This window comes from Paralichthys olivaceus, chromosome 6, assembly GCF_024713975.1.
Source record: "Paralichthys olivaceus isolate ysfri-2021 chromosome 6, ASM2471397v2, whole genome shotgun sequence".
NCBI lineage: Eukaryota > Metazoa > Chordata > Actinopteri > Pleuronectiformes > Paralichthyidae > Paralichthys > Paralichthys olivaceus.
Window position 1 is genome coordinate 20,420,500 of NC_091098.1, and position 128,775 is coordinate 20,549,274.

At 42.7% G+C, this 128,775-nt stretch overlaps 8 protein-coding genes across 16 annotated transcripts; 3 read left to right on the top strand and 5 right to left on the bottom strand.

Moving 5' to 3' along the window:
- Nucleotides 1–7,210: 7,210 nt before the first annotated feature.
- On the bottom strand, nt 7,211–16,168 carry slc6a1a (solute carrier family 6 member 1a). Its single transcript, XM_020096390.2, has 15 exons — nt 15,816–16,168; nt 14,411–14,794; nt 14,087–14,218; nt 13,838–13,938; nt 13,567–13,676; nt 13,273–13,405; nt 12,508–12,642; nt 12,308–12,411; nt 11,606–11,730; nt 11,341–11,453; nt 10,638–10,769; nt 10,324–10,426; nt 9,953–10,053; nt 9,627–9,794; nt 7,211–9,500 (listed from the first exon to the last, which is right to left on the bottom strand). Exons 2-15 carry the CDS (start codon nt 14,640–14,642, stop codon nt 9,051–9,053), a joined length of 2,139 nt encoding a protein of 712 aa, XP_019951949.1. The 5' UTR covers nt 14,643–14,794; nt 15,816–16,168; the 3' UTR covers nt 7,211–9,050.
- A 16,780-nt stretch (nt 16,169–32,948) lies between these two features.
- tnnc1a (troponin C type 1a (slow)) lies at nt 32,949–37,681 on the top strand. The gene is made up of 6 exons (XM_020095985.2): nt 32,949–33,447; nt 35,046–35,076; nt 35,255–35,401; nt 36,094–36,208; nt 36,725–36,861; nt 37,018–37,681. Exons 1-6 carry the CDS (start codon nt 33,424–33,426, stop codon nt 37,047–37,049), a joined length of 486 nt encoding a protein of 161 aa, XP_019951544.1. The 5' UTR covers nt 32,949–33,423; the 3' UTR covers nt 37,050–37,681.
- An 8,356-nt stretch (nt 37,682–46,037) lies between these two features.
- On the bottom strand, nt 46,038–50,218 carry LOC109635299 (dual specificity protein phosphatase 7-like). Its single transcript, XM_020096412.2, has 3 exons — nt 49,460–50,218; nt 48,430–48,858; nt 46,038–47,688 (listed from the first exon to the last, which is right to left on the bottom strand). Exons 1-3 carry the CDS (start codon nt 49,845–49,847, stop codon nt 47,378–47,380), a joined length of 1,128 nt encoding a protein of 375 aa, XP_019951971.1. The 5' UTR covers nt 49,848–50,218; the 3' UTR covers nt 46,038–47,377.
- Nucleotides 50,219–52,786: 2,568 nt separating this feature from the next.
- On the bottom strand, nt 52,787–57,500 carry LOC109635084 (5-aminolevulinate synthase, non-specific, mitochondrial-like). 2 transcript variants are annotated; one of them, XM_020095999.2, is made up of 11 exons: nt 57,370–57,500; nt 56,263–56,456; nt 55,972–56,145; nt 55,724–55,843; nt 55,417–55,636; nt 55,147–55,331; nt 54,853–55,032; nt 54,326–54,490; nt 53,966–54,234; nt 53,614–53,776; nt 52,787–53,481 (listed from the first exon to the last, which is right to left on the bottom strand). In XM_020095999.2, the coding sequence occupies exons 2-11, from the start codon at nt 56,438–56,440 to the stop codon at nt 53,321–53,323; spliced, it is 1,815 nt and encodes a 604-aa protein (XP_019951558.2). In that variant the 5' UTR covers nt 56,441–56,456; nt 57,370–57,500; the 3' UTR covers nt 52,787–53,320. The 2 variants fall into 2 exon arrangements, with proteins under 2 accessions (XP_019951558.2, XP_019951557.2); XM_020095998.2 differs by lacking the exon at nt 57,370–57,500 and adding an exon at nt 56,702–56,836.
- A 1,050-nt stretch (nt 57,501–58,550) lies between these two features.
- On the bottom strand, nt 58,551–64,289 carry spo11 (SPO11 initiator of meiotic double stranded breaks). Of its 2 annotated transcripts, XM_020096014.2 has the most exons (13): nt 64,096–64,288; nt 63,447–63,560; nt 62,614–62,702; nt 62,150–62,216; nt 61,933–62,041; nt 61,529–61,615; nt 61,256–61,292; nt 61,028–61,137; nt 60,808–60,907; nt 60,401–60,438; nt 59,936–60,012; nt 59,417–59,528; nt 58,551–58,858 (listed from the first exon to the last, which is right to left on the bottom strand). In XM_020096014.2, exons 1-13 carry the CDS (start codon nt 64,215–64,217, stop codon nt 58,739–58,741), a joined length of 1,182 nt encoding a protein of 393 aa, XP_019951573.2. In that variant the 5' UTR covers nt 64,218–64,288; the 3' UTR covers nt 58,551–58,738. The 2 variants fall into 2 exon arrangements, with proteins under 2 accessions (XP_019951573.2, XP_069383485.1); XM_069527384.1 differs by lacking the exon at nt 62,614–62,702 and having other exon boundaries at nt 61,933–62,001; nt 64,096–64,289.
- A 6,537-nt stretch (nt 64,290–70,826) lies between these two features.
- Nucleotides 70,827–93,289, top strand: bmp7b (bone morphogenetic protein 7b). 2 transcript variants are annotated; one of them, XM_020095995.2, is made up of 7 exons: nt 70,827–71,510; nt 86,074–86,266; nt 87,740–87,888; nt 89,379–89,582; nt 90,649–90,725; nt 91,210–91,320; nt 91,573–93,289. In XM_020095995.2, the coding sequence occupies exons 1-7, from the start codon at nt 71,111–71,113 to the stop codon at nt 91,720–91,722; spliced, it is 1,284 nt and encodes a 427-aa protein (XP_019951554.1). In that variant the 5' UTR covers nt 70,827–71,110; the 3' UTR covers nt 91,723–93,289. The 2 variants fall into 2 exon arrangements, with proteins under 2 accessions (XP_019951554.1, XP_019951555.1); XM_020095996.2 differs by having other exon boundaries at nt 86,077–86,266.
- Nucleotides 93,290–94,386: 1,097 nt separating this feature from the next.
- On the top strand, nt 94,387–99,420 carry irf10 (interferon regulatory factor 10). Of its 3 annotated transcripts, none has more exons than XM_069527682.1 (9): nt 94,426–94,553; nt 94,681–94,959; nt 95,421–95,616; nt 96,147–96,220; nt 96,864–96,921; nt 97,297–97,401; nt 97,485–97,871; nt 98,042–98,160; nt 98,936–99,420. In XM_069527682.1, the coding sequence occupies exons 2-9, from the start codon at nt 94,789–94,791 to the stop codon at nt 99,038–99,040; spliced, it is 1,215 nt and encodes a 404-aa protein (XP_069383783.1). In that variant the 5' UTR covers nt 94,426–94,553; nt 94,681–94,788; the 3' UTR covers nt 99,041–99,420. The 3 variants fall into 3 exon arrangements, with proteins under 3 accessions (XP_019951453.2, XP_069383783.1, XP_069383784.1); XM_069527683.1 differs by having other exon boundaries at nt 94,483–94,553; nt 94,647–94,959; XM_020095894.2 differs by having other exon boundaries at nt 94,387–94,959.
- LOC109635012 (genetic suppressor element 1) lies at nt 99,408–119,764 on the bottom strand. 4 transcript variants are annotated; one of them, XM_069527678.1, is made up of 4 exons: nt 116,044–116,285; nt 111,228–111,329; nt 101,207–102,942; nt 99,408–101,038 (listed from the first exon to the last, which is right to left on the bottom strand). In XM_069527678.1, exons 3-4 carry the CDS (start codon nt 102,782–102,784, stop codon nt 100,571–100,573), a joined length of 2,046 nt encoding a protein of 681 aa, XP_069383779.1. In that variant the 5' UTR covers nt 102,785–102,942; nt 111,228–111,329; nt 116,044–116,285; the 3' UTR covers nt 99,408–100,570. The 4 variants fall into 4 exon arrangements, with proteins under 4 accessions (XP_069383779.1, XP_069383781.1, XP_069383782.1 ...); XM_069527680.1 differs by lacking the exon at nt 111,228–111,329 and adding an exon at nt 105,834–105,955 and having other exon boundaries at nt 116,044–116,247; XM_069527681.1 differs by lacking the exons at nt 111,228–111,329; nt 116,044–116,285 and adding an exon at nt 119,582–119,764.
- Between the last annotated feature and the right edge of the window lie 9,011 nt (nt 119,765–128,775).

Here is a 128,775-nt window from a genome sequence, read left to right on the forward strand (position 1 = left end):
TTTTAATAAAACAACAAAGTGCTTTCAATTTGCTGTAACTTGTGACATTTTAGAAGCGAAAGTGTTTCATTTGTAGAAACTCTCAGAAAAAGAACTGACTCAGTTGTGATGAAACATTTTCTGAGAGGGTTTCTGCTCAGAATGACATAACCAAGCAGAATAATCAGCGCTGTTACAAAATAACCTAAATATTCGACCTGACACTACGATGCCTTGATAAAATTCCATTTGCTTAAACAAGATGAAAAAAAGCCGAATGGGAGAAGCAACCCTCCTCGCGTTCACAAAAAAACAATGGTGACACAGAGAGAGAACGAGCGAGAGAGCATCAAATGCTGTCAGAGTGGCAGGGGCCTGTCCACAGCCTTGTGAGGATTGAAATAATGAGTGTGTGCTGGGGGAAGATTCACCTCCAATGCCAAGTGCAGGCAGTGCGTTTTGGAACCGAAGGGCGCAAATGACAAAGTGAAGTACACAGCGAAAAGCGCCGAGCCTTTAGAGTGCAACTGTGAGGGAATACATGCTCTGTAGGAGGGAAAAAAACTTCCTGAGCAGTTGTACAGTTGTTTTATAATAATCCATAACGACACAACTTATATTTGGTGCATGTGGGTTATATGGATATTGTGCATTGTCTCTGGCTGTCTGAGAATCTCCACAGTGAACCTCGACTGATGTAGAAGTATTTGATTCCCTCCAAAGAGCTGGGATCAGCAGCAGTCCTTATCTGTGTTAACCCCCCCCCAGTGATGGAGAGTGGTTCGCTGGTGGAGCAGAGTGGCAGGGTTATCTCTGGCCTTCAGCCTGGGGGGAAAGTGCAGGTGAACCAGGAATAAAAGCGTTTTCAGTACACCTCACATTCCGCACACGCTTGCAGTAGTGCATAGTGGACTGTGAGCTGTGTGGCTGCGGCATCAGATGAATTGTGGGGGAATGGGAGAGGGCAAGGCTTCAGAGTGGGTTTGGCGCTCAAACCGTTATCACACCTGACAGTGTCTGGTTTTGGATCCAGTGGTGCACGCGGCATACGTAAGCGGCTGGTCATCTGTAAGGCAGAGTGATAGGGTGTGACGTGTCACACGCCACATTAGGCCCTGCCAGAGGATGTGTTTGACAGAGCACAGCAACTTCAGTCCAGTGCAATGCTTCTGTGCCTCCTCTTATATTATCAGACCTATTCCAGGCTCACATCTGAGGACTGATTTACACAATATCAAGTTGAATTCTACCCTTGACTTGACCCCATCTTGACCCGATGTTTATATTAATATGATTAATTATGAAAGAGGACTGCCACTTCTGCAAATTTGCAACATTGGAATTGACACACAGCGTCTCTGTGTTTTGGTTATGGTTCGAACAAGAGTTCTCTCTGTGAGGAGTTTGCATGTTCTTTCCGTGTCTGTTTGGCATTTTCTCATACTCCTGCTAAATTGACCATAGGTGTGAACGTGAGAATGAATGGATGTTTTTCTGGCCCTGGGACACCCTGGTGACCCTGCCCCTCTCCCAGTGTTAGCTGGGATTGATCCCAACCGCTCAGCGACACCTCCCCCCAGGATTGAAGCTGTTGTCATTATCATCATTAAACTCTGCAAACTCAGTCTTTTAACTGACAGGCCACAGTTTGACTGTCAAGTTGTGAGCAAAGATATTAAATGATCCTGTAGGAAAGCCTTTGTCCAAGATACTTTTCATCTCTAAGATACTTTACCTCTTCTCTCCTATAACAAAGCCCGGATGTTGTTAAAAAGTGACATGATGTGTGTGGTGTTGGCATTGGACTTTGCACTTGGTGCTTTGTGTAAATGTGGTCACAGCTGTGTTAGAAGCTTGTGAGTCTATTGAGGAAGATCAGGAAAGATGTGCAGAGAAATGTTTGAAGTGCAAATTCCTTCATTATGTGATTGTTGGAGGAAATTAAACTAATTACAACAGATTATTTGAACAAGGACATTAATAACTGTATATATGCAAACATAGATACTTTAGTTTAAATTCTTGAAATATATGATACAGATGTTACACCTGTAAGTGCTTCAATAGGAGAGGAGCTGATATATAACTAAATAAAAAGCTTAAAAAAGACAAAATGAAAATTACTAAGATATTGTATCAGACTTTGTTTTGCATCTTTCTGTGAATATATGTGTTGTGTGCTGCAGGATAGGTTCTGTCATTCGTGTGTGTCTTGCACACAAACATTCAAGTGATTGCTCCCTCTTTGGTCCTTTGTGTGGATCTAACTTGACCTCATTGACCCCTGCTGTGCGTCTCAGTCCTGCACTGTGTGCCGGCTGCTCTGAGGTTGTCTTACCTGTCACTGCGGAGCTGAGGTGCCGGAGGAGGAGGAGGGAGGACGGACTGGCCACTGTGGCCCTGTCTGGTCTGGCTCACTCATCAGCGAGCACAGTTCCCGAACCTCTCTGACAGATCAGAGTAGAAAGCATCCAGCACATCAGAGCTATGATTCACTGCAGCCCCAAGTCCAAGCGTGTCCTGAAGGCCCTCGGACCTCTTAATCATCCTGTGTGTGTGTGTTGTTTAAGAAAGAGAGTGAGGCAGACAGGCAATGAATGAGCTTCTTTGCATATGACAGTGCCTCTACAAAAGTTTCTCATGTGTTTACTCTGTGTCAGAAAGAGTAAACTGCATCTCAACAGGCCTTCCAAATGTCTCCCAGAGCGCAGCGCTGTATGTGTCTTGTGTTTTTCTCAGTTTTCAGTTCGTATTTGAGCGAGGCCGGTATTTATGCATGTGGGTCGCCTTAAATATCTGCGTCTCATTCTGCAGAGTCAAAATGTGCAGTCAAGGGCATAACTACATGAGTGAAAATGTCATGCAACAGTGGGGATAATACATGCAAAGCACGTGTGGAGGTCACTTGGCCACATTTGCATATAACTATGTGCCAAAAATAATCAAATCAACATCTGTTTGCACACACAAGCACATAAAACTGTGACTCCACCACACACACTGCTGTAGAAAAAAACATCCTCATACTTAAGAAATAAGAAATCGGTCATGCAAAAGATTCAGTATTTTTATTTTCAATCAAACGACAATTTTTTTGGAATCATCATGATTTTTTAATCACCTGCTCATCACTTGCCACCTCGCCCACCGTCTCCCGCATAATAAACCGAGGAGACTCAGCCAACATCCAGAGGAGTGAAGAGTTAAGTATGTGCTGGCGTAATCTGACAGAACTTATTTAGAATGCAGATCTTTACTAAAGCTGTGCCTGGAGCAGCTCCCTGGTCCTGTCTTTACACTTAGCGGGAGTACTTGTACACATTCACATACAGTAAATCCACGCACACATGCTCATATTAACACAAGCAGGCATGCACATACGCATGCACAAACACAATAGCGTGCACAAACCTACGACATGTGTGTACAAATACACCTAATTCTCACACAAACAGAGGTGCAGCACTCGCAGTCACTGTGGGTGAAGTTCCCTGAGATCAGCTGCAGGATAATGAAAGCAGAGCACAGAGGACGTTTTTTCCTCTTGTCGTTTCAGTGTAAGAGAAGGAAAACAAAAAACTCCAATTGATGTCAACAGAGATTTTCATTTGTCAGCTATTATCAAAGTCCCACAGCCTATACTGCAGCATTAAGAGGCCCGTGGTGAAGCGCAGGGCCTGAAACCCTTTGGGCAGGGAATCCAAGGAGGCCATTAGAGGAGCTTCACTGGAGAGCAAGCCCTTCCTCCCACTGGCTTCACATCAGGGCACAAGATCATCCATGGCGCCCACTGTGCGTGACATCCAGGCCAAGTAACGCGTCCTGCTCACCATGTGGAATCACTCTCCTTGGCAGAAGTTTCATATTCAACCCATTCAATCCTGCAAATTAGCTGCGACTGAAAATACTTGTTCAGGAAGCGTTTGTCCCGACTCTCTAACATTTGAAACGCAGACTCTAAGGATGGAGACGTGATGACAAAGTTATAGAATTAGAGAAAGGTTGATGTTTCTTATTTCTTGAAATGTTCTGCGCCCTGCAACTATTTTCACTTTCACTTCGCCTGTTCCTCGGCCTTATTTGCTCACACAGATTCATCTTAGTAACTGTTGGATTTTTTTTTTTTTTTTTACAATACTCCTTTATGGAAATGTTATCCCCTATGTGGCTTACTACAAGAAAACCCCAGAAGAGGAATTAAAACAGTAGAAATATTTACATCAGACTCCAGCTCTGACCAATTCCAGATTCTTCATGTGATGTTGTGAGCTATCAAAAAAAGGGCTGGGTGGGGGAAGGGCAATGTAATGTTAATTAAAGCCCTTTTGAAGGGTCTGCATAATTTCCAAAAGAAGGGGATTCGTTAATTCAAACCCACAGATATTCCTCCGGTGAGTGTGATTAGTCCTTATGATCTGTGACAGGATAACCTACTTGGCATATATTTGCATCTGTACTGAAATCATATGCTCTGCCTGCCTGCGAGCTACGCCGCTGCCTGAAATAACCGCAATATTTGCTGTGTCACAAGAACACGTTATCAAACTGCAAAATCACTGGGAACCCACAATTTTTCATGTCCCAGCATGCATCCCATTAATCTCAAATCTCAGCCATGCAGCTGAGCAGAGTGCAAGCGTGCACTTGAGCAGCAATGCAGTTTGGTGTGTGCATGTGCAAAAAGACATATTGGTCCCTTAAAAGTGAACTAGTAAACAAGTTAATTTCTGCAAGGTTCACATTCAGATTGGAAAATGGGGCCCGATTAGCATATATGCAGAGAGGCTTTGCATGCTTGACATCCTCTCAGCCCCTCTGCTGGAAATAGCCAAGCACACAACATCCTCTGATTACATTGATATGTAGATTCATGCATCTGCAAAGATTAGTTATTCATTAATGTATTTGCTTTGAATTCTCGGGTGAGTGTACCTCAGACAGAAGTCTGGGGCGAAGCAAATGCATCAGAGAAGGAAAAAAAAATGTCACAAGCGGTCACACAAAATCCACATCAAAAATATGCAGGTTCACTGACCCACGACAGCATAAACCCAATAGTGCATCATGATGAAGAAAATCCTTTGGCACTGGGGTTAAAAACAGAGAAAGTATAAACATAATTATCAGCCGTTTCATCTTCACAGCAGAATTAGTTTTTCTTGCTCTGAGTGGGCTTTGAGGATTAATCATTGCAGCCTGTGTGAGTTTAAAAGCTGTAGCGTTCTGTCATCCCTTCATAAAAGCATCATGGATCACCAGTTTGCTTCTCCCGTGTCCTCTCTTGCGGCCACACTGCTAGCACTTTTCAACTTTAAAAATAGGCTCACCACAGAGAGTGCCAAGAAATGCTAAACACCAAACAATGTCCCCTCGGTCGGATCTGGCCACAAAATGGAGCTGAGACTGCACAAGGGAAAAAAATTAGCATCACGTTAATTAATTCTATCTGTATCAATTAATCAGTCAGCTTGTACAGGTTTATAGACATGACGTCTATGTTGTGAGACAGGAAATGAAAGTGGCGTTAGCGGATGCTTGCTTTTTTTTCCCATTAAGGCTGAAAAAAAAAGATAAAACTGTCTTTCAGCATGGGCTGAAATAATGAAGACTCAATTAACAGAGATGAGAGAGCTTGAGTGAAAATACGTTTTCACTGGCATCATTAAGGTCAACGTACACTTAGATCTGAGTCCAAAAGACTGACCAACACCTTCTGCTCCAATTATTATGACCTTTTTAAACAAAAACACTATGGAGGCCGGAAATCCTCACAAAAACACCTGGATTAGCAACAGAGTCCTATTCGCTCAATCGACGGGTCACAGAATTCCCCATGATGCATGGACGTGTCCGCTGATGGAGGGAGAGGACAGAAAAATCAAGAAAGTTCAGAATCAGGACAGTTATTTAAATAAAGATAAATACGTCCACAAAGCTCGGAATATGTGGATTTATGTTCACGGTGTCTGAGAGAAAATAATTGGTGATGGAAAAACAAAAAAGTTCAATCTATTCCTGCTGAAGCGGCTGAAAACATCTGGCCCCAAACTAAGACTAATTGTGTTCTGCTAGATTGCGCAGAGGAAATAAAGAGCTTCCTCATCCTGTCCTCCCCTGCTGAAAATGATGATCTATGGCTCCGGCGGATGCAGCACATCAGTTTGGGTTGTCTCGGTGGCGACTGGTTTTCATAGGTAATGATGTTAAATTACACAAGTGGGAATAAAGGAGGCTAGTAAGTCATCCATCAGGGGCTAGTTTATATGACCTGCCATTAAGGGCGTTATTCAAACCCCAGTTCACTCAAACACAAAGCTCTCTGTCCCTAACCTCGCTCTCCCTTTCTCCCTCTCCCTCTCTCTCTTACACACACACACACACTCACACAAATACAAGCACACACACACTTTGCCACGAGCTACTACAGGGGACATCTCATTCTTTTATCCATGGCGAGTCATTGTGGTGGTGTCAGCTGGTGCTGTCTCTTTTATCACACTGGAAGCTAATGGAAGCAGCAACTGCAGGAGGTGGGGGAGAAGATGCAGGCACGCACGCACACACACACAAACACACGCACACACGCACACACACACACACACACACACACACACACACACACAGAAATACACACACCGAGCCATAAGAGGTTGGGGAGATGGGGCGGGTGTGCACGTCAGGCCCCGGGGCGAGAGCTGTTTTGTGGTGATGTTTTTCTTGTTTGCCGAGGCCCCTCTATAAGCTTGTGTTTCTGACACTCCACAGACCACAAGGAAATGCTTCAGACGCTTTTCTCTCACTTCCTTTTGATGTTTTATTAATTTTTTTTCTGCTGCTGTGTTTACTTCCTTTTTTTTTTTTTTTAAACCCCCATCGTCATCCAAAACTACCGAGGAAAGGTGTTGTTTAATTTTACACGTCCCACCTGGACTCATTGGAAATAAACAAATACAAGTGAATCCAGCTATACAATGCTGAGGAGTCTTTCCCTCTCCACCTCATCCCTGCTTGTAGTTCCATTGTTCTCACATTTTTTAATATCTGATATTTCATGGACAACAGCAGGCTTTATTTGAAAGAGAGGAGATAATAACCAATTACTGCTGAGGGATCCAGAGCAGCATTCATCTTTCGATAGGATCGTTGGGGTTGACCTAATTTCTACGTGGCGAAAAGCACAGGGCTGTTACTTTAAACACACATTCTATAAGGGACATATGCCAGGCGTGTATTGTATTTATATTTTCTATAACTCTTTATTTTTTCAGTCTTTTTCTCTTTGTATAACATAACAATCGTGCTTTATCATGTGACACCATTTAGATACATATCATGTTTATATGTTTTACATTAGGCAGTGAGACAGTTAAAAATATACAAAACAATATTGTTTTACTAGACATAGTTTCTATTTTTAATATAGTCGTCAATATCTTCATTGTCATCATCATCTCGTATATTTCTGTAAGATATGTGCTTTAGCTTCTGTGATCAAAATATTATTGCAGAAAACAGCAACTCCATTTTTTCAACATTTAGACAATAACTTCCAATGTATTACAGACATTCACAGTTACATGTTTTACACAGTACAGTTTTACAACAAAGTTCCAGAGAAAACTGTGGTAGAGTAACTTTATACAAATTCACAGGACATGAACTGTAGCCATTTCACATTTTTTTCGCTCAGTTGTTTTGCTTTTCTAAAGTAAACGTGTTCTGCTCGACCAGATGCCTTTCACAGTAGCTGCCAGAGAAGCAAACTAACATTGTCCTAACACACCATGGCAAAACGTCTGGGGGAATTTAAAGCTTTGTGCTTTTCACTAGTAAAGCAAAGACAACATAAACCAAAACAGAAACAGACCACCTGCTCACTGGCCTGCACTTATACACCTACATATGTATTGCTGAATACATATTGATCAAACTCTAACTGATCATTACACATAAACAAAAGAAAGATGACGACTGTACTTCGACACAGAGTTGGTCCAGGTTTATGTGCTCGCGTAAAAAGGGGTATTTTGTAGCCGTGCCCAGTCATGTAAACAGACTGTGGCTTCGTTGGAATTGGTGAATTGGCTTAAGGCCGTCTCTGTTCTTCTTCTTCTTCTTCTTCTTTTTTTTGTTTGTCAGGAGACATTTCAGATTTTTTTTCTCTGATGTTCCTGAGGAATGCATGCAGAACGTAAACAGGATTGACTGTCAGCATTAAGGGATAGTCGATGTTTGTAAATCACTTTTCTAACCCTGTTCTTTTATTTTTTTTGTACTTCTTTGTACCCTGTGCTTTGCCAACCGAACACTAAATGGCATAGTTTTTGCTTTTGTCTGCCTATTGGTTTTGGTCCTCCATCACAACACATATAGTATAAAACATCCTAAAAATAATTCTAAAAATGCTTTGATCACATAAAAGTTTTCTCTCTTTTTTTTTTTACTGAAAAAAAGAAGGGAAAAAAATAACAGTCTCTCACGCACAAAATCTTTTTCGATGAATACTGGATTTCTCCAGAGCTCCTAATCGTGAACTTCCTATTGGCATTGTGCTAACTCCGAGCTCCCCGCTCGCCTCGTGGCCTGTAGTTTACCTCACAGAGTGCAACATTTGGAAAAGAGACAACTGTGTGAGGTCTAGTAAACATCCACAATAAAATTGACGCCACCCATTTGCATTCTCCAATGATGTCAATTTTGTTCACTACTTCATCTACTATATTCACACGGTATTTACTTGATTCATGAAGATATTCAACAAATTTCTAATCTATATCTCTGTTTTTTTTCTTTTCTCACAGTATCACACAGTATTTTTAAATATTTTTTTTTCTAAACTCAAATTTATGGTTGTGTTTGTGACTAACAGTCTTTGATATTGTTTTTCAGAATGCAAACCAATAATAAGACATAATTGGCTTGGTTTTACAAATGCAGAAAAATTAAACATGGTTTTGAAAATCTGTTTTGATTACATATTGCCCCTGGAGGTAGATGAATCAATTGAAATCTTGGAAGTCCTTTGTAATGTTCTCTTTTGTCTACATGCTCCATGAGGGTTTGTTAGTTGTCTACACGTTGGCCTCGGCATTGGTCAGGTTAGAGGTCGGGCTCGTTGGGTTTGGTGGGTTAATGGGCTCCGTTGGGCTGGCTGGGTTGGGTGGGGGGCTGGTTGGACTAACAGTTGTGGTGGTGGTGGTTATGGTGGTTGGGTTCACTGGACTGGCCGTAGTGGCGGTGGTGGTGGTCGGACTAGCTGCCGGGTTCACGGGGCTGGTGGCCACGGCTGGATTGGCTGCCGGTGGAGCCGGGTTAGCGGGGGTTACCGGGCTGGTTGCGCTGACAGGAGCTGGACTGGTGGGGCTGGCTGCGTTGGCGGGGGCCGGGTTGGCAGGGCTGGCCAGTGTGGCTGGATCGGCCGGACTGGATAGGTTAGCGGTGTTGGTTTCCACCTGCTGCTCGGGTCCATTCTCTTGACATCGCCTGACGACTGCAGGAGGCTTAAGCATTATCCGAAGTCGCTTGGGGAGAAGCACAACATGAATGAATTATACCAGAAAAGGCTCAGAGATTAAAAATCTGACAACACAAGTGAGCAAAACCTGTGCTGTTCACTTTACAAACCCGACACACAGCTCATCCCTTACCTCTTTGTAAGTGCCCTTGAGTCCCAGATACATATAGATCATGTAGCCTGGTATGAGAATCATGGAGGACAGTGCCATGAGCCAGCCCACTCCCTGACCCCAGCCCGGGAACACGTAGTCTCCCATCGTGAGAGGAACCATTTGTATGGCACTGAACAAGAACACCCCCTGTGGGAGACATGAGAGGCTTTATGCATCGTGACACCACTGACTACAGGCAGCGCTGTCTCAGCCTGACGTGGCTGCAGGCGGCTAATATTGACTTTATTTATTGTTTCATTTTTCTTGACTTTACATGTACGGTTGTATTAGTTCAGAGTACTCACACCGACAATGAGAGGGGTGAACACGACCCAGCACATCTTCCACCATATACACGGCTTGTAGCCAATCATCTCCTGGATGTTGTCGTAGAACTTGTCCACACCTGCGAGACAAATGAATCCATGATCAAAATATTCATATCCAATTTATTTCAATTTGCTGCTGGTCTGCCATGCATGGCGATGAGGCGGAACACGAGCGCTCATGACCTTGAGGCTGAGCGGCGTCTGAAGCCTCACAGATGTGTCTGGATGGGTGTGGCGCCTTCTAACCCTCATGTTTACCCCCAACTTTTCACATGTATGATATTTCACCAATTAGTAAAGAAAAAAAAATCACATTTTCTAATAATAATTCTGTTGCGGAGACGCACCATAGCACCAGGATATGGAGATGCATTCAAAGAAGACCAAGAACAGCAGACACATTCCACTGGCAGAGTAGTAGTCAAACAGTTTGAACACATAGATTCCACCCTGGTTACAGAAAAATGAACAAGAGTTATAAATAAAATGCAACATGCAGATACAACATATAACACAACATACTCCAGTAATGTAAATGACAAAAAGGTCAATATTTAACTGGCTCTTGCATGAATTTTATCTTTCAATTCTCGTTTATTTAAATTTTTCATCTTGTGCCGTCTACGGTCAGTGGTGAAGCCAGAGAGCTGCCCTGCGTTACCTGTGTGATGTTTGATAGTCCGATCACATACGACACCAGACAGACAGCTGCGATGAAGATCTCTCGCCGACCCCTAAGAGCTCTGGGAAACTCATCGACCAGAGCGGTGATGAAGCCTTCAACGGTGCAGAACTGACGGGCAGAATCACAGAGAAAGCATTTGGGCATAACTGTGGAAATGTGCGCTAACCTTTCAACATAAATGTCTTAGTGTGTCCAACATATTTAATTATTAGCAGATTAAGGTGTGTGGATATCTTGCTAAATGCTGTATTTACCAGAGAAGCTTTGTTGAAGTGATTTTGAGAATTGCAGAATTGCAGTGTGTTGACCAAACAGCAATAGCGTTGTTAGGGTGTTAATTATAAACCTATAAATAGCATCATAATTACAGTTTTTTATTTTGAAGTGCACCTAGTCATAGCCAGCGACAGGAATATTTTTTTTTCCTCTGTGGCCTTATTCGAACCCAAATATCACACACCAAATAAATAAACACAGGCAGTGGAACCTGCGGGGCACACAGAGGTGATAAAGTTGCATTAAAAAGACCTGACAGCTGATGTCAAAGCTCAGCTATATCTGTCCACAAGGAGCAAATTGCATGCTTATCATGCAGGGAGCAGGGGTGAGCTGCATGATATGTACCTGCATTTTAAATATTTAGGTCAGCCCATGAGCAGATCATCTCCAAGCCCCTTACCTGGCTGTCTATCCCCAGCATGAGCAGCATGGAGAAGAACAGAATGGCCCAGAGAGGAGACACAGGCAACTGGGTTACAGCCTCCGGATAGGCCAGGAAAGCCAAACCAGGACCTGGATAGTAAATAGAAAAAAATCATGTTTATTCTCAGAGCGATCTGCTTCTCAAGCTGAGGTGATGACAAAGGCTGTTTCAGTATCAATGTCAGTGCACCAGTTTTTTTGTGCAGAATTACAGAAGGAGGCATAAATGTGTCTGTGTTTACCTGAATCTGCTACCTCGGCAATGTCTCTCTTTGTCACGTGTGCCATGAAGCCAACAATGGAGAAGATGACAAAGCCAGCAAACATGCTGGTACATGAGTTGATGCAGCACACAATGATCGAGTCTCTGGGGAGAGGAAATATAAAATAGGCCTGTCGTCAAAGATTTAAGTTGACTCGTATTTTTGTTTCTGTATTGACTTTTCCCTGAGAACGGGCCACACAGGAGACACGGAGATCTGAAGCAGAATCTGTCTGATGTGCAATTTATCCCTTTTGATCACACATTTTTATTGTTTATGACCGACATAAACTGGTTTCATTTAAGAGCTCAGATCAAATAATAAAAATCTCATATATCTTTAATGGCTATAGATCCATTGGATGCAGGTGCAGAAAATGAATGTCATTTTATGTAACTGTTTATGTGACCTAGAACCACGGGGCTACCGGAGACAATTCTCAGGCTTTGCAATCTTAGTCGGTTTTTTTTACTCCCTAGAGTGCACACCAGAGAAACAGCCTTCCCTTGATATTGTTATTACATTCATGCCTCATATTCATAAAATCCTTCCAGGGCTCTTACAAACTCCTCTTGAATAATGTCTTTGTATAATTGCTTAAAAATCCTCTCTCGGTGCTACGATTCACACTCATACATTGGATTGAACAGCCTTCTCTGTCTTAATAATCACCAGTCTTACCTGTAAACATTATTATTGAAAGGGTTATAACTGCCCAGAGCTATAAGGGACCCCAATCCCAATCCATAGGAGAAAAAGATCTGGGTAGCTGCATCTAGCCATACCTGACAAAAGAGAACAGGCATTAGGCAGCGTGAGGCCCCGCTCCACTCGCAGGCATACAGCATGTAGGTATGATTCAAATAATAACATGTCATTACCCCAGACTCTTTGAGTTTTTCAAAGTTAGGAGTGATGTAGAACAGAATCCCCTCCCTAGCTCCAGGTAGAGTCACGCCACGGATGAAGAGAATGAACAGCATGAAGTAGGGATACGTGGCGGAGAAGTAAACGACCTATAAAATAGGAGACGTTATCAGCAGGGTAACACCAGAGCATCTTAATGATAAATGTGATGCACACACATTGTTTTCTCTTCCAGACAGAACAAGGAAATAGAACAGATGAAGAGACCAAATATTTAGCAAAGAAATCACTACAGCTCCCTCTGTCTCTGTGCATTTATGGCACTGTGTATGCAATTTGTGAGCCAAATGTGCAGAGGGGGGGGTGGGGGATGTTTTGTGACCAAGACCAATTTTATTCGCCATGGTCACGTGATGCGATAGACTTTCGAAAATGTGGCACCGCAAGGGAGGGAAACTGCTCCAAGCGGAGGGAGAGGACAAAACCAGATTGTAGCGTATGGTGGTTTGTCGCTCCTCCTATCATGGATCCACACTCAGTATAGACACCGTGTCAGGAGGATTGGAATTAGTGGAGCCACCATGAGGCAGAGCAGGATTAGTGGCGCACGGGCGTTTGATGTCTCTTTTCTTATTTTCTAAATCAATCTGGACAATGTTGACTGCAATCTGAATGATTGATGAGGCGATATTAAACTGATTCATATTGCACAGTTGTCACGTGAGCGATCCTCATTGGGAATCAGCGAGGGCTTGAACAATCCAAAGCAGGCCTCTTACCTTCCCTGTCCAGCCAACCCCTTTCCATATACAGAAGTACACAAGGACCCAGGCGATGGCCAGAGTTATTGCCAGTGGCAATCGAATCTGGCCTGGTTTTTCCAAGCCATCGGTCATTTGATGAACGTTGCGCCTACAAGTCAAAGCGAGCAACAATAAGTCTATTATACACACGAGGGGGGGGGATAAGCATGCAGCAGAGGAGGGTGTCTTTTATGTATCTCGGGGACGCATGCAGGAATTCGTTAAAGCTCTGTCGTTGTTAAAGAAAGAGAAAAACAGTCAATATCTTACTCCCAAAACTCCACCACTGCACTGGTGAGATTGGCGGTGTCTGCAATGGAGTAGTTTGTATAACATTTCTCTGTGTTCCATGGATTGTTACATGAGCTCCATGGAAGATCCTGAAAAACAAAATTACAGTTTCTTCTATTTACGGTGACACATTTAGGGATTTTAAATGTCTTCACAGGTTTTACAGGCTGCAGCTCCTAATCACATAACAGCCTTGACCCTATGCTGGTTTCTTTTTATGAATCTCGTGAGTACCCTGTATGATACTTACAGTGGTGAAGGAGTTGTACAGGTAGTAAATGGCCCAAGAAATGATTACAATGTAGTAAATGTTAAGCCAGAAGGACAGGACAGCTGCTGCAAGGCCCACACCTATCATACAGAAATGAATTAGGCAGTGTAGTAAAACTAGCATTGGGAGTGTGTGTTAATGTGGCCTTCATGAGTCCATCAAATAGCATAAGGACATTTTTTTTCCAAATGGAAATATAGGCCTTGGGATGAATAAACATTTATATACCTTTAAACATAGGAGCCAGCTTCCACACACCAAGGCCTCCAATTGAGGTGTACTGGCCGAGGGAGGTTTCCAGTAGAAACAAGGGGACCCCAGCAAATATGAGGGTCAAAAAATAAGGAATCAAGAAGGCTCCTGGGTGGACAAAAGTACATCATGCGTTAAAACAACATGGATGAAACTACACCGACGCATTCACCGACAGCACAACATGAGTAAACAACTGCTGTAGATGGAGGTGTGTGTCAGTGTGTGATCTCTACGTGCATCATGGAGCTGAATTTTTTTTGTGTTTTTTGAAATTGAGCTGTGAAAAAGAACGATTACCTCCACCGTTTTTTCCACACAGATAAGGAAATCTCCACACGTTCCCCAGTCCAATTGCATAACCCACACACGACAGGAGGAAATCAAATTTTCCCGCCCATGTCTCTCTATCTGGCAACTCCTTTTTCTGCGTTTCGGGTTTCACGTCCAGTGACCTGGGTTTGTCATTGTTAGTGGCCACCTCGTTCAGTTCCGTGATTTGTCCATCCGTTTTGGTGCCGTTCGTCGCCATGTCTCTGGGTTTGGCAGAGGTCCTGGCAGTCGGACGGGAGGCTTCAGCACCAGTCCACGTAGACAGCAGCTTCGCGGTTTTCAGACCTCACCTCTGGACCGAATGTCTGCGGATGAAGCCTGTGCGCACACGGCTCGTCAGTCGCCGTTAACCTGGAAATCGTGAATAGAGCAATTGGTCGGTTTTCTCAGGAGACTGTGCAAATGTGGTCACATTCTTTGCTCCACATTCACGTGCAGGTGCAATAAAAACAATATTGATTCAGTTCAAATATATGATTATTATTCAGATTACTTTGAAATATGCATTTAAAAACGTATTTAAAAAAAAAACGTCTCATGAACATTTGGCTCACTGACAATTTTTTTTTCATTCACATCAGACCAAAAACCATCGATGGCAAAGTCATGCTGGACTTGCGCCCATAACTGAGACAGATTACGCGTAAATTAAACCGAATCAAAGCACACATGTCCATCCCAATCAAAGTCTGCAATTAAATATATCAAAATAGATAAATATATAAAATGAGAAATTAACATCACTGACATCATCGAAAAAATGAAAACTTTAAGACAAATCGCAGGATCCAAAACGTGCACTTGAAGCGCGAGAGGCACCGCGGCAATAGCAAACAGCCTCTGAGATTTAAGCCTAACGGAGTCCACCAGTTACCACCTGCAGATTCTCCTTATAGTTTATCCACATTCAGGAATGAAAGCAGCGGGGACACAGACTGGTCTCAAACAAACTGGAACACAAAACGCACAGTGGAGACAAAGGGATGTCCAATGCGTAAAAGCTTTACGCATCGGGCTGCACGAATAGACACCCAATTCTGTCCGATTAACTGAGAAGCAAACGCGTTATCAAACGCACGAGAATGACTGTCCACATTTGCAGCGTCCAATAGACCAGCGAACAGTAATCAATCCTGCGTTTAATTGGCTATAGCGTGTAGGTGCAGAGCTCATCATGCAGACCCCCAGCAACATATTGACAGTCTCATTCACAGTTTAATCACACACACACACTCGCTGTCGCTGCAAAGACAAAACATAAATAGATAAAAGAATCGTGCATTAACCAGACTCATTTGTATGAAGGTTCAAACGTACACACACACACGCACAGACAGACAGACGAAAAGATTTCAGCAGCCAGTTTACTCACAATGAATCTGTGATCCGCTCCGCCGAGGATGCGCTGCCTGCCACAAATCTCGAAACGAGGTATCCGCAGATTCCTCCCGTGGACGAAGTTGTAAACTCCCAGTATGTCTTGCAACATAAAAAGATTTTACTTCCATTAAAAGACTTAAAGGGACCATGCAGCGTTAGAGGTGTCCAAGCGGGAGCTGTCCAGCGGGGAGCAGTGCTGAAGACCAGGAGGAGGAGGAAGAGGAGGAGGTGGAGGAGGAGGAGGAGGCTGAATCAACACGGGCAGCAGCCGCTTCGCCTTGTGCGACTGTCTAACATCAACAACCAGAGACTCAACTCCCATCTACACAGCCTCAATGTCATCTCAAAGTCGTCCCCCTCCTCCTCCTCATCCTCTTCCTCCCCTGATCCATAGGCTGCACTCCACGCGCACTTGGACGCATGTTTGTTTTTTAACATTTCAAATTGTTTTAACTGTCACACATAAAAGCCAAATAATCACATACACAGGTTTTTTTTATTGCTCCATGACCCCCCCTCCCCCCACAAGTTCTGTAAATAAACTGACTGAAAACAAAAGTAGTGGATAGTTGTTTATTTTAAAATAACTCTGTTCACGTTGTGTTCCATTCAATGACTTTCAGAATTCAACTGCTTGGAATTGTGATTTTCTTCTTCATTCTGCTGCTGCTGCCCATCCATCCACCCATCACCACCCCCAGCCCTAAAAAAGAACACCCCCTCCCTCCCTCCCTCCCTCCCCCTGCCACCACTTAGAAAAATGTATTGTCGAGGTACAAAATGAGAAAAAAAAAAAAAAAACATATGGAGGGGAAATATAAGGCAGCATTATCGCACCCAAAAACGCGCGTTATTTGGAAGGCGCACGAGGCCATCGCGCGCGCAGTCAGCGGCTGTCTGCAAATCTGGCAAATTGTGATAAAGGGAGCCCGTCAATAAAGGGAGGGAACACTGGGGCTGGTTGTCTAACTCTGCTGCCTGGAACCGTCCAAAGCCTCCTCCACAAATCAGGGGATGATATGAGGAGAATAAAAACTCGTGGACTACAAACCTTGTTCACAGGAAATTAAGAAAGATGAGGAAAAACGAGAGAGAGAGAGAGAGAGAGAGGAAAGGACTGAGAAAGACGTGGATTTTTATTCTCTTCTTTTACTTTTTGTAAATCTTAAGAAGCTATACGGAAAGTGACAGACGAGAAGATATCACTTCCATAAGGAGCAGTTCGTCTATTTCCAAGTGGGCACGGTAAGTGATTCCCAGCAGCTATAAATAGGCCCACTTGTTTGATTTACACTTCAATATTTAGCTCAAGTTTTTCCTCAGCTCAGCTGTTTTTGCCTGTGATGTCTCAGCTCCTCTCACTAACTTCACTGCATCAGGAGGCTTTGTAGTTTCTCTCCATGCTTGTAGTTCAAACTCCACGTGTGCTGCTGTCATCCTGCCTGGAATCACAACATGTGCAGGACAGTGTTTCTGTAATGTGAGTGGTGCCGGCCCTGACTTTGGTGTGAACTGCTGGAAATAAAGACTCTGTGGCAGGGAGATCAGGAGCATTCAGACTCCAGTGTGAATGTTCCTATCACAGGCTGAGAGGGCACCAGATGGCAAACCAATGAGGGGTGAACTAACCTACTAAATGATACCACATGAAACGCAGCATTTAAAATCCCATCTGGGCTGCCGTCCCTGCGGACACGGCGTGTGAAACATGACACATATTTATACACCTGCTGATGGTGCGCACAGGCATGTCCAATGGACTGGTGACATGTGTGCCCAGCCAGCTGACCTCGTAACCCCCGCAGCTTTGCTTTGAATCAGCTCGCTGCCCTTCTTCTCACCAGCAGCCTTCGCTCTCTTAATTTCAGTGGCAGGATTGTGTTTGGCTTCTTGTGAGTGCTGTACGTGCTCCATTAGGCTGGGAACACTTGTCCTCTCCAGCGATGGCTTTTGAAGTGTATGTGACTGTGTGATGGAGGCTTGGGTGGCCCCTCTTTACCGGCCCATTAGCTGCAAAATCATTTCAATACCGGGGATGGGAAGGATGCGACTCACTTGACCCTGACAGAGTCACTGTTGGGTTCCCATCAGTTTTTCAGCTAATATGGACACATTTGTGGCTGTTGCATTCATAGATGTTACTACTTTGAGGAACTGAATTTAGAAATAGCAGTGACAAAAAGACGCTGACCTCATCCCTTGTCTCCGTTGATAAAAACTAAAATTCTCACAATGAAAATAACAAAAATATTAAATCAGAGACATACATGTGTTTTTGAATCAGCACTATTATCTCGTAAAAACCCAATTCAAAAAGTATCTGAGAATATAACAAGAATTTCACATGAATTTTCTGAAAACAAAGCACCTCTGGTCTCTGTGACTGGAGCAGAGTTGAATCTCCTCCTGAGGATGTTGAAAGGACACAGCGTGAACCTGACCTCCATTTTCTCCCTCCCTCTTTAATGACCTGCACCTTGAAATCATTGTTCTTTAACCGCTCACTAATCTGCGTGCAACACTCTCAGTTTCCACATACCATTTCCACGCACGCACATTTCTCAACGGCAGTCTGCGATTTGAGGACACGAAATGAACTGATTAGCATGATGATTAGTCATTAGTATGCTAATCATAAGCAATTCACATATTTTATTCATATTGTCGCAGACTTGTTTTTCTCCTTCGTGCTGGAATTGTGCACACATCCGGTTTTTATTTTCATTGTAAACATGCAGGTCAGCCTGGTGACTGCTGACAGAGAGGACGGTGATTTGACTGATAGTGCATCTTAACACCATGTCAGCATGTTTACATACAATAACTATTAGGTATGCACAAGATGAATGCACCTGGGTGGTAATCACAAAGAAAGCAATTATGATAAATTGACGAGAGGAAAATTACTGCTCCAAATCCTCTTTTTTTGAGGAAATTGTGGCTGAAAGATCACAATTCAAATAAAAGCAGGACTAAATATTTATAGAACCCTTGTTTTGACAGCGAGTCTGTCTGCAGCAGGGTGCTCAAATATTGGGTGAGCTCAGTGAGAGTGGTTCTGTCAGGAGCCTCGACGTGCAGCCTCTGCTCTGCAGTTGTCTGCTCTTTGTGTTTATCAGCCTCGAACCGTGATTGCTGCTGTACATTTCTCTTGAAGCACAGAGAGTGTGCAGAGCACAATAACGCTGCTGTGTCTCGGAGAAAGAGGCAACGGGATACTTGGATTTCACCAGGGGAAGTAATACATAACCTAATAATCTCTCACTCAATATTTCTATATAAGATATTTATATGGTTTGGTCTTGCCTTCCCGGGGATGATTGATGATATTTAGTCCACACCTGGACATGCTGCAAGGACACCTGAGACATTTCTCCTTAGCATGTTTTTATTGTCCACAGTGGGATCTGCACTGTGTGCAGCTGAAGATACTGACACCATCTCTTAAAGGCTGGATGCCCTTATTTGTCTGTGCTTCTTTAGTATAGCATTTGTTTAGCATGACCTAAATTGCTGTGAAGTGAGAGCCTCAGCAGCTCTGTCTCGCCTCTCTCCTTTTCTCCCTCCATACATCTCTCTCTCTCTCTCTCTCTCTCTGTCTCTTTGTATGCCTCTTTTTCTTTCATGCTCTCTCTCCTACACAGATGCACACATACAATTTACAAACAAGCTGAGAGGACAGTTCTTAAAAAAACAAAACATCCTTTGCCAGATTTTATTTACATGTGTAGTGAAGTATTGTGGGATGTAGGCATCAGTGATGTGGGCTGGCCAATGATATTTCAGGGATACCGAGTGAATCATCAGCCAAATTTCTGGAGCATGCTCTGTTTCTCTACTCCATTATTTTTTTCTTCTGGTTTTACCTCACTGCAGGAGATCCACTATGCAAAGAAGTTAAATCCCACATCTGCAGAAGACTGGCTTTTTCCTCAATTGGGTTTTCTGATGTAGCGTCTGCCACCAATTGTAAAGAAACGCCGTCTCCACAATTCCATGGAATCAGACAGCTGTGATTTAGGAGACATTCAGCCGAGTTGCAGATTTAACGTGTTTGGCATCAACATGTCGACGTGCACCGAGCAGGACGGGGACAGGTACTCGTGCTGATCTGTTGACAGCCCCCGTGTGACTGCCAGCACATGGTGTGGATTTAGTAAACATATGACCTCCGTGATAACCAGTATGGGGGCACTAAATCGCTTCAAATTTTGTACATGTGTTGCTAGGCAACAGCATAATCGTCTCCGTCTCTCCCTCCTTATATGGCTCTCTACTGGGATTGCTGAGCTGCTATCACTGAAAATGGTTAATTAACTTCTACAAAAAGTCCATTAATGGTGCAGATTAGGCTCGTGAGGGTCAAAAAAGCACATCTCAGCCATGCAGAAATATACACCAGCATACAAATGCATGTCAGAGACTAAAGGACCCTTTGAAATGAATTATCTTAGGACCCTGCATCGGCTTGACTTCAAGCAATAAAAGCGTAAATGGCTGATATAAACAATTTAAAAATGGCTGCGTGGCAAATTGGACACATTGGTTCAGCTGCTGACAAACTAATTCACAGAGATAACCTGTTATGATTGATTCTCTGAATGAACAAACTATTTAATGCAATTACAAGGGCAGCTCTAATAAATACCACAGACGTGTGTTAAAACTGCACTGTCACACGTTTAACACAATACACACTTATGTTGCATAAACATGTTCTTACACTCAATATAAATATAAAGTTGAAAGCTGGGCTGAACACAACAATGTAAAAATGAATGATATTTACATTGAAAAAGTAGGAATGCATCGGGCTATATGTACATGGGATATTTTATATGTAATCTGGACACTGCAGAAGATGCCTCATGAAATAATAGCATTAGCTGTCTAAAGGTAAATTGGAAAAAAGAGGAGAGTCTAAACCTAAAGAGCAGGAGTTCAGGTCAAATGTTTATTTGTTCATCTCACGAAACAAAACACACGTCTAAGAGATTATTTATAATTATCTTAATTTCTATGAATTATTATAGTGCAGATATCAAATAACTCGGTGATTGGACCTTTTACTACACTCTTTCATATAACAAGTGCATAGAATTACTAGTTTCTCATGTAATTTTTTTGTATTCAGTATCCACATGTAACCTGAAAATGCAGTGTCACACGGGTAGCATAATAAAAATACATATTTGGGTTTTGAAATGTATGAAACGTTCAGTTGTGTCTCCTAAGAAGTAAAAAAACATGAGTTAAACAAACAAGAGCCCTTCAAATCCCTTCGTGTCCGATGCTTATTTCTTTTCATATATTCTTATCTAGGATAAAAACATCATGTCACATCACATCATATCAAGACAAATATTATTAGCTTCTCACAAATAAGTACAAATATCAGTAAGTATTAAAAGCCATTTCCTACTTGCACATGTACCTGATGTAAATTTAATTGCAACTCAATGCACAGTATGTTAATTAATTGCTTCAGTGAAGTAATGAAGGAAAGCTCTCGGCATCAAAGGTTCATTCTCACATGATAAACAGACTTATTTTTCGAATAAACTGAATTCACTGTTATCGTGCTCATTTCAGCTCCAGTGATTTCTTCCTTTGTAATGTCGCCATGTCCTAATTACAACCAGGGCTGCACACTAATAGATGGAATCCATGGAAATCCACAGTAATCAGATTTGTGATCATTTTGTTGGAAAAGTTGATTATTTAATTAAAGAGGAAGGATTTACGCTGAGTTGAAGGTTCAGTGAGATTTAGGTGAAAGGGATCTATTGGTAGAAATTTAATGTAGAATAATTCTCATGATGGTTTCACTAGTTTGTTTCATCTAAATTGTATGAATTGTAGTTTTCTTTACCCCAGAAAAGGCCCTTTATATTTAAATACTTTATATTTACACCAAGGGGACCCTCTCTACGGAGGCCGCCATGTTTTTTTACATTAGTCCAGACTGGACAAACTAAACACCTTTTGAGTTTAATGACAATTAAAGGCTACCACAGGTTCTTTTTCATGTTTGGAAGGAGAGGGTGAGGTGTGGGGTGTTCAGCTGCAACATGCAATTCAAACACTAGATATCACTAAATTCTACACACTGTACCTTTAACAACAAGCTTAAAATATTCTTCTACGAACAGTTTTTATAACTGCACTGAGAAATCAGTCCTCATGTGGTGGTGAAACACCAAAACGTTTTTTGTATGAGGCTCAGGTTGTATGTTACAGGCTCGCCAAAAATGTTTATTTGAGAAAGAAACCGCTGCACAAAAGGAGACCTTCTCAAAAAGAACATATCTGTGTCAGGGAGTGAAGGCAGACGAAGGGTCCGTCATCAGCTTCACCAAATGGGATGGAGCGAGGACACAGGGCTCTTCAACTGCAAGCTCTGACAGAAACCTTTCTCACCACACTGCCCCTGTTAATCCCCTTTATTCAACCACATCACTATGGAAACTGACTGGATGTCTCGCCCTCGCGGCCTAACCTGTGCCACGCAGCCACGTCCGCCACCGACATGGAGGTTGTGCAATAAAATGCTGGCTGATTAATGTTCCGCTGCACGCCATGTCTCTTGCTGTGACATTATTGGTTAGCATTACCTGCCACATTGATGCAGAACCATCAGGTTGATGTGTTTTGAAATCTGGAATCTGGCTCTGGAACAGACAATCACTGTTGTATTAGCTCGTATGTATAAGCAAGAGTAAACACTGGAGGGAAAACTTGTCTGCGTGATGATGGAGTTGGAGCAAATTTTCTCATCCCTGCTCCTGCTACCTATTTCATTTCTTTGCCTTTCCTCGGGCAAAATTGCAGGAGAATATTTGTCATGGTTTTAAAAGGTTTATCAGCTTCAAAGCTGAGGGAGCTGGTCGTCCAACCCATCAGTGAGACCACGCAATCCTTCCAGCACTGACAAGAATGGGTTGGAGCGTGTGGACCAAATTCCCCAACTAAGCTCCCAATTCAGAGCTTTTACATAAATCTCGGAGAAGCACATTTGCATTTGCCACTGACGTCAGCTCTAAGCCATCCCAAACCACTTCTTCGACCCCCTCAACATCTCGAAGAAGAGCTCTAGTAATTGTTAATTGCTAGAAAACGAAGGTTATAATCACCGCCACCTTCACTCTGGTCAGTGTAAACATCGATGGGCTGAAATGAGCAGAAATCAACATTTAACACGACCTAAACATGAGGAGGTGAAAGAGACAACTGGGCTACATGCATCTTGAGATAGTTCCAGCTGAAGTCTTCTGATATAAACCAGGAAACCAGCCCTGTCATACACGTTCGTCTGTCGTTATTTCTTTTTGTCTTGTTGCTGTCATCTTTCATCTTTTCATTAAAATGCCAAAAGCATGGCCAGGACATGAATTACCTGCCTGGGTGAGTTTTTGTCCCAAAGCTGACCCTGATTGCTGCTCAACATCGCATGCGGTACTTAATTAGATGCTCCTCTGCAGTATTCCAGGCAGACCTACTTAGGCCTGCAGAATTGTTTATCTCATTTATTTATTTATCCCAAAAATTATTTACCAAATCTTTAATAGCAAATAAACCAAAAATAAGTTATTACAGTCAATCACAGTTGTATTTATAGTATACAGCACTAATGACCAGTGCTGACAAGGTCTTTCACCATATGTCAGTATAAACCCATATGTAAGAAAACAGCATAAATATTTGTTTATTTATCACCAACCTGAAAGTAATTTTTACTTTGTATAACACATCAGCAAATAGTGAATTATGAAAAAATTAATTGTGCCATCATCCAGACATTCAAATTCACACCACTGGAGGAGTATGGAGGCATTTTATGTTTTTTTACTTTTGAAGAATCAGTCACCATTTACTTTAATTGTTTTGGATTTGACTGCAACGCTGTTTACCCCTGAAACTCCAAATGTGTTTTGTGGACTCAAACACTTCACCCACCCCCCCATCAGCACAGTGGTGAGTAGATAATGAGTGAATATTCATTTTTGGGTGAACTATCTCTATAAGTATGGCGAATTCTTAAATTCTAGCCGGATGTTTAAATGTCTCATAGTAGGAAAAGCACAGGTTTTACTGGTGACTTGACACAAAGATGGAAGACACGTCTCCGCTTCCGCCCACTGTAGAAAAATGAAGCCTAAATATCCCTGATATCGGTGCTGCCATCTCGTGCTGGTGACATTATTTGAAGTCTGAGTAGTGATCTTGAAATGGACCCATGGTATCAAGGTGCTGTTGATGCACCCACTCGTTCACCATGTTTATACAGCCGGTGTTCATTTCATCAAACCACTAATTCAAACCAAACTTCAGAAACACTTGAACACACAGCAATGTGATAAAGGAAAATAATTTTTTTTCTTTTTAGTTTGGTCTGTATTCCATCCACTAACATGGAGCGGGCGGACTTTATGACCTGCACTGCAACCTGCCACCAGGGGTCTCTGGTAACATGGACGATATGGCTCTGTTCAGTTCAAGTGTCCCAGTGGGAAAGTGAGTCAGCAACTCTATCAGGACCTGAACTGAAGGATTTAAACGGAATTTGGACTTTAACTTGTTTTTATTTTACTATTTACAACTGTGACATGTCAAAATGTCAGGAAATCAATAAAGTCATAAGGGATTGAGGATCATGAATGTCTACCTGGCAAAAAATTGTGCAGCAACCATGAGAGGCTGACAAAAGATTTCCAAAGCTTCCTGTCACAGCAGATCCACAGTGGAATAATTCTATCAAACAAAATACTTTTTATTTTAGAACATAGGATGATATTGTGCAGGGAATGAGCGGATTTGAAGGAAAATGCAAACCCACTGTTTGTGCATTCATTTCGTGATAAGTTGCATTATCGTACCTCTGGCCCACACACCGGCAGTTCTCACCAGAGAGGCAGGCTGCTCTTAATTTGTCAGTTTGACATAATAGTGCTTTAAGCCGGAGAACGCAAATCCCAAACCTGTTAGATTTATCACCCCTCCGCTTCCACAGAGTGCACTTTGGCTGCTATAGTCCTATCTGACGTGTTTCCTCCATGGTTTCCCGTGTCTCCCAACGGCATAGTTAACTGCGCAGAGTAAACCACATTTTATATGCAGGGCTGTGGATTTTCCACGGGCACAGACCAGGGGTGGACTGGAAAATGGATTTAAAGTCGTCCAATTAATCTGTGTGATGAGTGTTTTAGCACATGGGCAGATATTTTTTTGTGAGGGACTTTTCCACTGGGGCATGGCAGAGACTTCTGGTTATATATTGTCTCCGTTTGCATAAAATTTTAAGGGGGGTTTCCATTAGAGCTGAAACGTTGTAACACCTTTGCACGTAAGTATGGACGCATTAGCATTAAGAGGTGGAACAATTTAAGTATGCAGGATAAATGCAAGTTCCCCAGAGCCATTATAGGACAGAGACACATTCAGAGTAGAGCTGCGGTGGCATCAAACGCTGCCCTTTTAAATTCAAGTAGATTTCCTTTCTTTTATGTAACTAGTGACTGCGGTAAATGATGCGATTTAACCTCGTGCTCTTCGTTGGGATAAAGAACGTGGATCACAATTTCCTTTATGAGCGAAGCTGTGGAGACGTGTTAATGCACGGCTGTCACTGTCAGACATGACATGTATGAAGACAAACCCAGGGGTCGAGAGCGAGTGCCACATGCCTGACGGTGTGTGTGTGTGTGTGTGAACGTACAGTGTATATACGTCTAGTGATCACTCATGAGCTTGTGCAACAAACCCATTTGTGTGTAAGTGCATGTGCATGGATACTTGTTGCGTGTTCTGATTGAAACGCAAACAATCATTGTAGCGTGTGAGCGGAGTGATGCAACACCTCCAACGTATCCGTCTCCTAAAATGGAGCAGATGCATGAGCAAGAGATGCAGTCATTTAATTTCGTTGTTGGCAATGGCATCAGGAAACATTGACCTTTCATTGTTTCCTTGAGGCCATGAAGTGACTCACATGACAGCCGGATATTTACAGTGCCTCTCGTCACTGGCCTTGTCAAATCACAGCACACTTCACTGAAGCCTCACAGGCCCTAGGCTGGACCTCAGCTACGCAGACAGATGCAAAGGTGTTTTGTTTTTTTTCCTCCCTCTTTCAGCCCGAATGTACTGCAACCCTAAATAACACAGCAGAGCACGAGGGCATTAGGCGTCGGGCGTGTGCTTGTGACAGTTTGTGTGAGTGTATTCGCACATAAAAGCAGGAGCGAGAGAGAAAGACGTACAAAGGGAGACACAGACTGTCTGCAGGACCAATGCATTTCAGGCCAATTTATCTTATGAATGAGCCTCTGGTGGGCATTCATCCCCAGACTGCTCCATGAATTGTATAACAAATAAAACTGTACATCTGCACCCACACTGCACAGAGGGCAAAGTACGCTCTTCAAAAGTTGCGATCAGAAGGTCTCTTTTTTTTCTGCAGTTGTTTGATTCAAATCGAAATGAACAGTATGACAAAATTAGGCATGCATCAGGGTTCTGCCAGATTCTATTACTCTCTTTTATTTTCCTTCAACCTTGACTCAAGCCAGATATTCTCGTGGAAGACAGACATGTGCATCTCTTTCGCTGCAGGTTGCTACCAGGACTGAACTATAGTCATGTATGTGTCAGTCATTATTGCATAAGGATTGTAAAACCAATAGGGTACCATGGTTTTCATTCCCTTTTCTAGTAAAGGCAATCACAATAAAACTGATCATTTGTGGTTGAATGCATCACATTCTCAATTTCAGGCCGATTACATTGTTGCGGTATACGACACAGAATCTCACCTTCTGCAGCTTTCGTGCTCACAGTCTGTTTGAGGCTCCAGCAGCATCCCAGTTACAGAGCCATTTCAAAACATTTTCTCTTGGACGCAGCACACAGAATACAGATCAGTGCTGGCCAATAGCAAATACCAGGACAGAAATACAGCAGCGGGGCCTTACACCTCGCTCATGAGAACAGGAGGCTGCACGTTAGCTGCTCTGCGATGCTATACTTAGGCACGGCAATGCTTTGGGATAAACGCTAATGTCAGCATTCTCACATGCTCACAGTGATACTGTTAATATGCTGGTATTATGTTTACCATAACATGTATATCCATCATATTACTTTTGCATGTTAGCATGCTGTCAGTAGTTAATCAGCACAAACATAAAGCACAGCTGAGGCTGATGGGAATGTCATTCGTTTAGATGTCATTAGCAGAGTTGATGGTGATGCTCGATAAAAGGTTAAGGGTGGGGAGGTTTCTGTTAATCACACAAGCATCTGTAGCAGAATTTACTGCTGGTGCAAGAGGAAAAGTGCAGGTTCACCAAACTCATTGGGAAACAGTCTGGGCATCGTGAAAGATGCTGAAATAAGTGTGAATCCAGCAAGAGGATGTGGAGATACAAGCTGTTTCTCAATTCAGAGGCTGTATCCTTCAGAGGCTGCATTTGAAGACTGGTTGCATCACAGGGGGGCTTCTTCAAATGCCGCCCATAAATACGTCCTTTCGTCCCCTGAGAAATGAAGACTCCCAACGGAGGGATCTCTCCCTGGATTGATTGTGCTTCGATGACGCACCATGTTTTCAAAGAGGTAATGACGTTGAAACAAGTGAAGAAATGAAGGGGCATTCAAACTTTTTCATTGTGTTAAATTGTGGCTGTGTTGCCAAGCAACAGAAATGACAAGCTGCTGACACCAATCTTGGAATTCCTCTCCAGACAGTTTCATTTCGATTCGGCTTTTGCGACCCATGAAGACTGCGTCCTCTGAAGGATGTAGCCCCTGAATTGAGACACAACTACAGCATTACACTGTAGCTGGAGGTGCGACTGGAGGGGTCAGGCAGTCTCCACAGTCATTATGATTCATCCTCTGGAAAACATGAACTGTGCTGTAATATCGTTCCAGTGATCGTTAAAACATTTTACTAAAGTAACCTTAACATTTTTGAGGTTACCTGATTTTTTATTGATTGAATCATCAGTTCATTTTTTGGGATTTCCAAAGTTTATGATTTCTGGTTCAGTAGTTTTTGTGTGATGCTGCTAACTAATGGAAACAAATGCAGACGCCAACACAACCTACTGGTGGAGGTGAGAACCACTTACAGTCATACCTTCTCCCACAGCTGTGGATGTACCATTCAATGCTGACTTTCATGCATTTCAATGAATATTTTTACATTTTAATAAGGATGCTCACTATATGAATGTTCCTACTTGATGTACTATCATTTATTACTGCTGTACTTCAGAAATGTGGAGCACAGAAAGGCGACTGGTGGTACAAAAAAGAGGGCTGGAAGAGGGAAAACTGTGACCTGCTTTCTCTCCGAATACACTCGCTAACTTTTAACTTTAATAAAGCTGAAGTTACACCACTGTTCATTTTCCTTAGGAATGTTTGAACCATTGTCACAAACCCTGAGGGCCCTTGGATTCCATTTCAGAGAGCAGCTATTTGAGGGGAAGAGGAGAAGGCAGAGACACTGACAAATCTAAAATGTGTGTGTGTGTGTGTGTGCACGCAGGGATTTGTGTTTCTGCTTTTTTTCCATGACATAAAAAATAGGCTACATTTATCCACAAGTTTTAATTTACTTGCACCAATCGTGTTAGTGTTTTGTGGTTTTGTTCCACAGACCTGTATATATAAAAATAATAATCTTTAAAAAACATTTCTTCTGACATTATTAAAATTCAGTATGTGAAAGAGTTGTACTGAATTGGTATCTCTTCTCTTTAGATTATTCTTTTTTATTATTGCACCAAATCAGACAATACCTCATGTTTTATACGTTACGTGGACGATGCATGTACAAATATTAATTTATTTAATTTTCTCTGTTACTTTGTTTGTTCTGGTCTTATTTATTTTTATTTTTTCAGCATTGCCACTGCAGAGCTTGATGATAAATCTTATACTGCCACACAAGAGAAACACATTTTCCCTCTTACTTGAAGGGAACTTTATCTGCCATGTATCTGAGGAGGAAATCTTTTCTGGGTGTCTCACACACCACTATAGAGGTTTGCAGGAAGGGGGGAGGGTTTGGGCAGAAAGGGTGATAGGAAACTTGGTGGTCCAGTGGAGTGGAAAATGCTGCCCCCTGGCAGAAAGTTAGTGCGTGGCTTTATCGGTTCCGGAGCTAATGTGGCCACTGGTTCATTAGAGCTCTGATGTAAGGAACACTGTGTAACAGCGAGTGCCTCGGCGCAAAGAGTTTCAGAAAGGAACCACTGAGCGCAGTGAAGCAAAGTGAAGACTCTCCCTCATCTCAAAAGACAAATCCCTCAATTTGGGTTAGACACTGTCAATGATGAGAAAATGGGTTTCTGAGGCACTTACTGGACAGAGATGCTTTCATGGTGGGGGGGAAAAAGCACTGTGTGTATCACTCAGTCCCATGCAGAGCTTTCACAACAGGAGCTGCTGACAGGTTGGTCATCAATGAAAGGAGGCAGAGAGAGAGAAATGGACAGAGAGAGAGGACGGGGGGAAAGAATAGAGAGAGAGAAAGAAAGGGGCTGACAGATCCCCTCCTCCCATCAGCAATCAAGGAGGTGAGGACAGAGAGGGGAGGAGGAGGAAAGAGCAGAGGACCTCTGCTTCAAGCTCAGCTGCACGTCAACCCAATCATTATATCACACCACTATTTAAATTGACACAATGTATGCTGGGTAGTAGATCTTCACAAATGTAGTCCAGCTGATTCAGGCTGCCAGCATGAGATGTTACGCCTCAGGCTTTTTGACATATTGCACACTTGGAATGAAAAATGTTTTTCTGCAGGAAGAGATTTTCCATTGATGATGGATATGAAGCCGTAAAGAGCAAGTCAGCCCTAAAACGAGAGCTTGTGCCACTTCCATGACACGACCTGGTCGGATGCAAGCGCAAAGAATTGATTGTTATGTTTCCATATTTAGCCTGGGGTGTAAATTGTAATCGTTTGGACTTGTGGGTTTTGCTGATTTGCATGAACAGCTCTGGGGCACAAATAACCATTGTTAACCCTAACTGTGACCCCCCCACCCCCACCTATGTGTGTGTGCAATTTTGATGTGCACATGTGTGTATATAGGAAGCAAAGAATAGAAAATAATACAGTCACTCTGAGGACAAAATGTGGTGGCAGAGAGGCAGAGAGAGAGAGAGAGAGAGGTGGAGGGGGAAATAGCCCCGCTCATCTCCTCTCATTTTCTGTCCGCTACTACCCGGCAGAGTTTCTATGGCAACCCCTCAAAAAGCGGTGTGCGGTGAATTGTGGATTTGAGATGCGCTGTCTGATTGCGCTGTGTGGAGGAGATGGCTGGCTCTTTCGTCAGCCTTCCCCTGTAAGAGGAAATTGGTGAAGGGCTCCAATGAAACAGCACTCCATATGCTTTCTTTGATGTGTGTGCCAGTCTTATGGTTCAAGCATGTGTGTGTGTGGGTGTGCACCTGTGTGCATGCTCAAAAAAGCTTTACATTAGAGTCTGGTACCTCCTGCAGAGCTGATCATCAGTGTTGGCGCCCACAAGGCTGCACTGTGTGTGCCTGACCATGTAGACTCATCAGTATGCTCTGGCTTTCAGTTGATGGAATCAATGCCACTGATGACGATTCATTTCTGCTCTGAATTCCAGCAGCAGCGTGCACTGCCGTGTGTTTTGATTATGAAATTTTGACGAATGACAGAGAAAACCCACAAAAGGACAACCGGCACAAAACCATTATACCTCCAGCTCCTGCCCCTCCCCATGTTGTCACCTGTGTGTCTCCAAGGAGGTTCAGTTTGTGTGTGTGCCCGATGTGCACGGATGTGAGGTCTTTATCCGATCTGTGTATTTATGTGTGTAAGAGTAGGACATGTATGATGTTGAGTGTGAGCTTCCTCTATCTCCCTCTCTGAGTGGCTGTAGATGCTTGTAAGCTGTGCCAGTCCCCATTAGCATCCCATTATAAACCAGCATGATCACTCGTCACTTAGAATGCCTGCCACAGTGTGTGTGCATGTGTGTTTGTGTTTGTGTGAGGTTTCTGTGAGAGCACGTGTGTGAACGTGTGTGTGAATCACACAGTCAAGTGATTGAGATGGCCTTGTTTCCAAAGAACACAGAGGGAAAAAAAATGCTGCAAAGTCTTGCGCTGTGTACAATTCAATTTAAATGTGTCTGCAAGTGTTTGCTTTGTTTGACCCAGATTTCTCACCTACCCCACTGTTGATAAATTGGATATCCTGAGGCAGCCTTGTGCAACAATTTAATTTAGTGGATATATATAGTGAACAGCACCCTCTGCTGTTTATACATTTATCTCACATGAGAGCAAATAATCTAAATCTCAATGCAGAATTGGGATTGACTCAGATTTGTTTAATCTAATATGTAATACCAGTGTAATACCACTTTGCATGTGATTTTTTTTACATGTAGGTAAAAGTTTGTGGTTTGATATCTCAACACATTTGGGTTCGCCCTTTAAATGTTTTGTTCATCAGTATTTTCACTTGACACCAATACCATGTTGTTGTTTCTAGTGATTAAATCAGAATGAATATTTAGATTCAATCAAATTTGGTTTCCCAGAAACACTGTCGGCAGTACACATTGCTCATACTGTCTCCACTAAGAGGAAACTCTTCATAGTGAATATTCAGTGGGATGTGAGATGTTTCCAGTGATTTATGTCATCTTGAGTATTAGAAGTAAGAAAATCCCAAACAATCCAATTGTGATGAGATAGAAGCAAAACTCTAAACTTGAAAAGTTGGATAGAAGTGACCAAAACCACAAGAGCAGAAATGTCCGCGCAGCAGCCGAGGCTACTTCTTTAGAAGAGGGGCCGGTGCCCGAAACGTTACCTGGGAGGTAATTTAAAAATTTGACAGACATTTTTTGTCGTCTAGGATTGCAGCAATAAGCTCAAAATCTAACCCCAACCCTAACCCTAGTAACAACCCTAACCCTAACCCCAACCCCAACCCCGACCCTGACCCTAACCCCAACCCCAGCCCTAACTCAAACCCTAACCACAACCCTTACCCTATAAACAACCCTAACCCCAACCCTAACCCTAATCACAACCCTAACGCTAACCCCAACCCTAATCCTAACCCTAACCCCAACCCCAACCCTAACCTGAACCCCAACCCCAACCCTAACCGTAACCCAAACCCTAACCCCAACCCTAACCCTAACCCTAATCCCAACCCTAATCACAACCCTAACCGTAACCCAAACCCCAACCCTAACCCGAACCCTAGTAACAACCCTAATCACAACCCTAACCGTAACCCAAACCCTAACCCTAACCCTCACCCTAACCCTAATCACAACCCTAACCCCAACCCTAACCCTAACCCTAATCACAACCCTAACCCTAAACAAAACCCTAACCCTAACCCTTATCACAACCCTAACCCTAATCACAACCCAAACCCTAACCCCAACCCTAACACTAACCCTAGTAACAACCCTAACCCTGATCACAACCCTAACCCTAACCCTAATCAAAACCCCAACTCTAACCCGAACCCTAGTAACAACCCTAACCCAAACCCTAACCCTAATCACAACCCTAACCCTGGAAATGACCCTAACCCTAACCCTAACCCCAGCCCTAACCCTAATCAAAACCCCAACCATAACCCTAACACTAACCCTAATCACAACCCTAACCCTAACCCTAGAAACAACCCCAACCCTAACCCTAACCCCAGCCCTAACCCTAACCCCAACCCTGACCCTAACCCTAACCCTAACCCTAACCCTTACCCAAACCCTAACCCTAACCCCAACCCTAACCCTAACCCCAACCCTAACCCTAACCCTTACCCAAACCCTAACCCCAACCCCAACCCCAACCCTAACCCTAACCCTTACCCTTACCCTTACCCAAACCCTAACCCTAACCTTAATCACAACCCTATCCTCCTAACCCTAACCCTAAGGTAGATGCTTTAAAAGGAACGGAGCCATCATTATGATTCTGTTTATACGTTCATACAATGATCATTTACGATGTCTGACTTGAAATGTTTGTATCATAAACACCTGTCTGTATAACCAGGTCTAACCCTCACACCTTCTCTCTCCTCTCCCCTCCGCTCATAGTCTGCTGGCTCGGGCCTCCATCTCCTCACCTCCTCCATCACCCCCTACCCCCTACACACACATGCACACACACACACACACATACACACAACCTCCAGAGCCCTCTGTGTCTCTGGTCCAGGTCTAGAGGAATGTTGAGTGTCTCTATAGCCCTCTCCCTGGAGATTAGGCCTCACCACGTATGCCCCCCTCACTTCATTCCATTCCAAAGTATCCCCCCTAAGAGCTGCCACATTTTTTATCTGAGCCTGGTGATTGTGACAGATTGGCCAAATGACACACATACACAGACACATTCGTGGACGCACGCTGAGGCACAAACAGAGGGGAAGCTGGTTGCCCCTGGGAGGGGCCAGACATTGCCAGGCTCTGGCTATAAAACCCTCTCAGGATGAGGCCAGTGTCCTGCCCTGATCTGGACAGTACCTCCTTCCTCTGTGCCAGGACGCCGTCAGGACAGGCAGCAGACGAGCCTCCAACATGAACGACATCTACAAGGCAGCGGTAGGTTCCTCTAACAACTCATAAAGATGAAAGTGTGGAGTTCCTCACTCAAAACCTGTGTGTGAACTGAAACTGATGTTTTGGATCATTAACCAGAAGCTCTAACATCTGTTACTACAGATATATAATCATTGGTCTTCAATCTAAGACTGTACTTTATTCCGTCCTCATAAATTGGGTGTTATATATGTAATATCCTGGAACTGACGTGTTTATTGTACACAAATTCCTCATTACTTTGTGCATGTGACATCTGACATGACTGGAGTGACTGACAAATCCCTGTTGATGCGACTCGCACAGCACATTGACCTCCATCACCAGCTGATGTCAAAAGAGCCTCGACACCATATTTGTCTCTTGATGTTCTCCTACTTCAGCCCTATCAGAGCTGATATAGGAGCCACTCAGGAGGTCACTGACTGGACAGGTCCCCGCTCCGCACTCCGCTGCTTCGCTCATGACTTCAAATGGAACGGTCTCACTTCACATGACTAATTTTGGCCAGTTGCTGAGACTCTTCTGTGGCCGTGGTTCTGTGGTGCCAGTGACGGGCTTCAGGTTTAGATAAACCCCCCCCGGCGGCTGAATTCCAGCATTATCTATGAGCCGGGGAGCTGTGTGGCTGTCTGTCCACCTCCGCCCGCTCGGTCAGCTGGCTCCTCTGTCGCCTAACATCTTAAGTGAGCCGTGCAGCTGAGACAGTAAAAACACACAGGAATGTGCATTACATGTATTTGCTCAGATTCTTTCATACATCATCAGCACAGGAGTATGTGTTTATGAGTGTGTCTGCATGTGTGTGTGTGTGTGTGTTTAATTTATGGTGGATGACAGGCAATAACTCTTACATAAGCACCTGTCTCCCTCTCTCATTCGTGGTAGCTTTTCCAGGATTACTGTTCCATTGTGGGGCCAGATCCACAGCTATGCTAATTTAAAACACAGTGTATTGTGTCCTTTATCTGTGGTTCCTGATCCTCCTGTCTGTTTATTTTTAACTCCTCCTCTTACTGGCTCTCACACATGATATATAGGTCCTGTGGTTTCTCGGGGATGGCCCAGTATGTGGGGCCTCAATGTGGCCTTTGTTGACCCAAGAGATGCAGATGCTGGTTTCACACTTAATAATTCAAGATATCATCATTCAATTTCAAAATAACTCACTGAATGTTTGGCAGCTTCACTTTTTGTTTAAGTAAATGTAATTAAATTCATAATGAACAATTCCTCTGCCAAAGCCCAACAGGCCCCTTAAATTCAATCAAATCTGCACCAAATTTCACGCACTCATAGATGTCAGTTCTCTAAATGTGCCTCATTTTCCATCCATGAATCATTCCCTAGGAAAATGATAAAAAAATGTTAAGAAGTAAAAAAAAAAGAAAGGGCTAGGGTTCTGGATCTGCCACCTTATCCAGAATTGCACCAAATCTAAATCCAAATTCTTCACTGATTGTTGCTGCATCTTTCTTTATGTAAACTTGCTCACAAACAAACAAACAAACCAGCAAGACATGAACTAATTTCTTACGTGAAATTGTAGATAAAATGCATATTTCCCAGTTACTTATTTTTTGACATTTTGTCTCCCACAGGTCGAACAGCTGACAGATGAGCAGAAAAATGGTGAGCATTAATAAGAGATGCCTTCATGCTTTGTTCAAACATCACTGAATTATATTTTAACTTCACATCATGCACCATGATGTTGTGAAGAAAAGATGAGGCTCATCCTGTGCAGGTCCATATTATGTTGTGTAACACAGGGATGTTTTTTCCTTCATGTATTACTGTGGTGTTGCAGAGTTCAAGGCCGCCTTTGACATCTTCGTACAGGATGCGGAGGACGGCTGCATCAGCACCAAGGAGCTGGGGAAGGTGATGAGGATGCTAGGCCAGAACCCCACACCGGAGGAGCTGCAGGAGATGATTGATGAGGTGGATGAAGACGGTAAATCAAAGCTGCCGCTGCTACATGGCACAAGGAACAAAATGAGCTGCCGATTGTTGTTGACCTCTTCATCCCTGCAGACAGCTGGCAGGTCCATCATCACAGAATCATGTTGTGCAGACAAGTGTGGTTCAGACCCTCTGAACTTCACGTCAAACGATAGTCGAGGTTCTTAGACGTAACGAGACTTGTCAAGCTGGATTAAAGGGGAATGCATATCAGACGATTCACAAGTCATGTTGAATTTCTCGTCATGTAATGTGAAGCATTAGCATCTTTGGTTTGTTTGATAAAGCTTCAGTATGTATGTCATGTTTTTATGACAAAATAGTTTTCTTTTAACTATCCAACTATAGAGAAAGAGACATTTGAAGGCTCAGGCTCTCTCTATTTTTGGACTTATATATAAATTACGTTGTCATAAATGATTGGAATTGATTTAAATACCGTCCTGTGGCTTTTGTATTAAATATATTTCATAAAAATAATTATTGGTTGCAGCCTACACCACTGCACATGGAATTTAAAACATGATGTATTATATTCATAGATTTGGCCTTTGAGGAGAACGTTGGCCATCAGTTCTATCCACTGTGGATTGACATGATGTGTGTGTGTGTGTGTGTGTGTGTGTGTGTGTGTGTGTGTGTGTGTGTGTGTGTGTGTGTGTGTGTGTGTGTGTGTGTGTGCAGGGAGCGGCACGGTGGATTTTGACGAGTTCCTGGTCATGATGGTGAGGTGCATGAAGGACGATAGCAAAGGGAAATCAGAGGAAGAACTGGCCGAGCTTTTTCGCATGTTTGACAAGTAAGATCCATGTTTAAAGTTTTTTCCCATTGAATTATAAGAATTAATGCTCACAAGTGCATTTGGCCGGTAAAATCTTATAAAACATAAAGAAAAACGTAATAACAGAGATGACAAATGCCTAGAATGTTATTATCTGACACCACAGACAATCAAACTGCTCTTATGTTGCGTTTCCAGCGAAGTATGTTCCCCATGTGTAATTATGTGTACTGACAAAATGCCAAGCAGCTCTGCAGAGTGCTGCATGCAGTTTGCTCCATAATCCCTCTTGACAGCACAGAGTATTTCAAACGCCCACTCCATGTAAGCCAGTCACCTCGTCCGAGCATCAAAGAACAAACTCACCACACTCTTTTCCTTTTCCTACACTGATGGTTCCCAAACGTTTAAATTCAGGATAATATCAGTCCCTTGTCACACACAGGGACACCACCTCCTCCACCGCCATTGTAAAAACCTAATTTAGACGTGTTATGGACTTATAATATATGTTTTACATGTTTTATTGTGCAGGAATGCAGATGGTTACATTGACCTGGACGAGCTGAAAATGATGCTGGAGTCTACAGGAGAGGCCATCACTGAGGACGACATCGAGGAGCTGATGAAAGACGGGGACAAGAACAACGATGGCAAAATTGACTATGACGGTGAGGGGTCAAATGATAAAACAGACACAGTGATGTGGTTACGTGGCGCAAATGACCTCACAATCACTTTTTTTTCATTCATTCCACAAAAAAATGAGACCTTCCACTTTTGTTTTGGACTCATCCCCTGAAACTGTGTCTTCCCTAATTCCACAGAGTTCTTGGAGTTCATGAAGGGAGTGGAGTAATCCTGAACAAGAGACGACCCAGAGTGTTATTTTTGTATTTCTCTCACGGTCATCTGCGGGAAAAACTGGAACCTGCCTTTGGATGCCACTGAGAGATCCTTGGGGACGACTTTGCAAGATTTAGTCAAATACTGCATCAGAAAGTTTTCTGTATTTTTCTACCATCTCTTGCATTGTTGTAAATACAGATTGTAACTACTTTTGGTTCCCATGTAAACTGAATTTGTGTAAATGTATCCAAATTACTTGTGTTTTCTAGAGAGGACACACCGTTTTACCTGTTTTAAATATTTTAAATCTTATATCAGCCAGTTTACACATCTTCTTCATGAGAGGCTGATATGGTTTAGCTGTGCAGAAAATGAACGAGGGCACAAAGCAGAGCATATTTTCGAGTCAGCTTTGTTTCACACTTTACAGAATAATCCTTTTCCAGCAGTGTACTCAATAAGGTCTGTATACTGTGCACGTTATGATGAGCACATCATACACAACTCAACAATTTTTAAGACACCCTCAGGACTTTTTATTCCCCTCTCCTGTCCCTGACGTCTAGAGCGTTTGCATATTTCTACACGACATTGGAATGTGCGCTCGTGTAATAAACAAGATGCATTTGTCAAAACAGTCAATTTTGTCAAATTTTTCATTTTGTCTGAATAATGTAGTTTCAATTTTATCACATCGGCTTCAGGATAAGAGCTGAGGTTCTCCGTGGGCGTTTGTCTTGATGAATCCTGCAGACATGTTCTGTCCTTGGCTCAATGCTTCTGTTGCTTTACCGTTTTTTTATTTGTATTAATCATTGTGGAAACTGTGTAAAACAGGAGTTGGGTCAGTTTATTGGAAGGTTTTTATGCTTTATAAGCTCTCAGATAAAGTCAGCAGTCAAGTCAAACACTTATTTTGCCATCTCAGTCCACATTTGTCCTGCTGGTCAACATTCACAGGCCGATCACACGTCGTCTCTCATCTAAATCTCAAGTAAACAAACTAAGAGGGCCTGAAATACAAGTGGCATCATATCAAAGCCAAATACCTTTGTGAGAATCTGAGCAGTCGATAACCTAAATTTTTATTTATCTGTGTAATTTGTTTTCTATAGCGGCTCTTGTCTGCGGCATGTGAACTATTCACATGGTCGCTGTGTAAGTATCTAGTTACACAGTCTATTGGGACAGGAGCTATTTATGTCTAATCATGTTAGTGCCCATGTTAGGGGATCTGGATTGACCGACACCAGTTGACAATCAGATGCCTTTGTCCATTTAAAGAATGCTGTTCAACTACAAAGAGATATCAGTTCTATAATTAAGTTTGACATACGGGTTCACACAATTAAAGCTTTGGATGATTAGAGGAGAATTCTTTATCTCTCACCAGCATGAATTTAATTTAAGAATAAACACATTTCCACACACAATCCCACATTAAAAAAAAACTGCACCAAAACAAAAACATATTTTTTTTAAAATGTAAGTTGAGTAAAATATAATTCCTGAGTGAAGAAACTGCAGTTTCAGTCATTTTCTGATCCCCTACTGGTTTTCAGTGGAAGAGGAGTTATGCAGTTATCACTGTGGCCACTTGATGTCAGTAGGAAAACACAGTGTTATCTCTTGGTCGGGGTCATTTAGGAATCAGATTATAAGATTCCATGGCACAGCTCTACTCTTTCAAAACACAGATCATGCTTAACTTTCCGCTCCAATAAAACACATAAATCCAGTCAGGATGAGAAGAGGTTGATGATTTACAGGAGGTTTAGGCTCCAGTGGTGTTAGTAGACTTTGACAATGATCACAAATACATATGTTTATTGTAGTGTTTAACAATATCTGATGATATAAGAGTTCCATTCATTTTTGAAATCTTGACGCTGAGCTTTCCCACAGTTTGGTTGTGGGAAATGAGATCAAGTGTATTTTTTTGTGTGCAGGTGACGTCAGTGGCCTGATGACAATGTCCAAAGGCCTCCCCCACCTCCCTCTATCTCTCTCCATGTCCCTGAGGGTCCTGTTAGCTCCATTCAGTCTCCACGGTCTGTGTTAGTTATGGGATTTTAAACCCCAATCAGCAGCGAAGCACAGCCGCTCTGTCAACAACTGCCTCACAAATATAACACACTACATCAGCTGTGCCACCATCTCCAGTCCAGCTGCACTCCCCAAAAATACTGCATGAAGACCCAGTGATAACATGATATGAGGAGATGTCATGTCAGAATATTTCTTTAAATCACAGATTAGGCTGCTCTGCTTCCCGAGTTATTTATAAAGCCATCTGCCATCTGCAGCGTGGAGCAGGATGAGTGGTGCTCTCCCCGCCATCAATGGGAGGCCGGGCAGCAGCAGAGCAGTGTGTGAATGAATCTGGGGTGTGGCATACGAGCAGCGAGTTGGGTGGAGATGTGATGCGGTTACGTAAGACAGGGCCTGATGACTCATGCCTGCTGTTATTAACATAAACTGCGGTTATGAGCCACCTTTGGTAATGTGGACGTCAGGGACAACATTAGCTACCAGAAGAGCCGCTTTGCCCCCATTTGCCCCCGTAACACTAAACTTTCACATTATCTGAGATAGTGGGGTTTTGCATGTAAGCAGTTTATGTTATGTAACTGAGTTCATTCAGTTTTATTCTGCCAGTGTGTGTGTTTGTGTTTGTGTTTGTGTGTGTGCTGGGTAAAACCGGTTATTCCAATTATATGACTCAGACACACACAATACATTCCTACCTTACCAACACTGAACGTTCGCACTATGACAACCAAGTGTTTTATTTATTTCTAGCTATTTACAAAAAAAAAAAAAAAACATTTCTGTGACAATGTGTAAGATTTAACTGTCTGGTTCCTCCTCGAGCGTCATGCCACCAAAAGGTTAGAGTGTCAACCTCTATCGGAGGAAAAAAGGTAATACGCTCATCGGATTGAACCCACAACCTTAAAAAACTTCAGTGCAATGTTGAAGCACTCTGAGTCATTAGTCAGGTTTATGTCTGAGCAGACTTTGGGCTATGGACTTCAAAGTTCAGCGAGTCAAACAAACAAACAAGTACTTCTCTAACACCCTGAACTATTTGTTAAAACACAATTGTGTAATATTTATTGGTATCGACTTGAGTATTTATTGGAAGTTATTTAATATTTATTACTTTTGTTATTGGACTTCAAAACTTGACCTCTTATACAGACAGGAAACAAGTGAAAGTGGAAAGAGGCCGAGCACACGATGAAAAAGGGAAATAATCTATAACACATGGACTGTTTCACTTTTATGTTCCTACAGTGTTTGACTCTCTATCCTCTAGATGCCGTTGAAAAGTGAAGTTGGGGCCAACTTTGATTAGATAAGATGTTATAATAACAGAATTAATGATGCAACATGGAGGAGAAGTGTGCATATACAGGTATATTTTGTGTGTGAGCATAATTTCTCTATACAACTGGGCCTCCATTGACCAGGACGTCCACTGCTGGATAGGTCATGACCCACAATGTTTAAAACTTTATGCCGATAGTATGACGTTTGTTATAATGTCTTGACCTGTGTGGTTTGTTCAGGTATAAAAATCCCCGGCAGAGCGAGGAAGACCCCGCCTGGAGTTTGGAAGGCGTTAACTTCTCATACCATCTCTCTGCCGCCCACACATGCAGCCGGCTTTTGGGTTGAGAGGATTCCGGTTTTTCTTGTTTCTCTGCATCACATGATCTTGGAAGTCGTCCAGTGCCGAATATCATAGCCCAGTCTCCTCTCATTCAACATCCACAGAGGAAGCAAATATATGAGCGTATGCTCCCAAAATGTCGAGATTTGTCGTCAGCCTTTATTCTGTTTTTAGGTCATGTGATAATGAATTCTTATTGTTGATGTTCTGTGTTATTAATAGTCTGCCTCTTCAGGATAAAAGGATGATTTTATGCTTCTATCTTTTTAAAAGGAAACACAAGGGAAAGCATGGATTCATTATGAATGATCACATGCTGAATAAATTCATTAAACTCTGACTTAGACGATTTTGGAGAGGTTGCTAGGTTGTTTTTGTTGCCATAAATACACAATGAGGAAGTGGAACGCCTTAGACAAAGAGAGTGGAAGGACTGCAAATCAAATGTGAACAGACAGAATATTGTATCATGATGCTCCATCCCACTTCTGGTGCTGAGAACACTGAAGTACTGTTCCTGCGCTGCTCGGCCATAATAGCCCATAGAACAGCGAGACGACAAAACACAGAACTCACAAATTCCACAATAACTATTCATTGATTCAAATGAATAAAGCAATTGTTTTGTTTTTAATGTACCAATGCAGGGTTAATGTATTTTTACCACTTACAAAAAGGAAGCTTGTGCATAAAATGGAGGAATAAATTGGCTATTCAAGATTATTTAAGTATAATACTACTATTTATGGTCATGCTACCACTACGCCATCTAAAAAAAAGTCATTCAAAGATTAATACATTTTAAAAAAGATATTAAAAGTGCTACTGTCAAGTGCAACTATTTATAGATTAGATTATATGTGAAATATAAATTAACAAGTAAACAGTATATGCTGTAGATCAAACTCAATCATCTAAAGGGCCGTGTTTAAAAAAAACGAGATCATAATCAGTTCCAGGGCCAAACGAGGCCTGTATTTATAAAATGACCCAAACTGGTCATTCTTTTCATGAAAACATGTCCTGTGTAAAAACAAATATTCACACACATGCATTTTACATGAAATATCTCTCCCTCACAATGTATTTGTAGCTGAAAACAAAACTAGGGCATCTATAACTAAACTGATCAGAGTATTAAATAAAAATGGTCCACTACATCAATGCAATTTATTGTATCTGTACACCCTAAAGCCTAAATCTGTACAACTGTACTTCCATCACACTGAACACAAACCAGAGAGGCTAACTAATGTTTTCAGTCTATGGTTAAATCATTGGCACACAAATCCAACTACAGTCTATAGATTTAAACTAATATTTTCATGTTAAACATGTAATTTTGTCAAAATATACCAAATTATATATATAAGTAGAAAATGTAATTATGGGGTTTTGCAGGTTGACTTGTGAAACATCCTCTCAGCTTCGTTATTTACTTTTCATGTTTACAGTTTGCTTATCAGCCATTTAGCGATTAACTGTTTGAATGGAAATGACTTGGCTGAATGAAACATTAAATTTGACTTGTTATCACTTATTGTCAATGTCTATTTATATAGTTTAGTCAAACATATTTGGTTTGATAAAACCTTCTCAAAAGTGCAGTTAAACCAGCAATACTGACATGTCTGGCCACAGTTCTCAATAGAATTGATAATGTTCACATTTTATGCTGTTATTTGATTATTTGTTATTATGTAAATGTAGATTTTAAGATGAGGACTTTTGTAAATGTGTAAATTAAGCTCTTTAAGCTTCAGACACATGGAGATCCCTGTCCTCTGAGCTATGACATCATTATTTCGGTCTCTGATGGTGTAGAATCACATCCCAGGCCTCAGACGTGCTCTTCTGGCTCACTCAGCACTTCTGTAATGTTTGCAGCATATGGCCTTGTGTGAATGGCATACCAGACAGCAAGGCAGTTCCCAGCATGACCCCCCTGTAGTTCCCTGAGCAATGAACACATGACAGACGGATGACCTTTACTTTGTGTTGGGTCTATCAGGGCACGAGGAACGTTCCCTCTCAATCACTTTTCCACAGATTAAACTGCAAACAGACATCACTTTGTTCCTGTGTTTGGTGAGCGCGGGGCACTGTACATCACCGGATGGCGAAATTGGCCACGGAACTAGAGACCTCTGGTGTTAACAGATGGCTGCCTCGCTCTGCCACTAGTCCTCCATGTGGCTCTGCTTTACACATGACCCAGAATTCTCTTTTGCCAAAACTCGCACTTTTCTTCCTCCTCGGAGAACACACACGTCTCGCAAGAAAGATTTATGTTTCACAAGTGCCAGCAGGGAGGGTTGAGAGGGCTGCTTGTAAAAAGACTGCATATGAATAGTTCCTGGAGAGATAAGACACTTCCTGTTAGATGGCTGGAAAGTCTAGCATGACTTGATGTCATAGCAACAGACATCTGAGTCTTCGCCGTTAACACAGCAAATAAGACGAGTGCAGCATATGATGAGGAGAATGTAAAATGGTGACAAACTCGTTCAGCTGCTAAATGCGTCCATGTGTGGGCGGTGGTCAAACTTTGGATCTGAGTTCATTTCACTCCAAATACTGGGAAGTAGGAAGCGCTGCAAATGGTTACAATGTGATTCACAGGTTCTGAGAATCAAATGGCAAATTCCCAACAGTAGATGAACTCACCAGCATGACCATACATAGGCTACTTTATAAGACCGTGCCCAAGGGGTTTCTTTCTGTTTCAGTGTTACCAGTTTCTGATACTGGTTTATAGGCAAATTTAAAGCGTTTCATTGTTGGTAACAAGCATAGAATCTAATCCAATCACACAGCTCTTGTCTAAACATTATATGAAAGGAAGCGACACACACACACACACACTCACATACACAGCGTCCATGATGTCATCTCTTCCTCCGTGACATGATGTCAGCGACAGCATTCGACCAAATACTGAGATTAGGATTACTGTCCCCGGCCCCGAACATCTGCTGTGCACGAACACAGCGAGAGAAAAAAGCAGCAGGGCCAAACATGGGATAACAGCGACCCGTTAACAAACATCAGAAAACAGAAAACGTTCATTAATACCGTGAAGATAAAGTAAAATGATGAGCTGAATAAACGAGAAGCAGAAGCAGCTGGGACATTGCCTTCAGTCAGGCAGTATCCTCAGTGTGTTCTTATGACCACAGCAGGTGTGAAGCAGACTGGCTCAGTCTTTACAACACACACATGGACCCACACACACACATGCACACATGCAAGCATGTTTGCAAACAGACATATGCCCCCCCCACCCCCCGTGCTAAAATCCTGTCAGTCTAATGCACATCTGCTTCCCCTGAAACTACTGCTGAGTAAGCACTGTATTAGCCTCTGCTTCCCTTCAGGAGTGATCACAACAGGACAGAAAGACTCCACTTATCTGTCACACTAAACAGTGGCAGCACACACACACACAGACACACACACACACACACATGCACGCACACATCCTGTTTCTATATAAGGAAGTCAACCTATATTTCTTTTTCATCAAAGGTTTTACTTTCTGTCACTATGTAATTTCGCTTGGCGTTAACAGGCAGGAGTTTCCTACAATAGGATTATTGAGTAACTTGGTAACAAGCTGGAAAACAGCCGCTGTCAAGGCCCCACACCTCGTCTTTGTAGTTGGCAGCGGCACCCACCATGATTTATAATTACAGAATCAAAAAGGGCTATGCTTAACTCTCATGCGAGATAGCCGGCGTGGAAAAAGTACTGAGGAACAGCTGCGAGGGATTCCCACACACGAGAAGCCACGTTATACATCTGAAGATGAGCGTTTGAAGACTCAGCAATAAAAACTGGTATTTGAAGGCGTGCAAATATATAAATCATTACTTAATGCTCTCGCACAGTACCGGCGACATCCTGTGTACGGTTCCAGTTGCAGATAAGACCTCCCTGATTAATGGTTCCCACTTCCATCATCCCCAGGGCTCCAATCTCCATCTGTCAAGCAGTGCAGCTAACCATTGCCTCTGCCTTATCGTGGGTGTCTTTTCAGACCTAATCACAGGCTTTACCCTGCAGGTATGTGGCCAGCCAGGTTCAGTCATGCCAGAAGACCCATCACTCAACAGCCTCAATTATCACATCGGCGAGGTGTTGCTAGGCAAGTCCCTTCATGCACTGCTGTGAAAGTTGAAGATTTTAGTTTCTCAAGTCACCTCAGCCCAGGAGCTGGAGCTTAAAACCATATGATAGTTCAGAATTTCAGTCATTAAATCCCACAGACTGACAGTTACTGCAGCGCAGATCAGCTACAGAACATTTCCACCCCCACCTATTTTCTTCCTGATTTAAGACAGCTTGGCTTCGGTTCACGAGATAATTTGTTCAGGGAAGGGAATTCACTGCATCATCTTTCTGTCATCTGGTTGCAGAACACACGAATAAATCTCCCAGACAAAACAGAAACAATGCCGAACCAATCAGAACACTCAGGGCATTGGAATGAAACATGAGGCTGAGAAAGCACAGAGAGGGAGAACATTATCTTCCAGCCAGAGAAACTCAACACATTTCGAAATATTCACTGTGTAGTCTAATCGCTGGGTGAGAAGGCCAGTGATTTCTGCCACTAGCGATAACATACGTACCCATTCTGATTCACCTTATGATCACCTGAATGTAGTTTGTTATGTTTTGCAACATACTCTACATTACTTTTTAAGAAATTAGCTTAAATTAATTATTATTATTGTGTATATTCTTCCTCTTCTGTGTATCATGAGAATCCTGTTGAATGTTGAGATACTAAAAAAGTTTAATTTCCTATTTTTAAACAACAAATTCATTTGTAAGATATTGCACTTTTTTCTAATAAACCTTACAATCATATTAACAGAAAAGATGTGTAACTCTGACACTTGAAATGACTATCATGCAATGGTGTTATTAGATCTGGTCACTCCCTGACTCGAAGGCGCGAGTTGTCGGAAACGTCGCATCTGTGGTGGAGCGCATGCTGTGTCACCTTCCCTTTTCCTTTGAGCGCCGTTTGAGTGACTGTGTGTGGGTGCAGCTGCGCTGTGGTTTTCACAGATCTGGTCCTGTCACTTGTCTTTGTGTCAAAAAGCCTGTGGGACACAGAAAGCCGAGCGTCACAGCGGACAGAAAATAAGCCATCTGACCACACCTACAGCCTTGGGACTGGACGCAGAGAGCCACCGCTCGCAGCGCTCCGACTCCTCACTTAACCACACGACCACTTCTGTTTGGTTTTCATGAAAGCATGCTACCAACTTTCCGTAAAAGCCTGTAAACAAAGACCAACAAAAGACATTCAAGTAAAAATATACAATATATTTGTTGTATAAACTTGTACAGAATGTCTTGGACATTTAGTTTTACATACACTATACATAAGGGCCAAAATAGGATCACTTTCACATTCTTCGTGATTTTGAGAAAGTGTCCCTATGACGACCGCATTTTATGTACAACTTTACAAACATAGCAAACAAAACAGCCCTTGGATGCACTTTTAAGAGGCCATGACGAATTACAGATGCCTTGTATAAAAATCCCTGAAAACGTCTCTCGGTGAGGTAAGAACACATTAGTCAAACTCATTTCCTTTCATTCCCTCTCATACATCAAGCTCACTCATTTGTTCGGAGACGAGACTGGCAATAGAGAACAGCTAATTACACATCATGTTTCCCTTAACATTACTGTGCCACGGAAAGAAGTAGCTGCAGGCTGAAGACTGTCGGAGTAAAAAATAAGGTGGACATCCAATCCTTTATACGCTGATTACATTTGTTTCTGTCAATTGTGGCAGAAAGTGCTCCTACTCGGTATACCTCCACATCCAATTTCATGTTAAAGTATGGTCAAGGCCTCGACAATAACAGGAAACAGGGTTACAAAACATGCTCCTGGGTAGAACATAATCACACGCAAATAATAAGCAGTGGAATGTAAAGGAGGGTTTCTGAAGAGTAACAAGATTTCATTTTGATATTTTGCAACTCGTGACCACTTATCTAACACCCTGATGTTTACCAGATATTAGTTAAGGTCTTCTGACTAAAAGCACAAGAAATACTGCTTTCAGCGGTCACTCCATTCTGCTGCTGCAGTCATCACAAGAACAACTGGATGAGAATTCAAGGCCGGATCACTGTAGTAGCTTATTTTCCTCTGTGAGAGTACCATCAAAACACTTCAATTGGTCCACAAAGAACATTCGGATTGGCAAAAGACTCCTTTGACAACATCAAGGCAATAATCATGACTAATGCAAAGAAATACATTAACATCCAATATACAGCTGGTGAATAACAAGTAACAGTCAAACAACAATCCTAGATGTAATAGAGAGGTTATGAAATGTCCTGCTATCATGGCTGTGCATGGCCATTTGGTAATGCCATGTGTGGTGGGTAACAAAATCCATCCTTTAGTTAGATATTAAGGCATCGAGACGTGATCTAATGGAGCGTGTTCTCTGCAAACAGGCACTGTTCCTTTAACAAATCAACGGAGTTCATTTTGGTGCAGAAATAGCGTAACTGATGTTCTGCCTGTGTCAGCTAGTCAGGCGTCTCTCACAGGCTCAGAAAACCTCAGAGACGCCACAGGAAACGAGAAAGAAAAAAACCCAGTCCAACCAATCCTCATGTCGACTCCAGCGTGTCAAGTTGGAAGACGTTGTGATTGGTCGGCGTGGTGAAGAAGAGCTGCTCCTCGCTGGTAGAGCGGTTATCACAGGGAATGTGCAGCCCCAGCGTCCTCTCAAAGTCCAGGAGCTGGCCCATGAAGTTGAAGTTTGGGGAAATGTTGGACTTCTTCCTCTTGACAAAGTCATAGGCGTCGTTGAGGGAAAGGTTTAGTCTCTGCATCAGGTACGCCACGGTGACCGTGACCGAGCGACTGATGCCGGCCAAGCAGTGGACCAGGATGCCACATTGCTTGGATCGAGCCTCGTCTGTGAGATGAGAGGAAAACTAAGGTCACTCAGAGGATGAAGACTCAAGTAAAGTAAACACGCAGTTTTATAAATTGTTGTAAATAATATCTTCATTGATAAATATCATCCAGTACTTTGTTATTTAAGGGTTATTAACAGGTACCAATGTGATTCTGGCCCTTAGTGAGCAGAAGTAAAAAAAAAATGGCACCACAAGATTTACTCTAGAAAACATGGGGCTAATATTCTGTAAGTTACAGACAAACAACTGACAACAACAGCCAAAACACAACCGGAGCCAAGACACTTTCACATACAAGCTTGTGGCATGATTCAGCAATCTAACACAAACCCAGAGTGGAAACAGCACTTCCTTCCTCATTCTACACTGAGGCTTGTTCGTGACACACAACACAACAAACACATGAAATGCTGCGGCTTCAGGTGCAGCCACGGCGAGCAGCAGCGAATCAAATGTGAAATTGAAACATAGTGTTCTCACGCTAACTGGGTAGATATGGAAGGAGTGTTTATTACATGCTGCTGTATAAACCACAATTTGGTTATGGAAATAATAAAAAAAAATTCCATCTGTACCACATTCACAAACAAGGTAAGCAGTTGATTATCATTCAGAAGTAATGATAATTATATTAGAATTAAACACAATTACATTACATTTCTATTCTGTAAAGTATGAGTGTGTGCACATGTCTGGAAGTTTTAAATCCAAACAAAGTCAGTTGTTGACCCACTCACCTATAAAAGAAATGGCCTCTGGGAAGAACTGCGACAGGTTCTGACTCCAGTGGTCCGAAATGGGAATCTGCTTGTACCTGAAGTGGCCGTCATGCTCAAACATGTTGGGAAGATTGGGTGTGACGTTCAGGATGTACTTGATATTGTACTGGCCCAGCACGTCTAGGTTGGTGGAGTCTTTGGCGCAGCCCAGGTAAAGGTAGGGTAGGATCTGGACGGGGAAGGCCGGCTGATTGCTGGGGATGGGGCTCTCCTCGGACTCCGTGGCGCTGCTCGGCTCTCGATCGGACTCCCCATCGGAGCAATCCGAGCTGATCCGGAGATTCCCAAACCCGAGGACGGAGAGCGGGGGAGAGGAGCTCGGACAGGAGCTGTCGAGGAGGGTCTCACAGTGTTCTGGGTACTCAGTGTGGAACTTCACGAATCCACCTGGAGAGAGAAAACACAACAGAAACAAAGTCACATCAAGATGTTCAGATTATTATTTGTTTTATAAATGTCTCACCTCTTCTATTTCAGAATTAGTTTTTATCATGGCATCAATTAAAATACAGTTGGGCTGTATAAAAAAAAAAAAAGCTGGAAGAGGCTGAAGCGCCTCCCAACACAGACCATTCATGAAATGCATGCCTGTTCCTGCTGGAGCAAAACATGGCGCGGCCATTTTGGAATTTTAATTGAGAATCTCAGTGACACATTGGGACGCGCTGCTCGCAAACTTTTCAAACATCCGCAAAAAAAACTCCGCATCACAGGATGGAAGTTGGCGCAGAAGTGACTTCGTTAGTAACACGAGGACGCGACAAAGTTACACTGTCGATGTGAAAGTTCAAATACAATCTGACAGAAACACGATCCTGTCGTTTCCTTTTTTAAAAACACACCGTTTCACTTCTTCTGCGCCAAAACAAGAATGTTCGTTGTCACGTTGGAAACTTCTTCACAGACACAACTTACTTACTTACTCACACGCACGCGAACCTATAACTACGTAGTTCCAGTGGGTTAACTCGACATTCACGCTATTTACCTTCCAGATAAAACGCTTTGCATCCGTCCTCCCAGAGTTTCTGGAGAAGCAGCCCCAGCACCGACGTTGGCGCGCCGCTGTCCTGCCACCCCAGTGCGCCCTCGTCGTACAGCACCACCGTGTCCGTCTTACACCGCCGCATGAACTTCTCCTTGTCCTCGTGGCTGGGGATGATGGTCCGGATGGGGATGTTGCCCTTCCTGAACCTGCGGAGCATGAGCCCCGGGATGGCCAGGTTGACGGCGCTCTCTATGTGGGACGACTCGTACAGCTCGTGTGAGCGACAGTCCAGCAGCAGCAGGGAAGTGCCCCCGGACTCCAACTCCACTTGCAGCCATTCCACGCTTTTGCTCGGCGTCGCGTTAGACATGTCGGACTCGGGTTTCATGCCAAACGCGCCACTTCCTTCATGATCCACCGCCCGACCAGACGCCTCATCTCAGCCGGAGAACAGAGGAGAGAAACGGGAGAAGCGTTCAGACGCTGCCCCGCCGGCGCATGGCGCTTCTGCCCGAGCGAAGAGATTTCCCCGTTTCCCTCTCCTCTGTTTCCATCAGTGAGTGAGTTTGACCTGCCTCGAGGCCAGCACAGACCTATTTACACCCAGACATGTTGAAATGTGAAATGTTTTACAGCCAAATGATCTCTTCATCAACTTCCACAGCTCCACATCTAACCACGGTCCTCCATGCACTCTCTACTTTTACCATTCCTGTGCACGGGGAGGTTTTCTCCTCTTAGTTGACAGTAGAGCAACTCAAGAGGGAGGAGTTTGTTCCTTATGATTTAAAGTCATAGCAGAAATATCACTAAGTTTTTCTACGAGCTGGTTCCACTGGGATCTTTCTGGAAACCACCACTTAATCTATTATTCACAACTAACTTCTTGTGTCGGACCAATACAGATTTTTGGGAACTGAAAATTCCCAAACTCCGGTACAATCCTGCACAAAAGTGCATTTGAATACCTTTTCGACAAATGTGACAATAAAATATATCAAATAATAAGAGTAATAATCTAGTATTAGTATATCTAGTATATTTTTTGTAAAATGTCAACATACATGCACATCTTTTTTTGCATTTTTAATATCTTTGTAAACTTGTATTGATTGTTGTAACTGTCTAATTCATGAATAATAATAATAACAAAAACAATATTTATATTAAACTTTCACTTAAAATTGACCAACTACAATTTAATAATGAACAATATACCGATTTAGAAAATAAAAAAATTTTAACACACATTTTTTTCAAAATAAGGTTAGCAATTGTGTTAATTTAACATAACTTTAGAAAAAACAATTTTAAGTAATTTGTGTTTTTTCAGCTTCACTATTGTTTGAAGTTGGTGAACTATTCTACTTTAACTGAGAACCCTTTTTTAAAGTCTATGACACAGTAACTATACATAAGGAAGGTAATTACCACATAGAACATTACTGGTCTACTACTATAGAATTCCCCAAAACCATAATACAACAGATTAGATTATTACATAAGATTACAATAACAATCTTCTTTAGATAACTTCACAGCTTCTATTCAGAACACGGACACTGACAAAGGGGCATTTGGCTGTGGAAGAGCAGCAGATTTCCGAACTAAGGTATTTCTTCATTTGTCATCATGATAATATTCATTATCAGTTTTGTTACACCACTGAAACAGCTTCCTTCCCCAAATCTGAGGTGAAGTGAGTCAATGAAAGTCTTGTTTCCATCTTGAGATGTTACACAGTGGCTGCAACAGGAAATTTGTAAGCATGGTGCAGTGCAGGCATGTGTTTTTGTAAGAAAGTAACCACAAACATTGCCACTGTTCACAACTGGTAAGTCTGATAATGCAAGAGAAAGATGAATGAGAGTGGATTAGAGAGGAAGAGAGAGGGAGGGAGGGATGCGTGCAGTGGGAATCCAGCTATGCAGCTCATCTGTCTGCACACGTGAGCGGGGGAGACACAGATGTGCAGAGCATCAGGATTAACACAGAATGAGGAAAAGAGCTAAACCTGCGCTCACACACACACACACAAATGCTCTCAACCATGATCAGACCCACAACAACACACACCATATCATTGCTGCAGCAAACCACAGCACCATTTCAGCACCTGCCTCCAACAGCCAGCCACTACATAATGTCAGCAGTTTAAACACACACACACACACAAGCCTCATACCCATATGATAGCTGCTGCAGTTGGAATCCCCTCCAGGAAGTCCAGAGGTGTTGCACCTGCCTTCAGACCTGAAAGAAGAGAATTAGCGGCCTGCATCTACAAAGGACAGTGATGGATGAGGGAAATGATGGGTGATATTTTCATGAGGTCAAGCAACACACAGAGGAGCATTTCCTCCCAACACCCCCTATTTAAATCCCCTAAATAAACCCAACATGGAGCAAGAGTGTTAAAAACTCAGAACATCAAAGCTTGATGTTCTGAGTTTGCTGGAGCTGCAGCTGGAGGACAGTGGCGGTCACCTGACTGCTCCACTTCCACCAACGTTTGACATGTTATGTAATGTGCTCAAAACACAAGCTCATGCTAATTCTGTCAGAGGGAAGAGGGGGAAGGTCTCTGGTTTTGCAGAATCTCAGGTTCTTGCGTGTCAAGTGCTGCTTCGAGGGCTTTCACGCATAACCGGCGTGCAAACACACTCCTGTCATGTGCAGATGTACGGCGGGAAGCATTCAGAGATGAGACAAATGGGAGGAGAGCTTCCTCCCCATTGATGTTTCTATGGGTGTGGGAGTAAAGAGATTTTTTCTCCAATTGAGCTAATTCTCTTCAAAAATAACAATGATAGGCCACTAGGATAGAAATATCAACTCAATAATGATGTTGACACTATCTCATATGAAAAACTACATGAAATAACCAGGTTGCTGCATTATTGGCAGATAAATCTGATAGTTCAGTTGATTTAAAATTCTCCATTACATCTGATTCTGCACGTCTTCTCCACTGTCACATGCTCCGAGGCGGATGGACGTGTATATGCAGCCTTTTATTAAAACCACAGTGATCTCCCATGTTATCTGGATAGGAAACTCAATATCCTGTCCTGTGCTGATACCATCTAGTGGTTCATGGTGAACGCTGCTGCACCAGCTATGAGTCATCTGCAAAGGGAGGAGGTGTCTGACGTCACTGCCTCGCAGTTGTAAACGGGAGAACCAGGATGCCGCCATGTGGCAAAAACCAAGAATGTCATTACTTGAATTTCATGGAGGAATGAGGGATTTGATCCCATAAAAACTTTTTTTTAAAGTAAATCCATTCATTAAAGTTTGATGTGTAATGTGTAAGACTGCAGGACATTTATTTTGGGGTCTTAAATATTTTTATTTTTGTGAGGCACTTTTTATTAGCATTTTTTTGTAAAGTGAAATGTTCCGATAGATTATTCAGATACGACTAACCCACCCAAACCTTATATATACATTTCGTAAGATGTTTAACGGGAGTATATATATTTATATATATGTATAGATGTGACAGGGTATGATATCAGAGCTTTATTGTCCCATTTTCTCACTGGATGCATTAAGAAAATAAGATAAAACACAATTTACAGTAAGAACCCATGATTACCTCTGCTACAAAAACAATGCTAATTAACCTTCAACCTGCTTTGAAACGTAGTCCTGTATATATATATAAAGTGAAAACCACAAAATAAAGTAAAATAAATGTATGTATAAAACAACCTTTCAAATTTAAAACAAAAGAGTAAATGACCACTTTAGCCACAAAATGTTATTGGCCACTGCACATTTTATATGTGGTGATGTATTTCATTTAAATAAAATAAATAGCTTGAATACATCTAGGATTTAGAGTTTTACTTGACATCAGGCCACAGCTGATATCATGTGACTGAGGCCTGTGAAGTAGGACTTCTCCCTCTCGCTCATCAGCTCGAAGTGAAGAGGCTGCTGGCAGAAGTTACACTCTGCTGACGAGTGCGGCCTCAGCTCCAAACCCACCTCGGTCCACGTCTTCGTCAGCTGGTCTGTGGAGACCGAGCACAAAACAAACAGGTGAGGTCACAAACCGTATCATTAATATGGGTGTTAAAGTGTGTATAAATGAGTCAAAGTTCTAATGGTCATATTCAGAATACTGTGTAGTATAGTAGGCATACCAACAAAGTGGTACATCATCTGTGGGGTGTGGTGTGGTGTGGGGGCGATGCGCAGCAGCTCCTCTCCTTTAGCCACGGTGGGGTAGTTGATTGCCTGGACGTAGATGTTGTAGCGAGACATCATGATGTCACAGATCTCAGTGTTCTTCTCTGCATCTGCAACCTGCCGAACAGAATATACGATATGTCAGATTCACATTTGACTTGGTGATTGGAGAAGCTCTTCTTTTTGCGTCAGTCAAAGACAACTGGACTTGCTTTAGATCTAAAGTTATAACTTACACCTTTGCAATGATTCATTGTATTGCATGTATTATATTAGACTCTATTTGTTTCAGCAAAGTGTACTCACCCGGACAGGGATGATGTGGCTTGGACAGTGGACAACCGGAAGGCCTGAGTCCATCAGCATCTGTCGGAGAAGCTTGACGCTCCTCTGGTGTTTCCTCCTGAGCACCTGGCCTTCTTCACTTTTCAGGATCTTGATGGATTCCTTCGCCCCTGCGAGCAGCATGGGAGGCAGAGAAGTGGTGAAGATGAAGCCTGCAGCGTAGGAGCGTACTGCGTCCACCAGAGCACTGGTGCTGGCAATGTAACCACCCACACAGCCGTATGCTTTGCCTGGAAATGAAACCCAAAGCAGGTCAGAGAAGCATGTTTGTGACTGACTGAGTGTGAAGTAATTCCCATCGTTAGAGAGGCTTTCACTTACCGAGGGTACCAGAGATGATGTCCATCTTGTGCATGACTCTGTCTCTGTCCCCGATGCCTCCTCCTCTGGGCCCATACAAGCCCACAGCGTGAACTTCATCCACGAAGGTCAGAGCACCATACTTGTGGGCAATGTCACACATTTCTTTAAGTGGGCACACAGCCCCTGTGAAGAGCACATGGTTTATTATAATAATAATAATAATAATAACTTTATTTCTATAGCACCTATTTAAATGAGGTTACAAAGTGCTTATTACACTATGTTTATTTTCATGATGTGAAACTTGAATGAAAATAAGAAATGCTTTTTAATCTCTCTGCTTTGAAAGAGTTTGTTTCTGTTAACTTGTTTCTGTTAAATATTTAGTTTTAATTCATTTTTCTTTGCATAACTTGTACAATATAAAATGTAAATCACTTAAAACTGAATGAGGAAACAAAATCCTGTATCCCCTGTCCCCAATTTCCTTTTGAAGCATAAGAATACATATACATCAGATAAGTCTGACATTTCAGTGGCCTCACCGTCCATTGAGTGCACCGTCTCAAAGGCAACAATCTTTGGAGTTGAGGCATCAGATTTCTCGAGCATCTCCTGTAAGTGGCTGACGTCATTGTGACGGAAGACAAACTTCTTGACCCCACTGTTTCTTATACCCTGAATCATCGAGGCATGGTTGCCTGCGTCAGAGTAGATTTCACAACCTAAAGGAGAAAACACAAGAAAATATTAACCCTGAATTACCTCCTATACGTTTCTGTCTAAATCAAATACACCATTTTCTACATTATGATATTTCCAAGCTTCATATAAAGTACCTGGTAGCATTTTTGCCAGAGTAAACAACGTGGAGTCATTGGCTACAAAGCAGGAGGTGAAGAGCAGTGCAGCGTCCTTGTTGTGCAGGTCAGCCAGCTCCTGTTCAAGCTCCACATGAAATTTACTTGTCCCTGAAATGTTTCGTGTGCCTCCTGCACCAGCACCATGCTTTTGAACTGTCTTGCTTCAAGGAGAAAAAAAATTGAAAGAGTTAACTTTTATATTTTGCGAAAAAAAATCAGTTATGGATGATCTGCTTGCCTACTCACACTATAGTCTGGGTGACTGTGGGGTGACGGCTCATGCCGAGGTAGTCGTTGCTGCACCACACAGACACGTCTCTCTTTGCATGAAAAGACTCCGAGTAGTCGTCTGCCATCGGGAATGAAGAGGCGCGTCTGTTCACAGTCTTAAAAACCCTGTACGTGTGATCCGTCTTCTTGCTTTCAATCTTCTCTTCAAAAAACCTGTCATACTGGTATGTGACAGCTGATGGAGGAAAACGAGAGGGTTCATAAGATTCACAAAAACAACTCATACAGTGAACTAAAGCTCAGAGGGAAGAACATGATTTACCTTCAGGCAGATTATCCTTTAACAGGTGAGACACTGGTTTAAAAAGAGTTTTTGGTGCCTCCATGTTTGACTTGTCTGCCTCGATGAGATCCACAACTGATAAATCCATGTTCTTTTTCCCTGATCAAGAAACGAGCTGTTAATAATCTATAAATCAATGCATGGTATTTATTTATATTAAACTTTCATGATTTACACAACCAACTGTCGGGGTATCCAATTCCAGGTGTGGCTATGTGACCACTTACCTGTGCAGAAAGATTGCATCTGCTGGACGTCCTCCTGCAGCTCCATGCTGGCCTCCCTAACTACCCTGTTGTGTTTCTGCACCATCTCTGCAGCCAAGAAAGGGCATTTAGAGCCTACAGCCTGGCCAGCAGGTGGCGTAGTGTGTCCTGGAGGCAATGCTTCATGCTTTTGAGCTACAGAATACAAGAACATTTAGAAATTATAACAAGATTAGATCCTGTGCATTAATTGTATTGAGCTAACAATATTGACATACAACAGGGCGCATTCATTCGTTTGTTACGACTGACCGTCATTTGTTGAAGTGTGTTTGGACACAGAGGCCATAGAGGACAGAGCTCTGGAGGCCAGGTCCATCATCACGGGGCACTTTTGTGCATAGTTCACCAGCGATGACTTCCCAGCCAGCTGCAGGAAGACACTGGGAACAGTGGTGAGGAAAGGGCACCGGCGGATCACTGCGTCCATGTGAGACACTCTCGACCTAAATGAGAAGGAGAATATGGGAATTATTAAAACATGTATCACAACAGTTTTCCTGTGAATTTTCTAGGCAAGAAGAATGGACAGGACACTGGTTATATTCTGTTAAGTTCAGATATTTAAATACAGCCTGCACCTGCCAACGTCTGACTGACGTAGCATCTCAGAATTCTTTCCACTAAACCTGATCCACTTAAACGTTGCTTTTATCTTCCGCCCTCTCAGTTGCCACCGGTTTCATTTTACCTGAACACATCCCAGTCCACCTTGATGTAACAGATCATGAAGGTCTTGCGAAACATGACTGAATCCACACTAATCTATGACCAGTGAGAGACCAGAGAAGATGTTCTGTTTAATGCCCAGAATGCTCCTTTTCACTCTGCTCTGTAGTCAGCTGTCCCTGACAAGCAGAAAAGGGGAGAAGGGGGAGGCATCCCCTCTGAAGGAGTGGTCTCACTACTGCAACTGTCTTACCTAAGACAGAGGAGAGGAGGCATCCGGCTGCTTGTGATGAAACAAAGTCATGAACTGAACAAACGGAGCCCACCTGGTCTCACATGTTACCAAACAGGGGCTGGGTCTCAATTAAAGTCTAATTTAATGGTAGGTACTATAAAATACAATCTCCTTTGTGCTGTCAAAGTTACCAGATACTTACTGACCTTGACCCAAAAAATAAAAAAAGAATCCACGTTGACAATGTTATCAATATATTAAAAACCTGTAAACATCTGTATCCAGCTGCTCATAAGTTCTTTTCAGGATTTTTAGTCAGAACTGATTCTAGAACATCTGAAGACTTAAAGTTACACCACAACATCTGCACATGGACTCACATCAAATCTGATGAAGAGCAGGGTGAACCACGTGACCTGCCAACACCGTTACCCTCAGTTCTTATATGAACTAACCTGAGTGATGAAGATATGAAGTGAAGCTGTGTCTCTCTCTTCTTCTTCTTCTCTCTTTGGTAAAAGTCCAGTCGGTGAAATGACAGCACCTCGGTCACTCTGATGACGTTGCAGGAGCATGTTGCGCAAGCTCTAAGCCACGCCCACCGACTGTCATAGAATTACATTACCAAAGATCGTCTCGTCCAACAGGAAGCACTCTGCGTGTATTAAACTGAGCAACATACATGATCTGATGTGACTGAAAACCCAACAGCTACGTTTTTTTTGTCCATATAATTAAAGTTATTCGTCCCTTCAGCCCACGAGACACTATTTACAATGTCAACATGAGTGAAACCAGAGGTGGAGTATTTACTAAGGCGCAGTACTCCAGTTCAAATTTGAGGTTCTTTGCCTTTTTCCATTTCAAGTGACTGATCGTAAAAAATCCCAAAAGAAAAAAATTGAGCTTATTGAGAATTGTTTGAATGCAGGTTTTATACATATTACAATGTGAGCATATATTTTTTAATGTTTAATTATTAAAACCATTGATGCTGGGCAATGAGTCAAATCTACATTTTGTTTTTAGGATTCCCTTCTCTCTTTTGTCTCGTGGTTCCATACAGCACAACTTTATTAAAATAATTAGTCTGTCTGTAAAAAAACCTAGTTGACTGTCATTAAAAAAATTAAATTGTAATATAACATTGAAAGTGGCTGTGGTGGAGCATGAGACCTGGAATAACTGAAATGTGCTCATCACAAGACATTTACTAATCTTCAATATTAAATATTACCAACATACTAATTATTTGATCCCAGCTGTTTCTTTGATGATTTACCAACATCAAGAGATTTTTCCTCTTCCTTACCTGACAACACTGCTCTATTCTCCCATTTAATGCAGACTGAACTGAGAATATACAGATGAGCAGCTTAAATTATTATACATTCATTAATACAAAGCCATAGGGATGTCACAGTTCCACGTCACAAAATCATTATCCTCATGTGGTCACTTGTGGACTTTGCACCAGCATGCACTGTGTTGGTCAGTAGTTGAAAAGCATGAAGAAAAATGCTGAAATGTGTAAAGTCATGAAACTGATTGGCAATGTTTCTTTGTTCGTCCGAATAACTTGTGAATATACTCAAGGCCAACAAGAACATAAAGACCAAAACCATACTATGACTGATTAATGGGTTTGCAGGGGTTTTAATGAACAATAAAATAAACAATCACACTCACTGATAGATATTCACACATTACAAACCTAACAAACACAGATGAGTATTTATTGTTCTGAAAAGGTTAGATCTTTCTTTAGTTATCCAACCTACTTCAGCTCTTCACTTTCTCCTCCTCTAGGTGTCGGCATTGCACTCATATCCAGCCTCCGTAATGCAGCTTGTTGGGCAGGTAGATGCTGGTGAGGAAATCAGGAGCTATGGTTGCCAGGGACTGTATTTCAGCCTTGACCTTAGTCTGTTGCATCAGTTCCATCTACAACAAGAGCAAACACGCTGTTTTACAGGGCATGCAAGAGGAAACCGTGCAAACAAGCATAAATCATCAGCCTCCCAAACAGAGTGGCTATTCTGTGTCGTCCGTACCCGAGAGCTAAGAGTCCTCTCACACACATTCCTCTGCTGTGTGTCACACAAGCAAAATGTTAAAACTGTGTAAACTACCAGCAGGAACTGTTATTTCTTTCGAAAATGGAGCAGGAAGCTTTATACTAACTTTTCATCAAACAGGTCAAAAGGTGAGTGTGGTAGAGGAAGGCTGGGCAAAGTTAACAATCACACCATTATTCCTTTCCCCCATTTTTACAGTCACATTGTGACTCATAATCCAAATAAGTCTTTTTGTGCTCCTGAGGGAAAATCTAAAAAAGTGACAAAGGAAGTACTTTTGAGATGGAAATAAAAAATAATGCTGAAACTTTCAATCTTGTGACTGAGGCACCACTGAAATCTACATGTTTGAGTTCCTTTACCTCATCACACACACTATCAGGCTCTCAAACACTAATTCCTATGCACTTTACCCCTCGCTCACCTCTCTTTGCCAGTCTGGTTGGCTGCTCAAGTACGGCCTTTTAAGAAGACTACCGAGTTTGCTTTCATCTCTCTTGGTGAGTGGGATCAGGGCATCCTCAGGAACCTGCAACCTGAAGAATGAAATGTTGACTTTACTGCACATGACCAAATTCATTTCCTGAAAGTGACAGCAGGCAGAATGCAGCACTGTTGATGGATGTTGTTCCGACAGCACGTTTCCTCTCATTTTCAATGGACTCTCATTGAGGAGTTATTATATATATATATGTTTAGTGGGAAACATAAGAGGAAGAACTGTACAGACTGCAATTAAATGTATGTCAAAAAGCCCTTTTGGCCTAAATTTGTACAAGAGGACATATACTTAAAACTCAATATACTCTCAGATGCAGTTGCTTAAAAGGAAAAAAAGGCGACGGCAACAGAAACCAAAACAAACAATCTAAATGTCCCCAGAATATAATCCCAATTAGAGGCAGGAGGAGGAAGTAGGAAGTAGCGAATGTTGAGTCCAAACCTCTGGAGGTCAGAGGGGAGGAGGCCTAGCCACATAACGCTGGGGACGGTCAGACTGTGGGCCTCAAACGACATGGCCTGTGGAAAAACCCATGCACACACAAACACACACACCCAGTCACATACAGTGACACAACATGCACACATACTCACAGGATATCTCCAATAAACACACATAATCAACAACGTACCCCTATAATGTAGTTATACACAGCACATGTTCACAATGAAGGAAATGAACATGAGGGTGATTACACAAACATCACAGAGATCAACAAAGACACTGCCACACAATCACTTAACATTTTCACCTCATACCACGTCAGTTTAAAAATTCTGAGATGGATGATTGGTGCATTTTTCCACTTAAAGAGGGGCATAATTACATATTGTTAACAGAGAGACACTGAACAGGCCACATCGGATAATATACAGTTCAGGAATAACTGGCATTGGTGGGACTCACCACTGATCCGTACTTGTAGATACACATGATTTCAATGCCTGGGAAAATGAGAGGCAGAGGGAGAGACAGAGACACTCTGCAATCACCAACATACCAGAGCAATTATCCTCTAAGATGTGTAACAGAGCTTAGAACAAAGTAAAGCATTACATATGTGTCTCGCCATGCAATGGAAAGAGGGTTAGAGGTATTGAGACTGATGGAAACAGAGTCATCCCACCTGGACAAGATCACGCCAACGGAAATAATAGCCAGACTAGGCAATATGACAGGTGCTAACATCTGCTGGCTTAGTGGGACATGCAACCCTACTGTGTGTGTGTGGAGATGAAAAGAAAGTCAAGTGTTGTTAAACGTGTGGAAATATGTGAAGTATGTGTGAGAGGCAAAACTGGTTTGATGAGTACCGTGAGGGTCAGCATCCACCAAGGCAAAGGTGGGGATGTGTAGTGCGTCCCAAAGCTTCCTCACCATCAACCTGCTGTTCACATCTGGCACACCTTTACCCTGACGCACAAAACAACACATCTATGTTTACAGAACACTGATTCGCTTGGAGAAACTAAAATTGATGTCATATTTACAAAAAAAAAGAAAGAAAATATTGTGAGAACAATGGAATCTAACTGTGATTATGATGCAGGGACAGAGCTTTGTGCAGAAGTCATCATCCAGGAGTCTCTGGAAAGTTGCATCCTTCTCAACTATCAGGACAAATTTTGCAGATGATACAATATCTGAACATTGTCAAAGAAAACAGACGCTACAACACATATTCCCAGAAGTATTTATGAATGACAAAAAGGGGAGAAACTGGTTGAATTTTTTCTCTCAAGAACTCTTTGTAAAGGATACTTCTAATCCCAGCAATGTTTGATGAAACTGCAACAGACTAAAACAAAACAGAGATAAAGATTGGTTCAACAAGTAAAAGCTGTCTGTTGTTCAAATGTACTGCTGTCTAATGCCTTGGTGCTGCTGCTCTGGAGTTGTTGACACCAAGATTAGATTATATATAAAAAAATGTTTTGCAATGAAAAGTGATCAGGATTCATTCAAAATATTGCTTATGTGCCATCAATACCGTTTCAGTCAGTATGTCTGTTGGTGTCTGTTGATCGGACTTACAGCAGAGCTTGAGTGGCAGTCAATCCTTGTGCCGTCCTCCTCCATGTAACGCAGATCACCTGAGATTAATCCCTTGGACGTGGCCAACTGGTGACATTAAATAAATGTATGCTCACGTAAACCCGTATATATAGTATTATACATACATCTAAGACTCACTCTTTGAATTCAACGATAAATCAATCAATCATTTCCTCAGGTGTTTCCTGATGTATGAAGCAGAACGACATGATTAAATCATTAAATCATTTTTTGGGATTATACTCAACTGTGGGACCTGAACTAATAATACCACAACATATGGACAGGAAGTTAACTTAGAGGTTTTCATGTCTGTGGTGTGTTTTCTACCACAGTCCCATTATTAACTTTCTCACATTAACTTGTATTAAGTGCACACTCACCACATGAAGAGATCTGCGAGGAACCTTTAGCATGCAGGAGATATCATCAACAATACTGTCGACAGTTGTCTGTGAAACAAACAGCTGTGTATTGTTGTAATAGATGTCTCTGTCGAAACAATTGGTAAATCTTTATGGAGAACACATTTACCAATAACCAAGGAAAAAACTGGAAATGATGCGAATATAATTTGCCTTTGAGGTCAAAGAAAATAACCTTTTTGTAGCGTACGAGTTGCTCTGCACAAGTTTGTAGATGACAGAGAGAATCTTGAGAATTTGTCCTTTAAAACAGAAAACACAAAATTAACTTTCTTCTAGATATTCAACACTATACTTGGTATTACTGGTCTTATTTCACAAATAAAAGGTCTGGAGTGGAAAAAAAATCCAAACATGTTCTGTTCTTAATTAGGCTATGCGTGTGGTAAACCAATCCTTAAAAGCCTCTTTCAACATGCTCTGTCTCTGCCAATTTGTCACCTTAAACTAAGTCTGACTTTTACGCCATTTGTGCAGCTGAGGCACATGTTCACAATCAATACGAACCAAGGCCACGTGAAGTACAGTAAAACTGTACATGTTTTTTGACTGAAAGGAATGTCGGTTGTCAAGAACAGCAAAGTCACATTCGAAGCAAAATGAGAAAAATAAAAAAGTGAGGTGTGAGCGTCTCCTCACCAAATTTAGTGACAGACGAAGGACAGTCGCTCCTAATGGTGCTGATGGAACTTCCTGAACTCATTTGAAGCCCGACGGCACTGTGAAAACTTAAGTGGGAGGTGATGTGTGGAAGTTTAAGTGGCAAACAAAGGAAGAAAGAGAGGCCATTCAAGAAATCTGCACATGCTGTGTGAGCAACATTTACTTTTACAGCTTTGAAAACCTGCTCCCACCTGTAAGCCATCTATAAATCCCCACACCCTGAGGGCTACCTCCCCATACTTCACTGTCCTGATTTGTCTGTGAAAACTTCTGTGGGATTCTGACATTTGAAAGGGCTAAGCCAGAATGTGCTTTAAGCTGCCGCAAAGTTTGATCCAAACAAGACCAGGCAGTCCGCTTTGTTCGAAACATAAGGTCTCTGCAGCCTCATCACATTAAAGCCTCTCGTGCTTGTGTGTGTAGACCAGTCCTTTTCAATTCCTTATCACTCTGTAATCTTTTGAGCTCAGGAAGTTATTTTAACTTCAAAGTTGCAGGTTTTAAGTTTTTGAATGCCAAAGCAGTGTGCTTAAAACACGCTTTGTACAAATTCAGACAGAGCTCAAGTATGTATTTATTCTTTAAGTAAATTAAGCAGTACTTGGATCATCTTGTGTGGCCTGACCTCCCACAATATGACCTATGTAGGTAAATGTTTATTTATTTCTCTTCACAACATGAATTGCTGGTGTTTATCTTTTAAAGGTCAGACAGCTTACACTGATCCCACAGATCTGCTGAGTGAAATGAAGTGTTGAAGATGGGGGAGGATAACTTTTCTCACTGTGGCATGTTTTACATCGAGGTACCTGACGTTGGCCCAGCTGGATCTGTTGGGCAGTGCCAGGAGAGGAGCCTCATCTTTGGACAGACTGGTCACTATTCCTAGGATGATGTTTTCAATACGGGTCAAAATTTCCCTGCTGGAAATGAAAAGATAAAATGAGGATGAGATTATATATGACAAGCATGAATAGTGCAAATGTTGATTACAGTGCTTAATGCTGCGAATGCTGCAAGGTATTGTGAAAATAGCTAAAAATGACGGGTGGGTTCGATAGCTAATCTTATTTTTAATCACCACTCTCCTAAATGTGTTTGGATTAAAACCATTTTTTGTACATCCACCACATGTGTGATATATGACGTCAACAAATACATTGAAGATTTATTAGACACAAACCCAAATTTGTATTTGGTTCAACATATCAGGCTTATTAGTGCAGAATGTACAGCTAGCTAACTAGCCGTAATTGTTAACATGTAATGAAGCTGATATAATATGATAATAGTCAAGTGTAGGTTAGCTAGCTTCACTGAGCTCGGGGTCACTGGTTACCTGCGTCTTCACTGTTGTTTTGCGTTCGGGCCGCAAACAAGCTAGCAAGTTGACTTTCAGCTGGTTGTTCATCACTTCCTGTAGCAGGTGGAGCAGAGAGGAGGTGGATGTGAACTTACTGGCTGATGTCCTCCTCCTCCTCCTCGCGCTGTCTGTCCGTCACGACTTCAACACCGTTCAGCAGCTCAGCTCGGAGTCTGTCGATTTCACCGAAACCTTCCGCCGCCCAGGAAGCCATCATGTCTGTGTGTTAGCCGTTAGCTTGTCTACCTGCCTGATGTTCCCGCCCGAGGATTTCATTGGTCACCTGACACAGACCTGGCTGTTTGATTGGCTGACATCAGACCGGAAGACTTCCACTGTATTTATACAGTATATATATATATATATATATATATATATATATATATATATATATATATATATACTGTATATACTCTAATAATAATAATGAACAGCTGAACACGTAAAAAAAGTAATAAAGATCAAGATGAATGACTGATATACTTTAGTATATACAGTATATATATACTGTATATATATATATATATATATATACTGTATATACTATAAATACTGTGTAAATCCATACACTACCATACACTACTCCTCTTGTAGTGTCATCTAAGTGTCCGTAATCCCCGACATTCAAATTCAACTCGAAACAGCTTCATTTACACCATGTTTTTAGCCTAAATGATATCCTGCTGATAATGAGTGACTTTTCATTTTTGTGTTCACTGCAGTTCAATGATAATTTGTTTTTAAAATGGACTAATTGATGGCTGCATCTCTGAATGTGACACATTTTGCACACTGTTGATCACAAAAAACTTATTATATAAAATAGGGTTCCTTGTTATATAGTAACAAGACATCATGTTTTATATTATTCCCAAAAGGATCAAGAATCCTACCAGTTACTGGAAAGCCAGCTTGAAAGACAGCACAGAGGCTCTGATCAAGAACAGATACCAAGCACCAGATCCATAGACGCAGGGGTCGACCACAGCAGACTGGATTCAAGGTGCAAGCTGTGCTAAGAGGCCCCAGAGGCAATACAGCACATAGAACCAGAAGAGTTTATAATGTGATGACACACACGCAACTACCGCTCCACATGGGGTCAGGGAGAGATTTTATACTGTCATCTTTAACAACACTCTGACAGCACACTAGAGGATGTAAGATGCAAGCTGGGGGGGGGGGGGGGTGTACACAAGAGCAAAACCGAGTGACTGGGGTAATGATGAATATCTGGGCTGAGTAGTAGTCTCTGAGTCAAAAGGGACACAAAAGTGGTTGAAAACAACAGAGCTAAGATCCTGACCTGCAGGACCTTTAAATTCCAGACTGCTGGATAACCAACCAGACAAAGTGATGGTTGATAAGGAGCAGAAGTGGACCGTTGTGATAGATGGGGCATTACCAGCTGAAAATAACCTCAGAGAGAAGAGAAGAGTCTTAACAGTATCGAGAAGTGCCGTGTAAATAGGAGCATGAGGGCCTGTGACCCCCCCCAAACTGGGAGACTGGTTCCAGCAGAGTCCAAGTCCAACATCTGACATTTCTGTAAAGAAGATATAAGAGTGCAGTCCTAAGATTAGCTATAAGATACCGTTCAGAACCCTCAAACTCCCAGGTGTCTCATAGAAGTTGTGCTCTTGATGAATCAGTGTTATTAAATATCAGTGTTACACTGACATCAAACTGACACAGGCATTCTGCACAATTAATAATTTTAATTTTGATGCTAATTTTAGATTTTGTCAGTCAGTCAATGATATCAAGCCACATCATGATAAAACAAGTTCTTCACTCTTTTTCTTGTGGTGTACTTTTTACTTTAATATGATAAATCTTCTCCTCTCTTGTGATCAGGTTGCCACAGTTGAGAAAGCAGTTACCACACTAACCCACAGGAAGCAGTGATGTCCTGACATGTACAGAATTACAGCAAGAAGCTACTGGTTTCCTTCTTCAAGCTAAAGGTCAGTGCACATTTGCAAACCGTGTTCATTAATAACATCCAGGACTGTGTGCGGGGCCACTTAGCACCTCATTTGTATAAGGTGTTAGGCCTATGCTGGTGGTGTTCAGAAAAATCCCCATTAGCACCCTCTGTGGCACTCAGTTAACAGACCCCTTTATGTGAGCTTGCTGCTACTTGTCTAAAGGTGTGTCCACTGTATGTGTGTGTTTCTGGTTGTGTGGTGTTTTCACAAGGAGAGGCGGGGAGTAATTGGCTTTGGTTAGAGTCCCAGAGAAACAAAACATATATTGTATCTGTCAGCCATGTGGAAGTGGTTTTTAAATATAATGTCGATGATAGCTGCGTATAACGATAATGTGTTTCACGGTTCCGTGAGAGGCAACAAGTGTTCATTCTTATTCTTGTTCATAATGTAGCAGTTCAGTTTACTCAAACAGACAGTTATCGACTAATTAGGGCTGTTCCAAACTCCAAACGCGTAAATAACATTGAATAAATACAGTACACTGAGGACATCCCGTATATAGCTGCATCAACAACCTTTCAAAACCTGTTTGTGTTCCTTCTTTGCATCATCTTGTAGTTTGTAGTCAGGTCACTTTATTGTTAAAACAGAGACATGCTTAGATTCTATAACTATTAGGTCATCAAGAGTCCCCACCTTTCAGAAATGCTGGCAGGCATGCTGTGTGTGTTTGCGGAGGCACTGCAGTCTTTTTTCACAGTGCGAAGGCCTGGTCGGAGTGTGTGGGAGCCTGGATCTAGAGAGAAGAGGTCTGTGCCCCTGACCTGACCCTGAATATTTCCTAATGTGCAGCTTTGCCAAAGGTCCCCCTTTCTCCTGAGTGGCTTTGGCAAGCTGCTTCCGTTGTAATAGCTCTTAATTTCTGAGTAATTGCTATCTCTAAGTGATGAGTGACGGCCCCTCACCCAAAATGAAAAAAAATCGAACATGTGGAACACTGCAACTTGTGGGGGTCCTTTTTTCTTATGTTCCAGACCCCTGCTGTTCTTTTGGCCCAGAGGAGATTTGTGTCGAGTGTGAGGCCCTAACCTGAGGAGACAGAGTGCAACGAGTCATGTGCTTGTCTCGGGATGAGTGTTTGTGCTGGGCAGTAGGGGGGAAGTAGGGGCTGCAGGGTCAGAGGAAAGAGGTGAGGGGGGGGCACCCGCTGCAGGTGAGGGGGATTAGCTGCAGCTAGAGGCCCAAAGAAACTAAATACAGATCTGTCAACCTAATCCTCACAAATAGAAAACAGAGCTGCCCTCCCTTCACAATCCACATAGTTCAGCACATCCACCTCCTGTTCCTCTCCCCCCTCTTCTACCTCGGGCTCTCCAGCTCCTCTGTTTCTCATCAGCTTTTGGCCTGAGCAAGTCTGGCTATGCAGCCTCCTCTCTAATGGCTCCTCCGACCAGCATGAGTCTGAGCTGACTGATCACCCAGGGTCCTCTCTGATTGACAGGCCAATACAGCATTACGGAGTGATGAGAGCAAGAGTCAAGGGGGCAAGGCCTCTTGCTGCACAGACAAGAATCTAAATGGGACCTCTGGCTAGAGCTGCACGGACCTTTATCAGGCCCTCACACCTCAGTAATGGATGCTGATAAGTGTGTGGCTGGGTGAGGAGACCAGCTCAGTGTCAAAACCGGACTCTGTGCCGACGACACAAGTGACAGAGTGCCTGAGTGATAACATCCTGCAATGGATAAGCCCTACTAAGCTGGGAATTATGGGAAGCTTAACTAAAACAGAATCTCTGACTGTCACTGACACCAACTATAACTGTTGAGAGCTATGAATCAGATCCAAGCTACTCCGGTGTTCCCAAGTGCCAGATCCTGCTACAGACAGACGTGGGAGTGATAGCAGATACCGGATATGGGTGAAAGTAGGTACTGAGTGATAGCAAGCTGCAGAAATTCAAAAAAGATAATAAATATGTGTGTTCTAGCAGGAAATCTGTCTTTTCAGCATCTACTGCTGTCATTAAACTTGTTATTCCAAACAAGTAATGTTGGAATTGATTATGGGACAGAGATTGTGTTACAGCTGCCAGTTCCTCTGTTTGGCTCCAAAATCTCATGTTTTTGAATAATAAAGGAATAGATCTAGGTCAGTAATCTGTCTGGCAAAACTTTTGTATCTCTTTGAATGTCAATCTCTTAAGTTTAGTTTCTAAAATGTATGTAAGGTGTAACGTAAAAATAAGAATGCAAAACTAAATGGATTCGATAAGGTATTTGAAAGCACTTGGATTCAATCATTCGGTGCTGGTTGCAGATTTTAGAAAAATGCTTTCAAATCCAAAACCTATGTGGGATATACAAAGTGAACCATTTCAAAGCTGTTTCATAAAACCACCCCCTCTCTTTCTTCTGCCTGTCTCGCAGCTGTGCTTCATGAGGCCCCTGGAAGTGTGAGACACCAGAAAGTGAACATTTGCAATAGCTCAGCTCCACCTGGTAAGGCTGTTTTAACAGGCCGCTGGTTTGTGCAGCGCACACAGTGGGGTTACGCCAAAAACGTAGACGAGGGCGGACAGGACAGGCAGACGCAGAGGGGAGGGGGGCAGAGGAAAAAATGTGCCTCCACCCTCTCCTGTCCTTGTACAACGACCCCACACTGCTTCAATTGAGGGTCAGTTTACCCTGAAAAAAAGTTTTACTGTATTGTATGTTGGTCTGCTCAGTCAGATCCCCTCACCCCTGCTCCTCCTCCAAACCTCATCCACCTCCTTGCATCCACAGGCCTTCAAAAGACTTCTGCCTGCTGCTCTGTGAGGCAACACATGAAATAAATATTAATCTGAACTCTGACCACATGAGCTGCTAAATAGAGATAACCAGGCAGACGGAGAGAGTGCAATCGCTTCAAGGAAGACGAAGAGAGAATAGCAACATCATGTATGAAGTTGCGGGGGTGTGAAAGACTATGCAGGGATTTTCTCTCCACTGCTGTGTGGTCTCCTCTGGAGCTTAGGATCATGCTTCAACCTGTTGGAGTGCAGTGTATTTGCACAGATTGGAGGCAGTTGGAAGCAGTTTTTTTACAAAATTTAAGAAGCTGTTCCCCTCATGGAATAATAATGGTCCTGTTGTCAACTCTCTTTTCAAGTTTTATTTATTGTCTTGAATGTAAAGGTACAGTTATTGACCTGTATGTATAGAAGTGTTAGATAACTGGGAGATTTTCTGACTATTCTTTCCACAGTTAGTTTTCTATGTGTGTGTCTTTGACAGAAGGTTCAAAGACTATTTGTCCTGCTTCTCTGCTTTCGTTCTCCTCGTCAAAGGCCCCTCAGTCCAGCTCACCCAGCCTGGCCTCAGCCTGTGCCCACTGTTTACTGTGACTGTCACCAGGCCCATGAAGGCAAAAACAAAGGGGGGTCTGTTCCTATTGTCCTGCCCAGGATCATCAGCTCGTCTCTGGGCACAAACTGAGCTGAAGGTTGGGGGTTGTTGGAGGACCACCGGGGGGTTTTACCTCACCAACCGTAAAGCACGGGCAAGAGCAATAGCATGAGACAATGAGAGAAAGGGCAAGAAAGTGAGAGAGAGAGGAAGATGTATAGTTTTAGCTAAAACCAAGAGCCTTTCAAGTCCCCTGTCGGAAACTGCTGTAATGTAAACACCTGCGGCCATTAGCTGATTCTATCTGAGGCACCGGATAGAAATGTTTATATGTTACAGGCTACTACTGAAAGGCCATTGGAAAGCAAATAGAGGATTAGATATACAGAATGAGTAGTGGCAGCCCATGTGAGCTTTCAGGCTTTAAGCCATGTTGAACTGTCATTGGAAAAAGAGTAGTGGAACTCCTTTGAAGACAAGAACAACCACATTAAATGGGCAGGAAGGTGAGCTAAGTGTAGAAGACCCCAAGACATTCTCTGCCTCTTTTCCTCCCCTCCTCTGTTTGCAATCATAGCTCAAGCCGTCTGGCAGCCGCTCTTGCTGTGCCATTGAAGTCTAATTTTACTGTCATAAAAATCACCTGGCAAGCTGTAGCCCTAAAACACATCAACCAACCAGAGCTTTTACAACACCACTCTCTGTGTACAGAAAAGGTTTTTAGGAGGTCTGTCGGGATAAAGTGGCCGTTCCATGGTGCAAGGACCATCTGAGATCCCTCCGTCTCTGTCAGTGAGAACGGAGCTGTACAAGAGGGTCAGGAGCGTTCCATTAAAGTGTGGTGTTTAAGAGGTGCTGGGGCCAGGGGGGCAGATGGAGGGATGGAGCAGCTGCCAAACATCTGCACCCCTCCTTCGCATGTCTGTGCTCTGCCTGTGCACCGCCGCCTTTGTCACAAACTTCCTGCGCCAGCAGTGGGGATAAAAAGCTTGGATGTCTGCAAAAATGCAGCATGAAATGGCAGTTGTGCTGCCTCTCTGACATCAAAGGTCAACTGACTTATAACTGCGCTCACGACCACATGACCTGAGGCGTTCAGATGGTGCACCTGCAGATTTGACAGCATTGAAGTTTTCACTCGCACAAGCAAACAATTATTCTCTGGTTTTATTTTCCATATGCACACCAACTCTGAAAAGGCCTATTGTCAGTGCACATCTGCCAGTGTTGAATCCACTCAGGAACTCTGAATTTTGGGAAAGGAATGACAAAAGGTGCAACTGACAACATTTACTTTTTAATAAACTGAAGTATTATGATACAAATTTGGGACTAATCCGTTTTCTATTTGCACATGTTGCCTCAAGCCAATCTACAACTTATGACAAAGGCAGAGTTAGCTCTCCATTAGACAGGCACCTCTCTCTCTCTCTCTCTCTCTCTTTCTCTCTCTCTCTCTCTCCCTCCTGCTCCTCCCATCCTCACAGCGCCTCCTCTACAGAACGTGTTCCTGTCTCTCCCGGTGAAGCAGCCTCCTCTCTACAGTTGCAGGCTGCATCACAGGCTGGATGAGGATAAAGGTCCACGCGAACACAATCTGCCCAGAGAACCAATCAATAAAGAGGTCTCGGGGTTAAGTTGATGGTTCATTCGGGAGTACTTCCCTCAACATGAGGGTCTGTAGCTGATTTTGGATATTGAACACAGGCTACCTGTTGCTAAGAGTTCAATATCCATTTCCCAGAGTTTCGGCGAGCAGAGCTGGGCGCAATTACGCACAAGTACCAATGGCACCGATTTGGGACAGACGGGCTCCCGCGTTGCTCTTGGTGTGGAGCTACTGCGTCCTGGCGGATACCGCCTTTACGAACTTTACTCTGGACAACGAGTTCCACTCCAGTTTTATCCACCGTCGGCTGAAGAGCCAGGAGCGCAGAGAGATGCAGCGGGAGATCCTGTCGATCCTGGGGCTGCCGCACCGACCGCGACCTCACCTCCACGGAAAGCACAACGCCGCCCCGATGTTTATGTTGGACCTGTACAACGCCATGTCCACAGAGGGGGACGAGGACAGATACTCATACCCCTACAAGCCCGTCTTCACCACCCAGGGGCCCCCGATAGCCAGCCTGCAAGACAACAACTTCTTAAACGATGCAGACATGGTGATGAGCTTTGTCAATTTAGGTAGGCTCCTTGTTCTTTCACTGTTTGTGTCACCAGAAACTAAACACTTAATTCAAAACAGCAAAAGCCCCCGAGGGACAAAGAAACACGTTCAATTATCTCAACAATTAAGGCCACTGAAGGGAATATTGTCAGTCCAGTCATCTCAGTTACATTGCACATGTTATGATTAGATCATTATTTTTCATAACCTCCAAAAACACATGAAGTCCCCAAACATGAAGTACAGTTTTCAGTTTTAAAGTTTCTGAAGCTAAATACACCTACATTCATTTTATAATTCTCCTCAAGGGATGATGGAAGTATTGCCCTCTACTTGTTCCATCTCTTCCTGGTTTTTCAGACCCCCTCCATGAGCATTCCACTCATGTGTCCACGGGGAAAGTATAACTCCAGTGACATTTTAACTTGTTACACCTCAAGCTGCACCTGCATGCACACACAGGACAACAGCACAATAATCATGTTTACATGCAGCTACTTTACGAGAAGGCACAGTTATACAGCTAATACTAAGGAGTGTCACATTCCAGTCTCCCTCTCTGTCAAACAGCTGTGCACTGCAGCCAGCTAATGTTAAGGTACTGGGTCTGCATATGACAGACCAGCAGGCAGTTAATATGTCAACCACGTGTTATCTAAAGAATGAGTAAGTCAACCTCAGAATGGGTTCAAAGTGCACTGCTCCCTTCTCTCCAACCTGGAGACATGCCTATAGACAGAGCACACATTAATGATGATCTGAGTTTAGTTTAGTCAGTATTGGTCATACACCTAGTCATCATGTCGTATGATGCACTTCACACCAATAGAATAATTTAGTTTTTAAATTGTTGTTCTGTTTATCGAATGTGAACTGTCTTGGTTGATTTTACAGCCGTCAGCAACACTTTGGGGTAATCAAGTGCAGATAATCACAACATTAGCATTGGTGTGAGGTTTACAGATACATATACACACTGTTATTAATACAGTTTTGCTCCACAAATGATTCAGTCACAGCAAATGCTCCAGATGAGTTGATTTTTTTCCCTGCAGAAAACGGCCGATGCAGTATAATGAAATTCTCTGCAGGCATATGTGGTATTTAAATGTGTGCAAACCAACCGAGTCTTGGTGAATTTTTGCAAAGACTTGGGAGTTTAAATTCAAACCTGGAAAGATCATTGTTGGAGTGTCTTGGCAAGAGAGAGGGAGGTGACACTGGTGCCTCCACTGCACTGTGTAATTACTGTGGGAGCTGCTGCATTGTGACTATTTTTGACAGGCTGTGACACAGATGGATTTGACCACAGAGACTCGCAAAGTCAAGGGCCTCGCAAAGTCAAGGGCCAAGGCTGCAGCGTGCAGACAAGAAGGAAGGGAGCTTTTGAGAGAGAAGGAGAGATCAGGGCTCCATTGCTTTTGCAAGGATGATACTCAAAGCAGAAAGAAAGTAAAGGTCACGTCAGCTGTAAAGAATCTTTGACATATTACTGTTATCCATATATAAAGCAGGTGTGTGTCATTGCATGTTAGCTATCTACCATGTGTCACATCTCTCAGCAGAGTTCATTGTCAGGTCGCCCCCTTGTCCCCCCGAGTCTCATGTGATACCATCTAACATACGTCCTGGCAGCTTAATTTAAAACAGCAGATAAAATGCTGTTTCATTACCCTTCACATGAGAGTGAGATGGACTCGCTATTTCCTCTCCAAATCCCTTCCTCTCAACGTTTTGCTCATTGTGGTTTTGTTTTGTTATTGCAGCACTGGTTTGTAATTTCATTTAGAAGACAAGAGCGTTCTACTTCTGATTTCTATTTACGTCATCGAGCTGCAGTCCAGAGCTACCCATCTGGTTAGAAGTGCAAAAAACACATCTCTGTTATTAGCCACTTCATTATCTTAGTAATGATTTGATCTAAGAAAAGAAATGTTCTTCCTCTTCCTTGTTGTCACATTGTGTGTGTGAGTGCTGCAGACTCCAGTGCAGCCAGCCAGGGTGGGTGTGGGCTTTGGGACAGACCCCAGGCCAGGGACGTCCTCTCGCTGAGTCACTGCAGTTTAAAAGGCCAGCTGTGTAAATGACTTACAGCATACGTTCATAATTTACACCGTTACACACAACACAGGTCACACAGGCACTGGGTGTGTGCTGGACACGCCATGATCATAACCCAATCGATCTATCTTTATCCATCTGTCTCTTTCTCTATCTGTCTCTATCCACAACTATTTAATTGAATCCCAGTGGTCTCTGCCAGCATTAACCCTGAGCCACCATGAATTAAGTCATTTCCTCCTTAACAAACCACAGCTTCCAGGGCTTTTGGCCTCTGCTTTGGCCTTTGCCGAGCTACAGTTCAGTTAAGCTCAAGTTCTCTCTCACACACAAGCCAGTCATACGCTGCCATCCAGGCACACACACAAACACTCATCATGCCCATTTACTCTTCCACAGGAAAAGACGGTGACTTGAACGTCTGCTATTTGCATCCTGGATGACTGAAACAGTGGCAACATCCTCACCTGTGTTTATGTTTGGAAGGGGAGAGGGGCGTTTATAGTCTTTTACTGTAAAATGTTATCATGAGGTATATGTGAGTCAGAGCGTCCTGATTATTCCTGTCCTCAAGAAATCCTGTGTTGATTAACTTAACCTTTAGAGAGTAGGGGGAAAAGAGGCAATGCTACATTCCAACTGTGTGTGTGTGTACATATACTTTGGGATGATTAATAAATCAACACAGTGGTTTACCTGCATTCAGCAGAATCTTAAGCAGTTTTCACATGACCTACACATGCACAAGGCAGCGGGAGGTTCTCTGCACAGACGTGTTCACAACAGCAACAAATCCTCCTCATTATTATTATTATTTTACTTCTACGTGTATGACTTCTCCTGGATTTCTCCAGACATTATACTTGGTGGAGAAACTCCATAGAAACTACTGAGCGTTCCACTTGGGCATTTGCGTTCACACATGCGCTTCCTCCTGAGAAAATACGGAGGAACTGCGGAGTTCAGTGAATGACTGAAAGCAGCTATAATGTGATTATATGTTATTATATATGAAGAGTTTGGTCATAAACACTCGTGTAATTTTTAAAAGTTGTTAGTGCTGTATTATACTTAGTACTTTCCAGGTTAAACAGGATTTGTTGACAATAAAAAGTATATAATATATCACCATACTTATCTTTGGACAATACAAATCACAGAGTTAATAAAACTTTTGCTGTCAACATTTTACTCTGACACATGTAAGGATTGATTATTTCACAGGTGATACATCCACCATATGCCAGTATCACAGAATATCAGAACTAATATCATGATGGTTTCAGATTCCAGCTTTTGTGCATACTGCCACAAAATAAAAGCATCTAAATAAGGAACAAATATCAAACCATTGAAAAAAACCTGATGTGCTTTTAAAGGTCCAGTATGTAGGAGGGGATCTATCGGTAGAGAGGAAATATAATTATTATATTTTTTTCATTAGTTTATAATCACCTGAAACAAATTATCATATAATCTTTGAGATTTTTTGATGTGTAGGGTGTACACGCTTGGAAGCTGCAGGAGACATGAAAGCGCTTCAGTTGGATGCAATTTGCAACTTCACCACTAGATTTCACTAAATCCTACACACTGGTCCTTTACTTGTTCAGGGTTGTGCTGCTGTTGATAAGCACCACATGTGATACATTGGAAGGGTTGAACAACAGTAAACAAACGAAGTTCCTCTGTTTTCATTTACTCATTGTTTCAATATGTAACATTTGGGTCACAGTCATCATCTCACCCAGTTCAAGCCACGGTGCTGCACGTAGTTGTCTTGCGTCACGTTACAGCTCTGCCTATATTTAAATAGAGACTTGAGGCTGTGATCATTAAAGGAAGAGATATTGCCCAGACCTGGCGTGCTGAGTGAGTCAGTGCACTAGTGGGTAATTATCCTTTGCGTTACCTTGGTGACCCGTCAGGGCACCACCTGGCCCTCCACCATTCATGGCCCTCTGTCTACGCCCACAGGAGCTGCCACACGGCCGCCCGCCAGCTTCCTCTGCCTTAGAGAATGTGTTAATGGGAAGGCAATGCAGAGCAGAGAAGGGAGTTGTCATACAGAGAAATTAGTTTGGGTTTATTAGAGGATTTAGCTTCAGACAACATTGTGTGACCGGCTTACACATACACACACACACATATGCATACACTTACACACACATGGCTACATGCTCAGAGGCTGTTGTGTCACACTACAGTTGTGTGCGAGGCACACAGCTCTGGTTTTAAAGCTGATAGTGGTCCATATGTTTAATTTTAAGCGAATAACTCCAATATCTCAAATACTCATAGCTTTCCCCACCCTTCTCTCTATTGCTCCTTGCATTCCTCTCCACAGTGGGCTGCCCGCGGTGCTGAGGTTAATACAGATGTTTCCCTCTGTCTGCAGGCCAATGCAGCTGTGCAGTGAAACTTTATCTGTTCAGAGTCCAACAAGTCCCCTCATCTCGACCTCCACCATCACGTCTGCCCCGGTCTCCAATCCATCCCACACTCAGCACCACTTGATACCAAATGTCCCTCCCTGCTCTGCCTGAACCAACAGTATTGATTATCAGCACTGGCCTCCTAGTTTTAATTAGTTAGTTATCCTATGGTCCCAGTAGTGTTGTGGGGTGTTTAGTCTCCAGCCTCCAGCTCTGGCCCTCACCTCTAGAGGTTTGAACCTCCTGCGCTCCCAGACATAAAACATTTCAACACTTTCTCAAGTTCTTCTGTGTGTTTTTCTACTCCCCACCTTTCTCTCACACATCTACACATATACATACACACATATTCTCTCTGAACCCAAAACACTGCTTTCTCTGTCTCACTTCTTCATCTCTCACTCATCTCTGTCATAAACACACACACGGTCTTATTTGTCCTTTTTCTTCACCGCTGAGTTGTTGACTTGACAGATTTGTCCTCGTCACCTCAGCTCCCACCAGAAGCTACTTTCTGAAATGTGCATGTGTTGGAAGTCCAGTCATTCCTCTGTGCATGTAGCCTGTCCGAGGCACTGTTAGCATGTCCCTTTCCCTCCAGTAGATTTATGTAATTGCTCCTGTATACACTCTCAGTGGTTGAAAAGCACAGGCATGTGTTTGTGCACGCATGCACACATGTGTGGAGAGAAACGCACATGCATTTTTTTTTTTTGCCCAAAGGAATGCTTCTGGAGTTAATTAGTGTTATTGCGTGCATGTTTTATTGCCTTCTGCTGGACAGGGAGTGAGCAGAAGCACAGGAATGTACAACTTAGTACAGATAGCCCTGCCTCCCTGTCAGGTAATTTCTCTTAATGCTCTCTGCCATTTGATGCATTCTGTTGAGGTCCAGTGTTTTTTAATAAATATCGCAAATGGAGACAAAGAACCTTTCCTCTCATAAGTGTCACCCAACTTTACAAAGTCTGCAGCTGGCAAGATTCTGGAAAGTCGTGTTTTTTCCACTTATCTCCCTGATTCACCTGTTGAACCCAGCAGTCCAGAATGACATCTGGATGTACATAGCAGAGCCTCTGTGCTCTTGGCCAGGCTGAGGCACTTGCTGGGAGAGATGATGAAACACACTGCGGGTGGGACTTGACAGTGTGGCGAGTGGTCAAAAGGCCCAGATGTACTAAGCAGCAGGCGTTCTGTTCTTAACGCTCTGCTTCAATGATGGACGGAGCTTCTACATTGCCAGGAATGCTGGACTCGTTTTCGTTTTTCTAATAATTTCCCTATCTTGCCCTGATGCTTTCCTTTTTTCTTTCTATCCCTCAGAATTTTGTGGTAAACTCATATTTGTTGCTCAGATAACATGCGACCACTGCAAACTGCATATGAGAGAAGTGGAATTATAAAAAGTTCAGCGGATAACAGAATGCATGATATTTAACCACTTCTCTTTCATCTGGATTACTTTGGCCTGGGCTTATCAGTGACTGGCAGCAAATAAGACTCCCCTGCACTTCCATGTACCAAGGTACCAAGCAGTGAAGCTGACAGAGCAGATGTGAGCCAGAGCACAGCCAGAAATCCTGGGACAAACAGCTCCTCTGCTGCAAAAACAAATACAGTCCTCTTTGCTTGGTACTGGGGCACTGACAGATCAGAGGGGAGAGGAGGAATGAGATGAGAGGAGAAGGAAGAGACAGAGAGAAAAGGAGAATAGGGTTTGAAGGTGGATAAAGAATGCATGTTGTAATGCAAGTCCATTACTCTCATTATTCCTCTTACTTGTTGGAACATAATGTGCTTCAGAACTTTAGTGTTAGTGCCGTGATGTGTGTGTGCATAGTAAAACACTATTTAAGAGCCACCTACCCTGCCCAGTCGCCAGCTGCACTGTGTGATGTGTGTTAGTTCTCCTCGCGGAAGATTGCGTTAGCGGAAGCTCGTAATACTGACCAGATTCCTCACCAGGCTCCGACAGCCAAATCAAAGCTTGTAAAAGCCAAGCAACAACTGTACACAAGGGTTTTTTAAATGATAAGTGATGAAATATTGCGTATGTGCACCATGGAATATGAATTGCATGTGGCAGGTTACTATGGTATTTATTTTGGTGAGTGTGCAGCTGTGTTTCCTCTACAGATATTTTGTTTATTTAAAAAAGAAATGAGCTGTAATGAAACAAAATAAACCATCTGTTAAAGTCAGAGTGCCAATGTGCCTGACACAAGACGCCGCTTTGGGATGCAGGAGGAAATGACACAAAGTTCTCTTTAGACACCGGAAAATCTGTTTGTGCCGATGTGCATATTGTATGTGCATTTTCCTGAGGTCTATAATAAGAGGTGGCTTGGCTGGTCGAGGAGGGTGTGGCCCCTGTGGCCACAAAATTAAAGAACATATAAAACAAGGGGATGAGGGGAAGAGAGAGTGGGGGAAACTGAATGGCTGTGGTTTCACGTCTCTTGAGATGCTTTATCCGGCAGCTAAGGGGAAGTGCAGATGGTCACAGTGGCATCAGCGTGGAGGAAGATCCCTCGCTGCTTGGCACACATCTGTCCGCGTCCCTTCTTCCCCGTCTCTCATCACATTGCATCACACCGCAGAACAATGACCGCTGAAGATTTAGGATGTGGTTTCTTTGTTGTCACTGTTGCCTCTCACTAATGTACAGTCTCTCTTGGCAGACTTCTGAGGGAACATAATGAGGCCTCAGTTCCAATTTTCGAGATGACTCAATTTGTCCCACAGGACCTTCAGTCACAGTGAGGCTTCTTCACCGACAGATTTTCTTCAAAACATTCTTTTCAGAGCCAATATTGATTATAAATAATCAAGAAGACCATCGAATGATATTTAGAAGTGATATACATTTGCAGTTAAAATGTAAATGTTGATGTCAAAATCAAGAACAACTCCAGCTCTAACACTCTGGTTGCCAGTGATTCTGTGTTGCGGGTAGCCTTTTTTTACTGGTCTATCTCAACCCAGTTATTTTGTCTATTTTCTCCTGTTTTCTTCATTTCAATGGTTAATTACCCACTTTATATTTAAACTTAAAATACATCTGCTCAAGTACTCATTGCGCTCACGCTTGTGTCTTAGATCAACAAAAGCATAATATTTTCATAAAGTTGAAGTGTTCTTGTAACTTCAATGTAGAGAATGATTATGTAAGCCTTCAGTACTATTAGGCTATTACTCAAGATGTGTAAACAATCAGGGAGTGCTTTGAATCACAGAGTTGCAAAACATTTTGATCATCGTAAAAATTTGATTTGCCAGGTTGATATTATTTGACCATTACCTTAGATTCACCAGTTTGGCTTAGAGTAAAGGAAGGATTCAAAATATAAAGAATCAACATAGAAATATAAAGTTAATCTATTAAAATAAAACTAATACAACTAATTTAATTCCATTCACCTCTGAGTTGAAAAGCATGAGCGAATTAAAGGAATCATAAATGTTTCCTATAGATACTGTTATGTGACGCAATGTGATTGTGTCACGCATCACAATCACTGACTTTAGGGCAAATTAAAGATTACACAGTTGATTTTATAATCTGCAGATTAAATCAGTTCAATTTTGCAAACTTTTAAGTTGAAGTTAGTGATTACGCTTCCATGCTTTTTTTCTTAGCAGCTGCAAAAACAAAGCTTCTTGAATTCACTCCTCCTCTGATTCACACCTCTGGCTCACTTCCTCTCCATAGCAGTGGACTCATGGGTATTGTAGTAGCTGGACTGGCTGCAGAATAAGAAAGAGATGTAAATCTCAAAACATTTCAGAAATGTGTTTATTTGCTTTTTTGCAGAGCGATAAATTAATATTACTCTCACATGAATATGAAGCAGCAGTAACTTATTGGAGTCTCAACTGGTGACCCGCCAAGAACTAGTCCAGCTCATAAATCCCCTGTGAATTGTCTTTTTTTCACTTTCTCTTTGTGCAGATTAAATAAACGAGTTGTGTAGATGTCGGTAGGTGGATTTTGTGACTTTTGGATGGAGCCAAGCTGCCTCCCACTGTTTTCAGACTTTGTGCTTAGCCTAGTTAGCCAGTTGCAGATTCATATTCAACAAACAGATGCGAGTCTGGCATTGATCTTCTCATCTATCTTTCCTTCTCTCCAGAAAGTTGCTAAGTGTATTTCCCCAAAATAAAAACATTTTCATTTCAACCAAAACTATCATCAGCATGAAGGTAAATGAAAAAAAAATCTGGATTCTTGTAATTTAGATGAACAGACCATCGGACACAGCTGCTGCCTCGGTGCTCTGTAAAGGGCAAAGAGAGGCTTTACAGTCAGATACATTCCTCTGAGCTCCACGCTGTTACATATCCAGTAGAAATCTCTGGTCCATGATGCCCAGTGAAGCGTGAGGTAGAACCCAACACTACAGTTTATGAGTGTAGAGGGCAGTGATGGCTGCAGTGAGAGGGCGAGAGAGAGTTACCAAAGCTGCTGTGAGTTCAGTCTCAGACCTCGAGATGACCTTCGGGCCGGACGACTCGGAAAAGATTGGTTTGACCACAAATCTTAAATGTAAAGACTCTTCTCCCTGTGGTTATTGCTTCTGCGTGCACATGGGCTCAGAGGCGTGTGTACTTGATTGCGCACACATGCCGAAACACTGCAGCGATTCAATGATCGTTAACCATAAGTTATAGCATGAAATGCCACTGACCCTTTCCCAGGGAGACAGGGCTGACAGGCCCCGCAGCAGTATAAATACATCACACAGCCATGATGTCATCAGTAGTCGCCAGTGGGCAGGATGTTTCCTAACGTTGTAATCGCCCTACTGTGGGCACTCACCCGGTACACAAGAGATCAAACCCTCCTCTCTCTTTATAGGATAAACATCTTGAGCGATCTGCCCCTCGCTTGCACTCGGTTTTTCTTCCCCTCTCTCCTTTAGCTTATGGAAACTATGACTTACTTATTCCCAGTTCTGTCGTTAAGTTACTGTTTGAGTAAGAGCAGAAGAAAGAGACGGATCATAATAGTTTATCAAATTTGCATGAGTCTATTTAGTGTGACAGCAACTTTCATGGACGTCCATCATTAAATCATCTGATTTGACTCACTGGTGACTTTTCCAGTGTCTTTGGGTATCAGGTGTGTCGTCGGAGTTAATGGCCTCTACAGGGAGGCAGATAGTGGTAGCACAATTAACTCAGGGGAATTATAGGTGGGAGATGGGGGGGGTGGCAAAGCTTAAGCCGTCGCTTTTTAGAAGTGAGAGCAGTGCCAGGGGTGAACTCCCCCTAGCCCTGACCCCCACCGAGCAGCGGAAGCGTGCAAAGCGGGACCGAGGGGTGTGAGGGCGGCGAACAGACACTTGGGCTAATTCGAGCCGTCAGATCTGTCTGCCGCTGCTCCGGAGCCTGAGGTGTCAGAGAAGTGTCTTGGGTCCGCAGGCACTGTAGTAGAGGGGGAAGGGGATTAAGGAGGGAAAAGAGAAGAAAAAGAGGAAGGGAGGGATTTACAAGAAGAGAGAAAACAGGAGTTGAAGGATATTTGGTAATGTTTGATAGTTGCTGTCAAATTCAATGAAATTACCAAAACTAACTATTTTAGGAGGTCGTGGTGTGCGACATTGTGGACACAATTTTTTGTTAAACAAACTTTCATGACTTTTTTGAGCTGTGGTGCCCTAGTGGGTGTTAATGCCAGCACAACAGTGGATGTGGAATGAATGAAACTGCAGTGTTGGTGTTCAGTGTTCATTCAAACAGGAACAAACAATTTTAGACTTTGACTACACCTAACAAATACTTATTGGTCAGATAGACAGTCAATGGACAAAACCATGAACTGAATGTCACAGTGTCTGATACATTTCCAGTGTTTTAGAAAAACAGCATGTTATTGAAACATTAGAAAGTAGTGGTAAACCTTAAATAACTTTTATAAAGTAACACTACAGTGGAGAAGGAGTCAGTATACCCAGCAAGGAAAAATACATCTTGAGAAGCTAGTGTTTGGACGGTAACCCTCTGGTTACCAGGTGCGTGGTAGATCTGAGGAATGGAGCACTCATCTCCATCCCGACATCTCATCATGTGTGCTGCTGTGCACGTGTGTGGCCCGCACGAGTCCAATGATGTGGGATAACTGTCATCATCAGCACTTTTTGTGAAGAGCAAATCAGACCGAATGATAAAAGCCGCTCACTGTGTGTGTGCATGTTTGTGCATGTTTGTGCGTGCGTGCACGTGTGTGTTTGTCTCTTTGCGTGTGTGTGTTGTTGCATCTCTAATTATGGATTACAGAAACCCATAATGATTGTGTGTGACGCACAAGACTATTCACTTCAGAGGCAATACTTTGTGAGTGTGTGTGTGTGTGTGTGTGTGTGTGTGTGTGTGTGTGTGTGTGTGTGTGTGTGTGTGTGTGTGTGTGTGTGTTTCCATGTGTGGTGCAGCAACCGATCGGGAAGCTGGCTACTTCAAATGAAGGGCTCACATGGTATGAGAGGGTGTGTTTGCCATATTTGTGGTGAGTGCATTTGTGTAACACAGGTGGGGCGATGGCTACTCACTTCCTCCCGGAGGAAGTCATAAATGCTCCAGCTTGGCTTAAACTGTGCGTCTTCCCCTCATCTAATGACTGCCATCTTGCTGTAATGGCCTGTGAGAGAAAGTGAAAGAAAGGACAATGACAGAATCATGGCTGTGCTCAGTTTCTCTAAAACTGTACATGATGAATTTCATGCATTGAGCAGTGGAAATGGAAAGTGATGTGATAGAAATAGTTAGCGTGGGAGTTGAACAGAAGCATCCAGCTGTTCTCGCATGCAAAGATAAAGAGCTTTTGCAGTGGAGGGGCGGGCGGCTGCTCTGGTGTCCTCACGGGAGGGAGCGCACCTGCACATGGCTACAGGAGGAGGGAGAGGTCCCTGGTGTGATGGAAGAATAAGCAGGCCCCGGAGCAGAGAGGTAGGACGGAAAATGAAAATGTGAGAGAGAAAACATGAAGTAATTGTTTCCTGGAAGGATAATAAAATGAAAATGGTAGCCCTTACTTTGTTATATGCTGTGTCCTGTTATGCTGCTCCAGGCGTTGCAGGCTCCAACAGTGTTTCCCAACCTCATGCAAGATAAATCACACAAGATGGTCACAGGATGATTAAAGGAATATGAAAGATAAAATATATTTGTGACACATTTTTTGCTCTTTTTTCCCCCTCTGCCAAAGAGGTTATTTTTTAGCCTTATTTGTTATTTGGGTTTTCAGCTGTATGACGCAAAGTCTGCTGAACAGATTTCCATAGATTCAGGTGGAAGGATGGGACTTGAGCCAAGATTATTATAATAATTTTGGTGCAGATCCCAAAAAATCCCTTGTGTAAACATTGCACGATCCAGAGTTTTTCAACATTTTCACCAATTTCCCAGGGAATACTGCATTGATGTCAATGAAGAAAAAATCTGGATCTAGTGGATTTAAATGTGGTTTCATATGGACATAGACTGTTTTCATCCACTCTGCAGTAAGAAATAGGGCCAGAAACCCATAACTATCATATGTGTAGCTAAGATAATGCAGATTCAGTAGAAAATCAACAGTTTATATGCATATTAAATCATTTTTGAAGTATGTCCATACAAACCTGGCAGATTTGGTCTTGAATTGTTGGGCCTTGGCAGGGGGAAGCACCATTCTAGGTTTCCTTCTGAAATATTCACCTCATTAGTTCTTGGATGATTCAAATTAAGCAATCCCTTTCTCCAACAACAACAACAAGCAATCCAACATTTTGATTTCATTGGTGATAAGAGAAAAATGTTCACGAACCTGTGGGCAATTATAGAGTGTGGAGTGAGCACACAAAACACAGTGCACTCCCTTGAGCTTCAGGCTTTTTTAGTTGTTCGATGTAAAGTGTGACTTGGAGGCTGAGCGCTTGATAAAAGACCTTATTGACGGAGTGGTCCACAGCACAGGATTGGTACAAGTGTTGACAGTGAGGGGACTGATAGAGTCAGGTGATAAATAAGCAGGGGTGGTTGGAGGAAGTGATGCTGAATTGATAAAAGGTCTACAGTGAAGTCCACGTAACCTTGAACTCCAATTGTTTTCAGGAAGAGTCGAACAGCTTTTCAAAGCAGCCCAGTGTGTGCCCGGAGCAGATGGAGGACAATGGCAGCCTAAAGCAAGGCCATCTAATGGCCAACAGAGTGCAGAGCTGTCCCTCATTGAAGAGTAATTAGATCCTTTCTTTTACTCCTGCTCCGGCCAATCATTTCACAGAGCTGCCTTTGTATTATGTACTTCAGCAACTGGGTTTAATAGAGACGTCCACAAAAGGGGATGTAGAGGAGAGTGCACGGGGAAAACTGCATAAGAAGGATGATGTGTGTACTGAAAGAAATACAACCACATGTGTGCAGTGAAACATGCATAACATTTGCATCATTGCACACTTATATTACTGACAGCTGGTGCAGAACAAGTATGTTGTCATCTGAGATTTGTTTGACTCATATTTGTTGTTTATTTGTATTTTCTCGTTGTCGTCGTAATTGTTTTGCGTTTGCCCATGTGTGCGTACTTGTCCGGTGATGTGTGAGCATGTTGACGGCTTTGCAAAGATCCGGGGACTTGTTGTTCTCATGCCAAAGCCGTAGCTCAGAGCCATGGAGGCAGTGGACCCTGATAAAGAATTGTTGAGCAACAATGGATGGTGGATGCAGGAGGGAGTCTTTACTCTGTAACCCAGCTGCGACTCAGCCCTGCAGGGGAGGTGGTTGATATCTAACTGTATGAAGACAGTGAAAGATTAATTTGATTATTGATTAACTGATTGTTCATTATTTTGAACCAAGTCACTCTTCCAAAGAGTTGCTTTGGACTCTAATTTTAGTTACGTCATGTCTTTTAAGGTCATGTCTTTAAAGTTACTTGCACTGCTAGTGCAAGAGATTTCCAATTTACAATAAGTTAATATTTGTATATATATATTTTATTATTTATTTATTTTCTTTTTTTAATTTAACAATTAATAATATCTCTATCGAGAGAAAGGGGATATCTACATCCAAAAACTAGACGAGATTTAGTTTTATTTTCTCCTTAAAAATGAATCAGTTTCTAAATTTGTTGTTTTTCAATTCTATTAATGAATTATTAATAGTTTTAGTCAGAATTTTGTAGAAAGAGGACAAGATAAAAAACTGTTTGAAATGCCACCGTGGTTATATTGATTTCATGTTTTTATTCAAGCTTATAAGTGATCCTAAGTTATTTAGGGCACTTCTGAGTGTGTGTTTACGTATCTGTTTGTATATGTATTGCTCTGTGTACATGTGGGGGGTCTGTCTGACAGTTGATAAAGATGGAGGTGGAAGGAGAGCAAGGAGATGATGAGAGACAAGGCGCTGACCCCTGGGATGTCCTGCTGGGACATGAGAGGACCAGGGTCAGGTGGGGCACGTCTTGGGGGTACGGTGGGGGTTGGGAAGCCGGGGTTTGGGGATGAAGACAGAGGAGGCGATGGGGATGGGGGTACACCAAACATGTAGCCCCAACTCATGAGAACCAGATGAAGGGCAGACTGGATGACTCTCTGGGGCTCTGAGAGGAAGAGAAGGAGAAGAAAGGGGGCTCATAAAACTGTCAGAGGCCGCCTGCTTCTCTCTATCACGGCCCAGTGTGCACCAGATGCATCGCTTCTAGTGCTAGTCCTCATGAATGTTTCAATCATAAACCAACATATGTAGTGCACATCTATAGATGTGTTTAATCTGAGGCTGATCCGGAGTCTGTCAGGCTATGTCAGCTCCCCGCTAACAAGAGTTAAGAGCCTGAGAGAAACAGATACTGGTTTTCTACCTTTTTTTTTTTTTTTTAGCAAACATGTGTTTTGTATCCATGGGAGACTGGACACCAAACGTAGAGCTTATATGAAGTCACATGACCCCTCTGTGTCCCCCCTGCAGACATTCTATGTCTCTGCTGATTAAAGGGAGCGTGCAGACCAGCCCACGTGAATAGAAACAGCATTCTCCGTACACTGCAGACACAATGTGTATGATGATGCAAATGTATTTCATATGTACGTTTTGTTTTTCGCAGTAGAGCACGACAAGGAATTCCTCCCAGTGCGGCGGCATCACAGAGAGTTCAGATTTGACCTCTCGCGGATCCCAGAGGGGGAGACGGTCACCGCTGCTGAGTTTCGCATTTACAAAGACTTCATCCACGAACGCTACGATAACGAGACCTTCCGCATCAGCGTCTACCAGGTGTTGGAGGAACATTCAGATAGGTGAGTATTGGTGTTTGTTTATAATAACATGAGTTTATTGTTTTGTTAAGCAGTGACTGGCTGGACTGTAAGTGAAGTGATTGTTTGGTTGATTAATCAATCCACCACTTGTCCCTTGTCCCAAAATGAAGTTTATATTTTTTGTTTTGTGAAATGCCCCAGAAACGGATGATGTGTCATTGATTTTGGTTCAAACTTTTAAGTCCCCTGCAGGATTAACTGCAACAACTTTATTAATCCCCTAAACATTTTATCTCACAACATCATTAGGTCACAATTTGTCAGATTTCAATAACAACCAAACTTCTGTAAAATGATTTCATGCATTTTAATCAGTCCAAGAAATCACAGAACTGCTGTCGTGATTTTGTCTTGTTATCGACTCACTATTTATTTATTTATTTATCAGGAACAAAGTAAAAATATTTGCATTATTAATTGTCTTTTTCGTCTTTTAACGTCTTTTTCACAGCAGATATTCACACTAGACCAAGACCCTGAAACTAAAGCCTCATGCATTACTTTACTTTAACTTTATTACTTTATTTAATACTTATACATGTGACATGCCAAAATACATTTTGTTTTCTGAAAGTTATTTGAACAAAGGAGTTTCAAAGCATCAACTTAGTACCTGGCAATTTAGACAATTAGTTAACTACAAATCAACATCAGTAATGAAAACCATAAATTGCAGTTCTATTCCTGAATGTTCTCTGATCTGAACATTTGGCCCCACATTCTCCATGTGGCTCATCATGAAGATGTGTACATGTCACTGTGTCCTACTCTCCTCGACCCCGCCTGAAGGTTTCTGTTGTGCAGAGGGAACAACACAGTCATTTATTCCTTTGCCAAAGACGGGCCTGGGTACATGAATGGACCAGAGCTCTGTGACACACTATCTGCCCAGTCACAAAATAGGTCGGGATACATGGAGAACAAGAGATTTGAGTCTCCAATGGTGGATGAGTGGAAAATCCAGAGTTCAGTGGGACTGACTAGGACATGCACTGTTTCACTCACTAGTTTTCACACAGTTTTTTCCTCTTTCACAGCTGTGTTTTTTTCTCTCTCCCTCTCTCTCTCTCTCTCTTTGGCTTTCTGGCTCTCCCACAAAATTCCAGCCAGTGATGGACTGTGCATAGTGTATGAAAGGACTGGTCGTTTATAAAGCCATTATTGTCAATTAAGAAAACGAAGTGTTCCCCTGGGCCTCACCATCTGGAGCCCTCTCTCCCCACCTCCCTCCCTGACTTGCTTTCTTGCTCCATCTCTCTCTCTTTGTTTCACTCCGTCACACTCTGCTGACTCCCTCTCTCCCCTCCATTGCTTTGCTTTGCGCTCCGGTCACTTAGCTTTACACTGTCAGGTGGTTCCAACCTATCTTTTGTAATTGTGCATATAATCCCTGTTGACTCATGTTCTTCTCTGACTTCAAGTGTGAACTTTTATTGTCGTGTTCCTCTCCAGAGAGTCCGATCTGTTCCTGCTGGACTCGCGGGTGATCTGGGCAGCAGAGGAGGGCTGGTTGGTGTTCGACGTGACAGCCACCAGTAACCACTGGGTCCTGAACCCGGGCAGGAACCTGGGGCTACAGCTCGCGCTGGAGAGCACAAACGGTGAGATTCACTCAGATCAGTGTCGTCCTCAGCATGTAGAACACTACAGATGACAAAGTTACTGGTGTGATGTGTTTTGCTGCAGAAGATGAAAATAAATGGTACAAAGATCAGGAGATGAGAAACCAGATAAATGACCATGGAGAATAAACAGTGTCCCACTGACAGTGAGGTACACTGTGGTAAATGGTGTGAAATTATGAAGTACAGAAGCTAATTCAGTTAAAAAAGAAAAAAAAATGATGAACTTAATTTTTTTAGCTCAGTTATAAGGTGCTTACAAGTCAAAAAATGAGGAACTTAAGGCGAACAATTGAGTCACACAAAATATAAGACTAAGAATGCGAGAAGATTTATTTTTAATTAATAAAGAATCTAATGATTCGAAAAGTCTAGACTAGAGGGAAAAGCATTTTACTTTAGCGCATGTACAATATGAGGTTAAAAAGTTTTTAAAAGTACGGGAGAAAGTGAAGTCAGGCCACAAGTCTTTATAAAAATGTCTTTAGCATTCATTACAAGTACAAAATTGTGATCTAAAATGGAAAATGTATTGCTAGATTGGCCTAGTGCAATTTCAAATATGGAGACGAATACGACTTTGTACTCTAACGGGAGTAAATGCAATTAGTTGCCTTCTTCTTTGAGGTGAACCACACTGAAACCATAAAAAACTACAGAGTACAATAAAACCTCACAACCATCAGATTATCATATTCTTCAGACAGACCCAATATAACTGTATAATGTGGAGTTGATGGATATTGTTGGATATGATCAAACAAACATTGACGTCTGCATCGCTCCGATGTTGTGACTGAAAGGCCAAACAATCATGTGAAAGATAAATAGGCCCCACTCCTCCTTATCATTCATCATCAGTCATCCGTTGTACCCTCAGCATCATTAGCAGGCATGCAGAAAAATACGCTGCGTCACTGTAAAGATAACATCTCAGTGTTCGTCACTCGGTAAACTTCATCAACAAAATATTATCTGTCACAGGACGGCAGGATGTTACACGTTACTTGAGAAAAACAGGCACTGTGTTGCTCTCGTGTTTTGGGAGGGGTGTGTGCGGGAGGTTGTATCCATGAGTGTGTGTTTGTGTGTGGATCGGGTACGAAGGGGGAGCATGTACAGACAGGCGCACGGGACGTCCTGTCGCCAGCAGCGACCAGAGGCCTTGATTTACCACCAAACGGTGATCAGAGAGACAGAAATTCTTCTGTGTGAGAACTGCTGGCGTGCACATGCATGCACGTGCACGAACACACCCACACAAATAGCAGATAGAGAAGCTTTGATGTTCAGTGTGCATTTGTTGAGGTGGAGAGGGGATGAGAAAAAGGGAAAGGAATTCACAGAGGAAAATCTAATTTATAAAACTGAAGCTATCATTAAAGACATGACAGAAGTGTTTGTCTTTTCTGAATAAAATCTGGATTTCTTTGACAAAACACCTGCTGAACTGTTCTCTCCCCCTGCAGGAGAGAGTATCAATCCTCGTGTGGCGGGGCTGATAGGTCGCAGTGGGCCTCAGAATAAACAGCCCTTCATGGTGGCCTTCTTCAAAGCAACCGAGGTGCACCTGCGAAGTATCCGCTCAGCGCCGGCAGGGACCAAACAGCGTAACCCCAACCGCTCCAAAGGGGCAAAGAGCCAAGAGGCACTCAGAGTGGCCAGTGTTGCAGGTACGAGCTCAGTGCTGGTGTTTACTGCTGTACTGCTTTATTCTGGCTTTTGTTGGCCTTGCCAGGAATTCATGGAATGGGTCACAGATGACTGATGCTTGTTGGTTCATGTGAGAAAAATCTACATTTTCATGGAACACTGGCCAACACATACAGTATGAACTCATTCATGAGGCACATGTTCACAAACACACAACACATCCAACACCAACAAAAGGATGCTTTTGGAACTGATTGGATTCTTGCACAACAAAACATGCAATGCACATTCGTCTCGGAGGTGTGAGCGCGCTCGTGTTTATGCGAAGCGCTGAAACATTACACCGTAATACTTGAGCTTCAAATACCCCTCTGCTGTTTTTGTTTATTTACTTGAGCATTACAGAGGAGTTGGGGCCAAGTTCTCTGCATGGAGGTAAGGCAGCGCAGGCTTTTATGGCAGAACACATCTGTGGTGTGCTGTGGGGCAACCGGGGCCACAACACATGGGCCAAATGGGCCTGTTTGGAACGTTGGATACCAGTGGTCTTTAACTGGATGATGAGAACCAGTCGCTCGTGATCATTTCCAATGTGAACAGCTCTCAGGAACTAATGTACCACAGAGCCCCAGAGGTCACCAGAAAAAGAGAGAGAGCGAGAGAGAAATACTATTAGATAGAAAACAGATTATTCTTTTTTTAACACATGGATGGTGTAAAGAGAAAGGCTGAAATGAGTGTGGAGAAAGCAGAGAGAATAAATAAAAGACTCCAGTTATATAAAATGTGGCAAGCCCCCTCTTTGTGCACATCTGTTTCAGCCAGTGGAAACTCAAAGCCCAGCTGAGTGACTTCTAAGCAGGGTGGCCCATTCATTTGAAGCAATTACCAAACTGCTGCTGTATCTGGAGGTGATTTCCTTCAGCCTTTGTCTGAATGTTAATGCTTCATATGGGAACTCTGGCTGTGCTTAGATCTGGTCTATATCTCTGCCTAATTAGGGCCTGACTGTGATAAAAAGTTAATTTGGGAAAATAGCACATGTTCTGAATGTCTGTCCTTTTCTCTGTCTGTCCCTCTCCTCAGAAAACAGCAGTACTGATCAGAAGCAGGCGTGTAAGAAGCACGAGCTCTACGTCAGTTTCAGGGACCTGGGGTGGCAGGTACGGAGAGAACGACGCTTAACTGAGACGGTTTCTGATCTTATCACAGGATCCAAATTTACATCACACTAGAATCAGCCCACATATACTTTATCCCTAGGGTGTAATATCCACTTTGCAGTTTCACCTTGATTCAGTCACTAAGTCCTGGGTCAATTAGTTATAGAGTGTAAAAAAAAAGGAGAAAACAAAAAAATGGAAATCATGTCTCCATTTCCTCCAGTTGCACAAAAATGAAGCCAAAATATTCTTTCGTGCGCTGCTGATAATTTAGAGTCTGTGCAGGAGTCAAATCTGGACAGAGCAGCTGTATAAAGACCAGGTCTGACTCAGATTTGGTCCTCGGGTGCTCGAGTCCAACTTGGCTGGCTACCTGGACTCTCTGCTCCTCCGTCTCCCCTCTTGATTTCTACTTTCATCACACTTTATCATTTCCCCATCTCCACAACCTGAAATGTACCTCTGACTCCCTCCTCACTATCAGGACTGGATCATCGCTCCAGAGGGATACGCGGCGTACTACTGCGAGGGCGAGTGCGCCTTCCCACTAAACTCCTACATGAACGCCACAAACCACGCCATTGTGCAAACCCTTGTGAGTAACCAAATACGCAGGGAACAAAAAACCCAGCAGTCATGTTTAGAGTCTAATCATCTCATCAGCTGTCACGGCAGTATAGCAGATGTTGCAACTACTGTATTTTAAAAGAACGCTTGGGACACAGGACGAAGTCGAACTTTTGGAAGTGTACAATAAAAATGTTGTTTTCCCTCACGGAGCTTCATGATTATATTCGTTCATGGTGTAATGATGAATTCCCCATTTTCCTCGCTCTCTCTCTCCCAGGTTCATTTCATTAACCCAGAGACCGTCCCGAAGCCTTGTTGTGCCCCCACGCAGCTCCACGCCATCTCAGTGCTCTACTTTGACGACAGCTCCAACGTCATCCTCAAGAAATACCGCAACATGGTGGTCAGAGCTTGTGGCTGCCACTAGACTCTCGGCATCTTCACACAGACACACAACATGTATGCACACACACGCACACACACACTCACACACACACACACACACACACACACACACACACACACACACACACACACACACACACTTTTAAGTAAAAGCTGAGAATGGATTTCAAAAACAAATTGCGTCCCACATGCATTTGATGAACGTCCTGAGTTTCCTGTGCGGGAAAAAGCTCTTGTCTCATCTTCAAGGTTTGTCCTGAGGCAGTAGACCGACGGACACACGCTGTTAGAGAGCGGATGAGCAGGGAAACGTCTCAGCCCGTAGTCTTTAGCCTTCACTCTGTGTAACTGTGTCAAAGGGCGAAGGCTGAACTTCACTCTGTGACACAACAAGAAGATTCTTGTTTTTCTTGAGCAAGAATTTCAATCAATTTTAGATTCCTCACCACAAGTACACACACATACCTACACACACGTGCACAAACACGCACACACACACACACACTCACTCACGTTTGTGCTTTCTACTGTGTATACAAGACATTTAAAGCAGTGATTGTACTGTATACTCCTTCACAGTCAGCAATATTTTGTTTATTTCAACAACTTGTTATTGTAGTTCATTCTTTTACTGTAGATTTTTATTATATATATATTTTTATGACTGAGAGACCCAGATTGAAGTTCTGAATTTCTTATATGTACAATACTGTGTAAATAATTTTTTTTCAACAAAAGTTAAAAAGCAAGAAGTGTATTTATTTCCTGAAATGTAACTTGGGTTTGTGTTTTCTCTTGTATGTAATGCCGCCTTTTTTCCTTCACTTGATGGTACACACACGCTCTGAGGAAATGAAAACAAAGTTGACGGGAAACTACTTTGACGTGAGCGTTGAGGTCAAATTCAAAGCACCTCTCTGTGTGAGCTTCACGCTGAGGGTAGAGGAGGACGTTTATGATGACTTGGACCTTTGGAAATGTCGAGATATTTCACAGGTCGTTACATAAACCTGACTCTCCTTTAAGAAAACCACAACAATCAGCTGAAGTATTGAGAAAAAAGGGAGATTTTTCAAAGCCTCTTATTCTGTGTGCAAAAAAATTTCAGGTTTATATTCCTCTGCTGTAATACAATCTGTCATATTTAAAAAAAAAGTATATTTATTGAGAGCTGGCTAAGCTGTTTCTACATTGTGCTCCGATATCTCAAACATGTTTAACTGCTGAACTGGTACAACAATAAACTGGGAGAAAAGCAACAAAGCCACGCTGAGGTGTGTTGTTTGATCCGGAAGAAAAGCAGAATGAAATCGGCGAGTTGAACGAAGATACACACGACAGTTTGATGAGAGTCCCTGTTCACCTTCGATCTCCTAAGAGCTTCCACATTCAAAAACAAATGTTACCCCCTCTCTCTCTCTATCTATCTATCTATCTATCTATCTATCTATCTATCAGTTTGTTTGTCTGTTTATTACTATTATCATAATTATAATTATTATAAGTGTCATTTGTGTGGGTATAGAGAGTAAGACAGATTTACACTGCCCTCTGCTGGATAAAACTACAAAGTGTCATTGTTAACACAGCATTATAGGGTTCATGTCTTCTTGATCTTAATTTTTGCATCATCATGTTCGGACTTCTATCTTAGTGAGGACACTCATTGGCATTTTGCATTCTCTTGCCCCTAACCATCCAAACTAAATGCCTGACCCTAAAACCAAGTCTTTACCCTCAAACAGCCACTGAGACTGGACACATTTTTGGAAAGTGAGGACCAGCCAAAATGTCCTCACTCTATCGGGTCTGTGCTTAAAATGGTCCCCAGATAGTACAGGAACACACACACACACACACTTTCATTTTAACAGGCTAAGCTGTGTGAGTTTCTTTACAGTGTTTAACAGAAAGAAAACAGAAACTAAATTGCAGATGTGGCACCAGGGGCTGTAGGTGTTGGATGAAAGCTTCTCGGTGTCATTAAAATATCCCAAGAAAACATAACTTAATGTACAATTAAAGTAAATCTTTCATTACACGTGTTCTTCTGTCCACATTTATAATGTAAACCAGACTTTTTCCTCACATGAACTTAAAAGTCCAGTGTGTAAGATTTAGGTGAAAGGGAACTATTATTGGCAGAAATCTTATGTAGAATAATCCTCATGATGTTTTCACTAGTTTGTTTCATCTAAATTGTATGAATTGTAGTTTTCTTTACCCCAGAAAAGGCCCTTTATATTTAAATACTTCATATTTACATCGAGGGGACCCTCTCTACAGAGGCCGCCATGTTTTTTACATTAGTCCAGACTGGACAAACTAAACACCTTTTGGGTTTTTATGAAAACTGAAGGCTACCACAGGTTCTTTTTCATGTTTGGAAGGAGAGGGTGATGTGAGGGGTGTTCAGCTGCAACATGTAATTTCAACACTATCCCAAAATTCTACACACTGTACCTTTAACCCTAACCCTCATATAGAATAACTCCATAATAATAATAACAATTATAACAATACTTTTATTTATATAACACCTTTCAAAAAAAGAAAAAAAGGGAAGGCAAGGAATACAGGAAACTGTAAAACAGCAAGGTAAGCAAAGATAAACAAACTCAAACAAACCATTATAATAAAATAAAACATTCTCATAGATCTAATACCACATTTCTTTTTGACCCAGTGATCTGCTCGTGTATCACCTTCCTCACACACCTTACACGGAAATGATTGAAGTTTCTCAACGACTCAGCTATCAGCAGGAAACCGAAAGCATAAACTGAACTCTACGTTTCGCTTTCGCTTCCAGAGCGCAGCGAACTTGGTTTTACGCTCGACTGTTACGCACAGGTTTGCAAGTAGCTCCTTTTCTCTCTCTGTAACTTTGACAAACTGCAGTTATCGCTCTCATCATCAGGCTGCTGGTTTGTGTTTAAATTCTAGACGCAGAATAAAAAAGATATTGATGACTTTTCAGCTTGTGAAGGCGAAGACGTGATCGGGCTGCGTTTCTTTGGACATGTCTCCGTCTGTGTGTGTCCGAGGTTCGACGGTGAAGCTGTAGAGACCGAGTGATGTGTTGAAGATGGAAGAAGGAGCCAAGCTGCACCTGAAAGAGTGGCTGATCAGTCAGATAGAGAGCGGACGGTATGAGGGACTGAGCTGGGAGGACGAGGACAGGACCATGTTCAGGATCCCGTGGAAACACGCAGCCAAGAAGGACTACAAGCAGACGGAGGATGCAGCTCTGTTCAAGGTCAACACTTTACAATCCTGTTATAAATCAAATCACCTGCAACACGTGGGTCCAGTTATGGACACATTCAACTTTTAATATTCATTTTTATAAAGGTATAAAAACATTATTTATCTAATTTATATATAAGGCCTGTGACAAATGAATATATTGACTGATAGAAAATCAAAAACCTTATAATCAAACAGTTGTTATAAAGGGGATGTCATGGATTCTGACTCCTTTTTCATGTGGAAAATAATTTCTGCGTATAAGCTTGAAAAAAAATTAAATGTATTATTATTACTATTATTATCATTATCACAGAATGTGCAAGTATTTGCGTAAAAAACATGTACAAATACAGTTAAAAGTAGGCAATATTAAATTTTTCTCTCCCCTCTCAACATTTAGCAGCAAAGTTAAACATTAAACATTAGCATTTGTGAATAACAATATTTCATTTGAATCTTTGCGTTCAGGCCTGGGCTGTGTATAAAGGCAAGTACATTGAGGGAAGGGACAAGGCTGACCCGACCATGTGGAAGACTCGCCTCCGCTGTGCGCTCAACAAGAGCACAGACTTCCAGGAGGTCCCTGAACGCAACCAGCTGGACATCACTGAGCCATATAAAGTCTATCGCATCCAGCAGGACAGTGGGTCGGTCAGGCCAGCAGGTACAAACCAAAGAACATGTTTCTCTTACTTTTCCACTCATTGGTATTATATCTATAAACATTTATATTCTGCAACAGAAGTTTTTGCAATTTTTTAAATAAACCCTTTTCAATTGTTAACCAATATATAAACTAGAATGTCACGAGCGCATATCTCCACTAAGGCACTAACAGTCCCAGTAGATTCAATCAAGCTGCACCAAATTACACAGACACAGATATCAGTCTTCTAAATGTGCCGGATATTTGTTTCATCAAGTTCCATCAATTGGTGAAAATGTAAAAAAAACACATCTCACGGTGTCAAAGAAAGCAAAAAAAAAAATTCTGGATCCTCACCAAATTGTATTGGTTTTGTCCCCTGTCCTTGACCTCATCCTTCCACTGTTTCTTGATAACCTGTCCAGTAGTTTATGTGTAATCCCGTTAATTAACAGACAAACAAATGAATGCAGAGTAAAACATAGCATCCTTGGTGGAGGTCATTTCTTTCTAACTTGATTAAATCCACCATTTGTTTCTCTCCTCAGAGTCTCTACAGAAGGACAAAGTGATTATCGAGACGAAAATGTCTCCAAACAGTCCTGATATCTTGGATGAAAAGGTTGGTTCAAAACTTGATAATCAACTGACAACTTCAAATGAATACTTGACAATCTGTCCAATAGATGTAAAGAAAAACGTTAAGAACACAGTGTGAGGACAATCAGTTTGTTTTTTATGGGGGCAGTATTTCTAGTTTCACTCTGTGTCTCTTAAAGATAATCAGCATTTTCTTTATGACTCTGTAGATACAGGAGCTCATAGGCTAGAAGACCCTTGATCCCTCGTTTCCATTTCCTTAATCTTTTGCTGTTTTTTTTATATTTCCATAACATTTTCAAATGGTTAATTTTGATTTTATTAATTACAAATTCAGTTTTATTTCCGTGGTGGCAAATCACAACATACATTATCTCAAAGTGCTTATACATGATAAGGTTGAGACTAAACAATAGTGTAGAGAAACCTAACAGTTCCTACAATGAGCGAACACTTATACTATAGATGTTGTTAATTATAGCAGCTGCAGTTGATAGTAGAAGTATATAAGTAAATAATAGGGAACTAATAATATTAATAATAATTATCAAGTTGTGTCAGATCTGGATCCTGCAGCTCTGCAGTCAGATAAATAAATGATTTTCTCTGTTATAAGAAAAACATTGTTCTGTGTTACCTTTTTATTGTTTCTGTTTTTTTTGTAGCGTCCTTTTCAAAATGAATCATTTCAGGCTAATATAGAAGAAGAAAAAACGTGGCATGGTAAGTGTTACACACACAGAGGGTTCTGCACTTCATTTCTAAATTAAATGGAAAATCCTGCCCATAGATATCAGAGAGAAAATCATTTCCTGTGGACGAATACCAGAGACATTAAGATGTAATAAAACAGGAAAAATAACTCAAGAAAGTCTACAGTCGATTATGTTGGACTTAGTAATGTTAGAATCCAAGGACCCCTTTTGTATTGGGAGACATTTGGGGCCCGTATTGAAATTTTCTTTTAAAATGAATCTATGTTGGGCCTTAATTGGGATTTTACCATAATGAACTTAATTTTAAAATAATAAAAAAAATCATCAACATGTAATCTTGGGGTCACAGAATTGAGAATGTTTCATCCCTGCTCTGCTTCAGTGGATCTGATGTCGGAGCACATGTACTGTGACATTAAAGGAGAGAAAACTCAAAACCCTGTCCCTGCTCCTGCCACCTTCATCAGCCATGGACTCACAGTATCAGGTAAGAAACACAAATCAAACCTTCTGAATATGTGACTGGAGCTTTTCGCTGTATGACCTAAAAAACAAATCGGTCTTGTGTAGACTTTCGTATGCAGGTGACCTTGTTGTACCAGGGTCAGAGGGTGATGAAAGTGATCACCAGCAGCCCAGAGGGGTGCTTCATCCTCCAAGGCCACGTTCCCTGGGGAAACGAACGCATCTATGGACCCTGCACTGCCCAGCAGCTCTCGTTCCCCTCCCCGGGCTCTGTTTCCCTGCCATCATGCATGGCCGAAGCAATGAATCGCCTGCTTTGTCACCTGGAACGGGGCGTGCTATTATGGGTGGCCCCAGACGGGGTGTTCATCAAGCGTTTCTGCCAGGGCAGAGTGTACTGGAGCGGCCCCTTGGCCCAACACACCGACGCACCCAACAAACTTGAGCGAGAAAAGACCTTCAAACTGCTTGACATACCCAGATTTGTCAGCGGTAAGGCAGCACACGAGAACTCATCATGTATCGTTTCGTCATGTAAACCTCGCTGGAACATGATTTAGTGACAGAGCGACAGATTAACTGGGATCATTGGCAGTGGAATGAAATAAATGTTGTCTAATGTGTTTAAATGCTGAATGTGAATATTCCATATGTCCGTGCAGAGCTGCAGAGGAGTTTATGGGGCAAAGGACCCGCCCCTTCTTATGAGATCGAGCTCTGCTTTGGAGAAGAGTATCCAGACCCTCATGTAGTGAAAACCAGGAAGCTGATCATGGCACAGGTCAGTTATGAAATAGTCTGATTAACCAGCTCAGTTTGTTTTTGGTTGTCTCCTCCTGCTCAGGGATTCAATTGAAAAATGTACATTTAATTATATATATATATAATCGGATCCTCACCAGGTACATTGTCCTCCGTGATCACAGTGACTGGACAAGAAAGATGTTTTACACACATTCACATTAATCTAGAAAATCTCCAACATGCATTTTTTTTCCCATGAAAATGTAGATTCTTTTATTTAAACTTCGTCAGAGAAAACTAAATCCTCAATCAAAACTTTGATTCAGTCAAAATTTGAAATTCAAGTAGAGCCTCAGAATGATCTCTGGCAGAAAGATTATGTTTTCAACTGAGTTAGTTAGCAAGAATACACCAAAACCACCTGACAGATTTCAGTGAAACCTGGCAGAAGGATGCAGTTTGGGTCAAGGAAGAACCCATGAACATTTTTATGTGGATCCAAATCAGGGAGCGGACCCAGGATTTTTTTGTGTGTGAAATATTTCAACATTTTCATTTATTTCTCAGAGAATAATTGATGGATCTTGATTAAAAAAAGAAATCTGACATGTTCGGGGGACTGATATTAATTATTTTTTGAGTGTGTGCCATTAGGTTTAGATCCAAATAAAACTCTGGATCAAGTGAATTTATACAAGGTTCCATCCTGAATGGCCCTCGTCAGTCAGACCGCAGTTGTAACGGTGTAAATCACCAGAAGAGGTCCTCGTAAGCTCACTGATAGCATGTTGCACTGTGCCCTGTTGGTCCAGGTGGTGCCTCTGTTTGCAGTGGAGCTTCTGCAGAAGTTCAACCCGGGAGCGAGTGAGGAGAAGCGGTCGAATCTCAGCTCTAACTCAGTGGGAGAGAAGCTGTAGAGAGAATGTGAAAAACATCCCTGCACCTGCGCGGCCATGAACAATACACACATACTGGGATTTTATGAGGACTCAGAGTATCATCAGTGGAGATATATATACAATGAAGAAAGGATGAACATGCATGTGAAACAGTTTGCAATGAGCAAAATTCAAAGTGATTTTCTTTATTATTTTTTATCTTATGTGGGTTTTTCTTGTTCACCATGCAGCTACTCTACCAGGATTTATCTGTTTGAAATCATCTTGTTAATAATGTTTTTTTAGTTACATTTTATCATAATTCCATATTCATTATATGTATTAAATAAGAATATAACCGTTTAGTACCTCACAACGCACCCAGAGAATAAAATGACACTTTCGATTAAATCTATAAAGCTTTTTTCCCCTCCTTTATTTCTAGCGAACATCATTTAACAGATTCACAATGTTTTTTTAAAAATATACATATATTTTTGTAGCTATGACATTTAAAAAGAAAAATCAACAGGTAAGGTTTTCTTTTCGAAAATAAAAAAACAAACAAACAACTAAAGTGAGAGAGTGTGCTGAATCAAAGGAGATACCCGTATCAGAGTTTAAAATACTTTCATTGTTTTTCCCTGCCCTCAAACATATACAGTACGTAAAAAAAAAAACGAGACGGGAACAGAAGCGTACAGTACACAGGGGTCAAGAGTATTCACAAAGCATCATGTTCCAACGTGTTATTAGCACCATTACTCTTCAGCCGTGCTGCACTTTCTCACTCTCTCCATCATTCAGTTTTTAATGGAAAAACACCATGAGTGTCAAGGCGATGTGGCACAGACCTGTCTGTGTGGGTGGGATTGTCTGTTACGCAATTTTCATTAGTGTTCTCCCTTTTCTCAGAGATAATGTTAAGAACATATTGGAGGGTAATGCCTTGACGAACAATTGTATTGAAACGACTCCCGGCGATGAGAATAAAAAAAGGCGAAGAATTTCTCGTACATTCACCTTGCCTGCCCAGGCAGACACTTAAGACATCGGCTCGGAAGCAAGAAAAACAAAATAGAGAAAAGGAAATGCATTGGGAAATTGACAGAGAGATTGCATTAAATCTGTTTAGCATATTTACTGTATATAACATCTGTAATATGTATAGTCAAATTTCGTTCATATATGCCTTCTTCAATTCTTTAATAGCGTTTACTTTCATAACACTGACTGAAAGTTGATACCCTGCAGAAAACACTGTCAGTAAGTAGGTGTGTAGGACAATCATTACAAAAACAAAGTGAATACAGACAAGTGCTTGATTGTCTCACTAAATGTCTTCAGTGCATCTGTAAGGAGCCGTCCAGAAATCCTTCAGCTGCTGCTCCTGCAGTGTGGACACCCGTAAATTCTCTACTGTTTTTATTTTTTTTAATTCCTTCCCTGCAACCCTGCCTTGAGGTCTCTCCATTGTTTGTCTTTGTGGGTGCAACAGAGACAAGGAGGGTGTGTGTGTACTCATATGTGTGTGTCAGTATGCATGTATATGTATGCGTGTGCAAGTTTCTACTGCCACTTCATCATCTTGGAGCTATGAGGTAAATCCAGGAGGCTTTCATCAGTTCCGGTTGAGGGAAGGGCGTCCGGGGCAGACCAGCGGCGCTTGCGTGCATGTGGCTGCTCTTGAGCAAGGGGCTCTGCGGGCAGAGTGCGTGGCGGGGCTGCAGCAGGAGGAGGTGGGTGATGGTGAGGAAGAGGGGGCGGAGGAGGTGGAGGTGGCATCTCCTCCCTGTGCGAGCTGCTGGATTCCCCTGTAGCCCTGGGGGGAAGTTGCATGCGGTGCGCCCTGGTGCCGGTGCGCGTGTGTGTCCGGTGGGTTTGGCTGGGCGTTGGGGTGAGGGCCAGGCAGACGTCCCCCTCCACAAGCTGGCGGCAGGGCAGGCCGTACAGCTGTGTGGTTCTCTGGGGACTGCAAGAAGACCAACCTCGGTCCTGCACAAAGAATGGATACTCCGCCAAGACCTTCAGTAACTCCTAAACAAAACCACAACATTGTTACACACATTATTACCACAATTTGTATTAACTGATCTGAAGTGTTTACACTGGAAAACTGCAGCATCATACTCATTTACTTACTCAAATCTACTCATCATGTCATATACTAAAGAGTACTTGTGTACTTCTGTAGAGAAAGCTGACCTGAGTGTTGCGGTCCGTGAGGTGGACCTGCAGGTGGCTGAAGCCCTGTGCGCTGCTGGGGGAAATCAGCAACACGGTGCAGGTGCTGAGATGGAACTCTGAGGAGGTGTCGGCGCTCCTCAGGAAGTCCTCGGTTCGCAGCTCCTCCACTCGCTTCAACCGCCCGCTGGCCAACTCGATCAGAGAACCCTTGGCGAAGTGAGGTAGGAGCGCGGGGGGAGATGGGTGAATGGCTGGGGGTGAGGTGTGAAGATGGCAGGGAGAAGATTCACTCCCTCTGTCCCTTTCTCTGTCCCGTCGTCTCTCGCGCTGTCTGTCCCTTTCTTGGTCTTTGTCGTGCTGTAGGTGCTTCTCTTTGTCTTTAGCTCGCTCCCTGTCCCTATGCGAGACTTTGTCTCTTTCTTGGTCTCTTTCCCAGTCTCTTTGCGACCTGTCATGGCTGTTAGGCAGACCCAGGGGTGAGTGAGGTGAGTTCTTTAGATTGTGCTGCCTGGGGCCCGGCTCCCTGTGCAGGTTGTACAGAGGTGTTCCTGAGGGGCTATAGAGTGGGTAGGGCTGTGGGTTGGGGTGGGACACTGATCCCAATGAGTAGTAGATCTGGGCTTCAGTTGGTGTGGCCCCTATGGGGTCCAGTTGTCCCCCTCTACCTGCCCTGGGGTCTGCTCCGAGGGGACTGGAGGAGAGTAAATTTGAGCCTGTCTTAACTATGCAATGCGGATGTCTGTCCTGCAGTGAGGAATGTGGCTCAGGGTCCTCCTGAGTTTGAGAGTCTAACAAAAATGGCCCTCCAGAATGGACATGGGAGGTAGGATCCTCCTGCTGTCTCCTTCCACCATTGGTATGGGAGCTGTGTGGACTGAAGTCCAGCCTGGTTCTGCTGCTCTCGTTCCCGTACTCTCCTGTGAGCAGAGCCCTGGAGGTAGAGACAGTCCTGCTGCCTGGCCCATCCAAGCCGTTGAGCCTCTTGCCCAGGTACCTGTGTCTTGCATCAACTAAGCTTGGGTCTTGGGGGTAGAGAGAATGGTGGCTAAACAAGTATGATGGTGAGAAGAGGGAGGAGCTGTAGTCGCGCCGGCTGCTATTGACGTAGGACCACATCTCTCTTGAATCAGCAGGGAAAGGAGTCTTGAAGGAGGAAGCCGAGGAGGAAGATGATGGAGATGGCAAGGAGAGGGAACCCTCCCCTCTGAGCCACCTGGAGGAGTGGGGCAGGGGTGAGGAGAGAGGATCATCTCTCCAGGCTGGAGACCCTGAGCTTCTCCTCTCGCCGATCTGCCCAGGGAAAAGGGGAAGAGAAACAGAGGGAGAGTAGCTCACGTGCCATGGGAGGGAAAGGGGGAGGCATGGTGCAGGAGCAGGAAGGGACGGAGGAGTGAGGAGGAGATGAGAGTTTGTCAGAGCTCGATCCCTGTCACTGGCTTCCCTGCCTCCCTCCCCTCTGCCTGTGCTGGACCGACTTCGGAGTGGCACAGGGGGTTTAAAATCGTCCAAAGGGATGTGGTGTTCCAACGATCCCTGCCGAGACTCCCTCTTCTTAGGAGGGAGGCACTCTTTGCCGCGGTCGGGGCTGGGATTCATGGGTGGGCTCCAGCGGCAGTGGGGGCCCCCTGTGTACGGGTGTAGGCTAGGTCACATGGGCCTCACGGGAGAACGAACGGGGCAGACAGAGCGGAGGGCTGCTACACAGCATCACTGTCGGATCACTGCTGATTCTCTCGCACTGGAGTGCCACTCACCTAGAGGAGGAACGAGGACAGATGCAGACAAGGAGGGAAGGGAGAGAAACAGAAGAAAGGAAGATTCAGACTGAGCGAGGAAAAAGGACTTGGCATTGGTTCAGTCATGTTTCAGACAGGTGGAGACAAATCATCCAGTGACTCCCTCACCCAAAACTACTTGTAAAAGGTCAGAAACTCTTAGCGTCCTGATTGCTGTCACTAATTAGTCATTACCTGCGTGCACTGTGGTGGGAGTGAAAGTACCCGACTTACTTGTTTAATTCAAAACACATTACTCCCACATGTGGGCTATAAATACATTTTGTAGCCAAAGCAGTTCAGAGGGAAAACACACACACACACACACACACACACACACACACACACACACACACACACACACACACACACACACACACACACACACACACACACACACACACACACACACACACACACACAGAGAACACTCACAGCAGGAGAGTTTTCATCTCTGACTCTCGGGGGATGATTGGAATATGTAGATATGTTTTCGTACCACTTTCATGAGCCACCCCCACGACACCCCCGGGGTGTTCTCTCTATTCTATGTAAGCTTACTACTAGCACCCCCCCGCCCCTTCTCAGACAGACACACTTGGACAGCAGCAGACACACAAACACTCCCTCGGGCGGCTGTACTTACTCCCCCAGTGATAGGCAAAGCTGGTCACCACCCACCCAAAAGCTGAAGAAACACTGTTGATATTGCCACCAGTTGTTGTGCGTGCAGGGTGTGTGTCTCAGCATATTAATTATGTGTCACAGCAGGGGTGTGGGGAAGTGTGTGTGACAGTTTGCGTGAGTGCATGCATGTGTGCCATGTTTGTGCGGCTTTTTTGTTGTTGTTGAAATGTGTGAAAGTGTTTATTTGTTTAGGTCTTTGTGTGCGTGTGTTTGTGTTTGAGTCCTCGAATGTGTCAAGAGATTTTGCAGCCTTGTTTCATTCAGTGAGAAGTGCGGGGGAGCTCTACTAATTCTTCTCCCAGCTTCTAAATGGGCTTTTCTAAAGTGATGGCTGCCGCAGCGCCAACCCAGCTGTTCCCTCCACCACCACCGTCGCCACCATCTCTGCTCCTGCCGCCACAACACCAGAGCGCCACGATGGCACTCAGCCCCACACTCACCCGCAAGTCTGTCTCAACAGCCTACCAACTCCCTGCTGTCTCACCATCCGCCACACTGTCACCATGGCAACTGTGTCCGCACACACATCCATTCGTTTGGAGAGGTTAGATGGGGATACTCCGTGGAGAGGCGGGTAAACTGTTGCTCATCAAGTGATTTGGTCCAAAAACAGAAAAAGTGTTAGCATGGAGCAAGCTGTTTGTGCATCTGAGTGGAAAACTGAAAACTGGGTGGTGAGAGGAGGGGAGAGTTATTGTTCCAGACACTGTCAGGAGGGGCGCATTGGAGTCAGACGTGTGAAATGTTTATGGCTCTTCTTGGCAGTTTTAAGGTAAATGAGGATGTTGCTGTTAAGATGGGAAACATTATATAAGTCCAGCTTCAGTGATATATTTTCAGTTCAGCTGAGACATTACATGGTTTTCCGGTGCTGAACAAACCCACTGACCCGCAGGCTTACATGAAAAATGATGTTCTGCAGATTTGAGCCCTTCAGGCAGCAGCCACAGCTAAAAGTTATTCTTGATATAAGCAGATTTCTGCCAAAATTAATTTGAAGAATAATCAGATATCTATCAAATGAATTATCATCAATCAATCAATGACATTTAATTTGTATAGCCCATCTGCACAAATTACAATTGAACTATCTGAACAGTCATGATTATTCATTTAAATGTGCTAACTGCTTATTATCTGAAAAGACACACAAGCTTGGTATACCTGAACAATTTATTAATTCAATAAATTGAATGAAAATACTACAATTTCTACTATAAAAAGAAACACGCCAGTTAAATTACAAGACAGGTTTCCAAAACAATAATTATAAAATGTCAAAATACATTTTCAAGTTTCACACAGTATTCAAAAGGTCAGCATTTGTCAAAAATATTCATGTGATTTTTCCTTAAGACCTCTCCACTGCTGCTCTCAAGAATCCAAATCTTTTAAATTGATAAAAATCTGGGTTCTGTCTTTGTCCTGAAATGACTGTTAAACCTTTGTCATTCTGACAGCGCTTGTGAAAAAAGGTTGCCGATGTATTAAACTTGCCAAAAAAGAACAAGAAAACAACGATCGCACTTGTGCATGTGGAGGAGTTTGCAGAGAACCGTCTTCTAACAGAACCCTCCCACACTGTGCACACATGCATGCTGCGCTGGAGTTGATCTGGGGCTACTGTGGTTGAAGTATTTAAATATCAACTCCAACAGATCACAATAATAATGTTTTTGCACTTTCCCTCCAACAAATTACTCCTTCAGGCTTTTGAAATGCAATGTAAGCATGAATATCATTTATTGTCCTAAAACTGAAATCTGAATCTTGAAACACAAACTAAAACAACTGGCATAAAAGTTTTTTTTATATTAAAATGTAAAATGCAAATATTGTTCAAATTACTCTGAACTTGCTCTTGTGCAACAGTCAGATTTGACACATTGATTTGCACGGCTCCGTCTCATCCCGCCTTTTCTCTGCATGAATTTATCAGGAGAAATATTAAAGGTGCATCATTCATAACTGCAAACCTCTCAAAAACAGAACTACAGACTGTTAGTGACTAGTTTCACCTGTTTCAATCAAAGAAACAATAAATTAATAATTCAGCAGTGCTACCTGAAACAGAAAATAACATTGAACAGCAGCTCTCCTGTTCTAAAAGAGCAGTTTGAGAATGTGGGAGCAGACAGACGATGATGGAGCCGGTTGTTGCTGTGATGTGATGTTAGACTGACCTCAGTGCGGGTTGAGCAGACGTCCCTGCATTTGGCCGTCATTCATATTCCAGTCCTCCCAGAGGGTCAACCCACTCCTCAGCTCCTCACTGGGCTACACTGCTCCTCCACAACACCACCGTCTGTTCCAACACCCGCAGATATCAGCAGCCTGCAGCTACACACTGACTCTGATCTCTGCACGCATGAAATAACACCAGCAAGCCCACCGAACTGAGGGAAAAAACTGAGAGCACTGCTATCCGTCTCTGTGTCAGTTGTGTTTGTGTGTGTGAGTGTGTCAAGAGTGTGTGTGTGTGTGTGTGTGTGTGTGTGTGTGTGTGTGTGTGTGCAAAGGGCTGAGGAAATGAGTAATATCTAGCAGTGAGAAACATGTCTGCTAAGCAGAGCCACATAGGCAGACCAGTTGCTGCTGCCGCCCACTTGCTTTAATCACTGTGATACAAATATGCACACACACACACACAAACATATACGTTATACACACACAAACACACACAGACAGACAGTCAAGGATGCAGCACATACACATTATATATACGTGATGATAAGCTGCCTTTGTGCTGTCTGATGTTACGCTTTTCACCCAAGTTTCACCAGTTAAATGAATCTTTTAACATGAAAAGTCATGAATCAATCAATTAATCTGTAATCAAATCATTTATCTGTGTTTCCCATGAACACATTTCAGACGACATGTTGGCTCATCAAAGACAGGGAGGGATGGAGGGGAGGCAGAGACACAGTTGATGTGAGATAGGGAGGGACATGGTGGGAGGCTCATCCCACACACACTCTCAGACTTGGGCTCTGACTCAAAACTAAACCACACACACACACACACATGCACAAACACATACACACATTACTTTTGGTACTTTTTGTTTTTCTACAGATTTTGTCTGACTTTGTGTCCTTTGTTCTCATCAAACCACTTTGTGATTAACCTTCTTGTCAAAATAAGCTTTTACAAATAGATTTGATTTGACTTCATAAGCACACAAAAACACACACACACACACACACACACACACACACACACACACACACGAACAGTTCATATGCACGCACACCCTGAGTGATTTGCTTCAGTGATTCAGTCGGTGTAAAGTAAAGTGTGTCGGTATGGCTGGCATGGCTTATTAGGGCTGAATTGGTAAGAGTAGTGCAGTTCATTTCCAGCAAAAAGTAAGAAAACTGTCAGTATAGAAACCTTTTACAAAACAGGCCCAAGGTTAGAAATGCAATGCTATGCAAATAACCCTGTCTGCTCCTCGTCAAAAAAACAGGGCCAAACCTCAATTCAAACAAGCTTATGTTAATTATCGGCACAGAAATGCAATACAGGAGCCAGAACATAAATTGGAGCACAGGGAGAAATAGGATTTAATGAAGCAATCTAAATCTTAAATTGTAAAAAGCAATATTTATTTTCTTTCATATTTCTACAAGCAATTCATCGAGCCGTCGGAGCACCGAGCCAAACGCAGAATCATATCCAGCGACAGTAAATTAGAGGTTAACCTTGTCTAACTTCTCAGCCTCAATGGAATGGAAAGCTAATCAGACTTGGAGGTGTGCAGACACATCAGCCTGAAGGCCACGCTGAAACATTCCCGCGCTGAGGTGACAATTGACAAGAAAGTCTCGTCTGACTTTTTCTTAGTTTTCAAAGTGAATGCTGTGTGAAGCTTGTGGCGCTGAGGTTGTGTGGGCACAAGTGCTGTCTGCTCTCTTATTTGTTGTACTTGTATGGATTCATTATAGGCACCAACATTTCTGACACAGAGATCTTTTTGTGTTGGGAGTTGAGATTATATTAAAAAGATATTTATGATAGTGGGGCCCACTTCATAATGTCACATGTAAATCCAATCAATATTCAAAAACAACAACCTCTAATTGTTCATCATAAATTAATCTACAGCACATCTGTTCTTTTCAAAGGCTTTTCATGCAGTTAGTTTTTATTAGGTATTTAAAATTCTTAATAAATAATTTAACTCTACAATTGGCTGCATTTAAAAATAAAGTTGCTTCTAATGTTTTACATTTTTTATATTAGAGCATGATGAGGTCATCAGGTATCAGAATTAACATTTTAAATTAAATAAATAGTCCAATAATTATGCAAGATCAACTCGATCATTAATTGAATTAGTTGACTTGTATTATATCTTAAGTTCAGCAAGTTACTGAGAAATAAAACTTTAATGGTTAAATATGAAAGTAAAAATACAATGCAGCACAGCAAAGAAAATAATTAATTTCCCCCCTCCGAAAAAATACCTCTGACCTCACAATCACAATTCAAAACTATATAATATCTATACAATAAAACAATACAGTTATCCTACATGTATCATAACACTAGTTGATGTAAGTTTTGGTGTAATGGTCCAGTCATAACGAAAAAGAAGCAAATACATTTAAAGACAGAGTTCATCAAAGGGCATCTACCACAACGTGGAGATATAGAAATGACTGCTCTACTTAAACATGCACACTTTGATATTTAGCACTTCGTGTTCACACACACACACACACACACACACACACACACACACACACACACACACACACACACACACACACACACACACACAGAGACAAACATCAACATAAGCAATAACACCACGGAGTGGTAATGTGCTGTCAGTCATTTCTGGCACCAGGAGGCATTTGGAGTACACTGTCTCTGTATTTCATTAAGCTGTGGCTGTCTGTCTCTTTACCTGACTTACCTGACTTTGTAGTTTTTAATCTCTCTCTCTCTTTCTCACACACACACATACACACACATGGAAATGCACACGCACACACACACACACAGAAATACACACACACACACACACACACACACACACACAGAGAAACACACAGGGTCAGTACTTGACAAGAAAGGTTGAATATGTCGGACAAAAATGTGTACAGGTGAGTGGATTTAACCCTTCAACAGAATCTGCTGCACATGATTTACTGTCTGAGCATCTGGACTGTTTTTAAATGAATAAAAATCTTGCTCTTTTTCTTTCTTTCTTTCTTTTTTTTTTTGACCATTCTTCACGCGGAGCCTCGTATCGGGTGTCCGATCACGTTTCAGGCTGAGTGTGGATCTATGATGGACATCTGATGCAGCAGAAATTTGTTGCTGAATGTAACAGATCTGAACAGAGGAGAGAGTAGAGGAGAACAGGAGGAGGTGAGGAGGGGTAGAGGACATGGCACATGGATAGATAGATGTATAGATAGATAGATGTATAGATAGATAGATGTATAGATGTATAAAGAGATAGATAGATGTATAGATGTATAAAGAGATAGATGTATAGATAGATAGATGTTTATAAGTATAGAGAGAAAGATAGATGTGAGCAAACAACTTAAGTCTTAGAGGGAGAGTTGAAGAAGTGGAAGGGGATGAATGGATGGATGGATGGATGGATGGATGGATGGATGGATGGATGGATGGATGGATGGATGGATGGATGGGGGTGGAGGAGGGATGTACTACGAGCCTTGTGTGGTGGCTTACTCCACAAGGAGCCGGGCTAAGCCGATAAAAGGACAGGGTGATACGGGCGATAGCTTAATGGGCAAAAGGCCAGGTCAGTCTTCAAGGGCCCTGACCCATTCTTCGACAGGATGAGCCAGCAGCCCTGCCCGCAGCAGGCTCAACCACAATGAGGATGGGCTTATGGCTCAGGAGTTACTATTAACACCCACACATACACACACAAACACACACGCACAGGGCATACTGCTTGTGCACAGACACACACACGCATGCAAAATAAACATTTACTCAAACGTATTCTTTGTGCAAACTCTTGATCCGACATGCACATCTTCCTGTGGCACATGATTAATGAAAATATCTGCAGTTTTTTGCATGAAAACTTTAATATCAGCAGTGTGCTCTGAAAGTGCAGCACAATAAACAATGCATACAGTGTTTCTGATAAGCAGATTGATATAGAGAGTGAGCTAAACACTGCAAGATAAGAAGTTGAGGTTGAAGACAGTACAGTGCTGTACTGTGTATGATGCAGACTAGAGGGTGACGCCTGTAATGTATTGCTGGGTTAATCCCTGTGAATCCTAACTGGTACGGCCTAAGGAAGGCTTAGTATAGTTCTGGGAGGAAATCCCCCTGTGTGGTGGTACAGGCCATTAGCCCCTAAGGTATAAATAGGGCAGCTATGGCTCCTTAAGCTGGCTTTTACGCAATATCAGTTAAAAATATGACTTGACTAATTACATGCAGGTCAGCCAGTCAGCAGAAGCCAAAATTCCTCCAGCTCGTTGACCACGGCAGACTGCCGCAGTCTTCCTGTGTCTCTCACTCTCTGGAGTGTGCAGCCACAGGTCAGCAGTGAACAAACTGCAGAGGTGACAGGTATTCTGCTCGCGGGTGATATTTTTCTAAGGTGGTTGTGTCATTATGGTGTCATTCGTTGACATTTCAGTGTTTGCTGATGAGACTTTCATTACTGCAGTCTGATAATATGAAGCGTCAGAACCTGATATACTTTCAACCTCAAAGGGCAGACTTTGGTTTCATTTCAATCATATGCATCACGAAGACAATGAAAAAAACCATCAAATATACCGCTGTGCTTATATATGTGAAAGCAGTTTTCTGCCTTTGTGCAACACTTTGTTTTCTAACTTTTTTTTTTTTTTTACTATGAGCCCCTCTCACTAGTCTGTGACACGATTAGTTCAAGTAAGAGCCCTGGGAGAAGAACTATCACGCTATGAGATCAGTAGCTTATGGGGGGGGGGGTTTCTGATAAAACCTGTAGTTAGTTCTGGATCAGGTGAGTCCTGAACCTTCCCTTAGTCTTGCGTCTATAGGCCTAGACTGCTGGGGGAACTCCCATCATACACTTCTCCCCTTCTTTCTGTCCCTCTGCCCCCACATTAATTTAATTTACTAAATGTTTTTTCCCTCCCTTACTATTATCATTGTTCTCATTCTTATATTATAGTTATTAATATTACTATATGAATTGTTGCTGATGTCATTAATAATATATTAATAATAACAATAATGATATATAATGTATCACTCTTGTTGTTTTCATTATAACAACTCGTCTGTCAGAGCTGAAACCTGATGGTACACAACTGTTCCTCCATCTGCCAAAGTGCTGCTCATTGTGGGAACTGTTTCTCTATACATTTGAAGGTCTCAGTCTTCTATTCAAAGTGCCTTGAGATTATATATTATGATTTAGTGCTATACAAATACAATACAATTGAATTGAATGGTAAAGGAGAGGGGGGAAAGAGTGAGAGAGCGAGACAAAGTCCGACGGGGTAGAAACAGCTTGATAAGAGCGAGGACAAGAGCATGTGTGTGAGTGTGTGAAAGAAGACAGGGATTACTTTTCATTCCAAAGATTTGCGGTTTTGGCACTGTCCCCTGGCGGCTGCCAATCAAACAGGCTTTCTGTCGGATGTCTGGTTTTGCAGTAAAATGTCAGCGAGCTGTAAGAAAACACAGTGATGGTATCTCCATGGAGAGAGAGCACACAGCCAGGTCTGGCCATGGTAGCTCAAGTGCCATTCATTTTCGGAGAGAGTGTCTAGACTGGCTTCACAGATCCTGTCTCGAGTACCTTTATCAGTGGCAACATTCAAGGCAACATTGCTATACACCATCATTTTTGACATTGCTCTACAAACCCTCCCACTTCAAATTTGCTGCCCGGTCACATACGAATACGAACGCGAACGCACACGCACACACACACACACACACACACACACACACACACACACACACACACACACACACACACACACACACACACACACACACACACACACAACATATTGCTCATAGAAGATGCTGCAAATGATATTGAGTGGGTTTAATGCAGTTTTTTCAAAATGAATATAGGGACAGTCCCAGCTCCATGTGAGAGAGAACTTATATCACTCAGCTATTTGCAAATAATAATTCCATTTATAGAAATTTGTATATTTTTTTATAGCTCCTTAGTATTGCACATTACTTATTATTCCTTTACTAATTTATATTTCCGACTGTCCTCTAGCTCCTGTAACGCTGCAAATGTCCCCACATTTATATGAAATTTGTATATATTTTTTTATATCTCCCTACATTTAAAAGAATTGCACGCTACTTATTATTACTTTACTGATGTCTATTTCTGACTGTCCTCTTGCTGCTGTAACACTGCAAATGTCCCGACTGCAGGAATAACTTATCTTATAAAATAATATTCCATTTATATAATTTTTAAAAATATATTTTTTTATCTCTTTACATTTAAAAGTATTGCACTCTACTTATTATTCCTTTAATAATGTCTTTTTCTGACTTCCCTCTTGCTGCTGTAACACTGCAAATGTCCCCACTGTGGGACTAATAAAGGATTATCTTATTTTTTTATTCATTATCATCGAAAACAATTTGATAATTGATTTAGAAGCATTACAAAGGTAGAAGGTCATACATCTCCTTCTTCAGGATGAGCTGTCAGGACTCTGTTGACACTACAGGCTACAGGATGTCTCAGATGTTACACTTCTTTTACGTGGACACCGATACCATATGATATATTGAGTTTGTCCACGTCGGGTCTGCTTGTACAAGGCAGCAGATTCACTTGTGCCTCGTGCACCAAGCCTGGCTGAAAAAAACTGTAGGTGTAAGCGGTGGGTGGCGAGGTTGAAAGGTCGTCGACCCCCATTGTAGATGAAGTGTGGAGGAGGAGGAGGAGAACATACTGCTTGATCATACACAAATGTTCATGAGTCAAGGCCAAGGAAAACGATCTGCGCGAACACAAAACAAAGAAAGACTCAGATAACTGACAGGTCACATGTTTCCACATCAACCACGTCTTCACACGTAACGATCTGAAAGCTAAGGCATCCTATGAAATATCACTTCCTGCTCTTTCCCGCACTGCAGTCACGTGCGTCTGCCACCTCAAAGTCGTCTGGCGTGGTGTCAGCTGTATTCAAACACCTGCATCTGTTTGGGATTATTCATCACCCTCCTGGTTCCTGAAGTGAGCTCCCAGGCTCATTCTCCAACTGTGAGAGCGCTGATCTGAGAACAGTGGCCACACAGGCGGCCTTGACGGACTCAAAAGTTTGTCAATGAAGAACTGATTTAAATCCAGCAAATATTTTTAAAGAAATTTCTGCTGTACAGTTAGTTGGTAATTGCTTCTCTGAGGCAGGTGAATTGTGATGTGGAGCTCTGTGTGCCTCCATGTGTTGACACATAGCAGATGTGCATATTTTACTTGACTTGTCAGTTCACAGGATACTTTAATAAAACTGCTCTGTTTAATGTACATTTCTAATTATGAGGGAGCTTTTAGAAATATTTCCACACTTGAAGAAGAACTGGAGCTCGACTCCCTGTCTGCTCTGTGAGAGGTTGACATGTAAAGACATGCAAGCTTGTGTGTGACTGGAAGTGACAGAGAGAGTTAATGAACTGGTGAGTGTTTCCCCGCTCTCTGAGACTCGGAAGAGGAAGAGGGGCGTAGAATGAATGATCACGCGAACAAGTTTTTTGTGCGGTTATGGCGTGTGGCCTCAAGACAGAAAAAGCATTTAACACAAAGGCCCTGAAATCACACATAGCTTGCACCACGCAAACATGATTGTTAAAATCACACAAATGTACAGTCTCTGCATGAATGTACACTCGACTAAGTTCTCCCTTCATGTCTCTTTCACTTTCGTCCCCCCCCTACCCCGCCCACACTCTCTGTCTTTCCCTCTCACTTATCTGGCGGGCTGTTTGTGAGCACACACTCAACGTGGGTGAGAGTGCTAGAGTAGAGTATATGACTGTCAACACAAGGTGCAGGGTGTGTGTCTGTGTGTGTCTGTGTGCGTGTGTGGTGCTGTAGATAGGCACAGCAGGGCGTGAAGGAGCGCTGTGATAATGACAGGCCATGCATTATATAACATTTAGATTGCATAAGGAGAAGATTATTTTAGGTCCAGATATTGAGGATGTATAAGTAATATTTAACGTGGGTGTACTGCACTGTGTGAGCGCCTCTGAGTGCACGGACGTGTTTGTGTAGAGAAATGTTCTGAAATGTGCTCATTTCTTTCAAAGAGGGTGTGGGTGTGAGTAAACTTAAGTGTATTATGTGTTTGTAAGAAGGGGGCATGAATGTTTTCAGATTTCTTTCAAAGCTATCTGCATATCAAAACAAGTATGTGGGAATGTTGGCACGTTTGTGTACAGTGTGCATAAGGGTGTCTTTATAGCGAGCTCCCACTCATTATCACTTTTAGACTTCAGAGAAATCCACTCCTTATTGGGTGAAAACCTCCAGTTCTAATGATTTTGGGAGATTAAAGAACACGTTTCTTCTCTATGGACCGAACAAGTTTAGCGGCTCTGTCTCTCTCGCAGCCGCTCACTGTTGCAGGGTCCTATAGGATGTGTTGTGTGGAGTCACAGAAGTGAGGCCATGAGCAGAGAGAGTCTCCGTGTGCCGCTGCCTCCTCTGTGCGCTGCCTCGCTCCTTGCATGAGTGTGCCCCTGTAAAAATAGACCTCTTAAAGGGCCAGCAACCACTCAACCTTCTCCCACAAGAGGCCCGTTCTGCTCTTCAGGGCCACAGCACTCCAAGAAACGTTGGGATGGGAGAACATGCCGTGTTCCCCATTCAGCCCGCAGGGATAAGTAGTATTTCTTCCCCCCCCCCCCCCCCGAAAGATAAACATATTTACGTTCAGCATCTCTTTGTCATCTTTACATCATTCACAAGGAGACGCTTTGCTGCAGAGCAGGAGTGTAACATACAGCTCCAGTATTTGTCTTGGTAAGATAATATACAACACCAAATACTCAAAGGAGAGTTGGCTTTTGAAGTCACTTGAGCCTCATCTCAGCACAAACTCGCTGATACACAGGGGGCCCGCATTTTTCGCGTAAAAGTGACAAATCTGACACTAAAAAATACCAGAAATAAACGCTCCTGGCAGATGAAACACACTTTGTGACAGAGCAATCTCTCAGTGACCGAACGCTTCCTGTACACTCCAGCAGATCGTTCTCATTATTGATATAGGCTAAATTAATTAAGTCGGTAGGGACAAATGTGCATCTCCTATAGCTGAGAACAGTTTGAACCTGTGAAGTGTTCCGATGTGCAGCATATGGGGTATCACTGCAGCAGAAGGACACGCCTGCTGTGGCAAAAATAGACATAGAGAAATCATAATCGCACACTCTGGCGTAGTATTCCTCCATCAAGACTGGCGAGAAAGGTGGAGGGACATGAAAGAGTCGGAAACAGAGAAATGCAGAAACAGGCAGCTTTAAATTCTCTGAATGAGTGGAGTTGTAAAGTTTGAATTTGAGGATGTTATTTATTCCACACTCTGACTGAATGAGAAGTTAGACGTACATTCTGCAGGAGATCTTCCCCGGAGATGCCCCAAACATCTGCATCTCATGTTTTCTCTCTCTTTCTCTCCTCCTCCTCCCTCATTCTGTCTCCTTCCAAATTTTACCCAACATCGCCTTACCCCCACCCGCACCACATCTCCCATCCATCCCTCCCAGTCAGAACGGGCTCCTCCAGGGCCCCTGGCTATCTCTGGACCAGGGCTATTTAAGCCCACTGCTCTAATTCTGAAAGTCCTGATCTGCTGTCAGGCAGAGTGATGAACCTCCACCTCTCTCTTTCTGTGTGTTAGTGTGTGTGTGTCTTGCTCACACACTCCTCTCTGGATCAGTCACACTCTCCCTCTTGTTCACACTCTCGCTGTCATTCTCCTCAACGCGCACAAACACCCCCACACACAGGTGCTGACTTACATGAGCACATAGGACGAGCTCATTGACACACATGAGACACACACACACAGACACACAGACACACACACACACACAAACATATTCTCCCTATAATTAACCTCACGATGACATGTGCTGTAGCCTACATGTTAACTCCTAAACTGGTTTCCCTCAAAGCATTTCAAATCACACAGTGTGTTTATCCTTTCATACAAAGTTGCCAACACACCTGTGCTCCCTCTTTGCCCCACACGCACGCACACACACACGCACGCACACACACACACACACACGCACGCACACACACACACACACACGCACACACACACGCACACACACACACACACACACACACACACACTCAGAGGAGGAAGTGGTGTGGTCACATACCTTGCCGGGTGCCTTTGCGTAGCAAGTGACAGAGAGTTTACTCATTGGATCAGGCGGCAGCAGGCACGTAGTGAGATATCCAGTTTTGAGAGACAGTGTCTTCCTCCTCTCTACCGCTCAGCCTTCCCTCCCTTCATCCTATCTCTGCCTCTCCTCCCTCTCACTCTCTAAACGCCTCTTTGCTCTCTCTACGTCCCTGTGAGCGTGCTTTCTCTCCTTCTCTCCAGCTTGATCTCTCCAGCCCCCTTCCTCCTTCTCTCTCTCCCTCCCTCCCTCCCTCCCTCCCTCTCTCACTCTTTCTCTCTCTCTCTCCTTCACTCCAGCTGACACACACCTTCTATCTTACCCTTACAACTTCAATCTGCAGCAGCCATGCCTCTCAATGAGTCTCTCTGACACACAGTGACACTTGATAACTTTTTCTTTCCCCTGCCTGATATGTTCTCTCTCTCTCCCTCTCTCTCTCTCCCCCTCTCTCTCTGGGAGTGTATAATTAGACAGAGCTCAGTGGTAATACAGTCAGGCTCATTGTGGGAGCCTTAGCATTGCTGCTCATGTTTGGCTGATGGCCCAGCGCCTTCACTCATTAACCTCCCTCGAGCTGCAAAGTAGAACGGCCCACTTGCTCGTGCTATTTGCTGCACCACCTCAGCTTCTAAGCCCATCAGCCAATCACAGCCCACAGGGATGATGGGAAAGGTGTGCTCGCCAGCCACACGGTCCTGTGACTGAGAGAGCTGAACATAATCAGTGAGTGTTGGACATGTTCTTCAGGGGAAGTGTGTGATCAGCTGGTCAAAATCTAAAATTTGCAGATTTCATCACAGTCTTAACATGTCAGTTCTCTTTTTTTTGAGTTTAATCATTTGTTCATGACCTGCTCACAGAGGCATCATGTGCTTCCCTTACAACCCTGAAACCACTCACACATTCTATTGTGAAACCACTGTGAGGTATGGGGATGTCCTGTGTAATGTAGTAACAAGTCAAATAACTTTTTAACTGTTCTACGTGCCTCAGTTCCCATCACACATGATCAGGTACAAACCCTCAATGTAGTCATTCTCAATCTCACACAATTATGGCACAGGAAATAGACTGACGGCTGTTAGGCCATAAAAGTAGAAGTAAAAAATAATTTTCATCACATTTTGAACCAAAGTAATTAAAGGTACAGTGTGTAGAATTTAGTGATATCTAGTGCTGAAATCTCATGTTGCTTCTGAACACCCCTCACCTCACCCTCTCCTTCCAAACATGAAAAAGAACCTGTGGTGAACTTCAGTTGTCATAAAAACTCAAAGGTGTTTAGTTTGTCCAGTCTGGACTAAAGTAAAAAACATGGCGGCCTCCGTAGAGAGGACCCCCTCGATGTAAATATAAAGTATTTAAATATAAAGGGCCTTTTCTGGGGTAAAGAAAACTACACTTCATACAATTTAGATGAAATGAACTAGTGAAAACATCATGAGAATTATTTTACATTAAATTTCTTCCAATTGTTCCCTTTCACCTAAATCTTACACACTGGACCTTTAAATCATATTGTTCTTGTCAGATTTCAAAGTCAACTTTGTTGTACAGGACATAGAAAGGTGTGAAATATATAAGTAGATAGAACATACTGTATAAGTAGGCAGCATAATAAGTACTCAAATAGTACAAAATACGACATAGTATGCAGTCATACTAATTTGGCATGTTCTCTTATTGACCAAGCCCAGCTTTGATTTTATAAGTACAGCAGTAAAAAGTGATTATTTTGACTTTTCTCTATGTCTTTGTCATCACTGGAGAACGTTTGACTCAGGTCCAGAGTTGAAGTGAGGACAGACCGGTGAGAAGAGAAGTTTACAATCATTTAAGACTCTATTTCCCTGCTGCATCAGGCAATTGTCCATTTTCTCTACAACTGAAATGCTTCAGTCATTTGTTTTATCGTCTTTTTTGGATATTTGAGAAATGTTAAATATATGAAAAAAAATTGCACGTCAGGGACACTAGAGAAACAGCTGACTCTCAGGAGAATACCATTCATACATAATGCATTTACTTTTTTAGTTAAAAACAATAAACGTGTGATGAATCAATATCAACACGATGCCTTATGACAGGTTCATAGTACTTCACCATAATAAATCCAGCTCATGACTTCACATGACATATGAACCCTCAGATAAAACTGAAAGAAAGAGTAAAAACATTTTATCTTATTCAGCAGTACTTTAAACTACAGTTTTTCTGTGGTTACAGCCAGTTTAATGCAGCACACTTTAAATATTACATTTCTATTTCTCATATTTGTGCCGTCTGTACTTCAATATTTTTGTGCTTTAACCGGCATCGCAAGGCTCAGTTGAAAGTGCAGAAAAGTCATTTCATCCAAACATGTATTGTAACCTTAACACATCTCTTCGAATCAGCTGAGTCAGAGCAACTGTAAACTCCTCAGTCAACCTTCAAATTTGGATTAATCTCAAACACAATCTTTACAAAACTGAAGATACTTCAAGCACTTAAGAGAAGTGAAAATGTGCAGAACTGTAATATGTTATATGTTTGAAGAGAATCATTTTCAAGTTGCTGTTTGACTGGAGCATGAGATTGTGATCAAACAACCACAGAGCATGCGACGGTGTGACTACAGCACTAGTCAAGACATCACATGGTGTGTGTGTATGTGTGTGTGTGTGTGTGTGTGTGTGTGTGTGTGTGTGTGTGTGTGTGTGTGTGTGTGTGTGTGTGTGTGTGTGTGTGTGTGTGGGTTGCTTGCATGCATCTTTTGCTCTTGTGACCACTGGGCACTGTGCGGGCCAAACGTCTTAGTATCATTTCCTCTCTCCTTCTGTCTCTCCCATTCTCACTTCTGCATTCACACTATAACATCCTGTAAACACAGATGTAAATAGAGCTGGGAAAACACATCACTTTGTTTGCGGCCATATTTTAAACTTGAGATGATATATTGTGAAATTGTGTTTTTTCAGTCCACTGATGATTCTTCTGACTCAGTGAGAAGCAGACTCAGAAACTGGCACAGTAGAGTTTGTAGTGAAGACTGCATATGAACAAAGAACAGTTCATCCGTGTGTATGTGTGTGTGTGTGTGTGTGTGTGTGTGTGTGTGTGTGTGTGTGAGTGTGTGAGTGTGTGAGTGTGTCTCAATGTGGATAAGTGACAAATCACTTTTCAGAGCAGAGCAGGGAGCGCACAAGTGACAATAGACTGAAAAGCCCTGCAAGCATCTCACCGTTAAAGTTTTAACGGAGATCTGCTATTGAGATGAAGGGTAACAGAACCTATCGCTGTAGGAAGAATGAGGAAGCCAAGGATGGGAAATCTTTGATGGCGTTTTCTATGGATGAATGAAGAAAAAGGAGCAAATCACAAAGAAGCAGGACACAAACCTGTTACTCCTGCCAACACACACAGAAAAATACACACACTCAGCTTTGACAAAGCCAATGTGAGACACACGTAACTGTGTGTATGTATGTGTGTGTGTGTGTGTGTGTGTGTGTGTGTGTAAGTGACTCACCCCGTGTCAGTTACTCTACTAAAATGTCCTTTCCTTTTTTACTTCACACCTCTCCAGTTTGCTATTTTTGGGCCATGTTAGCAGAACTAGTAGTATCTCTCCCTCCCTCTCTCTCCCTCTTTCTCACTCACACACACACTCACTACAAGAGGCAAAACCCATTGGGAGTGTTTTAGAAGAGCTGGAGGAGACGTGCATCTTTTATGGCGCACTGGCACAGTAGCTGATTCGATGGAGCAAGACAAAAATATCCAGGGTTACTCGCAAAGTGAAAAATATCGTATTGCATAAGATGGTGAAAGGACCTGATCACGTAAATGCAACAGTAGCTCTCTCCCACAAAGGCACGCATGCACACACACACGCACACAACCAACACACACAGAGTGATGTCCTAATAGTGTCCTGGAGCAGAGGCGGGCCGGGATAGAGAAACTGGAGCTGAGGCAGTGTGCTGACTCAGGGAACAAATCAGTGTGTGTGTGTGTGTGTGTGTGTGTGTGTGTGTGTGTGAGTGTGAGTGTGAGTGAGAGAGAGAGAGAGAGAGAGAGAGAGAGAGAGAGAGAGAGAGAGAGAGAGAGATAGGGGGGAGAGGGTGAGAGAGGAGGACATTGAACTACACAGAGGCCTCATGACTTGCGTATGCAATGTCCTCACCACCACTCTGAGCATGTTATATTGTTTTACTCACCACTTAGAGGTTAAGGCTGACGCTGTTTTCTGTCAAGACAGCGGAACCAAAAACACAAAGTCTTACTCTTGATAGAATCCCATTGAGAAAAAAGGAGAAGTAAAAAAAAAGAAAAAGAAACCTACTGTGTCTTTGTCATTTGCCTTTTTAATCGACACTCCTCACTTCTGAGTTGTTGCTCTGCCAGAGATTAGAGTTTATTTTCCTTTACACTTATTACACCAAGAAATATGGAATCTTATTTTCTTGTATTTGACCATTATTTGTTTTGCTTATGATAATGATGTGCTGACCGAGTTAAGTGCAGAGACCAAACCAAACTCAGTACAGCACAGACCTCCTTGTTCTATGGAGAGATTTATATAGATCCAGCATTGGAAATGTTTAAAAACACCCTATGTTATAAAAAAGCAATAGAAAAGGAATAAATCCTTGATCCACCCACTGACGACCATGGATTCTTCCTTCACCTATAGTTTAGTGGAGGTTTTATTTTTGTTGAGTAAACTTCATTACAAACAGAAACTCAACCTCCTTTGGTGAAGGTAATTATTCGAACTCATCTGGAAGTGAAAAAGAGTGTATCACTGACTGATTTATCTTAACTTATTTAACCGTAGCTCTTTCGCCCTGGCTTGATATCACCGCCTACTCCTGAGCAGTGAAATATGAAATCTTCCATGAGGGATCATGTCTGACTTTTAGGGTAAATTCACTTTGAGAGTTTCTTCCAAAAAGTGCTCCGTCATTTAAACTAACTTCTGGCGTGTCAGATTTTGCAGTTTCCATGTTTCTCAGCTGTTAGTTTGGTGAGAAGAATGTTTTCACAGATTATTGGAAGTAACAGGCAAAACTATAGAAATAATTGTAATAACCCATCCGGTCTCTATGTCCATTGAGTATATGAGTGCACAAACATGAGGTGTATTGGTGTATAGTGTCGATGTGTAATGTTATGTACTTATACACCCTGTGCTCTAGACAGAAGAGGAGCAAGTCAGCAACATCCAGGTGGTTTTGTTTTACCCTCAGATTTCACTTCCCCCATTTCTCTCTCTCTCTCTCTTCCTCTGACCTCTCTCTTTCCTCTCTCTTTCCTCTCTCTCCCCTGTAGTCGTCCCCTTGTTGTCTCCCTGTGTCTTTCCTGCTTCATTGTTTGTCCTTTCTCTCTCTGGCTAAAAATACTTGCTGCCCTGTCACTATAACAGATCACCTGCAAGGAAATTTGTTGCCAGCAGCGGACAGTGTGTGATAAAGCAGCAACAACACCCGCACACCTACGCACACACACACACACACACAAACACACACACACTGGACAGACACAAACTGTGAGCCTTATATCATAATGGTGTCAGTGGATTAGTATTTGTGACTGATACATAGAGTGTGTTTGTGTGCATGTAAGAACCTCATGGGACTGACTGTGCTGTTGAGAATGTAGGTGCAATAGTTGGAGCACAGCAGTTGGAGAGCTGGAATAACAGATACTGTCTCACTTGGACAAAGGGTTGCACCTGGGATGTGCTATTCAAAATAACAGGAATATATTGTATGAGAGAAGAACTGCAGAGCGGCGTGTAGCAGACAAAGAAAATATGTGTGAGAAAACGTCCACAAGGGCACGTGTGAAAATGGGTTTTCATGCAGGAGAGAGGAGGAGCAGGTGTGAAAAGGAGTGGGGTTGACAGACCACTCTTGTGACTCGTAAGAAAATTAAATAAACAACAACTTCTCACTTGCGCTTTCACACTCGATGTGCAACTCAGCCGAGTCTTTCGGAGAAGACGGCGTAAGATGTCGCTGCTCAAGAGAATTTTCCTCATATTGCTCCGGTTCCCATGGAAACTGGGCAGCGACCTGTGACGACCCCTGAGGACTGGAGAGGGACAGGGGTGAAGCTGTCGTTTAGCACAGGTCAGTGGACGAACATTACTGCATTCATCATCTACTTGCAGGTCACCATGGTGAAGTCGATAATCAGCCGCGATGATGAAGACAAACTGTCTCTCTGTGCATCTAATGATGTTAAAGGACGCAGCATATGAACCTGGATTCTAATAATTATGTGCCAGCTTGTCTGAACACGTCTGTAACTGTGACGACACTGTAAACTTATTTTCATGTTTATATGTTTTCATTGTATTTGTTACATGACGCATTCAGCGGCCTCACTCTTCTTTTTTTTCTTTCTCTTCATCTCTTTGACTGTCTGTGTCTGTCTGTGTGTGTGTGAGTGTGCGTGTAAAAGCATGCACCACAGCCTCACTACCTGCATTTCAACAGGCCGCGCTGTCTCATTATCAGAGTGACATTTGTGCAGTCCTGTGGAGCCATCTGGATCCGTCCCACACACATGTGAGAGAAACCAGCCTGGGTTTGGATCTGACTCACATCAAACAGCCTCTCTGCCCACACACGCACATTAACACACACACACACACACACACACACACACACACACACACACACACACACACACACAATAGAGCAGTTTCCAGTGGTGAATATCTGACATTTAACGAATAGTGAGAGATTGAGTGAAACATTCCAACAGATGCTTCACAGTTAGAGTTTCCAATCACAACAATGGAGGGTCATTGAAAATACGAGCATATAAAGCTGCTGACAGCTGAAGAGCAAGCCCACTGACCTACACTGCTATAATGTCTGTATCAGTGGGGTGTGTCATCTCAAACCTGTGTGTGTGTGGGTGTGTGTGTGTGTGTGTGTGTGTATGGGACAGCCCCGGAATGAATGCAAATGGCTGCTTAAGTGCCACAGGTTGGAGTTGTGAAACTGAAACTGTGTGCAGAGCTGGCACAGAAGAAGGAGACGAACATCAAGTTGAGGTATCCGACTGCTACATGGTCCCGGAAAGTACCAAAATCAAAATCTTTAATCAAAGGTCTCAGTTTACCCTTCAACAACATGAAAATCACAGTGAAAAAAGACCTGAGAGCTGAATGTGACAGAATGAATAGTTTCTATAAATCATATTTGCGTATACGGACGAAATTATAATTAACAATAAATGGAAGCGTTTTTTGTGTTAATTCACGTTATTTTTAAATTCCTAGAATCACTACTTTCAGAAAATGTCTGTGGTCTGGTTTGTGTTCCTTATACTGAAGTTACAGGAGAGAAGAGAAAGACGAAAAGGCCTCTGTGAGTCAAACACAGAAGAGATCTAAGAGTGTGTGTGTGTGTGTGTGTGTGTGTGTGTGTGTGTCTTTATCTGTGTGTGTGTGGGTGGGTGTGTGTGTGTGTGTTAAAATGCTGCCTCTGGAACAATTTTATATCCTTGTTACCGAGGGACGTTATGACTGTTATGAAAAGACCAAATGTAGTTTCACTATGACTGAGCCAGTGCAGCCAGCCTGCAGAGAACACACATGTGCAAACACAAGTGAACCAAAAGACCTCGTAGTTCGCTAACGAGTTATCAAACAAATGCTATTGGTGCCGTGTGAAAAGTGCATGCACACATGAGCGTTCTCTCTCTCTACGCAGAATCGTGGGCCTCCAGAGTCCATTACCTGAGTGGCTGTGTGCATGCAGGTTGCAGTGTGCCACTGTGATGTTCATTGACATGCTAAAGCTCTGCTGCATGCAGGGTAGGCCTCTCTCTATCCCCTTCATCTCGCTCTCTTTTTTTCCCTCCTACCTTCTCTCATCCATAATTGATCGCTCCCACTGTACCAACTTCATTTGCTGGCAGTGAATAATGAATGAGACACGGAGTGGAGGCGCTTTTTCCTCTCCACTGGTTTGATGCCCGATTAGCCGTTTACAGTGTGTATAAGCTATCCGTGACCGGGCCTGGGGTTTCCAACGTGTGCCACCAAGTGAAGAGATGCTGCCAAGAAGGCTGCTCCGCCTCAGGGAGAAAAGGCATGACAGCGTGAAAAAAAACAAAATATATATACATATACTGTATATATGTATATATACATATCAACCCCATTGATTAACATTACATAAGACAAGGACAAAAACATCATTCATGACCAAGCCAGCATGTTCTCGTACGTGATTGAAGCTTGTGAGGCAGAGAAACAGCTGGGCGGTTGCATGGAGATGAACTCTGTGACTTACGGTGAGTATATCTGCCATTATAGCAGTCCACACACTCACACGCGCACGCACGCACGCACACACGCACGCACACACACACACACACACGGCTGCACATGCGCCATACTGTACCTGGCTCACAGTCGCACTGCTTCAAATATACACGCAAACTCACACGCACAGACACAAACTGTCACTCTGCCGCAGTGAGATGTGCTCTTTTGAGGTTCATGCCATGTGATGCACATTCCACTTAACTCCTCTGCACAGCTCGATGGACTTTCGAGTCGTGTCCAACACGCACCCTCACTCAATCGCACACTACATTCATTAAAATGCACGTTTCAGTTTCACAATGTGCTGCTGAAGTGCAAGGGAGGCAATTTAGAACGTAGGGGCCTAAAGATGACGATACTGTTTGGTTGGGGGGAGGGGGGTTAAAGTTACATCAACCAGAGCCTTGAAACACCGCCTCACATGTCCTGGAAAAGCTGACACGAGTGGCATGCTCCTACCCCTCCTCCCGTACCTTCATTCCTTACTAACACACACACACATGCCCACGCCAACACATCCTCATTCATGAAAACAAAAAAAAGGACATTTGCTGACACAGACATGCACAGATAATAGAGCCACATTGTTACCAGTCTGCTGTTGGAGAAAGTTGTAATTGACAGAAGGGGCACAGTGTGGGCAGCAGAGGGCTGACGGCACAGCAGCTGCTGGACTTTCTGCAAACCGATTGAACAAGTGTGTTTGTGGTTGGAAAGAACGGCCGCGGCGATGATGGTGAGATGATGGTGAGATGATGGTGAGATGATGGTGAGATGATGGTGAGATGATGAGGACGTGGAAGAAAAAGACAGCACTGAAGAGAAGGAGGTTGGGAGTGAGGATGATATTTATGGAGGTTCTACCTTCAGCTCCAACTCAAGTTTAATATCTGGAAAGCAACCAACTTCCTTTTCCTTTTCAATTTACATCTCTCTCTCTCTCTGGCCACACATCTACACACAGACACACACACAGACCCTGAGTGTGTTCCTGCACCATGTAGAGTTAGAGGCTGTCTGAGTCTGAATAAGTCCTGATCTGCAGAGGTACACAGAGGCTCAGCTAGAAACACAGACAGGGGAAGGGTGACGAGTGAAAAGACTAAGAACACAAGGGAGCATGAGTGCGTGAGAATGAGAGATGTACTGTAGGGAGCTGGAGGGAGATGGAGAGGGAAAGCAAGAGAGAGAAAGAGAGAGAGAGAAAGGGATAGAGAATGGATGAGCATGAGAGTGTGTGAGAGAGATAAATAGAGACGGAGCGAGCAGGAGGAGGGGGAGAGTGTAAACAGCAGAAGGTTCACTGGGTTCAGTGTGCAGTAGAGGAGCTGAAAGATGGGCATCAGAACTCAAAGCCCAGGGGACTGGATAGTGGTGCGTGACTCACATACTCATGCATGCATTCACGCACACACATACAGTATGCACATGCACACACAGAATCTGCGATGACAAACATCTAAATGCTATTTCATTTCCGAGCATGAACCATTACACACGCGAACCCCAGGGAGACAATCTGAGATGTAAATAATGAAGCCATCTGAAAAGTGTGACACATTGACACAACAAATCATTTTACAACTTCTCATTAGTATTTTAAAGATCTGAACACTTCTTTATGGCATCATTCACAGATTCACTCACAGTTTTGACACAAAACATTCTGTGGTTTTTGTTTCATGGACAAGAAACACAAAATAGAATTGTTTTTTTTTCAAGTTAAGAGGTCAGCCTAAACATCGTACTGTGTGGTTTACTTTTTTATCCAGCAATGACTAATATGCAAGAGAAAACACTAACTTCACTGCTTTATATCAGTGGCGAGGCTCAGCATGACGAGTCAAAGCGATACTGTCAGTCACCCAGTCCAAGCAGCCTGTTTTCTCCACATGAGTCATCAGATCCCATTTAGACGCTGAAAAACACTGCACACACTTTGCACAACTGACATCGCAAACCATCATGTTCACCTATAACTGATCACTCCATGCACGCACACTTCCACGGCTCATTTGCAAAACACATTGCACAATCAAAGAGCTGTGACTATGTCAGATTTCAGACCTGACACTGAGTGAGCTGTACTGTGCACAACACACGCATAAATCCACAGCAGCACAGAGACTGAACCAGGAGGTGCCATATTTTATTGAACTTTGTGCCGTCGGAAAGTTGGAATAATATAACAGGTAGATACTGTAACTGTCACATTCACTGCTGGCAAGGACAAACAGGGAGAAGCAGTGGATGTGACGGTTGTATTTATAAAATTCTGCCGCTTCAAAAGAAGCTGTCACTCACTATGGTGCTTTCTTTACAACGTCTGGTGAGACAAAGCTCTGCTTCGCACAAAAGGTTGTGCGTCTCGCAGCCGAAGCATCACAATCCCTAACAACTTTCTGCTCTGAAAATGGCTAATTAACACCTTGACAGAGCCGCGTGCTCCTGTCTCCGAGAACAAAGAACCTGCAACTGTCGCCTCTGCGTCCTGCCACATTCAGCAAACAGCTAGAGCAGATACTGTCGAACACAGGGATGCTCAGAGGCATAAGTTGGAAAACTGGCAGGCAGGTGTGCTCGTGGCACTTGAATGTCTGTTGCCATGGTGACCCCCAGAATATCCCCACACAGCACAATGAGATATTTTTAATAAAGTTTGAGGGCTTTGACTTTACTGTCTGGTGCGGCTGAGAAGATGTGAAGTGAAGATGTCAACTTTTGTGTGTGTGTGTGTGTGTGTGCGTGTGTGTGTCTGTTGCTGAGGCATCGCTGTGTTCAACCTGAGAAATTCCAGCATCTTATGTCGATAGGTTTCCTGTGTGTTTCTCAACCAAAGTTTAACACACATGAATAATAACTGTGGGGACCGTGAATAGTGTGTATGTAGGCGGCGCAAATACTTGTGTCTGTGACTCTTGTCTTTATGTGTGTGCGTGTGTGTGTGTGCAGAAATGTGTATATTTACCACAGTATGACTCACAACCCACATCACAGACTATGCTGCAGAAAAAAATGAGACAACGCAGTTTCAAAGAGGAAGCCAGCACTGACAAGGCTCAAAGAGCAACAGGGACAACACGCACACGCACACGCACACACACACACACGCGCGCACGCGCACGCGCGCGCGCACACACACACACACACACACACACACACACACACACACACACACACACACATGTACATTCACACTAACAGATTATGACACTGGAAATCCCCTTTTGTTCATCTGAATGAATTAAACTTGGGAGCACCTGAAACCTGAAATATACATTTTAAAGATATAATCATGATCATGATTCATTCCCCAAAAAGCAGCTATAGAGCACCAGTGGTTGTTGACCAAGATATCAACGCATGATAAATATGTGTTTCCTGATGTTGAGTGTGATTTCTTCAGTGTATCTTACTTGGGGCGTTTCATGAAAAGAGAAGTGGTAATGTCATTTTTAAAGTTATCATTGCGGTCACTCACATACAGCAGGTGCTTTCCTAGTGTGAGACAAAATGTAATACAACATCTTCACCAGCAGATGCCAGTATCTTCTAACTATTGAAGTTGAGATGAGGAAAGGGAGATTTACTGTAATGTATAAATGGATAAAGTGTTGTCAGGTGAAATGATGAAAATCCTCTCTCACATTTTTGATGCATCAACGGTTGTATACGTTGTTGTTAGACCATTATAGAATTCAGCCAACTTGTGGTGTTCTGACGTAAATCAGCTGTCAAAATATTTTTTGGCTAATGAGAGTAGAGTATTAAATATGTCTGAGGTCATACGTCACCACAGCGTCTGAATCTGGCAAGGAATCATATTGTGTTATACAGTATTTCTCATAGTGTGCAACGAGTTTTCCGTGTCATCAGTGGTTAAACTGCAGCAAACTCGTCCAGCTGAGTGAGATGTAATTGGCTGTTAGAAGCCTCTTATTAGGGAACAGGGAGCGAGGACCTGCAAGACTCCATGATGCAAAGTGCCTATTAACCCCCTTGTGCGACAGTCACAGTGTGTTATTGTGTTACTGTGTGTATGTGTGTGTATGTGTGTGTATACGCGTTTGTTTAATTACCTGTTATTACTGTATACTGTTCAGGCTTGCATTAAGAAACCTCTTTAACAAAGGCCGAAAAAAGAACCTGAGAATTTACGCAATTCTTTTTATTGAATTTCACAAATTAAGTTTAAGTTCAAGCAAACTAAAAAAAAATTGAACTGTGCCACAGATCTCTACAAACTATTCTACAAAGGCTCATGAAATATCAGGGGCAGAGGCAGCTTTCATTGCTATTTATACATAATTAATGTCTAACTTTTAATACGCTGCTAAGACTCAATGTTATCAGGTCATTAATAAAGGGCA

Coding starts and splice junctions, on each gene's coding strand:
- slc6a1a (XM_020096390.2), bottom strand. CDS start 14,642: ATGGCGACGAACGGCACCAAAACGGATGGACAAATCACGGAACTGAAC. Junction 13,677..13,837: donor TGTACAACTCCTTCACCACT/GTAAGTATCATA, acceptor TTTGTTTTTCAG/GATCTTCCATGGAGCTCATG. Junction 12,643..13,272: donor GGGTTGGCTGGACAGGGAAG/GTAAGAGGCCTG, acceptor CCTATTTTATAG/GTCGTTTACTTCTCCGCCAC.
- tnnc1a (XM_020095985.2), top strand. CDS start 33,424: ATGAACGACATCTACAAGGCAGCG. Junction 35,077..35,254: donor GACAGATGAGCAGAAAAATG/GTGAGCATTAAT, acceptor GTGGTGTTGCAG/AGTTCAAGGCCGCCTTTGAC. Junction 36,209..36,724: donor CTTTTTCGCATGTTTGACAA/GTAAGATCCATG, acceptor TTTATTGTGCAG/GAATGCAGATGGTTACATTG.
- LOC109635299 (XM_020096412.2), bottom strand. CDS start 49,847: ATGAAACCCGAGTCCGACATGTCTAACGCGACGCCGAGCAAAAGCGTG. Junction 48,859..49,459: donor CAAAGCGTTTTATCTGGAAG/GTAAATAGCGTG, acceptor TTCTCTCTCCAG/GTGGATTCGTGAAGTTCCAC. Junction 47,689..48,429: donor AGAGGCCATTTCTTTTATAG/GTGAGTGGGTCA, acceptor CTCATCTCACAG/ACGAGGCTCGATCCAAGCAA.
- LOC109635084 (XM_020095998.2), bottom strand. CDS start 56,757: ATGTTTCGCAAGACCTTCATGATCTGTTACATCAAGGTGGACTGGGAT. Junction 56,457..56,701: donor GTGGACTGGGATGTGTTCAG/GTAAAATGAAAC, acceptor CTTCTCATTTAG/GTCGAGAGTGTCTCACATGG. Junction 55,332..55,416: donor ACAGTCACCCAGACTATAGT/GTGAGTAGGCAA, acceptor TTCTCCTTGAAG/CAAGACAGTTCAAAAGCATG.
- spo11 (XM_020096014.2), bottom strand. CDS start 64,217: ATGATGGCTTCCTGGGCGGCGGAAGGTTTCGGTGAAATCGACAGACTC. Junction 61,293..61,528: donor ACTGCCACTCAAGCTCTGCT/GTAAGTCCGATC, acceptor GTTTTGTTTTAG/TCTGTTGCAGTTTCATCAAA. Junction 58,859..59,416: donor AACCAGACTGGCAAAGAGAG/GTGAGCGAGGGG, acceptor CTCTTGTTGTAG/ATGGAACTGATGCAACAGAC.
- bmp7b (XM_020095995.2), top strand. CDS start 71,111: ATGGCACCGATTTGGGACAGACGGGCTCCCGCGTTGCTCTTGGTGTGG. Junction 86,267..87,739: donor TTGGAGGAACATTCAGATAG/GTGAGTATTGGT, acceptor GTTCCTCTCCAG/AGAGTCCGATCTGTTCCTGC. Junction 89,583..90,648: donor CAGAGTGGCCAGTGTTGCAG/GTACGAGCTCAG, acceptor CCCTCTCCTCAG/AAAACAGCAGTACTGATCAG.
- irf10 (XM_020095894.2), top strand. CDS start 94,789: ATGGAAGAAGGAGCCAAGCTGCACCTGAAAGAGTGGCTGATCAGTCAG. Junction 94,960..95,420: donor AGGATGCAGCTCTGTTCAAG/GTCAACACTTTA, acceptor CTTTGCGTTCAG/GCCTGGGCTGTGTATAAAGG. Junction 96,922..97,296: donor AGAAGAAAAAACGTGGCATG/GTAAGTGTTACA, acceptor GCTCTGCTTCAG/TGGATCTGATGTCGGAGCAC.
- LOC109635012 (XM_069527681.1), bottom strand. CDS start 102,784: ATGAATCCCAGCCCCGACCGCGGCAAAGAGTGCCTCCCTCCTAAGAAG. Junction 101,039..101,206: donor TCACGGACCGCAACACTCAG/GTCAGCTTTCTC, acceptor GGTTTTGTTTAG/GAGTTACTGAAGGTCTTGGC.